Raw genomic sequence first — 126,588 nt, forward strand, 5'->3', positions numbered from 1 at the left:
ATTCACAGATGTGAAGTGGCTTAACAAACAACAAAAAACATTGTTCTGAAAATGTATCATATGGAAAATGTTCTTTTCCTTTCTCTTCCACATGATGTGACCCTACAGTTTGCATCGTCATCCCAGTTTACCCCTTGTTCTAATGACACATTATGCTAATAAGGCTATCTTAAGTCTGAAAGTGGTATTTAAGTGTCACTGATTTAATGACTTCAGTCCTTAATTGATTTAACCCTCATGTGGTGGCTGGCAGCAGGAAGGTAAATAAAGGGTTGACATACTTTATGGCTCTTGTAATAAGCCAATAGTCTTGCAGAATGCCATCATTGGTCAGCAGGACAATAATCTGATATCCAATAAGAGGATTCAATGGCAATCAAAGTCATGTTGGAGACACTTGTTTCTTCTGAGTAGAAATTTTCAGCCTGCTATTTGCTTATGTGAATGTGTCACAGCGTTGCTGCTGATGCTTGTCTGCTGCTTTAACATTAAAACCACATGTTTTAATGTTAAGGGCATGCAACCTTGATTCACTTCACTTCTGAGGAACGCCCCCCCCCACCCCCTCCCAGTCAGGAAGTAGGCTAATGCTTAAAATCTTTATCCTCTTTTATGTATGCACTAGCCTTCCTTTGTTTCCCTTTGCTATAGGAAACCAATACAAAAACATCTCACAAATAATTTGAAGTGAACTTTTAACAACACTTCTACTAGAAATCTACAGTTTTTCCTGTATTAAAGTATTAAGTAGTGTAGTTTTATTCAGACAGCATGCAAGTAACAAAGGTATACAGTAGTATTTCCCACACATAGCCTTCAGGTATAACTTCTTGAGTAAGGGATTTCAAAACACATTTTATATAAAGCGAGATGTATTCTTATTGGTCATCTGTTCAAATATTCTACACAGCCAACGTCATGTCACCAGGCAGCTCAGCAGAGGATAATGGTATTTATATGTCCTGTAAGCACGCGGATCCTCTCAGTCAGCAACATTAACAGGGCCATGAGGCATCCTGCTTGTGTCCTCCACTCTTAGGTAAAGGGGGTATTAGACTCCAGTAATGCTGGTCAGTCTGGCTGCTCTGTGTGTTGTATAGTTTTTGAGGGTGGAGCACAGGAAGATGGGGAGCACCAGGAAGGTGGACAGCATACCGAACAGGAGACAGAGTCTCTTCCCCAACTACAAAGTCACAGATTCTGATCTTAATCGAAGACCTTCTGAGATCGTTTACCCACTAGCAAAGGAAAGCTGCGTGAAAACGTGGAACTCTCTGCAGGAGCTCAGCAGGGACATCTACGACATTTATGCAGAGTATGAGGACGAAGAGGATGACAGTACTCCATACGGCTTCGCCAAGCACATTTCCCCCTCCAAGAAGAACTATGTGATCAATATTAATGTAGGAGGGAAGCCCTACAAGATAGCCTACAAGATGGCAGCGAAGTACCCCAAGACCAGGATAGGGAGACTGGCCACCTACACAGACCACAACATGAAGCTGGACCTGTGTGATGACTACATAGTGACCAGCAATGAGTACTTCTTTGACAGGGACCCAGATGTCTTTCACAGCATCTTCAACTTCTACAGGACGGGAGTGCTCTGGATCAAGGACGAGCTGTGTCCCCGCAACTTTCTGGAGGAGATCAACTACTGGGGCGTGAGGATAAAGACCACCCACCGCTGCTGCCGCATCGCCTTCGAGGAGAGGCAGGACGAGCTCAACGACCAGCTGAAAATCCAGAGGGAGCTGGAGGCAGAGATAGAGATAGAGGAGAACGAGGAGCTGTTCCACGACATGTTCATGGGCCAGACGCGGCGAGCCATCTGGAATTTGATGGAGAAGCCTTTTTCATCTGTGCAGGCCAAGCTGATGGCTGTGGCCTCCAGTTTGTTTGTCCTGATCTCCCTGGTGGCCATGACCCTCAACACAGTACAGGAGATGCAGTACAGAACTGCTTCAGGTCACCTCAGCGGCAAGACATACTGGGAGTGCGTGGAGTCCATGTGCATCACCTTCTTCACCATGGAATACCTGCTGCGTCTCATATCCACACCCGACCTCAGTTCCTTCAGCAGGAGCGTGCTCAACACCGTGGACCTAATCGCAATCCTGCCTCAGTATCTGCAGTGCATTCTGGAGATCTTTGACAGCCAGGATAATTACGTGAAGCATGAGGCTGACATGCAGGCGGTGGGGCAGGTGGGAAAGCTGGGGCAAGTGTTGAGGATCATGAGACTGATGCGGATCTTTCGGATCTTGAAGCTGGCGCGTCACTCCACGGGTCTGCGGGCGTTTGGCTTCACCCTGCGACAGTGCTACCAGCAAGTGGGCTGCCTCTTCCTCTTCATCGCCATGGGCATTTTCAGCTTTTCTGCTATGGTTTATACCGTGGAGCACGACATGCCACACACAAACTTCACCAGCATTCCTCATGCATGGTGGTGGGCAGCTGTAAGTGCATGTTTGTATTGAGGGGTATAATGAAGAATGACTACAGTATGAAGTAATAACAGAAAGGGTAGCAAATATAAACTTTATCATAAAATAAGTATTAATGCGTCCTGTCCTTGAGTAACTCGTGTCTCAGTGCAACATTATTAGATTACACTGGGCAATACCACCTTACAAAACAAATGAGGTCAGCTCTGATTAAGGACATGTCTCCCTGCGCTTCCTAGGAATTGTGTATTGAATATTTTCTGATTAAATTGGGGCACCTTGTCAAGTTTTAGAGGGTGGAACAGCCATAACTCCAGTAGTGTCTGTGCTGGAGTTTAAGAGGTTAACATCTTGATTCACAGAGTCTGCCTGCTGCCATGAATAAACCCATTAACAGATCCTTTCCCTCCCTCCCCTAAACCAGGTGGTAGAATCTTACATCTAATCCAAAGGAAAGAAACAATAATCCTCTGAATGATAGTCATGTTTATAGAACTCTGAATGCTGCTCAAGGCTACCGACTCCCATTGCATTAATGTAAATTCACATACAGTGAGCCATCGAACCACCTACTTCTAAGACAGTTTACCTGCAGTCTGTTGGCAGGATACCTTATGAAAACTGAACGGGTGTCTGACAAAAGTGCTCATGGATCAAGGGGCAGTGTGGGTGCTTTCTAACTAAATGTCTGAATGTATTTACACAATACAGCCTGACAGTGAGTCTGTCAGCAGGAGGGGAAAGCAGTGAAATTCAGCAAAACTGAACCACTCTCGGGCAAGATTTATAACTACTACAAAGGTGGTTTGCTAGCCAGTGCATGTCCTGATGTACAAACAAATTGTCATGTGTCATCTCACCGTAAGTAGTCGTGTAGCAGTGATTATTATTAATATCTAATAATCAGATGTAATAAGTAGTGGCATGGTGTGTTAACGCTGCGATGGGCTGGGGACCTGTCCAGGGTGTACCCCCTCCTTTGCCCCATGGCAGATGGGATAGGCTCTAGCCTGGAAACAACCTGGAATTTGAGAAGTGGTGGAAAATAGATAGATGAACGTTTGCATTTTTTTAACATAATTATTTTTAGCATACCTACAATTTGCAGCACTGAGATATACAGAAGCATTTACAAACTCTTGTTCATGGACGCTGTACTCTAAAGAGGAGGCCAGGCTTGTTGTTAGGACGGTTAAGAGAGTTACAAAAGAAAGTTCTCTTAACACCGTCCATAAGCTGTATATAAAAGTTGGCTGTAATGTACATTCTATCTTATGGCCAACAGGGGGCATCTCCTGTTTAGAAGTGAGTGTGAATATGAGCATGCTGCTCACTTCATCTATAACCTCAGTAAACACTTTCCTGGTGGCCTCAGTCATTCGTTTGAAGGCGTATTTAATACAACATGATGGTTTAGATTACAATAGGCAGCCAAAAGCAGAGAAAGCTTTAGGTCAGTTTAGCTGGGCCCTGGCTAAACGTGCCTACTGTTTATTTCTGGGATGTTTTTTCCATCAGCACTGACCGTTTTCCTGTCTTCGCTGCAGGTCAGCATCTCCACTGTGGGCTACGGAGACGTCTATCCAGAGACCATGCTAGGCCGTATTTTTGCCTTCATCTGCATTGCTTTTGGAATCATCCTCAATGGCCTGCCCATATCTATCCTCTTCAACAAGTTCTCAGACTACTACTCCAAACTCAAGTCCAACCAGTACACCGCCTCCCTGAAGAACCGAGGGAAGGTGAAATTTGGCAAGAGGACGGTGAAAACCCTGGAACACTGCTTTGGAAACCACCAATGTCATGCACACTGATTGTTTCTTCTTTACAGAACAAACTAATATGCTTCACTGTGAAACTAGAACAGGGACAAAAGAAAAGAAAAGAAAGAAACCACTCAGCTTACTGGAGTGGGGCGCTCCAGCTAGTTGGCAGCTTTTGTGAGGGAAGCATATGGCTGTCTACACCCTCCAGACTAGTTAGCTATTAAACTGAGTTCAGAGTGAAAATCTGGCACACAGTGTGCCGAGAAGAAGGGGAAAACTGGTCCCTTTAAATTTTCTTACAGGAAATTATATTTTTATTAAGGGATATTCAAGCATTAAAAGCATAATTTAGAAATATTTGTTTCAAGAATACCACAAATGTAAACATTCTTCAAATCTATACAATATTTTGTCAACTATGCACTATATCAAAATAGAGACAAAGAGAAACGTTTGTGGCCAACATTTATTAAATTGTGCACATCTGCAGTATTTACCCTTGGTGCAAAAATGGGAATAATTCTCTCCGTAAAAGCATCTAGTGTGTAAAAATATGTTTACATATGAATGTTTTATCCATGCTGTGAAGAGGTTGGTTTTTTTTTTTACTTAAAGTCAAGTTAAAATGCATAATTTTTAAGTGAAATGTTTTAAAAGCAGTACTCTTAATTTCCCAGAGTGAAAATCTGTAATCTCATCAACATCTAAATGTTTGGATAAAGAGGTCAGAGTTCACCTGGATACCTATAGAATGAATGAAAATCCTTTAATCCTTTTCTCTCGGGCATAGGCAGGGCATAGGTCCTTATACACATCTACAGTGTAGCTCAGTGAAATTTAGGAAGAGACGCTTTTAAGAGGCAGCTGAACAAAGTTTCCTTTCCTTTGCATCTGAAGTGCTTTAAATCAGTGTTCACACAGGTGATCTGTTTACTTGGTGAACTTTGTAGTGCAGCGCTGCTTTTCATGTGTTTGCAGTATTCGGTCATTTTGCAAATCTGCATGCAAAGCAAGTAAATCATTCCGCCAATGTACGCGGTATGATTTATTGGCTTTGAGACATATGCTGTCTCAAACACTGTTTTCAATAAATGCTGTTTTCCTCACAGAGAGAGTCTACTCAGTGACTGATTGTAAACAAGTTCATTTAAACTGCACTTTTCAAGAACAAACATCACAGGGCTTTGCAGTACAAAATAGGATACAACAGTTAAAACTACAAATGGATAAAACCAATTAAAGCAAATCTCACACATGTGGGTCTTAAAGGGGGTTTTTTTGTTAAAAAAAAAAAAAGAAGGTCCAATTACTTGGGAGCCACAACCTCAAAATCCCAGTCTCCTGTTGTCTTTAACCTGGATCTAGGAATAGGTAAAAAGAGCTGGTCGGATTACCTCGGAGACCCAGCAGTTACATATACAGCTGTAGTCAGAAGTTCACATGTACTCAACATGAACATCATGGTAATTTTGGGCCCTTAACGATTTATTTGAACTGTTCTTTTTCCAGGTTCTAATGATTGGACAGCAAACATCTTTAACGACTTCTGGATTTTTCCTAATACACACAGGGTCAAAATATACATGCAGACTCAAATATACACACATGTTCTCTTAAATCTTTAATAATTGGTGCTGAAGGCTCCACACTGTCTTTTAATCTGACAAGGCCTTTTAACTTCTTAGTGATCATGACTGACCACAACTTGGACAACACAACAGCTTTTCCTTGGAATTACCAACACTCAGAACAATGGGAGATTTCAAGGAACTCGGTGTCTAATCTAAGAACAGAAATTGTAGATTTACACAGGTTGGGAAGGCCTCTTTCTATATGTAGGTACATGCTGTTCAAATGTGACATCACTTTGCTAAATTCTTGAAAAAACACCTGAACTATCAACATCAGATGAGGGGAAATTGGTTAGGATTTTCAGGAACAACTCAGGAACCAGCCAGACTCAAACTGCTGGAATACCAGCATCACTGTCCACAGTGAAGTCAGTTTTATATTACCATGGACAGAGAGGGTGCTGACCGAGAAAGAAGCCCCTGCTTTAAAATCAACATCGAGCCAAATCGAGCCTTCTAGCAAATGTTTTATGATAAGAATGAACAAATATCAAGTGATTCGGCAACAATGACAAGAGGTATGTTTGGAGGAGTAAAGGTGTGGCTGTCAAAACTAATACTGTACCAGCTGTCAAGCATGGTGGTGGTAGCATCATGTTATGGTGCTGTTTTGCTGCCAGTGGTTGTTACATTGCACAAAGTTGATGGAATAACTAAGAAGGAAGAATACCTTCAAATTCTTCACCTCAAAGCAGCTAGAAGGTTGAAACTTAGACGGAGTTGGGTTTTCAAACAGGACCATGATCCCAAACCGAAAATAAAACTGGTCTAAAATGAATAAATCAAGCTAACGCTAAGCTTCTGGGATGGTTTTCCCAAAGACGACAGATTTTGTGTAACATGGGACCTTTTAGAGGACCAGGTGAGCAGCCTCACAGGAGCATTCTGAGCTATTTGCAGGTGATCCAGGAAAAGGAATAATGAATTGCAATGGTCAAGGCATGACATAACAATAGCTTGTATGATTGTCTTAGTTTGAAACAGAAACAGTTTTAAGACTTTAAAACTTTACAACTGCATACCTGATTAAAAGTTACGCCCAGATTTCTCACACCTGGGAAAATTGAACATGAAGTGTGTCCAAGGTTCTCAGCTATCCTGGGAACAAAGTTGTCAGGATCTTCAAAGATTCTTTACTGACCTCTGCAGGAAGACATTTGCTACTGCAATATCATGTCGGTGTATATAAGTTTTTAGATCTCTGGTTGAATATTATGACAAAGAGAAAAAAGTATTATTGACATATTTAATAATGGGCTTGGGTTTTGATTTTCCATTTAGCTCATAGACCTTATTTCTGTGGAAAACGTGGATTATGAAGTATTATTATTATTATTATTATTATTATCATTATTATTATTATTGCTGGATGGCAGCATCAGTAAGGGAATGAACCCAGTGTTATGTCTGTGCTTCAAGTCTGAAGAACAGTTTCTACATTATTTTCAGATGTAGACAAACTCTATTACTGAATATAGACAGATAAAAGAAGATCAGATGTTTGCATTTAATTAGAAAAACAGTCCACAGGGTGGCACAGCACTGTTACATGGAGGCATGGTTGAGGAAGTTGAGTAGTTTAGTACATATCACAGCACAAAACAGCATTTGCAATGCTAAAGACATTTCGCATCAACTTTATTTTTGTTTTATTATATTCAGTACAGAGTTGATTGCTTTTTATAGTTTTTCTCTTCAAATATTTTTATTGTGAAGCACAAATAACAATCACAAATTGTCCCATAGACTGACATTGCTTCCTTTTTACAGTTTTGGCATCAAGAAAAGGGGAAAAACAAAGCGAACAACAACAACAACAACAACAAAAAAACAAAAAAACAAAAACAAACCCAAACTCTTTTTATAGTTTTTATCAACTACACTCTTCAAAAGACTTAAACACATTCGGTCTAAATGAGAAAAAGACATCATGCTCATATCTGTACAGTTATGGACAGGTTGGTGTGTTTGGAACAAGTAGATGGGCTAGTCCATTTTGCTGAATTTTCATTGCAGTAGCTCAAAAATAGTGAATACGTGAAAATGTCGGGGCATGTTCCTAATGCGATGACGGATGGTGTCCTGGGGGATCTCCATCCAGATCTGGACAAGGGGATCACTGAGCTCTTGGACAGCCTGAGCTGCAGCCTAGATCAGGCGTGGGGAACTCCAGGCCTCAAGGCTGAAGAGGACCACTTGTTCCAGAAGGTGGCAGCAGTTCACCAGCGGCAGAAAGACCTAAAGAAGAAGACGCCTCCGCTCTTCCTCCTGCTGGTGCTAAAGTGACCTCTGCTGTTAATCGTAAGCCTGCCGTGAAACTATGGTTCCTCCGGTTGCAGTGTCACCTCTGATTAAGGTTTGCATTGACACACATTTTGTTATAAAACTAGTGTTTTATAGTCTGACAGCACAAACCGCCGTCTTTTAGGCTGCTAGTTAGCTACCGAGAACACGCTAACCTGCTAACGTTTAGCAGGGGCATGCTAGCTGTCAGCTGTGTCATTAAAACTATGAATGAGCAGCTGCAGCCTGAGTTGTACTGTTGTTTGATTGTGCCGTACAGCTCAGCTTGCACTGACCGTACATGTGTGCGGGAGAACAGTGACTGTGACGGAACATCACGCTTGATTTGACTGATAGTTAAAACAAGTTACCTTCATTTAAACGCCGCAGCGCTAACTGGCTGGTAAAGTGGAGTCACCGGAAATAACCAATGACTAATTCTAAAAATGTGTTGTTTTTGTATTTGTCTCTGCATCAAACAAGTTTAGCTGCTGTTCGCCTTCTACTTCAGTTGTCAGCTGTCAGAAAACTCTTGTTTTGGAGCGAAGCTGTTGCCCCCTACTGGTCTTACTGTGAATGACAGGTGGATAAGGTTACTGTAGACTAGATATTTTTTTACTGGAACAGTTACTCTTTGTGCCCTGTCGTTAATGCCCTTTAAATCCTCAGTCAAATGTGGGTTTTGTACTAATGAAAGCTCATCAGGTGTAGCGGCTGGTGTTAGAAAATACAGCCTCAAAATGATAAATACTTTAATCCCACAAGGGAAGTTTTGTGTTGCAGCAGCAGGATAAAGAATACAAATAGTACAGTCTTTAATAAACATTGAGCAAACAACAAAGTTAAACTAAAAATGCTGCAGGCGCCTACTAAGGGCATTATTCTATGAGAATGCAAAAATGTGTATATATACTACAGACTGACACTGTGTAAGACAATAATGAATATTGCATTCATAAATAATATATACACTATAAATCTACAAAACAAAAAGCTGTGTGACGGTATAATACACAATATCAGAATATTTCAATAAATTTGCCATAATTGAAATGTGAATCTATTAAAACAAGGTGCATTATAGTGCAATAGTAGAGACACAGGAGAAGTTAAACATACTACAAAAGTAGCCTAGACAGTTTTTCCCCTGGAAGCCTTAAGTATAACTGCTGAACACTTTAGTTATTGTTGAACTAAAGTGTAAACTTAACCCTTCAGGAGCTGCACCATGCTGTCATATAATAAAACTGAAAAATATTTTCTGTCTTGGATCAAGCTTTTTAACCAGCTGCTTACAGCCTTGTTTTTCCACCATGTGATCACATCAGTCATTTCCATCCACGTTTGCCCTTCCTGTCATATGGAGTGCAGTCAGCGAGTTCCCCAGCGATGCTCAGTGGAGTCATTTTACATTTGGGTCACACAACACCAGCTGCTAGTATCTCCCTCTTTATGGCAAGGTTTTACTCGGTGGTGTGTTTTTGCCTCAAGTGGTGAAACACCTTTTGTTGTTTCCACTTTTACTGGGAACATTTTTCCTCCTGTGTTTTGTTGGAGGGTTTTTGAAGTAGCTCGCTTTTTAGGTACCAAATGGTCATCAGAGGCTGATGGATGGCTCTCACTGTCAGACATAAATCATTTATCATTTACAATTGTATCGTGTTTTTTCTTTTTCATCTCAGCCGGCTCATTGTGGGGTTTTTGACACTAACATGTACACATTTTCTATTGCAGACAGCCAGGTACTCAGCTTTGATTGCTGGGATCATATATGGCAAAAGGAGATATGGTAAGTTGTCACTAGAACTGTCCTTTACTGCAGCTGTGTAGTGTAATGAGGTCAAACACTTCCATTCATTGGGCAGAGCTTCTTATATACTACGTGCTGTGTAAGACAATAGTTGTATCTCATAAATCAGGAAACTGCGTGTCTTTTTCTTCCACCTCAGCTTAATAAATGTTCTGATTTGCTCAGATCACCTGAAGCCTATTGCAGCGGAAGAGAGGAGGATTGAGGAGGAGGAGAAGAAGGTCCGTGAAGAGCAGGAGCGCATCGCCAAGCAGCTAGCAGAAGGTACCTTGTTCACGCAGACATACTGTACAGCTCACATGTGGACGTCTCAATCACGACTGCATTGTCAAATCTCATATTTTGCTCTCGTCCTCACAGCAAATGACGACAGCATTCTGAAGTAAAGCGTTGGAGTGCTGTTCCAGGATGTCCACGTCCACGTGCAATTTCCAACCTCTTCCACTCTTTCTGGAGTAGCTATGGCAAAATGGGGTCACTGCCACTCAAAAACACTCCTATTTTGTGGACATGTTCACCGCTACCTTTGATAATACAGCAGCCCTTTGGTTTTCCAGATATTGTGATTTAATGTTAGTCATGGATTATTGAGTAAAGCTTTTGAACTTAATGCCATATATGCACTGTGGTCTTTGTTCTCCTTCAGTCAACTGAATTCCTGATTGCTTCTGCATTAACACTTTTTCATATTAAATGTAGAAATATATCATTATTTACAGTTACCTTTTTTTTTTTGTTTTACTGCCAACAACTTTTTGGATCACTGGTTTCCATTTACAACATCGACTTCAAAATTTGCACAGTTGTCTGGGAACCATTTATGAAGGGGTGCTGGTTAGTTTAGTAAACCTCTCATTTCTTCTTCAGAAATGCTGATGAAACACGGAGTGCATTGATTTATTTTTTTCCTCCACTTTCGTGCACCTCCGTAATGCTGCTCTGTGTAAGTTGATGATGAAAGCACTGTTCCCTCCAACCTCACTCCAAGAGCACAGGTTGTCAATACCCAATTTATACAAATCCTGTTCAATCCAAGGAGCTTTTGAGGTATTATCTCCACCTTCTCCAGCCTTCACTTTAAGCTTTTCAATAAAGACATAAGAAGTATAACTCTGTGTGCGTGTGAACCACATTTCTTTAAAATAATTTAACAGGTGTTGACACGTCTGCCTGTGAATATGTCTCCATCATGGTGGGTTATGATATGAGTTCTGAAACTTTACGGGTGTCGCGGTGAAATCGCAGTGATCGCTCGAGGTCTGAGAACTAACTGGCAACATGGCTGAGGTGATCTGTAGTTTTTGTTACAGTGGAATGACTTATCCTCTTAAATCCTTTTGCCAGGCATTCACAATCTTTTCTTTGAAAGCCTGAAAGAGCCTTTTAGATGTTAGCACGGTGACATGCCACCAGGCGCTTGATGTCAGTTTTAAACAAGACAGCCTGGAACACTTTATTATAATTTTATAGATTTAAAGGTAAAAATGTACTTATTTTGTGGCTGATCTTTAATTTAGATTTACTTATATAAATGCATAAATATGACTCCAAAGTTTATGAGTCATATGCTCTTTATTTGAGATTCACATGTCTGTCACTCTGCTCAGTCCTGCTGTATTTCTGAACCTGTGGAAAAGTTCATACTTATTGTCTAAACTTCCCATTTAATTAAGATTACAGTTCATGTGGAAATTCATTTTCACTTTTAGTGTGACCCACATTGGTTGGGTGTTAAAACAATTTTAACAACCTCTTACTTTTTGTTTAATTGCATCGCCTAAAAATAATTTCTATTGTTTCCAAAGTCCAGGGTTATGTCATTAATTATTTTCACTAATGCACAAAAAGATAGTTTTGTAAAATGAAATTTTAATTGGGAGAAAAGTGAATGGCTAGTTGAGTATCAAAATAGTTACTGCAGCCTATGATTAAATAAGACGGATGCATATATTTCTACACTCAGCTGCTTGTTATACAACTTGAGCCAGTCATCAACCTGACATGGCTCTGGTCCAGATCTGATCAACCTGAGCTCCCTTCCAGTTAAGCAAGTGCGCGTCTGTAACAGGATCATTTAAACCTGTCGTTTGTTTTCAGATTAGAGATGCAGAGTTAACACTGCTGACACGTGACTGGTCACATCAGTGTCGAAGATTTGACTGCATTTAAAAAGGTGAGGACGTTGGGCACAAAGCTCTTATGTAATATCTTCAGGACAGGTTATTATTAGAACGACAACAATGACAGGGCTGCCAGAAAAATGCAGCCGGATTTACGACACACTACTCGTCTTAAATTGGCTTCCTTACCTTACAAAAATATCTCCCAAGAGCTGTTAGAGGGATTACAGTGATCTGGTTACGTTTGGATGCTGGGACACAAAAACTGAAAAAAAAAAAACAAAAACCAGTTGCTCGACATTTGACTCCAAAATTTGTAAAATCAAAAGAAGAGATTTTCTTTATCCTTTTTTCTTCTAAATAAACCATGTAGACGATATATAATATCGTAAAGTGAGCGTTTTTGGAATATAACTTCACTTCACCTTGATACCTGTAAAACAGAAGCTTGTGCATTTTTAGACCTCTGCACATGCAGGATGCATAAGTGGTGTAAACTTTCTATACTGCAGCTCAGCTGTTTCCTGTGTGACACATTGCAGGGCGAAGCTGAAGAAGAGACAGATTACTTAACCAAGTAAGTGGCAGCAGCCGGGAACACCTGAGCCTGTGCTGACCTAACATGACCCAACATCCAGTACATATGTATAATTTTTTCTTTTTTTGCAGTTTTACCAGTTGTACATTTGTACTGTTTGTTGAAGGTGGAAAACAGATTTTTGATTCCTTTCCATTGGTTGTTAACGTTTAAGAACTCACAAAATACATAATTTTAGGTTAAAACATCCTGAATAAAACATAACAGGCAAAAAGGCTAAAGAGACGGAGCAGTAATGCTTAATCTACAAATAGACTTGGCAGAACAAAACACTAAGTTAATTAGTGCAGTGATTTGTTTTATCGTGTTAAATTAATATTAATAATGATAACAGAAAGCATTAATGCTCTTGGAAAAACTGTCCCTGTTCAGGGTTTTGGGAATATTTTGAACACATTTAAAGGAAACACAGACGCAGTAGAAAGACAGAATCTCTCTTGTACCCTGCATCTTTCTCAGGCTGGGTAAATCTGTACACTTTATACATTTTCATGTATCCTCAGGGCTAAAAATACATTTGCCTGCTCATGTAAACACCTTTGCTGTGCATACGTGACCTGCGGCTCAGCCAGCCTTATCCTGCCGGGCATCTGTTATCTTGTATTCCATTATGTAGCCCTGCACTGAATTACATAAAGCCTGCTGAATCTGGGGGTTCATCAGCTTACGCCGGCGGATTTTGTTAACTGGATAAGCCGTAGATTTAAAATCTGAAAATAAGCAGCGAGCCTGTCTGTGCGTCGGGTATAAAAGGCTCACACAGCGTCTTCTCACCACAGTTCACTGCAACAACTCTGCACTGAAAACGTCTTGTGGCTTCTTCATTCCCTACTTCAGGTAAGGAGATGCTGCTTTTAAGGGACTTGCTCAAATTTTTACAAATAAATATGGAGCTCAAAGAACAACCCTTTCTTGTTCTTAAACCATTTATGAGGATTTTACAAGAGTGATTTAGGAATGCTGACTTTACACCTTTATATAAACAAATCATAATACAGTGTTAATTTGGGTTTTGCGTTAGGATGAATTTTCAAATCTTCGCTCTGGTGATGATGCTCCTGGCCTGTGTGGAGCACAGCCTGGCCTCCTGTGTGGTGGACAGCTTCACAGTCAAACAGGACTTTGACCCCAAACGAGTGAGTACGCAAATGTGTCTTTTAAGGATACTTCTTAACCCTTTCATTACGAGATCAAAAATTGAAATATATTCTAAGACTTTTTCTGTGTATTTTTGAACTTTCTGTAATCTGAATTAGCTTGACTGTATTTATAGTAACACTGGTGTATAATAAGTAGTTAAAAAAATAACCAAAACAGGAACAAAATGATCAATGTGGCTCATGTATAAACCAGAACATCATCGGCATACAATCACACATATGACCTTATGAACTATGTGCTACTTACTGTGATATTCACACATTTCAGTGTGTATATCCATACTATAGACATGCCAATCAAAATAAAGCTCATCTTCGCCCTTTCTTCCCTACAACAGTACGCAGGGAAGTGGTACGCTCTGCAGAAGAAAGATCCTGAGGGTTTGTTCCTGCAGGACAACATCTCTGCTGAGTACACGGTTGGCGATGATGGCTCCATGGTGGCCTCCTCCAGAGGCAGAGTCACTCTCTTTGGGTGGGTATTTGCAACATACTTGGTAGCAGCTTCAATGTGAGGTCATGAATACGCTTGCATTTGCTGCATATTTCCTCTCCTCTGTATTCAGGTTCTGGGTTGTCTGTGCTGACATGGCTGCTCAGTACACAGTCCCTGACCCTGGCAACCCTGGTAAAATGTTTATGGACTACCAGGGCCTGGCCAGTTACCTGTCCAGTGGCGGTAAGCCTGCTCATCATGTTCTCTTTGTCACTCTGTCTTTCCTTCGTGGAGCTGGGACTCATTTCTCATTCCTGACTTCTAGGTGACAACTACTGGGTCATTGATACAGACTATGACAACTACGCCATCACCTATGCCTGCCGCACCCTGAAGGATGACGGAACCTGCGAGGATGGCTATGCTCTAGTCTTCTCCCGCAACCCCCGTGGCCTCCCCCCTGCCATCCAGAGAGTGGTCCGCCAGAAGCAGGAGGAAATCTGCATGGCCGGACAGTTCCAGCCTGTGCTGCAGTCCGGTATGTAAAACAAGGACTTGTGTTGAGGATTGTTTATCTTAAGCTCTGATGCAGAGAAAGAATTTTAAGACTTAATCTGACACTTGTTCCTCCTCTCTGTTTTCAACAGGAGCTTGCTAAACAAATGCTCATCTGGGGCATGTTGAGCAACCCTACATTAAAGTGGATCCAAGAGAATAAGCCTGTCACATTCCAACTATGTGACCAACATCAGATAAATCCAATCCAATCCATAACCCTGTGAAAACTTTAAACCTGCCACGACAAAAATACAATTTAAATCCACTGGAAACTATTAACGATGGGATGGATATCATCAAATAACCAGCTGTATCATACTGTCACACTGGTGGGTAACATCTGCACTGTGCCATTCTGCATCGGTGACAATAAATTTTGTAAAGAAACTTGTGGTGGCTCTTTATTTCCCTTAACTGCACTTCATATCTACTGTTCACTTATTTATCCAATCCCTACAAACTTAAAAACATACAACTTCATAAATAAATGTATGAGTGATGATAATGCTTTCTAATGGCACTTTTAGTCACGTTTATTCACTCTTTTGAAGTGATTCGCTTGAAAAATTAGAAACCTAAAATTTTGAAGTCACAGAGGATGTTTCCTCCAAGGCAGAGGAGAAAGAAAGAAAAGGATGTGTTTAAAGAAAAGTCCTAAAACTTGTGCTTATCTCATCTGAGCCTTAATCAAATCAGCAAAGATGTACAGGAAAGAGTTTCAAACACCAACCCGGCAGAAATAGAACAACATTGTGGTCCCACGACTTCCCCCTGCACTTCAGATGTAGCAACACCCTCAGACAGAAACTGGTTCATCTCAATGCACTCCCAAACACAAGCTGAATAACACAATGTATGTTGTGCGGCGCGGTGAGTAGTGCTCGGACTCTAAATAGGAGAAACCAAACAGCCACCGTAGAAGAGCCACCTCAACATGACAACATCTGCACCTGAACGATAAAGGTCACTCTTTCAAGGATGCAAATGTCCACACCTTGGACCGAGAATACAGATGTTTTCAAAGAGCAGTAAAGGAGACGATCTGTGTCCACCATCTTTGACCAGACACCGGATATTAGAAACCAACAATGCAGTCTAGAGATCCCAAGCGTCTCAAACCTCACTTACACCTTGCCTCAGGTGACCTCAACATGATGGGGTGGGGCGAGGATTCAGTGATTTCACACCTTGACTCACATGATTACAGCTGACCACATACAATGCTTTATTAAATACAAAATCCACCAATCCAAAAATTTACATTATATAAAACAATAACAAAACATAACATAACAGCCAGCAGACCAGATCTCGGACTAATGCTCCTCTGAATATCTCTCTGGCAGCGAGTACTCGCCGGGCCTTCCCCAGTAGTCCACAGCTCGAACTCTGTACAGACCACTGACCTCCTGGTCCACTACAGAACACAACAGAGAGCATGATATTATTTCTCTGTACAGTCAGACTCTAAAGGTCTCAGATTTAGATGAATTTAGTGTGAATTCTTACCTGGTGAATAAACATAAGAAGTAAAAATAGTGTTCTGGGTGCTGATTTTGCCGAATGCCTTGCCGCCTGTGGATAATTCCACTTCATATGTTTTGATGCATCTGCGAAGCATAACATAATAAAAGTGGTATTAGCCTTACTAACGTTGTCCAACCTTTAAAGGATAAAGATGCATATAATACATTTTAAAGCAGAGTGAAATGAAATGTTTTGGATGAGAAACACCTACTTTGAATTGACACAGTGGTCAGACCAGATAATAAGGACTTGACCTTTAGTGATCCTAATGAAGCGTAACCCGTTGACCTGAAGAAGGTCAAATATAACGCAGTGTGAAAATATAAATCTGTGATTAATTTTATAGACAACAGAGCATTTAAAAACATACATTTATTACAAATTACAGACTTCTTTCTAGCTTAAAATTAAAAATTTAATTAATTAAAATATTTTAAAGCAGCTTCAGCCTTCTTACTATTTTCTAATATTGTCTTTCAGACTCATTTATGACACGAGTGTAATATGAGATATTTTACCTATACACCACTGTGTTGTGTTGGTACTAACCTGGTCTGGCACAGCTTTCGGCCGGGCACAGACGTGGATGAGGAGGACGGAGGGCACCGGCAATTTGGCTTTCAGAATCAGACTGTCTCCTGCAGGAACGTCCAAGGGTCCGTCAGTGTGGGGGCCCTGAGACAATGACACATCAGGTCAAAGCGTGTCTCGGTGCACTTGAGAGAGCAGGAAAGGGTCAAAGTAATCTGTCAAATCAGTTCAAGTCTTAAAGACTCACAAAAAAATAATCCCACAGGCATCAACTAGATAACAAAAATGATGAGAGTTCATACTGGGAGGAAATCCATGCTCTCACAGTGTGGTGTGCAGAAAACTTCATCAAAAAAAAAAAAATAAAGGCAGAGAAGCCTGTTTAACTCGGTGGAGCTGGGGTGCAGATTTAGGAATGAGGGAATCATTGCACGGCGTAAAGTGTGCCACAGCCTTCGAGGCTCTTTCATGCCTGTCACGTGTGCTCACTGACAACCTGCTCTCTTCTGTAAAGAGAAAAGGGCACCAGTAGCTGTTCTGCTGATCTCTCGGGAACGCCAATCAAGCCGCACGGTGCTGGGCTGTGACCATAGATGCCGCTAAAGAATATCAGGACCACATGCAATCCTGATGAAGTCTGATTTTGGCAGTATGCTCAGAAATGGACATTAACAACTCGCTCAAGGTAATTTTTTTAACTGACATGTGGTGATGATCAGGTGTATCAAACAGGATAGATAACTTTTAGCTTTCGTGTTTTGCTGTACACTACTCGAAAAACATACAATTATAATTGCAGAAAACTAGAATATATACTGTCCAGCTGTCCTGTTTACCTCCACACTCCTGAGGCGTCTGAACTGCTCTGCTGTGGGGTAGTCAGGGCTCCCCATGTTCTGCCACAGCTCGTAAGGGTTGGTTACATTATTGTCCAAGTAATATGTGACATACATTAGACCTGGATAACAAACAGATAGCAAAGAGGAGTAAAATTAACCAAACAGACTTACAGAAATCATCACAGATAAACAGAAACACTCCAAATCCCTTGACAGTGTTACCGTTTTGTGCAGGCAGTCCTTTCAGTGAGACAGCGACATCGTCGGTGATGGTAGAGGTGCTGTTGTCCTCACTGTTGTACACCAACACTGCTGCCTGCCAGCTGTCTGAGCCACCGGGCATTACGGGTTTGTGGCTACTGGCGAGAACTCCCAGTGTGCCGTTGTGGCCTCCTGATGAGTTCACAACCTGAGCCAGAAGCTGGGTCTCTCCTAAAATTTGAATCACAGGGACACAAATGAATTAAATCATGTTTAAACGATTCATCCCCTTTTCCCACGAGGGAACATGTGTTCTAGGGTAAAGATGTCACCTAGCAAAGCCAGCAGGGCCATGACTGTGAGGACGGGCTTCCTGATGAGTTGAACATGAGGCGGCTGAGTGTTGTTGACCTGGAAGCGGGCGGTCAATGTGCGCTGGGTGAAGGGGTGTGGGTGGTAGCTGAGGAAGGCATTGTCGTTGCTCAGCAGGGTGTAGTTGATGGTGCTGTTTGGGTTTGCCAACAACATATCCTGGTGCTGGTTTATAACCTTTTGAAGGTGGACAGCAGAGGATTTGATCAGGGTGATTTAACTGGCAGAGAGAAGCTCCTCGTAACACACCGACAACAAATTAGTTCTTTTATCCCATACCCACATTCATGGTCTGATGAGTACATTTTATGAAGTTGTCGGGGTCATTTCTATGGGAAGAAGATCATACACAAAATATGGGGGCATTTGCTAATCTCTCCATTACCGATTAAAGTTTGATGTCCGGCAATTTAGAGCTGCCGTGCTCACATCAGCTATTTGGTGCGGTCCTTTTCAGGTCTAAAGGAAAGATACTGTTCTAGACTGGACACTTCTAACAAACATAAATTCCCACGTGAAATATTTTTTTCCACCCATGCTGTTCATTTAAATGTCTTTGCCTCACCTTTACCACCATTGCAGCATAGGTCACATCAGCCCTCCACTCCTGAGGCCTGGACCACCCTACCAGAGGATCAGCCTCGTCATTGTAAACAGGCAAGCTGCGAAACTTAGGGAAACGCTCTTGGATCTCTCCTACAGTCTTGATCTCCTGCTGGAGGATGGGGAAGGAATAGCCTCCTCCCTGTAAGATCGAAAACAGGAAGTCAGCCTGGAATTAAGCAAGTTTGTGTAGTAATAACTATAGTTTTTCCTAAAACAGCGGAGTCTATGAACATAATGATAATTATATTTCTCTGGCAACTATAAGCACAAATCTAGAGCATAATCAAGACTGCTTTCATTTTCTATTTGCTAAGAAAAGAAAAGACCTTTTTGTGCAGGGCTATATAGTCCAGTCTGACCCCAGTCTCTCCAGTGAAGTAGTTGGTGCCGTTGTAGCAGTGCTGCAGCATGGCCCAGCAGTACGGGGAGTGTGGATGGGGGTGACAAGAGTCTCCTGGACCTCCAAACCTCAGGAGTGTACTGGCAGCGCGCAGACCCTCAGAACAGGCGTCATAGTAGTTTAGAAACCCTTGAGAAGAAAATGATAATCCACAGCACAGCACTGTCATACGGTCTGGCGAGAACATTTGAATTTCCACAAATTTATAAAAGAAGCTCCACAAGAATTGGTTTAGTGCTTTTAGGCAAAAGCAGCTCTTGGAACATAACTGCATAACTTCATATAATGTGTGTGCCCGTTTACATTCACATTAAATAACACTATTATAAACACAAGCTCCAGATCTATAAGAGAAAATAAGTAGGGGGGGACCCCAGACTTACCTTTCATCAATGGTAACAGTTTACAAACACAAACACACACACACACACACAAGCCATGCACAATGTCTCACAGGTTTACCTTGAATTGAGACAGTAACATTATCAAAGTCATGGTTGTTGGGCTCATTCCATGTTTCAAAGTTCCATCGAGAAACACTTCCCAGGCCATATTTGTCTGAAATTTACAACAAGCAACGACAGTCATCACAAAACGCGTGAGCAGGGTGACACAGTGCAGATTAAGCCATTTAGTTTCAGCTAAATCACATGTTTACATGCCCGCCACAGTACATTTTCTGACTGATTTCTGAATACTTCAATTGGGACCATTTTAGTCAAAAAAATGACTGTTATTCATTATTTTAATGCATAGTAATTTGTTATGGCTCTCCTATTGGACTTCACTGTTCTTCAGTGTTGTCCTTTTTAATATTCTTATTGATTATGCAAAAAAAGTACGAAACAAAAAACTAAACTAACGATGACCGCTTCAACTCACTCACCAATGTACCTCTTGGCTATGAGATAAACCAGATTTCTCCACTCGACCACTTGTGATTTATCCTCAAAATCAGTGAAGTAATTAGAGACACTTCCCATCAGTTCAAATCCTGCAACAGAGAACAGGAAAATCCAATTACGTTTTCTGATACACAAATTTCTGATGTTTAGCTAACAAATTAACTAAATGGTAAATGGACGTACATAGCACTTTTCTACCCTCCTGGAGCACCTAAAGCACTTTATACAACATGCCACATTCACCCATTCATACAAGCACTTTCTTCGGTGCTTCCTAACCTCCTAGAACCTGGCGTCCACAAATGTGGACGTCACATTTTGGGTTGTCTAGACCAAAATACACAATTTTGCAATACAAGGGCCTGATAACCACGTACGAGGACACCATACTGCCACTCTTCTATCAAAATTTAAAACAAATGTCCTCATATATGGATCTAATTTTTCTCAGAAACAAAAATCAGGTAAAAAAAAAAAAAAAAAAAATCAGGTAATTCTTTGTTTTTACATGAATCAGGTCCCAATCAGCCCAAATAGCAAACAGAAGTTAAAAATGCATGTTTGGGTCTTAGGAGGTTAAGCTAACATTCACATAAATTCATACTCCAATGAATGCATCGGAGAGCACCTTGGGGTTAGTATCTTGCCCAAGGATATTTAGCCTGCAGACAAGGGCAGCCAGGGATCAAACCACTAACCTTCCAATCAGTAGATGACCTGCTCTATCTCCTGAGCTACAGCCACCCCAAGCAGGCTAGGCTAGGCAAGGCTTTAGATTTTGTTGCAAGAGAATGTTTTTCTGTCATCTGACCTACTTCAAAATTGGCTGAGGTATTACTCGAGTAATAATAATAATAATGGACTGCATATAGCGCTTTTCGAGATCCTCAAAGCGCTTTACACTATTCATTCACTCTCACATTCACACACTGGTGGAGGCAGCTACAGTTGTTGCCACAGCTGCCCTGGGGCAGACTGACAGAAGAGAGTCATATTGCACCATCTGGCCATCACCAGTAGGCGGTAGGTGAAGTGTCTTGCCCAAGGACACAACGACCAAGACAGACAGAGCTGGGGATCGAACCGGCAACCTTCTGGTTACAAGATGAGCTTCCCAACCCCCTGAACCACGGTCGCCCGCGCAGGGTCAACTTTTGTGGTAGTCGTGACCACAGAAATTATGTTTTACTCGTCCATGACCTCATAACGAACAATAAAAAGGTATGAAAACAGATGACAAATTTACATCAGGAACAAACGTAACAGGACTGTAGTACAGTACCTGGTTGAAGGCCATTCATCCATAATAGCTCTATCAGCCGGTCCAGTCTAGTGAAGTTATATTGAGGTTTTCCTCCAATATCTCTAAAATTAAAAAAAAGTTAGATGAGACCACTCTTAGTACTACTGTAAGTTATAACCTACAAAAACAACATTCAAAAAGCTTGTCTTCGATCGCGAGCGTATTATAGCAAACATGACCCACCACATGTCATGCTACTTGCTACCTACTTGCTTGTTCATTTACTTCACTTACTGTGCAGTCACCAGCTCCAGCATCCAGTGTATCCTGACCTGCTGGATCCCTCCATGAGGAACAGAGCCCACATAGGCCAAATTCAGCTGCTGGTCAATGCTCAGGTCATACTCGTGGGCCTGCGTGTGAGGGAGCGGGGGGCTGGACACAAAACACAGACAAACATTTAGCTTTGTGCTATATCTACACACACTCACTGGGCATTTTATTAGGTACACCAGATTGAACCCCTTTTTTCCCTGAACTCACTTATTTCTTCATGACACAGATTCAACAATGTACTGGAAACCATCTTCAGAGACTTTGGTCTGTAGTGACATGACTGGCATAACATAGCTGCTGCAGATTTGTCAGTGGGCTGGTGAATATGGAGGCTATTTGAGTACAGTGAATTTTCAAGACACCAGTTTGGGATGATTTGAGCTTTGTGGCACTGTGTGTGATGCTGGTGCTGACAGATGTGATCAAAAAAGGATGAACATCGCCAGCAACAATACTCAGGTAGGCTGTGTCGTTCAAATGATTCTTAACTTTTAGTAAGGGACCCAAAGCATGCCAAGAAAATATCTCCCACACCATGACACCACCAGCAGCCTGAAGTGCAGATACCAGGCAGGGCCCTCATGTTGTTCATGCCAAACCCTGAATGAGTGGCAGATACTGAGACTCATCAGAGCATGCATCATTAATGTGTTCTTAGCTGTCAGAAATTTGGTCTGCTGCTGTAGCCCATCCACTTCCGGGTTTGATGTCTTGTGTGCTCAGAGATGCTCTTCTGCACACCTTGGCAGTGAGTTACTCCATAGTCTACCTTTCTCCCTTTACGCTCAGAGAAAGTCCTACGTGTTCCTAGTAAGTGCATCGTTTTTTTAAATACTTCCTCTGAAGTATTCTGCTACAGTGAATATAAAAATAAACCCACAGTCAGTGTCCCGTTTCAGTGAATCTCTGCTTTCTGGCTGACACTTACTGCTCGGCGCTCACACGGGAAAAGTTAAAACTGGACCTACCAGAAACCAGTGCTTCTCCAGAAGTGTTTAAGATCTCCTGTCGGCCTTTGCACGTCAGCTGTGATAACATAGGAAGCGCTTGAAGTTTCGGAAATGCAAAGGAGCAAAGCTAGAAATGTAAACGTTTTCCACACCATCATATTTGCGACCCGCTAGCTTAAACGGCTACAATAAAAAAAACAAAAACAAAAACAAACACGGTGTGTTATAGAGAGAGTGGGGAAGTGTGACTTAAACGTCGTCTGTGAGTAAATAGGAGAAAAAGCTCTGCCATAGCTCAACTAGACACACTTAAGACACCAACAAGTGTTTCTAACAAACTAGCAAAGTGCGACTGCAGTCATGTGAACACAACAACGTAGATTACATGCGACAGTGTTGTAGTCTTTTAGGGAAGTGAGCGGTGCATCAGTTGCATGGACACAAAACCACTGCACATTCAATTAATTAAACACATCATTCTGCAGAGTATCAATGATGTAGCTTCTTATTATATTATCGATTAGATGCCAGTTATTTGACTGCAATTTCAATCATACTGGTTTAGTTGCGCATCAAGCTACATTAAATCCCTAAACTTCGACTTTACATATCATAAAAGAAATGGATAATAAATCAGACGCTCAAAACACAAGGAGCTGTTAATGGGACATTTATTAAAAAAACAAAACAAAACAAAAACGGTATAGGAGAATCAGAAGGCATTAAAGGAAAAATACAGATGTCATTTACAGTTTAACTCAAAAATTGTTAAACAGCAACAGTTATACACAAACATTTACACAACCTGTACAAATATTTTTCCTCCGCAAACTTGCAAGTTAAATTTCAAAATAACTTAAATAGTTTTCTACGTAAAAGTGCAAATCCATATGGGTGTGATGTCTGTGAGTAAAACCATGGCGACAGAAAGGGTGCTTTGAGCTCACTGGCTGTAGGATGTCCACTTGTAAGCAACACAAACACATTTAGCTGCGTAGTTATGATGCCTTGCACTGACCAGCAAATCAGTACTGTAATATCCCAAACAGTCCCAAACTCTGTGACGCCCTTTCTCAACGAATCGTGCCCAACCCTAAATAAAGCCACCGTTAAACATTGCAGTTCAGTCTTTGTAGTGTTCTCGGGTTCAAAGTTTGGAACGTCAGCATTACAGTATAGCAATGACAACCTGTTACATGTATGGTAGTGTTATAGGTTAGCATTAAAGTCACAGTTAACCACAGACCATTCTATACAGTCTTGAACCCCAAACACGACAGGGTTGTAGTAGTCCACAGGTTTCAGGTTTCGACAGCAAGTGTGAGTAGAGGTGAGGCGAAGGCGGCTGCTGCTGATTCTCCACAGTCACAAGGTATGAGGCGACAGAGAGTGGCAAACTGTTAATGCTGAAACTTCAAAGTCTCTACAGGCATCCTTCTCACTGGTGAGGAGGGGAGACATATTGAAAACAAAAAACTAACCCACACACGCTATTGGGCTTTACATGCTTCTGTAAAATCATGCAGCCGAGTCCAAAACAGAAAAAAGGAAAAAAACTAAAAGAAAATCACCATGAGGAGTATTACAGCATATCTGCTCATGAAGCACTGGTCACCATGGGCTCTACTGGACAGAAAACTGGAAATGTGTTTGGTAAATAAAAACGGTGTTTAGGCATTTGCAATACAAATGGGGGAAAAAAGAAGCAAGCATCGAGTCTTTGTGTGAGTTTGTGTAACATGAAGTAACTACGACTTCTGCTCGGCTCCTGCTGCAGACTGCGCTGCGCTCTCAGGCTTAAGGATCTGGTAGGTGATGAGGTACTCTGGGTAGGCCTAAAGAAAACAAAGCAGGATGTCAGCCAATATTACACAGCACGTGTTGCTTTTTGCTAACGCTATGGCCCGAGTTCTTAATTACCTGCTCTCCTCTGTAGATGACGTACTCGGCGTAAGCTAGGCCGTTAACGCTGGGCCGCCCGATTACTGAATGATGTCCTGGGGGAGCGTGAGCCATCTTCATGGCACTGAACTGTAGGAACGACTTCCCCAAAGTCACTCGGCAGAAAAGCATTTGCCTGAGAAGTCACAACATATGAACTGAGTACAGGAACAAAACTTTGCTACAACATCTTTGTGCTGCAGTTTAATGGGTGACAGCCAAAAGTTACCTGTGGCACAGGTAGCAGGATCGGTCTTTGTGTGTTGGGCAGCCAGTGCCTCCACCGATGCCGTAGACGTATTGATTGCTTTTTGAGGAGTTCTCTGCAAAATAGATACCTGCTCCAAACATCCCTCCTATGTAGGCGTGACGCTCATCAAAGCCTTTGTGAATGATGGCATTGATAAACGGGGAGCCTGTAAGAAATTGTGGCAGGATGAAGTTACACGGTAGTCAGGTTTTCTGTTATGTCTGCTGCAGACACACAGAGCACATAGATGGTGTGACAGTGGGTGTGGTTACCGTGAAACAACATCCGCTCATTGTGATGGTTGTGGTTCTCATCTGCGATCTCCTTCTGCCTGTGGGTGTAACGTTCCCTCAGCTTCTTGTTTACCACCTTTTGAATCTGTGTGATACAGTAGGGTACATTTCAAACAGGATGCAGGGAGTTGTGTTTGTTTTACACCATAAACTAATGACTCCTCCCAAACTGCTGCAATATTGAGGTTTGTAACCCCAAAAATATACTAAATAAAGATTTTAAAAATAGCCAACACTTGGTCAGTATTTTGCTGATAATCAAAACAGTCAAGTAAAGAGTCAGCATTCAGACCTTAATGATGTTGTATCTGCTGAAGACACCACCAGCATTGCCTCCATCTCTGTGCTCTCTGATGGTGCTCTGCATCTGTGTGACACACATGAACAACAAGATTTGTTATAAGGCACTCTGTCCAGCTATCGCTACATAATAATTTACCAGGTATTTAGAACAGCTGCATTAAAAAAGAGACACTATTTTTGGGTAAATGCAGCTTCTCAGCTCACCTCCTCCTCCACTGACTGGTACTCCTTGTCTTCTGGGGCGAGGTCTATAAGAATGGTTCCCTGGCTGGCACAGTGGAATGTCAGGTATGGGTTGCCACCTGAGAAGTGATCAAGATTCAAAGTGTAAAGATGCACACTCTCTATTAAAGTAGTACCAAAAAAAATCCCCCCAAAAGCCACTGGGTTACACCTCACCTTGTTGGCCGCCCAGCAGCCTCTCAACTCCCTTGATGAGCTTGTGTCGGTGGCCATATGCATTAATCCCGATCTCCTTCAGCTCCTCATGGCCCATGTCAGCCAGCACATCCAGTGTGATCTGAGAAAAAAAAGAACCCCACAACAAATTGAGACCTTTAATAATTTAATTTTGGTCAAACGTATAACCAGCGGGTTACAGGTCCAGCGTAAAAGGTGTGCTTGCTAGAAAAAGCCATTATGACCTGCTCTCTCTCAAAGATGTCCCTGAGGTGCTCCAGGCCCAGACTCTTCAGGAATTGACTTATGTTCATGTCCAGCATTGCCACTATGAAAAAAAATAAAACAAAACAAAAAACCCAGAAGATTTAATAAAACAAATAATACTAACAAAAGCTCCCCATTCTCTTTTATGTCCAATTTGTCTGCTTAACAAGATTTTATAAACTGAGCAGTGTTTGATATAAGGACCGCAACAAACTTACTTTCCCCTTCCTTGCGGTCAGTGCCAGTGGCTCCATCTGCCACCCCGGAGGACCCTGTAGCAGCGGCAGCAGCCAGCTCAGTGAGGGGCCCGGCAAGGTTGTCTATGCTGCTGGCAGCTGAGAGACAAGAAGGCGTGGAGGCAGGGGAGATGACAGAGGCGCTGACCACTGTGGCCTGAGGCTTAAAGCAGCTGGGCAGGGCATCCGGTGGCATGGCATCCATCAGCAGGGCTCGGATGTCATCAGCCTGCACAAGTTAAAAAAAATTCAGCAAAGGAAACAGTCTGAGCCTTTCAACGAGCAAACATATTGAAGTACAGAGTTTCATTTTATGGTGCGTTTAGTATCACAGTTATTCTTTCAGACAGAAGCCATTACCGTAGCCAGATCCAGAGCAGTCTGCCCCTCCTGGTTCTTCATGGTGGGGTCGGCTCCATGAGCCAGCAGCAACGCACAGAGCTGTGTGCGACCCTTCTGAGCTGCTTCATGGAGGGGTGTGAACGCCCATTTGTCTGTGGCATTCACACACGTGTTGTATTTGATCAGAAGGGCTGCAATATCCACATGCTGCGAGGAAGAGAGAGGGAACAGATCACAAGTTAAACCCTGAACTTCAAGTTAAATAAAATAACACAGTTACTGACACAGAGTTTTCAAGAGCTGATGGCAAGGTCATCGGCTCAAGTATCTTTTCATCTAAAATGTTTACACTTTCATGTATCTACAGCTACAAAACCCACAAAAATGTTTCTGTTTATGTAGCTGAGACTGACCCCGTAAGAGGCAGCATTATGAAGAGGGATAAGGCCTCCTTTGTCCTGTGCGTTGACGTCGGCCCCATGTTCTAATAGATACTCCGCCACTTCAAGGTTGTTGTAGCCAGCTGAGAGAAGAAGAAGAAAAAAAAAAAAAAGAGTCAGTGCAACTTCCTTCATATGAACACACTTTGAAAAGTCTTTTTTAATACATATTTAATTAGATGAGATTAGTCTCATTGAGCTCCACTCTTTTTACAGCTCGACATGAATAAAATGCAAAGGAAATACTGTGTAAATACAAAACACATAAGACCAACAGCCAGAAAAACAGGACACATTATGTTCTAAGTTTTTATGTCAAACAGTGTGTGAGTTAGTATTTTTACTCAGTACAAAAGTATACAAACGCATCAGAAGAGCTTGTACCTGCGAGGTGAAGCGGTGTGGAGTTGCGCCCCTGTGTGTCTCTGCAGTTGATATTCTCCGGGGAGCAGAGCTTCTGGACCCGGGCCAGGCAGCCCTTCTTGGCAGCATCCAGCAGGGCGGCATCGCCCCTCAGCAGGTCCTGGATGTCCGTGTCCCCATCTTTCACCATGTCCAGCGGCATGTTGCCATCACGGTTCTTCTTGCTTGGGTCGGCTCCATGCTGAACAGAAAAGTTTAGTTGATCGATTTTATAAAAATATTTGTTGCACATGACACTGAGTGACTTTCCAGGCCAAAGTGATTCGTTTTCCTGTCAGGATCATGAAGGTGGGCGCTTACTTTGAGTAGCAGTTTGCAGATTTCATATTTTCCTTTGGCCGCAGCCTCGTGAAGAGGGGTGAACTTCCAAAGGTCGGCCACGTTCACTGAAGCTCCATGTCTGACCAGCAACTCGGCCACTTCATAGTGACCATAGGAGCACGCATTGTGGAGGGGAACAAGACCACTGAAGGAGGAAAACCGGCAGAAAAAAAGATCACATTTAAGAGGGAAGAAAATGTGTTTAAAGTACTGATAATTACGGCTTAAAAGGCTTTAAACATGATAACTTTTGATTTCTTTTATGACATTTTTAGTGAACTAACAGACTGTAAGATGGTAGTTTAAGAACTCACCCCTTGTCTTTGGCGTGAACGTCAGCTCCATGGTGTAGCAGGTATTCAACAACAGCCACTCGATTGTAACCGGCTGCAAAGTGCAGAGGAGTGGAGTGGCGCCCCTCCAAGTCCCGACAGTTTACATTCTGGGGGGTGCAAAGTTGCTGCCAAACGTACATTTTCTAATTAGCCAAGTTTACAAGACATTACATTTTATATCACTGCTACTAGTGAGCATGTGGAACTGATGTGCTACAAATTTTTACAAGTGTACAATAAAGATTTTATCACAGTAATAAGTCTCTGTGAAACTCATCATGAATGATCAGGCAGAAGAATCAGTGAACTTACTTGCACTGTATCCAGATCTCCTGCTTTGGCCGCCTCCAGAAACCTGTAGTCCACGTCAGAGTTACGTGTGGGAACATTTTCTGGAAAAGAGAAAGAAAAAGAAAAAAGCTGTCAAAGGAGGACTCACATACACCATGTGATGATCAAGAAAAATAGTGTTTTTTCATTTTCTTGAAAGTTAGAAGTGCGGTAATCACCGTTGAGGATCTGTTGCACAGCCTCGTTGCCCATCTGAGCAGCGGTGAAACCCTGCAGAGACACAATGGAGGGGTCGGCCCCGTAACTCAGCAGCAGCTTGCAGGTCTGGATGTGACCAGCCAGCGCCGCTCTATGAAGAGCTGTCTGACCCAGAGTGTCCACAGCATTGACCTGGAGTCAGAACGAAAGAGGTTTCTAAGTTTCATACCAACAACTCTCCCAAAGACCACATTTTTTCAAAAAGGAAATGCAAAAGCAAACCTTTGCTCCATGTTTCTGCAGCACCTCAAGGATATCATTGTGAGCTCTCTCGGCAGCGACGTGCAACGGGGTCATGAAGCTAAAAGACGTCACAGATGAGAACATGTCACCATTATCACTCTTTAGTGCTGAATCAGCAGCTTTTCGTTTTTTTAAAATGTTTTACGTCACGGTCTCACGTCTTTGTGGCACTTTAATGTGTTTTTACTTGCAACACATTTTTTTGCAATTATGTTGTCACATCTTAGACCACAGAGATTAAGTTGCTTAATTTGGAATAAAATGCTTATTATTATTATTATTATTATTATTATTATAATAATAATATCAGCTACATTCATTACCTTTAAGATGAACTCCTAGTTTATTTGCTTCTTACTTTTAAAAATACAATCTAAAAACTTTTTGTTAACTTACTCTTTGTTCTTCTCATTGATGTTGGCACCTTTACGCAGCAACAACTCTGTCACCTGCTTTCTCTTAGGGTGGGGTGAAGCCACAGCACAGTGCTGAAATACACATTAACATTATATTAGTGCCGAGCTTCATCTTCATTATGCAGAATTATGCAAAGAACTGCTGGTAGCACAATGAGAGAGAGAGAGACAGGCATGTTAAGAGAAACTACTGGCAAGCTCCATAGACTTGATTCTGACCAGAGCTGTTTCGTTGGTCTGAGGATGTTTGAAGCTGATAATTTCCAGAGCCAGCGTCTTCTTCACTTTGGCCACGTCCGCCTCCCTGGCTGCCTGCAGCAATGAGTGACCTTTGAACTCATCTAAAAAGAGATGTGGAAATGACAAATTAGGTATGGTCTAATGATTTGGGTTTCTAAGTACATGAAAGCTAATCTTTGTGGAAAAAAATGCCTGCTGATGAAGCCTTTTAGGTGGCTTAGCGAGAACTCACAGGTAAGCCTTTCTTTCAGCTCTGGAGTCGGAGCCATGTCCACAGCACTCTTGCTGTGGCAGTTTAGGAGGGTGGGGTCAGCCCCGTGGCTTAGCAGCAAGGAACAAACCTCCACTCGGTTCTTGGATGCTGCCTCGTGGAGGGGAGTGAACTGCCACAGGTCCATGGCATTCACACAGGCTCCATGCTGCAGAGAGAAACAGCACAAAATGTGTACAGGAGAAGGAAGAAACATTTGTTTCATCACATCAATATCTGACATTATAACAAAATGTAATTAGTGTCTGATTACAATTCCTAGCACTACGTTATTTCCTAGTTATAACTCATGACATGATTTTACAAAGCGAAACGAGTTACACTTATTCATTGCTCAATAACATTTCAACCAACCCAGAGTCCTAAAAGCACAAGCTCATCAAATAAGAAATCGCGTCTTACTTTAAGCAGAAGCTCGGTGACCTCGTAGTGACCGTAGGAGCAGGCGTTGTGAAGAGGAACCAGACCACTGCCGGACAACACACTCTGGTTAGTGTCGTGACTTATACTTAAAAGGACAAAAGAGAGAAGAGGAAAAAAAAGCCTCACCCTTTGTCCTTGGCGTGAACATCAGCCCCATGCTGAAGGAGGAGCTGAACGATGCGGACCCGGTTGTACCCAGCAGCCAGGTGCAGCGGTGTAGACTGCAAGAGAAAGAAAGCCTGTTAACATCGTTCGTGGGCCGGGTCGGTGCATACTGCCTTTGATGGCCACATGAGCGAGCGGCTGATTAAGGCCAAAAGCAATTGTGCTAGAGCAGGCTATGCTCGGTGAGTTGCAGATGAATGGCGGACATCGTGATGCAGAGTCAATGAGTTTGTGGGGAAAATTCAACAACAAAATTCAGTTGCTGTTGTTACTATGTCTGACCTGAGCGACGACGAGCAACTTTAACCTCACTAGTCATCTAACTCGATTTCCAATTGATAAGATCACAAAAAAATAAATCTTTTAGGTCTTAGTACTTCGAAAATAGGTTTGATGCAGTAAGCTGAGGAGTAGTAAAGTCCAAAAGGCTGCTTGTGAATTATGGTTAGGATACAATATCTGACTTAATTATTTTATAACTGGAATTGGAAAGTAACAAATAAAAAAAATAAAAAAAACAATAGAAACATACAAAAATGCTTCCAATTTTAATTTCTATTAATTTTTCAATTACCTGTGTATAAAAACAATCATTCAATACTAGCTATTGAGTAAATAAAATTCTATTGAATCCCAACCATAATAGGATGCAGTGAAGCTACAATAAGCAGGCTGAGAAAAAAAAAAAAAAAAATCAAATAGCCTAATTTCAGCCAAGAAAAATGAGAATTAGTATAAGCAAAGCTGCAAATCCCATTTCAATTGCATTTGTTCACTGTTCAAAAATCTGGCTCAGGTCAAGCTCACAATGAAAAGAAAGGACATAGTTTCATTTCAATCCATGCAGTGATGTTAATATAAAAATGCAGAAATGTAAGACTATTAAGTGACAGTGAAAAAAAAACAAACAACAACTCTGAATAATGAGAGTTGAATCATGGAGGCTTCATTCAGTTTGGGATGACACAAGCAATTTAGAAGCAATCAACATGGAGGGAAGAGCATAGCACTAGAATGGCAGGTTAAGTTTAGACCATTCATTACTGCATACCAACTAATCCAACAAGGACATGTGAAGTATACACAAGTTACAATGACACAAATTCAAGATTCGATTGACAAACAAAGTGCAGAGGGGCAGGCCTTCAGGCATGCATGAATTATCACCATCATCAAAAACAAAATTAATGAAGAGATAAATCAGACACTGATTTATGTGCAAGTGATCGAAAGCTGGAGAAGTGTGGGTGAGTGTGCAGAGGAGAGAGGACAGACGCTGAAGTAGGCAGGCAGTGGGCATTTTGTGCTCCTCTCCAAATCCAAAAAGATGAGTCGTCACCATGACACCAACCCAGTTCAGTCGCTCACTCACATTCACGCACACACAACAGAGGAGCATCAGGGTAGGATAAATGAGTGACCCGTACACCCAGGTCCATGATGTGCAATTAACAAGTGACAGCCAGCTTATTGGTCAAATAAAAACGATGGATTAAAAATAAAAGAATAAAAACAAAAACAAACAAAAAAAGATCACAACAGTGCATCAATTAAGTGGCCGTTATCAAGGTCAACTTACCAGCATTTTTTGTGATGTTGACTGATCGACAAATGTTGCCAGAGTCACACGGAAAACAAAATGAAACAAAAATTACAAAATGACAGTGTCTTTTCACAGCAATTTCTCTCTCTCCCTTAAAGTCAGTGAAACATAAAGCGCAGTAAGACAATAACCACTGTTTGATCCGTCAAAGACTGTGTGAGATTAAATGTGACACGGGGCCAGAGAGGGTAAGTAGCTGGAGGATGCAGTGGAGACTGCTCCTCCTCTTCTTAGGTCTGCTTAAATTCCAGACCACATCTCCAAAGTGGCTTACAGACCTAGATCATGCAAACATCAATTCTACTGCAAAGAGGTAACACTTTAATTTCTGATGAAAAAAAATATGGTTAGAAGTGAATGACATGTGCTGAAAAACTGTTAGCAACAATGAGTCTTCATGGAATAATGAAGGTAGTAGTTATGTTTTGTTTTAAGCTGGTTAGAGAAATAAACACATTTATTCAGGATAAGAAAGCTAATCATTCAATAATTTGCAAATAATGCATGAGGGACCAACCCCACCCCCCTCCCAAAGAAAAGAAAAAAGAAACACACACATACAGTAGGAGTAAATGCTCCTGTTCATAAGGATGCAATGGAAACAAGATCCCTCACCTAAATCAGCCATGATAAACAGTGTGTAAAGTCTAAAAGAGGAGTGCCAGCTGTGTTTGTACCATTACACATGTAGTTCCCTCAACCACAAAGAGGAAGACAAAAAACAAAACAAACAAAATTAACAGGAGGAAACCTGCATGGTGATCTAAACACTGCTTACAGTGTAATCACGTCCCACTAACAAAGACTAAGAACTGAAAATTACACAGAAATAAACTGTGCAGAATACATTAAGTCTAGTTCTTTGATCTGACCAGATGTGCTTCCACAGAAAATAGATTTCACAACTGACCCAACATGCTGGAAAAATATAGTTTTGGGGGTTTTTCGTGTAAATTTATGTCTACTTTAGCTTCGAGAGAATGTATACAGAATCAACTAGCCTGATAAACTGGGTTGAAATAGTGCTTTTAGTGGTTTCCTTGAAAAAGGCTGGACAATTAAAAGCCAAGTTGAAGAAAACTGATGCTGTTAAAATGAGGATGATTTCACAGCAGCAAATGGATTTTGTGGATGGTCTCATGAGAGTCACGCATGCATGATTAGAGAATAAGAAATGTCTAAAACAGGTATTTCCAAATTAAGGTGGCCCCAGCATAAATCCTCTATAGAAACACCATTCAAACTAATTCAGACTCCTTTACACACATGCTGACTGAATTAAAAAACAAACAAAAAAAACACAACGTGCATTTTTCCCCTCAAAATCGCAAGTTTTGGAAACACACTAGTAAACATGTATGTATTTGGTGTAATGTGCTACTTGTGGCTCATTTACCTTGCGACCATCGCTGGCGTGACAGTTGACATTTAATGGAGTCAGCAGTGCCATCAGTTTTTCTTCATTTCCACTCCTGTAATTAGATGGTTGAAAAGACTCAGATGTTGTTAAATCAAAATAAATTGATGGAAACTAGCAACTAAGACGAGGTCAATTAAAGTCAGATTAAAAGGATATCACATGCAATCATTTTTCTCCTCCTTCATATGTTTTAACTCTTAAATGTGCTTACAGAATCACAGGACAAACCAGCATCGTTTCTATAACTGCAGTTTACCCAAGAACTTCATGTCATCAACTATTGACACACTCACCTTGCTGCTTCCAAAAGTTCATCCTTCTTGTATTCACCTGGAACAAGAAAAACTCTCAGATTAGAGAAACGTGTGAAACACTTATACATAAATATTGGCATGTGACTTAACTTTACATAGCATTTATTGCTTATGTTTGTTTGGCACATTAACCGTGACTGACCAGTGAGAACCGCCTTAGCTGAAGGGTCAGCCAGATCCAGAGCAGACTTGCCATCGGTGTTGCGGATGTTAGGATCAGCTCCGTGTTGCAGTAACACTGCAAAAGATAAGATGAAATAAACAAAAACTTGCATTTTAACATTCCTTTTTTGTGTTACTCAGAATGCTGTGCATATTAATAAAGAGGAAGGCTGGTTAAACAGCATAGATAATAATAAAAGACACAAAGTTGAAAACAGTGTTCAAGCTGGCACCACCTCTATATTTTAAAGAGCCCCACGGGAGAACGCCACCTCGCACAATGAATGCTCAAGCTCATCAGACGTTTGCACATACACTGAAAGAACTAGAATGACATCAGTCTTGTATTCATCTGGATGAAAATGAGCGCTTAGATTAGAGCCTGGCATGCAAAACACTTCACATAAATGTTTGCAGTGGATATAACTTTCCATGGGCAATTACAGTCTCTGTTTGTTTGGCAAGTTAAGTGCTGAGAACGAACCCGGCTGATTTATCAAGTAGAACCTCAGTTATTTCCACACAGGCACATTTTATTTATACAAATAATCCGTATGAGTCAAAGGCTGAGGCTTAGGATGGCTCATAATGCCAGTTCAAACTAGGGCTGGGCCATATTATACCGTTCACGGTAATACCAGTATAATGTTAGGCAACGATAGGAAAATGAAATATCGCGATAGAATATGAGTAAAACGCGCATGCGCAGTGCCTTTGTTTTCATACGCACATGGCCGATTGTTGAGCGAAACAGATGAACCAGAATTGGTTTGTAAAAATGGTGAAACTTCAGTGATGTGGAACTGGTTTGGCGTTTGTCCGTCAGATACACGACAAAGCACATTTTTTTGCAGAACATGCAAGCGGCCGTCGTTATTGTCGTATTTGTCGGACTAAGATGCTCTTAAATCTGGGAGTAATCTGGGTCCTAAACTCCGTATGCTTCGGGTCAAACGAACACTGCAGCATCACTGAGAGTTAAAAACTGTCTAAATTCTTTCATCTTTAATAAAACGATCAGCATTGCTGCTTTACCAGGTGTAACTATGAAGTTTAACTTCCAGGCATCCATGAAAACAAAATTTATTACATTTAACGGAGTTAGAAGTTAGCAGGAAGCTAGCGGAAGTTAGCTCGCTAGTTTCGCTAGTTACCTAAGCATGATATTGCATGTTCTGACTGAGAGATTTCTGAAAAATTCAAACGTACAGCTCTGCTATCACTTCCAACATAAATGAAGACAGGAAACTAAACAGCAGTGACGTTTGTAGGGTTACTGAAGTTGGGCTACCTGGTATACAATGATGTGCTACGTGATCGCTAGCGACACAGCTATGTTAGCATAACATAAACAGTGAAGCTGGAGGACGAACACTAACACTTTTCCACTTATAAAAGTTAACGTTAAGGTTCCTGATAGTTAGAGACAAATGCAATCGCATGGCAGGATGCTGTAAACGGACCAAACTTCAGTCAGGAGAACAACTGAGATAATCCATCCACAATACGAGGTTAGTCATTAATATACTGCAACAACATGGGAATAGAGCAGCTGTGATAGAATACAGCATTAATGAATCAATGGTACAGAAGTGGAGGAAGCAAGAATGAGTTTAATAAAGTTTGATTTATCTGACTGCTTTGTTTCGCTTAATGTGCCTTATAATCCCGTGGACCTTATGGTCCGAAAAATACATACTGCACACTGCAGTTTAATGTTGCTAAGCACCTCTTTTTAACTTCAGTGGATATTATACATGGTTATGCTCAGGATATGTCAGCCCATTTCTACTGGAAATGCCTTTTGGTTAAACTTTCAGCAAGGAATTTGCATTTGCACTGTTACATTTTTATAAAGCTTTAATGTACATAAAAACCAGCTTCTTGTTTAAGTGAAAATAAATGGAAGGTTGTCTTTTTGCACTAGTAATGTTGTGGAGTTGTATTTTGTCTCGCATCAATTATATCGTCAGTTATATCGTTATCGCAAATTTTCAAATATATATCGTGATAAATATTTTTGGCCATATCGCCCTGCTCTAGTTCAAACTGTTTCTGTACTCTTGAAATGAGTCCACAAGATGTACTTCTACATGGCAGCCATCCCTGCATAGGCAAATGTCTATGTAAATTAACAAATAAAAGGGTTATATAGGCTACAGAAATTTGATAGGGGGAAAAAAAACATTAAGGCATTTGTTTGTGTGTCACCCCAGTGTAAGTAATGTTTTCAGCCTGCTCTGGCTGTTTTTCCTCTGTCTCACACACATATTTATTAAGTTTTTCACTCCCACACATACACACACACAAACACATTTCCATATTTGCCTAACCGTAGATATAAACGGCTAGCATCCTTACCAATGCACACATCGATCTTGCCCTTGATGGCTGCCTCGTGGAGCGGGGTGTAGTTCCAGTTGTCTCTGGCATTTGGATCTGCGCCTTGACACAAGAGGAGGCTGACGACTTCTGCGTGTCCAAAAGAGCAGGCATTATGCAGGGGGATGAGACCTCCATCATCCCTAGCGTGAACATTGGCCCCAGTCTGCAGAAGGTGCTCCACAACATCTTTTCTACCAAAGCCTGAAAGAAGCACGTGCGTTAAGTTTTTCCATCTATATTACATTAAGCGTTTTGCATAAGTATCCTGCTAACATTAATAGCTTTTAGCCATTCACAGGAAATATCCCAACAAAAACAACACTTTATAACTATATTAAAATATAAATACTCTTTATACGCTTAAGCATCCGTATAGATACACAAACTTCTTACCTATAATAATTGCAGAGGTGTTGTATTTAATTTAGGGCTTGGGAACTTAGCAAACAACATACACGTAGTAGCATACTGTTAGTTTTTGTTGCAGTTCATGCTAACGTACGGTTATCCTAACTAAAAGAGACGACGGTTTGCGTTTCCTAGCTAAATGTTATTAGCGGCACAGCTTATAAAACAGTTATAAAACGACAGCTTAAAATTATAGTTACATTTTAAGGAATATATAAGAAAGATAAATGTAAATAAAAGGTTAGCGCTAGCACTAAACAAGTCAAGCAAAACACATTATCTAGCTAGCCGCCCGCAGTATGTTAGCTAATAACAAGATGCTGTTGCTACTTCATTAGCTCGTTACCCGCAGCGAAATGAAGGGGGGTTGATTTTCGACCAGCCATGTCCTTCGCGTTTACATTCACCGAATCCACAAGTCTCTTTACTCTGGATACGTCTCCATTACGACAGGCCTCGAACAACTCCCTGAACGCCCCACCGATGCCGCTGCTGCCGTCGGTGGGACTGGCAGCTCCAGAGCCAGGGCTCGAAACGCTGCTGCTACCTCCGCCAGAGGTTGTCGTGGTGGAGCTCGCACTGCTCGCTAAGGCCGGGGCTGGTAGGTCTGGGGAGGCCAAAGCCATTTCAATCCCTCCGCTGCACTCCCTCTCATTCTCCGAAGGTCCGACGGCCGAGGTCAGCAAAGCCATCGGCGGAGAGCCCGGAGGAGCGCCAGAAAGAGAGCTGTTTCTCGGCGGAGACTGTAAAGTATTTTGCTGTTGTTGCTGCTGCGATGAGCGTCGAGACACCGCCATTACAGCAGCTCTCAGGCGATAATAAAAGCAGTTCCTCCTTCTTTCCGGTGAAAGTGGTCGTGTTTCCTGTCAGCTGTTTTCTTAGTGGAGCCTGGCAGTGGACCCCCTCCCCCTCTCCGACTTAAACTTACTATAATGCATTGCAAAACACATTAAAAAATATCGTCTTTAGGTATTACATTGCTTTATTGCCTTATTTAAAATTGATTATTTAATTAAAAAGAACGTACTAAAAGACTGAAAAGAGGTTTGTGAGATTTGGGGGGAGAATTTTTTAAATAGTTTTTTTAATGTGAAATATATATTTTATATTTCACAGTGCAATAAACAATTAATAATAAAAAATAGTAAACGAACTTTAAAAAAAAAGAATTAATTGCTTTGGGGGGCTCATGTCTGGGGCGGCAGAGGGATCAGAGCCGTCACCACTGGGGCCTCCAAGAGCAAAAGACGTTTTACTTTTTTAATTTATGATAACAACAACAACAATAATAATAATAATTTTTGCCAGTGTTAGAGCAATTCATATATTATAAAAGGTTTATTTAAAAAAGCCCACAATATTATGTGAACACACCATTGTTGGTGCAGTGACTCATACTGCCTCTCTGCTCAGAGCTCAACTGATAATGTGTGCAACCAGGTGTGCAGTATGAAATGGCCATGTAAAGAGCAGGTTGAATCAAGATTGATTTAAAGACCATATAACCACATGACAAGAAACCAGATAATTAAAAAAAATTCTCAAGTAATTTTCAATTGTTCCACTGGCAGACTTCTTTTCCGTACAATAAACCGCAAAAAAACTGAAGGGTTTTCATAATGTTCAAGTATAATATGACATCAGATATGGCAGCTTTTGTTCTTGATGTTTGTTTTTTTGATCTTTGGTTCATCTATGTTGACCCGGAGGTCCCGGTCAACACAGGTGCACTGCACTGTGAGCTTTTCCAAAAAAAGATCAATAAGAAAAACTACCACAGACCTTCCACGGCACAAGAAAGACTGAGCGGACTGGCAGTAATTAGTATTAACAACAAAGTTGGCCATCAGATTTCTTGCAGTGATGTAATGATTTTCCTTCTAGAAAAGCTGGAAAACAAAAATGCTGAGAGGATGGAGTGTTGAGGAAAACCAAAAAAGTCAAAAGTCTGGATTCCAATCATTCATTTTCAAATGTAGTAGTTCTTATTTTTACCAAAGTGTTTAGACATGTTTACATAGTTTTCAGAACAAATTTATACATCTTGTTCCCTTGTTTCACCTACGTCTATGAATTTACAATACTGAAGTATTTCTCTGATATATTTTTTAATTATATTTAGTAGTTAGAACTTAAAACATATTAACTAGGGACTGTTTAATTGAAGGGATTTTAATTGTATTTCTATTTTTTATGGCACTTTGTTGTTGCACACTGCTCTTACACTTTAAAACTAGAAATAATAAAGCAGTTGATGTGTTTCAGCCTGTAACTTTTAGTGTCTGATGGTACTTCATCAGGCCCCACTTTCAGTCTTTCCATTTCTCCTTTCCAAACACATGAACAACAGTCCAATATTTTCACCGTTAAACACTAAAATATTCTTGACTTTTTTAATAAACAAATTAAACGACAGCCAGCATCCCAGTTATTTCAAACTTTAAAAAAAATCTCCATCCCCAGTGTGGAAAAGTTTCACCTTTGCTAACTGCATGCTAAAGGAAGTAAAGATATTTTCAGACTTAAAATCTGAATTATTTTCCAAACTCATCTCAACCAATTTTTTAATTTTAATTGTACCTTATGTTCATGTAGGACTCAAGAAAGCGTACTTTGAACTAGGATCCAATCACGTGATTTGTTATCCACAGTTCTCATCATGAATGACGTCTCCTGTGACACTGAGTGCTTCAACACTTTCATCACTCCTGACAACAAGTGATTTTTCTGTGTAAAACCAGGCAGTTATGCAATTGGTCAGAAATGATCTGTCCCATAGACAGGGATGCAGGTGCCCAGCTACGAGCTGGTTTATTAATACTAAGCTAAAGAAGAAAGGAACTCACTGTAGTTCTCACAGCTCAGGACAAGCAGACACCTGATGTTGAGTGACTGAATGGAACTAAAGCAAGAATTCATGATGATGATAAAACTCTGCATATGCAGTCAGGAGACTGATGACCTGTGAAATGAACTGTTAGAAATGTGCAGATATGTGTAAACATTGATCAACATTTAACATCCAGCATGGAGCAAAACTTCTGACCGACATCTATGAGAACCTTTAATCTCGTCATCTTTGTAGTGAAATATGACTCATTAAACCTTTCCATGTATTTTATCCACAGTGAAAACTATTCACTTTGCTGGACCCCAAAAATCACATGTGTTCAATTCATTTCATTAGATACTAGCAATACTGTTAAATTGGACCTCATCACTATCATATAGCAATTAATGTGAAACTGAGTCATATCATAATCTATATATGTAATATGTTTTTGCCTGAATCTTCCACCACAAACAGAAAGAGGACATGTGAGCTGCTGTCTGAGTAACAATGCAAATACACACCAGAAATTGTTTAGTAAAGACAAATTTAATAAATGAAAGCTGGTGAGAGGGCCTTTAGTGCATCCATCCATCCATTCATTTCTTCTGCTTATCTGGTTCAAGGTTGGAGCCGTCCCAGCTGTTATGGGGTCAGAGACGGGGGTACAACCTGGACAGGTGGCCAGTCTAACACAGAAACACACAACCATTCACACTCACATTCAACCTAACTGCATCGCTCTGGACTGTGGGAAGAAGCCGGAGTACCTAGAGGGATCCACAAAGGCACGAGGACTCTCTTGCTCTCAGGTCACTGCCGTTCACGCTGCTCTGAACACTCTCAGTTGTCTTTGGAACAAATAACACCAAATGAGAGTGAATCACTTCAGAACAACAGGAACACTCCTGGTTATTGTGAGCAAACGTCATAACAAGATGAATATATTTACCATTTTAATGAGGGAGAATCTTCTGTGTGGAGTTTCTTCTCAGCGTGACTCTTTTTCCTGACTTTTAGAAACAAGAGGCAGAAAAGAAAGAATAAAAGTTAAAACCTCAACAATTTTCAAATATTTTAGGACAGAATTTTAGAAACAACCTTAAACACTATTTACTACTTACCACTTTGTTCAGGCTTGCTGGTGTTCGACATGCTTCACTTTATATTAAATCCTGAAGCGCTTCCTCAGTAGAGTCGGGCTCTGGATGCTGTTCTCTTCCTCCGGAGCCTTCCTCTTAGCACCCTTTGCCGACGTCTTCAGAAAACGGCAGAGAACCGACATGAGAACTCTGCCGTCTGCGCTGTAGTCTGTTATTCTCCAGCGGTTCGTCATCTCCGTGTCCTCTGTTTGGTAAACGGTGGCGATGACTCTGGTGGGGAATGTAGTGAAGAGAAAAGAGTTTCCAATTGCTTTATTTTTGTTTCTCACCTTAGTCACAGATCATCTTAGATGAACACCTGGAGCACCAGGAAAGACATTGCAAGCTGTACCTCCTTGTATCTGGAACCAGCAGGGAGGCCATCAACATATACTACCTTGTGATGGATAAGAAGCTCATCCCCTTCCAGGAAACCACATCATTGGTAGCCATTGATGAACGCTTTAAACATTACTGTTTTCAGTTTATGAAAACAGATGATGCTCCAACAAACTTTTAGTTGAAGTTTTAAAGTGAATGAAAATAATTGTTAAAAATAAATTCTTAAATTAAATTCAAGAACAGCAGCTAAGACCCAAATTAATATGCAGTGTTACTGTCCATTGAGGTCATTGCACCGTGCACTTTGTCTGGTTTTGACTTTTGTTATGAATAATTTATGGATAAAGAATCCTTGTGTAACACAATCTGTACTTACACCAAAACTTTAATGCTTGGAAATCAGGACTGTTGACCTTGGGCAATTCACTAAGTGTCTGTATCATCAATTTCACCACAACACAATGTTTTAGGCCCCAAAAAATCAGTTTCTATAGAAAGAGGTTACAAAAATTGAAATGTGTCCCAAAACTCTGTAACCCATCAGAGGCTAGTTTTGTAAAGGAGTTTGGTAGTAGCTGCTCCACCATAGGAACAGCAAGACCTCCAGCACACAACGAACACCACACTCACTTAACATAGACACATTTATTAAAATACAAGTTTAAACAATAACCCTTTTCTTTTACTGTCTTTCCACTCAGTGTTCCCAAAAAAAAAAAAAAGAAAAAAGAAGAAAAACAAAACAAAAAAAAACTTATCAAGGTCCTTTGGCCAAAAAACAAAAAAAAAACACCTGAGCTCAGGGAAAGGTAAAGTGCAACGTTGGGGCCCTCCAATTTGTTCCTACCGCCCTGTTGGAACAGTGTAGTATCCAGTAACCGCATCCAGAAAGCAGAAGCATCCACTTGCAGCAACGACCATCTACCAGGTAGGATGTTTCAGTGGAGTCATCAGATGAGGAACATCATCCAGTAGGAACAGGATACCAAAGGAAAAACCAGCCTACACACACCAGGATGCTGGAGAATTAACCAAAGCATATTCATGACTTCCAGTATCACTAACGGCTCATCTAGCAGTCTCAACATCATAAAAAATACAGGCTTGTTCATGTAAAAAAAAAAAAAAACAAAAACAAAACAAAACAAAAAACACTGTTCAACTTTTTTAGGCATGAAAACATCAAGGCCTGGACCTGGACTAGGCCTATCCGGTCTTTAAATGACGTGATGAATCCTGCTCCTGGGTTCAGACTACTCTGTTTATTAAAGCTGTTGTGTTTTTAACATGTTGTAATGCTTTGTATTTTGTTCTAATCTTGACAAGGCCCAAAGAAAAAAAAAAAATAAATAAAAAAAAGGAAGAAGAAAAAAAGTCAGTGATCACTGTGGAAATCTCTCGGGTTTTAAAACCTTATGATTTAACTACAACCTAGCTCATGCAGCGGTAAATAATGACTAACCTCGTATTGTGGATGGATTATCTCAGTTGTTCTCCTGACTGAAGTTTGGTTCTTTGCAGGATCCTGCCAAGCAACTGCATTTGTCCCTAACCATCGGGAACCCTCGCTTCAACTTTTATTTTTTAATTTTTTCAGATATCTCTCAGTCAGAACATGCTATATTATGCCTGGGTGAAAACTAGCGAGCAAATTCCCTGCTAACTTAAATGTAATAAATTCTGTTTTCATGGATGCCTGGAAATGGCTAATGACATGCTGTGATGCATTCAATGACTGCCAAATGATCAGAAATCTCAATCTTCGGAAAACCTTAGTTACATTCAGCATTTTTCCTTACACAACAGTAGGGAGCCTAATGGTAAAGACCTGTGTTCTTCAGAGCAAGCTGAAAGACAAATACTCGATAGCTTTAAATACTGTTAATTACTTCTTGGACACAGATTACTTTTTGGCACAACATCACAACATCGGCACAACTTTGGTCAGTATCCAAGTGACTTCTTCGAAGAAGTCACTTGGATGAGTGACGAAACGTTTCTCCCATAAAATGCTACGTCCAGATGAACAGAATCAACTTTTGGAGATTTACTTTCCTGGATGATTGAGAATGCATCAAGACATTATGAATAGTCTGAATAGTCGTTATGAATTTCAGTAATTCTTTTTATAAAGTGGTGATTTTTTTTTTTTTTTTTTTTAAAAAACAGCATAGAAAACCACAAAGACTGGCAAAAAAAAAAAAAAAAAAAAAGAACATGAAATAGTAAAATTAAATGAGAAAAATAATTTTTTCTTTTGAATAAATGAAATTGGTTTTAGGTGACACTGGGAGTCATGGTGATGAGGATGGCGTGTTTGAGCTACGGATATAAAAGCAGAAGGAAAAATTGGAATTCGGTTTCATATTTCAGTGCAAACAGGAGCTTTTTCCTACTAGTGCTGTGAAAACTCGGATTTTCCGAACTCTTCAAGAAACGAAGGAATTGCAAAATGATTTCTGCCGACTTAGATCGCTAGATGCACCTGCTATCCCTTTTCATTGAGCGTGAGAAAGATCAATGCTATGGTAAGTACAGCAGGCTAAAAGGTATAATATAATATGTCAGACTGCTGTGCGCCTCCAATAAGGAGGTGTGAGGTTTCTCACCTAAATGCAGCTGCTTTATTCTCAGCAGATTGTTGCTCAACTAATATGAAAACGTTAGTCCTTAATGTGAATGCGTATTAAAACCTCAATGAGAGTCCATGCAGCCTTACACCACATGAAAATGTGAAGGCTTTCATAAACAATGAGTTCTGCTGGGAGCTTCTTACTGTGTGTGGAATAACATATGATGATGTAAAGCCATGTCTTGACAATTTAAATTCAGGCTTTAATTTGTGCGATCACATGATTAATGTAGACGCACGCTTTGTTTCCTCGTAGCTGAGCTGGTGAGTCCAACCATTTCACGTCAGATGGTCGTCATTAACTTGAGGAACCGTCAACTGACCAACAGCAATCTGGACTCCATGTCCCACCTGGTCCTCACTCTATACCATAACCTGGTGACGGGGTCCAAGGACTTTCCTCACATACTGTTTAAAGGATTGCTCCACCGGGACCAGGTGACGACTCCATTTGTCCATGTGAGGCTGAGCCAGAGAGAGAACACCGCTCCTCCTCCTACGGACTCACCAGCTGGGATGATGCTGCCGCCTGCGGGCTCCAGTTCTCATCCACGCTTCCTGACTTCAGTTCTTCCCGAGAAAGCGGATCTTGCTGTGCTGAAGGCAGACCGGAGGAACTGCGTCCGCACCCTGACTGTCGACTGCCTTCCCGTCACCAGAGTCATCTCCACCGTTTACCGAACAGAGGACACGGAGATGACGAACCGCTGGAGAGTAACAGACTACAGCGCAGACGGCAGAGTTCTCATGTCGGTTCTCTGCCGTTTTCTGAAGACGTCGGCAAAGGGTGCTAAGAGGAAGGCTCCGGAGGAAGAGAACAGCATCCAGAGCCCGACTCCACTGAGGAAGCGCTTCAGGATTTAATATAAAGTGAAGCATGTCGAACACCAGCAAGCCTGAACAAAGTGGTAAGTAGTAAATAGTGTTTAAGGTTGTTTCTAAAATTCTGTCCTAAAATATAGAAAATTGTTGAGGTTTTAACTTTTATTCTTTCTTTTCTGCCTCTTGTTTCTAAAAGTCAGGAAAAAAAGAGTCACGCTGAGAAGAAACTCCACACAGAAGATTCTCCCTCATTAAAATGGTAAATATATTCATCTTGTTATGACGTTTGCTCACAATAACCAGGAGTGTTCCTGTTGTTCTGAAGTGATTCACTCTCATTTGATGTTATTTGTTCCAAAGACAACTGAGAGTGTTCAGAGCAGCGTGAACGGCAGTGACCTGAGAGCAAGAGAGTCCTCGTACCTTTGTGGATCCCTCTAGGTACTCCGGCTTCTTCCCACAGTCCAGAGCGATGCAGTTAGGTTGAATGTGAGTGTGAATGGTTGTGTGTTTCTCTGTGTTAGACTGGCCACCTGTCCAGGTTTTGCCCCTGCCTCTGACCCCATAACAGCTGGGACGGCTCCAACCTTGAACCGGATAAGCAGAAGAGATGGATGGATGGATGGATGGAAGGATGATCCAAAGAGAAACATTAAAGGCTCTCTCACCAAAACAAGATAAGAATGCATTTTACATATGAATCTTCATTCATTCATTCAAATGTTGAAACTAGGGCTGCCACAAACGATTATTTTGATAGTCCACTAGTCATCAATTATTTTTGCAATTAGTCGACAGCTTATTGCACCAGCATGCATCTGCTCTAATATAACTATCATTAGCTTACAGCATGAAGTGTTTAAGAGAACAGCATGCTCCTCGTCAGATTGATGGGAGGAAAAGAAAATTTTAGAGTTTAACTAGGTGGCTGCTATGCTCACAGAACTGGGATGGTTTCAATGAGCATGTAACCAACATAACCAAGGTAGGTAGTGGACATGCTGTTCACCTGCTCCCTCAATCTCAAACAATGCTTCAATTGGCTGAATGGGGAAGATGTGCAAGTTTATCTTTCTGAAACAATTAGCACATTGTAGTGACTTGTGAACCACAATCCATCATGGAATTGCATTGCACACCCTCACACAAAACAGAAGCTGCACAATGAGAATCTAGCAGACTGGCTGGCAAGCGAGATTTGGAATCAAAATCTTCAACCATTGTCTGGGTTTTTATTTTTCTCTGAAAATGAATGCTTTGGTCAAATAAGGTGGGATTGATGCTGGTCTCAGCTCCTGGGCGTCCCACAACAAGAGCTGCTACAAGTTTAAAGTAAAAGGCTCAGTAACCTGTTGGGCTTGGAACCTTTCTTGCTTTGCCTGACAGACTAGTGTCTGGTTAGGTTCATTCAGACGTCGAGCAGCAGTATCATCATCTTCACCACATCTAAAGCTGAACCACACTTCTGGCAGACAGGGAACCTTAACAGGTCTCCTGCCACTGCTGTTTCTTGCCATTAAGTAATCTTTGCCATCACTTATTTTCTTTAGGACATTTCTGGTACCGAGCGAGCTCTCTAAGTTTCTTAGACAACTGATCTGTCTTATTTTGAAGTTTAACAGTTTGTTTTCTCTGTTTTGACGCTGCACTAAGCTCACTGTCGAAAGGAGGATTCATGGACCTTTGGCTCAGTTTCTCTACTTGCTTTGCAAGCTTATCCAATCTCCTTTCAAGCTTAGATGCCTCGCTCTGTTTTGTAGTCTGTATTGGAACAGGCTCATCATCAGAGGAGGGTACATCAAAAATGGAGTGGGCATGTACAGCTGGCTTTTGTAGAACCAAGATATTTTTTCCTCTTGTCTAGCTTTGCAGATCTAGCACCTTCCTCAGTTCTCAACACAAGGAGTATTTTTGAAAATGCTGGTGGACTGTTCTTTTTGTTCTCTAGCTGGAGAGCTATGATGAGACTCATCCCAGCAGCCTCTATTGAACTGTCTGAGCAGGTGTTTCAACAGAGACTCCCCCTCTAGAAGTAGCTCAAGTAAGGAGGCTATGGAGTCTGTTCAAATATGCTGAGGGCTTTTCTCTGCTATTCTGACTGGAGCTGAGAAAGGTTGCAAAAAAAAACTCTTCTCCGTTATCTACAAGACTAAAAGCAGAATCAAGCTGCCTAATATAAGCTCTGGGTGGGGAGCTCAAACCAAACAACTTAAAAACATCTGTCGCTGGACTGAGCAAACTTTCAAGAATGTTCCTAACCCTAAAGGAGGAATCACTGAGGGGAAGATCCACTTGTATACCTCTTCCTGAGCAACATCTCAAATGGTTTTAACAAACGAACCAACAGCAGGATTCTTGGGGCTAGGCTAGTCACCAAAGACCTTGGTTGATCTTGGGAATGGCTTGATCAGACGAATATTCTACCAGGACTCTACCCTCTGGATGGTTTGGTTCATCAGGAATCCAAACTATCCGAGAAACTTCACCATTAACTGAAAAAACACTAGCACTGTCATCATCTGTTTAAATCCTTTCAATTCCAGTCACAAAAGGTGAGCATTAGCCATCTACATCAGCGGTCCCCAACCCTCGGACCGGTCCGTGAGTCGTTTGGTACCGGGCCGCGAGAGTTGAGGCTCAGGTGTGAAATGAATGGTTTTCAGGGTTTTTAATCGTTTTTCAGCGTTATTTTGTTATCGTTTTTATCGTTAACTCGGTTTTCCTGGGTCTTTTCACGCGTGTTATGAATAAATCTTTTTTTTTTTGGTACCGGTACTAGTTTTATTTTGTTGTATTTATCCGCAACACCTTAAAGGCCGGTCCATGAAAATATTGTCGGGCATAAACCGGTCCGTGGCGCAAAAAAGGTTGGAGACTGCTGGTCTACATTAAAGCATCTGCAAAGGTACAATGTCCAACTCAATGCGGTTGAGAAAAATGAAAAGGTGGGTGTTGTGAGCTGGAAAGTCAAGGTGCTACTATCGTCCAATCTCCTGGCTGGCTCTCCACTTGTAACTCAATCTGTACTTACACCAAAGCATTAATGCTTGGAAATCAGGACTGTCTGTGTCATCAATTTCACCACAATGTTTTAGCGCGCACCCCCCCCAAAAAAGAAAGAATCACAATTTGTATAGAAAGAGGTTACAAGAATTGAAATGTGTCCCAAAACTCTGTAACCCATCAGAGGCTAGTTTTGTAAAGGAGTTTGGTAGTAGCTGCTCCACCATAGGAACAGTAAGACCTCCAGCACACAACGAACACCACACTCACTTAACATAGACACATTTATTAAAACACAAGTTTAAACAATAACCCTTTTCTTTTACTGTCTTTCCACTCAGTGTTCCCAAAAAAAACAAAACACTTTTCAAGGTCCTTTGGCCAAAAAACAAACAAAACACCTGAGCTCAGGGAAAGTGCAACGTTGGGGCCCTCCAATTTGTTCCTACCGCCCTGTTGGAACAGTGTAGTATCCAGTAACCGCATCCAGAAAGCAGAAGCATCCACTTGCAGCAACGACCATCTACCAGGTAGGATGTTTCAGTGGAGTCATCAGATGAGGAACATCATCCAGTAGGAACAGGATACCAAAGGAAAAACCAGCCTACACACACCCGGATGCTGGAGAATTAACCAAAGCATATTCATGACTTCCAGTATCACTAACGGCTCATCTAGCAGTCTCAACATCATAAAAAATACAGGCTTGTTCATGGAAAAAAAAAAACAAAAAAAACCCCCAAAAATTCTTAGGCATAAACACATCAACTCGGTAATTGACCTTGTATCGGCCGCCATATTAGGACGGTAGCCAGGCTTGCTTAGCCGCTAGCTTGCTAACATTCAGCTAAGCTCATTCACACATTCTATAACATTTAGCTTTCTTCCTCAACAACAAAAAAAAAAAAACCCATCCCAGCAGTTAACTTGACACCTGGCTGCAGCATAAAAAGGGACATAATATTCAATGTAAACATGAGCCCCAAGCTAACTCACCAGAGGAGTTGGTGTAATGGCGAATGCTTGTCGGACTCGGCTCAGCGCGTACCGCTTCATGATTTCTCTCTCTAACAACACATTAAAGCATCAGTTTTAAGTACAAATGTTTTGTAAACCTATCTACAGTGACTGGTGTTAAATGTACCCAGGTTTCCAGATCGCAGAGGGCACCAGAACAGCATGCATCTCACCAGATCGACGGGAGGAAAAGAAGAAATTCTGCAGTTGGACTAGGCCTTTGCTCACGGCACTGTGATGCGTTCAATGACTGCCAAACAGTGTTGCCAACTCCTCAGTAAGGAAAATCGCTATTGGCTGTCCTAAAAGTCGCTAGAAGTCGCTAAATGATGTCATCGCCTAATTTGCATAATTGGGCATGCTAATGTAATTGTAACCTATGTTGTTGGAGAGCGAAATAACATTGTGGAAGAGACATAAAGTGAGTAAAAAAACGTCCTAAATGCATTTAGAGTTTATTTAGAACTACAAATTTAATTTCTTTTAGCAATTATTGTTTTTTTAATGTCACAATTCCAACCCTGCTCCTTTACCCGGGCTTGGACCGGCAAAAGTGACCCGAAATTGGCACTCTGGGAGAGTTACTTTGTGTGTGTGTGTGTGTTTATTAGTAGTTTTAAAACTTGTGATCCACAAAACAGCATAACAGTAAAATAAGATCTGACTCCGTTACAGTCAGTGCGGGAGTAGCAGGCTTCACTCGTACGCGTTTGGACGCATAGGTGTGAACATCTCCTGCCCTGATAGCAGCTGGGGGAGGACTATCCTCGGCCCGTGAGCCCTTTGGCACGGGTGAGGTGCACCGTGCCAAAGCACCGCTACTTGTTGAGAGTAAGAGCGATATGCGCTTTCACGTCAAAACGTCGACATAAATAAGTCTCCAATAACACCAGAAAAAGTCGCCAGATTTGTCGCTTGTCGCTTTTTAGAAAAAAAGTCGCTAAGAGGGTCTGAAAACTCGCTAAATATAGCGACAAAGTCGCTAAGTTGGCAACACTGCTGCCAAATGATCACAAATTTCATACTTCGGAAAATTACCCAGGTTACATTTGCACTTAAATTTTCTTTACGCAACAGTAGGTAGCCTTATGGTAAAAAGCCGTGTTCTTCAAATCAAGCTAAAAGATAAATACTTAAAAAATGCACGGTGGTTACATTTGTAGATCCTTGGACAGTACACCTAGTGCGTTAATCCAGCATTTTAGGTTTTTTTCATTGATTACACCCTGCAGGCAAAAAAATGTGTTCTCGTTTGATCCTAAGATGAATGTTCACTGCAGTTTACGTTTACGTTTACGTGACCATGCGTGTGCAGGTTTTAGAATGCATTTAAATTTTTATCATAGTTCTTCTGGACATGTTACATGTAATATTCAAAATCCACATCAGTCAGATATTACTGAACATGGATCCCAGTTTAAATTAATTTGCGGGTGCGATATATTTCAAAGAGAAGCGAATCATCTGCTTTATATAAACAATCTCCAGTAAACAACACTTTCATTTATGTACATCTTTTTAAAACATTAGCTTTGATTTTCAAAAATGCAGAAGTTTCATGACACATGAATAAACCAGCTACTGTATGTGTGAGGATTTTTGTGATGACAGATGTTACAGACATCAACCATTATTCTCAAATGGCACAATGCAAATTTAAGTTTATGATGATGACTGAAACATCAAATTCCCCTAGGGTAGGGGTCAGCAACCTTTAACACCCAAAGAGCCGTTTGGACCCCGTTTCCATGGAAAAGAAAACACTGGGAGCCGCAATTACTTTTTGACATCTAAAATAAAGATAACTCTGTTATTGTTCTTTACCTTTATGCATAGGTATTAGAAAACAGTGGTTTCAATAAGTATCATTGACTGAACAATGCACAAGTAAGTAACTGGTGATAATTGAGGTTTGAACTCGGTTCTTAGTTATGTTGAATCGTTCTCTGCAAGCTACGACTGTAGAATGTGTTTTACTGACAAAGTATTTAGTCAGAAGGTGCTTCATTTCAACTGAAAACATACTCCAGCGTGTTTGTGTATCAGTTTTAGCTTTGTGGATAAAAAGAATCGTTCAACAAACAAAAACTTGTTTTGGCTTCGGTCTTAATGCCAGTCAAACGCTGTGGCTCATTCGGACTATTCCTCTAATTCTTGGTGATGTTGTCCCTAATGGCTCCAGCCATGAACTAGATAAGCAGAAGAAAATGGATAGATGGATCAAAGGATGATCCAAAGAAAAACATTAAAGGGCCTCTCAACAGCTTTCATTTATTAAATTTGTCTTTACTAAACAATTTCTGGTGTGTATTTGCATTGATACTCAGACAGCAGCTCACATGTCCTCTTTCTGTTTGTGGTGGAAGATTCAGGCAAACACATATAGATTGTTATTTATACGCAGTGTTTTACTTTTCAAACCATTTAGGCGTGTAAATGAGTTTCATGTATAATCTTATTTCTGTTCTTTGTTTAGAATCGTATTGTTTGGTCTGACCTATTTTTTTCAGTGGTAGAGACTAATGAGGTTCAGGTGTGTGTAAAGTCCTGTATAAAGCAAGTGGGATTTTGCCTACCAGGTTGGTTGTTTTATGGTAGAATGGAGATGCCAGAAATAAAGTATACTTAAAAGGAACTTGACTAGTATGCTGATGCTGTTCACTTATCACCCTCTTTGATGTTTATCTTATGCTACCCCACAAGAGAACATGCTTTAGAAATCAAATCCAAAATTGAATAATTTGTTCTGAAAAGTATATAAACATGTGTAAACACTTTGGTGAAAATAAGAAGAACTACATTTGAAAATGAATGATTGGAATCCAGACTTTTGACTTTTTTGGTTTTCCTCAATATTCAATCCTCTTAACATTTTTGTTTTCCAGCTTTTCTAGAAGGAAAATCATTTATTACACCACTGCAAGAAATCTGATGGCCAACTTTGTTGTTAAAACTGTTATGAAATCAGTTTTACCCCGGTTCTTTTATTCGTCGAAACTTCCAGAGACGGCACCGGAACTCAGTAGTCATTTCACAAAACCTTTATTCATCTTCATTTAAGCATGCACTTCTAGAAGGGAAGACGAGGCCGGTGTGTCCCTCTGCAAATCTTCACCCCTTTGTTAGTTACAGCCAGCTTTATAGAGGTGTCCCCATCATAAAACCCCCCACAGTGTGCTGCAAACTGTGTCTGTGTGCACGAGCACATGAATGCCTACATGTGCGCGTTCCCACGTGTCTATGTGAGTGCTCGTGTGTGACTGTGTACGCATACCTGTGTGTATGTGTGAGTGCACATGAGTGAGTGTGCGTGTGGATGTGTGTGCGTGACAGTTAAAACATTGTGGGTGTAGGTGACTCCCTAGAGGTCATAAAAACCCATCTCCCTTCCAGACCACAGTTATCCAGTTACAAATGTTGAGACCCCCACCCAAACATTCTCTGGGGAATTTCCACTCAGCATTAACTCCTCTCCGTTTTACTCTCACAGTTCAAGTGGGGGAGGGGTCTCCTACAATCTACTCCTAAGTTCATGACAGAATCAGGCCTTTATTACATTGAGGGCAGTGTCAGTGTCTCTACAATAGTTCTACATTCTATGTTAACACATTTCTAAACTCTAAAATAAGCTAAACACTCTACAATACTAATTACTGCCAGTCCACTCAGTCTTTCTTGTGCCGTGGAAGGTCTGTGGTAGTTGTTTAAGTACACAGTGAAGGGCAGATGATGCTGCTGTCTCCCTGTCAGCTGTGTTCTCTCATCTTCAGAAGTCTGGACTCGTGAGCCAACGTGCCAAATAAGAACTATCAAGTATGCATGTATGATCTCTTTACTTGGTACTGAGAGATGGCATCTAAAGGAATCGACTCTGGACTAAAGCAGTGTTTTAACCATTTCATTGTTAGCCCCGCCCCCTAACTCTGATGGGTGAGGTTGACAGATGAAATAAATTCATGGTGCAGTGCATCACAGTAACCATGGAAAAAATTAATAATCAACTGCTTCTAAATAATGAATGAATCAGTTGGTTTGAAATGAATTAACAGTTTAATTATATACTAAATACATTTATTTCCAATTTAACTCATGTGATTTAATGAATTTGACACTCATTATTTAATAATTGTTTATTTTAATTTTAGCACTCTTGACACTCCATAAATTACAGCTCAACTACTTGCTTGGAGATGTGTGGTTTTTTTTACAGTTATCTTTAAAGGAGAGTGTTTAGCACAATTTTCCATGTGCCAACCAATTACACATATACAGTGGGGCAAAAAAGTATTTAGTCAGCCACCGATTGTGCAAGTTCCCCCACCTAAAATGATGACAGAGGTCAGTAATTTGCACCAGAGGTACACTTCAACTGTGAGAGACAGAATGTGAAAAAAAAAAAATCCATGAATCCACATGGTAGGATTTGTAAAGAATTTATTCGTAAATCAGGGTGGAAAATAAGTATTTGGTCAATAACAAAAATACAACTCAATACTTTGTAACATAACCTTTGTTGGCAATAACAGAGGTCAAACGTTTACTATAGGTCTTTACCAGGTTTGCACACACAGTAGCTGGTATTTTGGCCCATTCCTCCATGCAGATCTTCTCGAGAGCAGTGATGTTTTGGGGCTGTCGCCGAGCAACACGGACTTTCAACTCCCGCCACAGATTTTCTATGGGGTTGAGGTCTGGAGACTGGCTAGGCCACTCCAGGACTTTCAAATGCTTCTTACGGAGCCACTCCTTTGTTGCCCGGGCGGTGTGTTTTGGATCATTGTCATGTTGGAAGACCCAGCCTCGTTTCATCTTCAAAGTTCTCACTGATGGAAGGAGGTTTTGGCTCAAAATCTCACGATACATGGCCCCATTCATTCTGTCCTTAACACGGATCAGTCGTCCTGTCCCCTTGGCAGAAAAACAGCCCCATAGCATGATGTTTCCACCCCCATGCTTCACAGTAGGTATGGTGTTCTTGGGATGCAACTCAGTATTCTTCTTCCTCCAAACACCACGAGTTGAGTTTATACCAAAAAGTTCTACTTTGGTTTCATCTGACCACATGACATTCTCCCAATCCTCTGCTGTATCATCCATGTGCTCTCTGGCAAACTTCAGACAGGCCTGGACATGCACTGGCTTCAGCAGCGGAACGCGTCTGGCACTGTGGGATTTGATTCCCTGCCGTTGTAGTGTGTTACTGATGGTGACCTTTGTTACTTTGGTCCCAGCTCTCTGCAGGTCATTCACCAGGTCCCCCCGTGTGGTTCTGGGATCTTTGCTCACCGTTCTCATGATCATTTTGACCCCACGGGATGAGATCTTGCGTGGAGCCCCAGATCGAGGGAGATTATCAGTGGTCTTGTATGTCTTCCATTTTCTGATGATTGCTCCCACAGTTGATTTTTTCACACCAAGCTGCTTGCCTATTGTAGATTCACTCTTCCCAGTCTGGTGCAGGTCTACAATACTTTTCCTGGTGTCCTTCAAAGCTCTTTGGTCTTGGCCATGGCGGAGTTTGGAGTCTGACTGTTTGAGGCTGTGGACAGGTGTCTTTTATACAGATGATGAGTTCAAACAGGTGCCATTCATACAGGTAACGAGTGGGGGACAGAAAAGCTTCTTACAGAAGACGTTACAGGTCTGTGAGAGCCAGAGATTTTCCTTGTTTGAGGTGACCAAATACTTATTTTCCACCCTAATTTACGAATAAATTCTTTACAAATCCTACCATGTGGATTCATGGATTTTTTTTTTTCACATTCTGTCTCTCACAGTTGAAGTGTACCTCTGGTGCAAATTACTGACCTCTGTCATCATTTTAAGTGGGGGAACTTGCACAATCGGTGGCTGACTAAATACTTTTTTGCCCCACTGTAGATGGAAAAAAAGTGACAGTGCAAAGTCAACATGACTATTGCTAGGATCACCATATCCATTCTTTCCTTTATGAATACTCATATCATATTTTTCATTGAATTTTTTTTTTTTTTCATAATTATTCTCCATCTGATAAGAATTTAAAGTGTGAGAGTGATGGGGGGCATTTGGCTCTTATGTCTACCAGCAGACAGTTTTGTAAGTGAAGCATTAAAGGCTTAAATAAAAATAAAGAGACCGATCATGATAATGACAGCACCACACAAACAGGCTCGTGTTTTATTTAAAGATTTGAAATACTATACAAGCTACAAATCTGTACAGCTGAAAGCTGGATTGGTGCAAACATTAAGAACACTGCTGCATTACTGAACGTAATTACTAAAAGACAAAAATGTGAAAACCCAGTAAAACTTCCTAAACTTAAACCACTTTCTTTCTTTTTTTAAATAACTGAACTGACCTTAAAATGAACAAACTCTTAAAATAACACTGATTATAATTATTACAATGTGTGCAACGATATTCTAGGTTATTAATGAATCCCTCATTAAAGTAAATGAGTTGTCATTAAAAACAGGTAACTGCCGTCTGCATCAAGGCAAAGAATAACTCAAAGGAAGAAGAGCTTGTCTGAGAGCTGGATGGCCGGCTCTGAGTGGAGGTACTGGCCAGACAGGAAAGCCAGTTTGTGGGCATATTTGCAGGGTGCTGGAACGCGAATGGTGCCGGGCCAGTTCCAGTACAAATGGCACATCTTGAAGGTCAACCTGGCAAGACACCAAATCAACAATGAAGTGTTTTTGAACTGTACACACATTCACAATAAATCCCAATTTGTGTGGAAGATACACAAAAAAGAAATCACAGCAATACTTTGGAAAACAATAGACTCGAGGTAAATACCAGTGAGGCTTAAAATAAAAGGGGGGTGGTGGTTAATTACTTGAAAATGCATCTAGTACAGTTCCAAGATATAAATGTGTACAGAACCACTCAAACTCCTGACACACAATCTCTACTCAGCTCTACTCCATTTGTGTTTTTGCAAGTATGGTCTACTACTCTGGCAACAGGAAGGTTTTTTCCTTTTAGCAGGAGGAAACCTTTGGGCAGTACTAGCCTCAGGGAGGCTCAGCCATCTGCCAAGACCAGCTGGGGGATACAGGTCCAGACTAAACAGTAGAAGCTGATGTTTGACTGATTGTGTGTCTTACTGACAACTGGAGGCTGGGCAAAATTTTGATATCAAAATGCACGATTTTGCTACATCTTGGGACATGATTGGCACCAAAAATCTCTTTTTATTCAAACATGTATCAGCTCTGAACTGACAAACACGCTATAAACGCTATAAACTTATTGGAGATCTTAGGCTACGTTCACACTGCAGGCGAAAGCGCATCAAATCCGATTTCTTTGACCCTCTGCGACCCATATCCGATCATGGTGTGACAGTGTGAACGGCACAAATCCGATATTTTCAAATCCGATCTGGGTCACTTTTGTATGTGGTCCGGAATCCGATACATATCCGATGTTTTAGAAAGCGACTGCTGTTTGAACGGTCAGGTCGCGTTAAATCCGTCTTTTACGTCACTGACAGAAGACAGACGCCAATTATCAGCACCGGAGAAGACGTCGTGAACACTTCCTGGCCATCCAGTGTAGATGTCAGTGAAACTGTTGGGAAGACAACGTGGACATTTTATTTGTACTGTATAATCTGCAGATTCTGACAGAAATCTGCAACTATCCTTTGAAGCACCGCTCCTCTAAAACAGCAATAAGGATCATTATTAGGTTATCTACATTATTATGTAAATAACAAAATAACTAAAAGCAAAAATTGGGAAACGTAAAGTCCGAAGTCTTTATATGAAGGGCCATCAGTCAAACAATACTGTTTGGTCTGGGTCTAAACAGAGCACGTTGTGTGTGACGTCTTCTTTTGCGTATGCGGGCCGCTTTGAGCGTTCACACTAGAGCGCGTTTGCTGTCGCATTTTATTTGTAGTGTGAACGAGCAGACAAAAAAAATTTTGATCAAAAAATCGGAATTGAGCATCAAGAGTGTGAACGTAGCCTTAGAAATTCAGACAAATCTGAATGACATGTACACAACATAATACAGTGAATAATACTTTGAGATTTTTACATACATAGGGCTACATCTTTCTACTTCACTGTGTATCGTACACAGCTGTATAACAGAGCATCACAGACTCACTGTGTAGCAGAGTTATTTTGCAAACCATATAAAGATTATGATTATGTACTGAATTATGACAGACCCTATGGCTCTTAGTCAGGTACAATGCTGTTTTGTCATGACAGATGCTCTGCGCAGTTCTGTGCGACTATCTTTACTTTTCTTCATGAGCTGCTCAAACTAAACAGACATTACATCATACAGACGTCAACTTTACTGTTACATCGTATTCAGGAAGCATATTTACAAACCAAATGGAGTAAGCTTGTGAGTACTTTTGTGTTTTTTCCCCTTTAGACAGAAGGAAGACTGCCCCGAAGATTTTCAATACTCTGCTTTAGTGGTTTGATAAAGGCTCTTTTTCTTACAGCTACAGTGATGACCTAAAAAACAACCTCAATCTTGTAATGATCAAATATTAAATCCAGATATTGCTTAGTGGAAAGGAAACTGGATCATACCTTTGCAAATGGTCTGGTGTGAGGTTTGCCGTGTTATATAAAGAGATGTAGTGTGTCGGAAGTCCGCAGCCCTGCCGAATGTGATGAGCCATCAGGTAGAAGTCCACCCTGAGCATGGGGGAAACAATCACTTTGGTTTGGGAAACTTTACAGAATCGAAACATTTCCTCATCAAAGTACACGTCTGCTACAGCTGCCAGTACATCTGTCGTAGCAGTTTTGCTGTGCACATGTTTAAATTCACATTTCTCTCTCGTGTATTTTTACAAGATATTTTCATGAAATGCTGTTTACTAGTGGAGCTTCTGGAACAGCACTGACATTCACATTAGCATCATCGCCTTTAAACTGAGCTGCCAGTGTAGACTACTGAAGCAGGTCGCCTGTGCCCTAAAGCTGGATTCAGACTAAAAAACAGCAACAAAAAACACACACACAAAAAGCAGGCCTCTCAGCTTTAACAGCAGCACTGTGTTTACATTTACACATTTTGTAATCATTTCTCACATTTATAAAATGCTGCCTCAGAAACAAACTGACATCCTACAATCCTTCCAATTGGAATCAAACCCCTTGCTGTTATCGCCCCGCCCTGGACTAACCAATCTTTCTGGGTGAGGGTGTGATCCACGACAGTTCCAGGAGGGGGAGTGCCAAAGCTGTTTGCAGCCCAGGAGTAGAGAGTGGTGTTAATGCGCTTTTGTACCACGATGAAGACCAGCTTGGGCTCGTAGCTGGGGAAAGTCTCAAAGCATTTGATCAACTGTGGGATCTCGTACTGCTCCACCATTTTAAGCTGGCCGTCTGAGACACCATCTCTGTACACCACAATCTTTTCTGGCAAGTTGTGGTTTACCTGTTAGACATGCGTAATCAAAGTAAAGTTATACAAATTTAATACAGTAAATGAAAATGCATTAAACCCAGCAAAACTTGATAACACCCAGAAACAAACTACACTGTTATTTTTATTATACTGCGTTCACTGATAGGTGAGAATTAGTGGTGCTTTACAGACAGGAGTCCTGAATCAGAACACATTTCTGAAGTGCATTTGTACCTCATAGTACTTCTGCAGCGCAGCCAGTAAGCAAACCCTGAAGCCATGGATCAGTTCCTCATTGGGGGTCTGGAAAATTACTCTGGAGTACCAGCGGGTCAATGAGCTGTAGGGAACAACACGCTGCTGTTAGGACGCATGCATAGTGCCTCTCACCAATTCAAGGTCAAATAATTTCTCGTTTGTGCACTCATATGCAAAGACATGAAAAGGTTTATTTGTCAAGGTGATGCAAAAATGCTTGAAAACAGTGAGTCACAGCATTGCTTTGCATTGTCTAGTAATGTGAAGTCAGTGTTTTGTGCACACTAACACTTTTTTGTGTGCTTCACATTAAATGTATGTAATAATTCAACTATGGAGAAAATATGAAATCTAAAGAACGACTAGACAAAAAGAGGGAAAAATGGTAAATGGCCTGTATTTGTACAGCGCTTTACTTAGTCCCTATGGACCCCAAAGCGCTTTACACTACATTCAGTCATCCACCCATTCACACACTGGTGATGGCAGCTACACTGTAGCCACAGCTGCCCTGGGGCGCACTGACAGAGGCGAGGCTGCCGGACACTGGCGCCACCGGGCCCTCTGACCACCAGCAGTAGGCAACGGGTGAAGTGTCTTGCCCAAGGACACAACGACCGAGACTGTCGGAGCTGGTGCTCGAACCTGGCAACCTTCCGATTACAAGACTAACTCCAAACTCTTCAGCCACGATCGCCCCTATGGGAAGGGAAGTTTACCTGTTCACGCTCGCGACAAACCCCATAACTGACTGATGAGACTTGCTGGGGTCGTGGTGGACATCAACTCCAACTACCATCAGGTTTTTCTGTTCAGGGGAGACAGGTTTATCATGTTCCCATGTTAAAAGTTCTGTAATTTCACAACCAAACAGCTCTGTATGTTAAAATACACATGGCAGAGCAACCACAGACAACACATGATGCCTCAATCTAAAGGAGCTGAACAAGTGAGAAACATAGACGTTGAGATCGATCAGACTGGGTTACAAGGACATTTCTAATATTTCAGGACTCTAATTAAACATGCTGAGTGTAAATATGTCAATATATAAATACATAAAAATTGGAAGAGTGATGAACCTTCACAGGAGAGGCCAGCCTACCAAAATTACTCCATAAGCACATCAACAACCTGTCCAGTGGATCACAAAAACAAAAACCCCCAGAATATCATCCAAAGAACTGCAAGCCTCAATCACCTCAGTTAAAAATCAGTGTTCTCATTCAGTTTCAATTTGCAGGGATCACAAAAACTGGACTCTGGAAGGGTGCTAAATGGACAAAAGCTCTTTTACCAAATTCAGTTTGGGCAAATGGAACAGAAAGCAACAAGTAACCATGCGGACCAGCATGCTTCATTGCAAGCAGGGAACATATATAAGAAGGTAGCAACCCAAGCATTGCCTTATATATAAAACTGTATAAATGAGAGTTCCTCTGACTTTCCAAAGCAGGCCATCCTACCTGAGAGTATAACTCACAGTGGTGAGTCTGAGATTTACGGTTAGTGATGAACCTCAGAGAAGCACGATACACAGTATCAACCATTCGAAGACACTGAGCAGAAGCATTCATATATAGAATATCCACATAATCCAGCACAGGCAAGAATGTTGCAGCAACAAGCCGCTTCTTTGTATTGAAATAGAAACACAACTTACTTTAGTTTTAACTTCAGATTTTTAACAAGATTCTCTACATGTGGTTTGAAGGTGAGCGCGTCATCAATCAAGATACCCAGATATTTATACGTGTAAACCAACTAGATTTTATTACCTTCAAGAGTGGTTACTGATGGGATTGTTTGGGCCCATATTTAGAAAACAACACGAGCTTTGTTTTGTCTGCATTGAGAACAAGTTTAAGCTGAAGTAATGAGTGCTGGACAGCAAAAAAGGCTTTCTGCAAGGAGTCAATGGCTTGGACAAGAGTTGAACCACAGCTGTAAATAACTGTGTCATCAGCATAGGAGTGCATGTTTGCATCTGGCACATTTAGACCAAGATTGTTTATGTAAATGATAAATAGAAGGGGGCCTAATACAGAGCCCTGTGGCACTCCGTTGTGCACTGTAACAAATTCAGAACATAGACCGTCGGATTTTATGCACTGAGACCGATTACTGAGGTAGTTTGAGAATAGGGGTGGGTTTTTATAATCGATTTATCGATTAAAATTGATTCTCGCTTGGATAACGTGAAATCGATTCATTAAAATCCTGAATCGATTTTTTAATATTAATTTATTTTGCCCGAAATGCCAGAATCTCAGGTGAAACCTCACAAATTTTCAACAACCACCAAACAGCTAAGACAGTAAATGAGAGCAGGTACACGGATTCTGCACAAAGACGTAAACACAAAGCGCGGACCCGCCGACGGATCAGAATCAGTGAGATGAGCCTTTCTCACCTGACGGCACGGACACGGTCGGGGCTGAAAGCCGACAGCTCGCTGGTTCTGATCCGTCGGCGGATCCACGCTTTGTGTTCACGCCCTTTTTGCGCCGATTCTAAAGCTCTTAGTTTTATCTCTCTCCAAACAATATTGACCGAACCAGCAGCAAAAGAAGATCCAAACTACGCTTCACATAAACATCGTCATGAATTCACTCTGACCTTTACTGTTTTGCTTCCACCAGGATGAAATCACACTTCATGCACAGCTCTCTCTCTCTCTCTCTGTACTTCAAGAAGTTTCCCGTCTAAAAATCTGTTTTCTTCATTATTCGCTTGCTTGTTACGCACAAGTCTACCGTTGTTTACAGCGCTGTCGGCCGCTGTTTTTTTTTTTTTTTTTACATACTTCCGAAAAGACAACCTAATTTCTGCCGTTCAATACTAAACAAATTTAAACTTTTTAAAATTATGCAAAATGCAAAACGCTCAGCGGTGTCTCTAATAAAACCGCTGTAACTTCAGAGGTAACGTTCATATGTTGATTAATGGTTTTCTTTCGTTTTTGATCTACTGCAGAATATTTTTATAAAATCCCAGGCCAGGAAAACCACCTTCATGTTTTTCTGTGTTTTATCTTCAGCTACTTTGACACAAAGGCCTCTGCTGTGATGCTCACACCTTTGATAAAGTCTTGCGTGTGTCAGCTTCCTTTTTATAGATACAAAATTATGTAAATGTACTGATCTGAATTATAATAGAATAGAATAGAATTCAACTTTATTGTCATTGCACATGCACAGGTACAGGGCAACGAAATGCAGTTTGCATCCATGCAGAAGTGCTTTAGTGATATAGATATATTACAATGTATATTAGCAATAATATAGATATTAGAGATGGACCGATCCGATATTACGTATCGGTATCGGTCCGATACTGACCTAAATTACTGGATCGGATATCGGAGAAAAATAAAAAATGTAATCCGATCCATTAAATATCACGAAAGCACCTCACAAAACTTGCAACACGCCGTAACTCACCTCAGAACGTTAGCACGTCGGAGCAGTATGCATCACGTGATAGAGCGGCTGTGGCATGCGGGACCTGTCGGTGGTCTGGATAGCATTTGGAGCTTCGCTAGCAACCCGGCATTTCATCTCCGACAAAGTTATCCCCGAGAGAAGTAAAGCAAGTGTGTAAGTCCATCTCTGAATGTTTGTAAAGCATTCCTGCGTTAAGCTTAACAAACGATATATGGAGCGACTGCCTCTTCTTGCTGCTACTTCAATCATGAAACTGCTTAATGATCAGCTGATCGGCTTTTCTGTCGTGAGTCCGTCTCTCTTGTTTGTTTTTGGCCCACTTTGCACCAGAAAGAGGAAACCAGCGGCTGAACAACAGCAGCACGTTTAAGCTTGATCAGCTGTTGTTAGAATTCATTTAATATTACTTTCTACACCAGGATCTTTTTCTACGCAGCTGACGCTGGTAACTGTGCAGGGGCGGATCTAGCAAAGTTTAGCCAGGGGGGCCGATAGGGCATGAACAGGGAAAAGGGGGGCACAAATACATACTCTTCTTTCTTATTCTCATTTAAAATGTCTAGCTTTTAATAAATAATTATCTGACACCCAAAGTTTTAATTTGATGCAAAATGAATAGAAGTCAATTACTGTATATAGTAACTGTTAAGTCTAATATACCCTAGTAAGCTATAGTACTTTTTCCTTTGGGAAGGTACCATCTGTGCACTCTGCAATTTTGTTGAAGAAAGATGTTGAATCTATTTAATATTTTAATATATTGAAAAATAATTGATTTCTGTGCATTTTTTTTTCACACTGCATCAAATTAAGGTTGATTACGTCGATTAAGCATCATGAGGTGGAGCGTGAGGGGTGGTTCCCTATTTTTTATTTATTTATTTTTGTTGTTGCTGGGAGTTGGAACCCTATTAGTTAGGTTGCTTAATATTTACGCTAAGTACTCTTTAAAATACCAGAATAGGGAGGATGGTGTAGGTTTAAGTTTATTAGATTGATCAGTATTGCTGAACTATGAAATATTTTTTTTTGCATACAGGTATAACAGAATAGCTTTAGTGTAGTTGTTGTTTTAAACTTGAGTATGAACTTATACAAAATGCAGCAAGATATTTAAAAAACAGTTTTGTTGATAAAAAACACTGTATAGGATTCATACGGTTTGCAGATATAAATTTTGAATGGATCGGACATAAAAAGTGTATCGTGCATCTCTGATATGTGAGATTCAGAACTGGGTATCTGATGTAAATGTACGTATGAAGTCTGTTGATGATATCATAAATAAGTATGTACAGGCTTGGTACAATTTGACAGGTGAACAGATATAAATATGAAAACTATCAGAATACAGCAACTAATATCTGACTGTCAAAATTTCCCAGAATCAAATCGAATTGAATCTAATCGTGGATCGAATCGATTCTAGAAATCAGTGACGATACCCAGCCCTATTTGAGAACCATGCCACTGCTCTCTCAGAGAGTCCTGACTGAAGGAGTCTAAGTTTTAAAATCAATGATCAACAGTGTCAAATGCTTTTGACAAATCAATAAAAAGGGATGCAGTGTTGTTTCTTATCAAGTGCAACAGTAATATCATTTACTACACTCATTGCAGCTGTGATAGTACTGTGATTTTTCCTAAAGCCTGATTGATATTCAGATGTTACTGACATGCTGTACAAGGAGATTAGGCCACAGGAGGTCACTGCTAAAAAGGCTCGCTTTTGTGCTGACACGACTGAAACCTCACAGGGAATCTATAGGGTATTGTCAAGAAGAAGATGAGAAACACCCAATCCAGAAATAGAGAGGAGCTGAAAACCACTGTCAAAGTAACCTGGACCTCAATAACACCTCAGCAGGCCCGTGAGCTGATCGCCTCCAAGCCACACCACAACGCTGATGTAGTGATTCATGCTAAAGGAGCCCCAAAATAAATGAAGACTATATCTCTGTTATAAATAATTGAGCTGAGGAAATATCCTAACAATTCAAATGACTCCACTTCTGATATTAAACTGCTCAGCTGTCATCTTGTGTGTCATGGCACTTACCAGAGGAACATTGACAGTCCACAGCTCTCCTCCTAACTTGCTGTTCATCTGCAGAAGTATCTTCTGTGCCACACTCTTCAACTTCTGTTGCTGGGAAATTGTGCGGACATTGATGGCCTAATGACAAATAGGCGAGAGTGAAACAAACTTTCTTTTTTGGAAGAAAATATTTTCAAAATTACTATTTATGCATTTGTTAAGTTGTAAACATTTCATTCCTTTCCTCTAATGCTGAAAGAAGAGCACAAACATCACAAACCTGGGATGGGATGGGATTTTTAACACAGCACAGCTTCTTGATGGCACTGTAGAGATCATCTCTGTTGCCAAAAATGATGCAAACTACAAGCTGCAAATTGGGCTGCACACAGGAGTGAAAAGCTTGAGTATAGTGATCTTAAACAACATCCACCAAACATCTCAGCATTCACTGGTAATGACAAAGAGGTAAAAATACAGGAAAGACACATCAGACAAAGCACTGTTCTCTTTGATAGATTTGAACGTTTTAAGGTGGAAGCAGTCATCAAAAGATGGGTGCAGGATGGTCATTAAGGGATGGGAATGAAATGATTCTCAGTTGGAAAGCAGTCCGAACTGTGCAAAGAAAATATCCACCACACTGTTACACCACCATCGCTATTAACAGCTGACACCAGACATGAGGGATGCTGTGCTTTTGCCAAATTTGGACCCTACCATCTCAATGTTGCAGCAGAAACTGATAACAGGCAACATGTTTCCAATCTTCTGTTTTCCAATTTTGGTAAGCCTGTGCAAACTGTAGCTCAAGTTCTTAGCAGACAGGAGTGGGACCCAATGTGGTCTTCGGTTGATGCAGCCCATCTACTACAGAGTTCAAAATGTTGTGCATTCAAAGATGCTCTTCTGCACAGCTTGGTTGTAACAAATGGTTATTTAAGTGACTCCTGCATTTTTATCAACTTTTAACTGCTGCTCACCAGATATTTTCTCTCCTTCAGACTATTCTCTATAAACACATGAGACGGTTGTGTGGGAAAATCCCGATAGATCAACAGTTTCTCAAATATTCAGACAAGCCAGTCTTGCGCCAACAACAACAACTTTACCATGGACAAAGTCCCTTAAGTTACCTTTCTTCCGCATTCTAGTGCTCAGTGAACTTCAGTAGGCCATTTAAGTATGCAGAGATGATCGAAATGACCATGGACTCAGGTGCTGCCATGTGATTGTTAAAGTAAATAATTAATAAGGCAATCAGCTGAACGGGGGTACTTCACAAAGTGGCTGGTGAGTGTGTGCACTAGGCAAGAAAAACTTGGTGTTTGATGTATTTGATAAAGACACGAAAAGTACAAGTGCTTGTCTGTTACACTCCATTTGTCCATCAAATGCAATAACTTCAAAAGTTCTGGTAACGCCAAAGGATACACAAACCTTTTCTTTGAACTGGAATAAACTATAAGGGGTTGTCAGTTATTTTATTGACAAAATATGATACGTTTATAAATGAAAATATATCCAACATTAGTATATGTGATTAGTGTGTGTGTGTGTGTGTGTGTGTGTATATATCTATATATAAAGGCTTGCCATCTGTGGAACACACTTCCAACCGATATCAAATCGATTACAGACATTAGATCCTTTACATTGAAGGTAAAGTGTGGTTAAAGGGAAATCAAAGTTGTAGTCATTTTAACTAATGATTTTAATTTTATTTTAAATTATTGTCTATTAATTTGTAATTGTATTTATGATGTAATTTGGTTTTATGAAAATGTATGTTTTATTGTAAAATGCATCTAGATTGTAAGCCCAACAAGGGACAATTGTTGAAAATTAGCAGTAGCTATAAACCTGTGCGGTACATCAGTTTCATGTCTTGCACTTGAACTATGTTAAACTGCACTGTCCCCTTTAAATGAATAAATAAATAAATAAATATATATATATATAAATCTTCACATTACTATGATGGCATTCGTATATTTCTAATGAATATTTGTGTAGTGAACTAAAAACCAGTGAAATGAGATTTATGAAGATTTCGTCAAACTAAATATTTTCTACATCATACCTGACTCGTGAGGTGCGAGTGGATGGTCTTGACATAAGTCTCGGTCCGATCATCCCTCAGCTCCACACAAATGGGTCGACCCATCTGGACCCCAATAGGTGTGGCCACCTTGTTAAAGGTGGAAACAAGCTCTTCAGCCTGTGCTGTACAGCGTCGAGGGTAGAAGACGGCCCAGGTTTTCAAGGGAATCTAAGAGTAACATGGGTTGGTTAATGAAAGAAAGCAGTGGTGTAAATCAGCCATATTTGTATTATGGTAAAGTAACTTGTTCACACACGGACACTTTAGGAAGCAGTGTATTAACTGTGTATGCCGTTTTGTTCTTTAACTACTTTCAGTTGTTGAGGTTTCGTCTCTTCAGATTTATTATTCCCCAAGCGTCTCCATTTCCCCCCCAATCAGCTGTTTGTGTATAAACAGTCCCATCTTTCTCCTGTCTCTTGTGCATTCAGTGACAAAGGACAATCAGAAGTAGGACTTCATAAACTTTAGCAAACTACTGTCGCTGTTTAACTGTAAAAAGAATATTACATTGTTTATAAGGCATCCTTAGCCTTATCACATTTTGTGGGTACGCAACTCTTAGCAAGCACACATAAAACAAGCTGGCAGAACTACAGATAAAATGTCTTTTTTTAGTTTACATTCTGAGGGACATTTTCATGTCCTATTTTAAAAACATAGTGATAACAAAATGACTCACTCATGATTTCCAATGTTTCAAATTCAGTTCCCAACTGAATGTAGCTTTTTTTTTTTTTTTATTTCCAAATTTTCATCACAGAGAGGAGAACTAACAATGTTTGACCAAACAGTTACATGTCATTATGCTTAAACATTAATGGTTTACAGTTGTTTAATTGTTTAGCTGACTGAACACATCTCTGGTAACCACCAGACAAGATCTGGGATATGAAACAGCACATTTATATAGAGCTCTACAGATAAGCATTCATAACACTTACAGAGCTGATTGAAGCATCCCTCACAACCTCTCTGGACCAAGACACATCAGCACCAGTGGCAAAGGATGAAGACTGCAGGCAGATGGTTTCAAAGGGAAGAGTTCTACCTTTCATCTGCAAAAGAGAAAAATATTCATACTATATTGGGAAAAATAGAGAAAAAGAAACGTCCACAAGGAAAAAGGGCAAACAAGGAAGGAAAACAAAAGGACAAGCTCTTACATCCACTTCAAAAAGAACTGTTTTTGTACGCATTATGTTTACTAACCAAAGAAATTAAACATGGCCTCAAGTCAGTCACAATTTAGTACCGACATACTGAAAGGCTATAGCATGGCACTGGTTTAACTGTGCATTTCTCAGACAACTCTTGAGGAGAAAATAGCCCACGGGCACTCTGCATCACTGCTTTGAATGAAGGAGTTTTCTAAAGAGACAAAATTCCTACCATCAAGATTTCTGTGCCAACCTCCAGTCCCCAACCACCAAGCTCATTCAGACTTTCAGGATTGGTGTTGATGTTCTTCAGAAGTTGCTTTATTGAGTGAGTATGCTGCTCACCACTCACGTTAATGTGCATTGTCAAGTCCTAGAACATGTTAAAAAGAGCAATATTCTCTTTGAGCAGTCAGGTTTCCACAAGTTATTTTATTCATTACAATTACTTTCATGAAGGTTTTCAGACCAGAATTTGTTCTTGGAAATTTCCATTACTGACAATAATCATAAGACATCTTTGTTCTGACAGTTATGTTAGCAAAGCATTGCACTACCGTGTCGTTGTCAATGTTTACAATGGTCAGGCTCTTTCTCTGCTGTGTAGAAATCAAGTGTTTACACTCAAAGTTTAAACTAGCAAAATTTGAACACTTTAATATTGAACACTCTTAAGACAACTGATTTTTAAAATGCTATATGTTCTGTTTTCAACCAACATACACAGTGTGTATTAACACTAACATTAAATTAGATGGGCAGCTCCTAAGAGTAAGGAAAGTTTACTGACACTACCTTCATAGCTCTGAAGTCCTTCCTCATTTTCTCAGGAATTCCTGTCATGAAGGAAAGCTCTGGGACTAAAAGGATCTCACCAGTGATGATTTGCTGCAACAAATGAACAATTAGTTGTTATAAAAACTTTTGAACTTAGTTTTTTACATCTTCGGTACAACAAAGCACAAGAGTGCATACAGCTGTGTACAGCTCTGCTTGACATGCATGCATTAAGATAAAGTTTTTATTCATATTTTTATTGGTTTTCACTTAGTTAGCTTCATCCCATCTCACACAGATGTTGAGTCTTACATGATAACTAATCATCCAGGCTGACTAACCTCTAGGGTTGGGCGATATATTCAGGCATGCGCAGGCTTTTTGATGGTTGGAGCAACGTAATCATGCATGGACTGATTTGTGCGTTTACAACACAGAAGAAGTCCAAACATGGACGAAGTAATTTCCCAAAAAACATTAGCGCTGTCAGCGTTAACGTGGTCATCACGATTAACGTGATTAAAATTTTTAAACGTGCTCAACCCATCTGGAGCGCAGACTGAACAAACTTTGGACAAACTGCCCGAAATGTGTTGAAAGAGACATTTCAGGGATTGTGACTCAGTCTGCGCTCCAGATGGGTTAATTATTAATTGCATTAGTCATGATGACGGCGCGTTAATGCTGACAGCACTAAAAAAATATAGTCGCCAATTTGAGATGAAAGAGGTAAACCTACAGATGTAACCAAAGCAGTGTGCCAGTTGTGCAGACGTCTAGTGCGAGCAAAGTATTCAAACACGACTAACTTGCATGAGCATGTATGTGTCCACCATCCGGCTGAGCATGCTAGGCTACCACCAGCTTCTGCAGCTCCATCAACAAGCATTTGGGCGAACTCTGAGGAGGGTGCATTTGCTCGCAGATGAAAGAGGCACTATTATTTTTTTTTTCTGTTGACTGCTTATGTTATCGCCATCATTATTAGCAAACTTACTCATGGGCAAATAAATAAATAAATCGCCCTTGTAAAAACGATCGCCGATGGGCTCAGCCTATCATCGATAGTCAATATATTTATCCAATCACCCAACCCTACTAACCCTCTGGTAACTATTTGGACAATCATAAATTAAAGAAACGTGAACATGAATGTGAAGTGGCATTCTTAGAAAAACATGTCAGATGACTGATCTACTTCATCGAGCCTGCATAAAAATCTGTCTGTGTCTTGAGCTTTTATTAATACTAGCATTAGGCATGTGGAAATCATCATTCCATATTTAGTACTGACTTTAACAATATCTCCCGGAGACACAAATAGTGTTGTTGCACTGAACTGTTGAATAAAACTTTTTTAAAAACATAGGTTTTTACCTTCCCGCCTTGTCTGGACCTCTCCTTTGGCCGATGCAGGAGTAAAGGCTGGTCCATCTCTTTGATTGTAATGCCATAGTTTTTGCTGTTAAACAAAAAAACAAACAAACATGTAATCACATGAGCATTGGGGAAAATGGAGAAAACAAAAAAAAACAGATCCAACTGATCTTTTCATTGTTGGGTTGGTATGAAGACCGAACTGCTGATATTTCACTACACAAACACACACAAAAACAGTTTGCTGTAGGAAAAAGCAGTCTAACCTGTAATAGTCCACAAAGGTAGTTACAGTGCCATCCATCAAAGTGAAGGTGTCTTTGGGTGATTTGTTCCACTCAATGGCATCAATGCGGTAGGTGCGGTTGTTGTAGCGGGTGATGACAATGCTGCCGACGAGTTCTTTGGTGCATTCATCTTGAAAGTTTTCCTTGCTCTGTTGGTACAACGTGTTCCTGGCAGACAGCCCAACACAAGCACGTGTTTTTCATTTTTCACACTATGGAACGGAGCCTTTATTAGACTGTTCTGCTCAAGCCTAACAGGGAAAGCTTGGTCAAAGTTAATAATGCTCGATAATCACTAAAGGCCATTAGAAATGTTGCAAAATCATCTGCGGCTGGAGATGCAGTCACAGACATGAATCTATCTGCAGCAGCTCGAGCATGTTTGTATGCTGATGCTTTTTGTTGTGTAAACTCACATGACATCCAGCACAGAGTCATTCCGCAAGACTTTGTGAGAGACATCAATACACAGGTACAGGCCTCCATCTGTGCGCTTGATACCAGTTGAGTAGCCTGGCCAAACCTGGAGTCTAGAAAAACCGGTAGACTAGTGAATGAAACTGCGCTGCCTGATTTTAGCAGGTATCCTTTGATGCTACAACAAATCTCACGACTTACCGGTGTTTTCCAAGAATGACTGCGCTTTCTGGATCATAATGGTTTCTGCCTACCAGCTTTAGTCCAATGATTTTCATCACCCTTGAAAAAACGAGAGGAACACTGTCATATCCTGTAATTTAAACTTCCTTTATAACGGAGAAGGCACAAGGTGGGAAACAATCATTGCTGTTTAGGACTCTTAACAGCAGTCGGGCTTATTGTGTAAAATAGAAAGGATATAATGTGTCTCTGACATAAGAAATACCTCCTGAGCACCACATTGTAGAAGGGAATGCACAAATCTGAGCTCGGTGGTAAAATCTTCGTCATTTGAATTTTGATTTGTATTTCCTGATTATCGGTCCGTCTCAAACTCTTGAGAACAACCACCTGTGCAAAAATAATATATATACACATATATGTATATATATATATATATATATATTTATTTATTTATTTTAAAAAGAGCGTATTAAGTTTTAAATTTAGCATGGTGACTGTAACAACTGTGATACTCACGTCTTTCAGTTTAACAGGAAGGTACAGTATCGAACCGTCAAATGCCACAACTTCACCTGTGGTTGGACGGTGGTCTTTCATCATGCCAAAACGCATCGCCACTGATTCGACATTAGGACTGGGTAAGAAATTCACATCACAAAATACACATTAGATATTAACACGGGTAACGATACTGAATGAACAAACTTCAAGTTTCTCTGTGGTTCTTCAGTGTAAGTTAAGCTGATTCTACATTTTCATTGTCTGGCAAAATGTTAAATCCTAGTAAACATTAAGATTTTCCCAAAATACCTGCATAATTTTATAGACATGTGAGTGTTGGTAACAGGAGCTCTCTGGGTTTCATTAATTGCTCACTTATAATCAACGGACTAATAAGACTAATAACTAATAACTCTATGTGTGAGGCGGATTTGTATGCAGGTAAACCATCTTTATGGTGAACAAAACAGAGCATTTATTGTGAAAAACTGTCTACTGCCCGTCTGTGTAGGCAGTGACGCAGCTACCAGTGCCTACATTGTATTAGAACCAGTCCCTGTATTACCTGAAACTATGATTAAAGCTTTCCAACATTTCCTCCAGTTTTTAGACATAAACTTTGTTTCCTTGTATGCAACAAGTGGTCTTGAATGTTATATGATACTTACGTAAATGTAACATGGTACTGATACACCGCTTCGTTCTTGCATTGAATTTGGATGTGGTTTGACCCAATATTTATAGGAGCTCCTTTGGTTCCAGCCTTATTCAGTGGCTCACTGACGAGTGGAGAACATACATGGACAAAAAGATCAGTTTATGACAAGCAAAACAAATGATCAGTTACTGACCCGAATAAAAGCTCTGTCTTGTAAAATGTTAGATTTGATCAATACGGAACCAATACCACTAGATGGCCCTTAATAAAATACACCATTATGTGCTCATAAGAGACAATGAGAATGTCAGAAGACATGGGTAAGTCAGAGGTAATGATGTTTTAGAATGAACAGCTAACACCAGAACACTCGCTCTGACCGTTAAAAGCCTCCAAACCACAACACAGCTCATGTTGGTTTGTTAGGACTCGCTAAGGTAAAGGAAACAGAGAAAAGCACACTCACCGAACTGCCTCCATTGTCAGCCCCGTCTTTGCAGCTGGACCAGTGGAAAGGTCTGTGGCTTCTTGAACGGTGTGCACAGGGGACTCCGTTCCTTTACAGTATTATGCATGTCATTACCCAAAATGCACGTTTCCCCCCACAAATTAATCAAATTAAAATAAAAAACACAATTAAGATTGTATTAGACACATGCAAAAGAAGATGCACATAATAGTTTACTTGGGGTTCCTACACCTTTCTTTCCCTTTCAAAATCACAATCTTCTCCAGTCTCAAGTTTTCAGACAGTTTCCAAATCTAAAATCTAGAATTCCTGCACAGGAATTCTTGTTTTTTCTTTTAAAAAGAGGATTGAAAACAAATTAAGGTGGTAAACTCTCAGTTTTCAATCCCTTTAAAATAATTGTATATAATTACCCGTCAGAGAGGGCTGAGAGTATTCTGTTTGTGGCTCAGACACTGGAGAAACAAACACGTCTTGACCTGCAGGAAATGAAGGAAGCAAAGCACGGCCTCTGCCAACTCCAAGCTGAGGCATAGCTGCTCTTCCGAGGCCCACCATTTTCTGAGGGGACAAACCTCGGCCAAGGAAACTGAAAAAGGCAAAATCCACACAAGGAAAAGTCATATAATGGTTGTTCAATGCAGATAAAGTAAGTAAGTGTAATTTGGCACTGGCACTACTTTTTCCATCCCAACCTGGATCAAGTCATACCTTCATAAAGGTTAGAACATGTACTTTGTGCTCTTCCTGTACAATGATTTAACTTCATGGCCGTTAGGTTTTATATATGGATTTGTTTTTAATTGTCAAAAGTTAGGTTCGACAAAAAACATAATCCAGCAAATAATTTAATTTCCTGCCTGCAGATATTCATTGCCACATGTGGAATTAAATTCCATGCGTGCAAATTCAACAACCTGCGTGTGTAAAACTCAGCAGCCACACACGTGTGAGAGTCTGATTTGCAGGCATTGCTGCAGTTTCTGTGCTCACAGCTGAATCCTACCTGCTCCAATCAACTGACTTTTGACGAAGGATTTAATAGTGTTCATAAAGCAAGAACAATATTAAAGAGCTGTTTCTGGGAGGTACTTCGATCTTTGATTATTAGTAAAAAAACGTTTTTACTGTTTCAGTGAACAAATGCTTTGATCAAATCTGATTATCAGCTTTTTACAGTTGTGGAAGAAGTACCTATCCTAAATCCTATACATATATAGAAGTAATAATACTACTGTACATATACATTCTGTAAAAATGAACTTTTACTGACATAAAAGTACAAATTTTATCAATTAAGGTATATTTCAAACTCTATAGAACTGATGAGTTATTAAAGTGTACGCTTCACAAAGTCATTAAAGCTACTAATTCACTGTAGCTAAATCACACCACAATTTATATTTCATATAAATCTAATTCTGCTAAATATGATTACAGCTTTAAATGGAGGGTATGTGCAGTTATGTGTTTGCTGCAGACTAAGCAACTTTTTATTGGCAGATTTAAACGTCTGTATTTTGGTTATAACCGTACACTTCCTGATTCTCATGAGTTAGTTTTTTGTTTTTAATTTTTTATTAAATGTATGGAATATTGTACAACAATATGGGACAGCAGTGAAGATGCTTCAGAACGCTCTGGTTTTAAAGATTTCTTCATCAGTAAGGTTATTTAGTGACAGCTGTCAGTATTTCCACTGCTACACAGGAAACAGCAACTGCTGATAATTAACTCTGCAGAATTAATTTACAAATATGGTTTAAAAACAGCGCTTATGTTGCTGCCTCGGTGTAACTCGATTTAAGTAAAAGAAACTGTCCATCAAAGGTGACCAATCACATTAGGACCCCTCTTCAAGCAGTCAAAAGTCAGTTGATTCAAGCGAGCAGCATTCAGCAGCGAGCACAGAAACTGCAGCAGCACGGACAAAGTAGGCTCTCATTTAGTCTACTGCAGGTTTCATAAACTACATCAGGCTGAATGAAAATATGTCAGAAACCCTGTTAGTCGAAACACAACACAGTGTCACTCCTGTGCTGCTTACCTGCTGCCTCTGCCCATCATTTCTCCAGATGGGCCGATACTCTGTGGTGTGCTGATGACACCTGGTGGGGCATCTCGCAGCTTCACCTCTCCCACATCCCCAGCTGCTCCCCTACCTGCAACGAAATGTAACATGAATCCATATGATTCTTCTTCATATACATAAACACCAAAATGAACCAACATCACGCCACTCTGTGGCTTACAAAGCTTTGAGCAAATGAGCACACAATGTGTTGTGCTTAGGGGCACAGAGACTGTTTGTTTTCAGTATCTCTGGATTTCTCAGAATAAATACAGACCCAGTGGTGCTGCTCCTCTTCCCAGTGAAGTCGCTGATGGTTCAATGCCCATTCCTCTAAACATTGAGACCAGTGTTGATCCTTTAACATGTGGCGGCTTGCCAATCTGTCAGAAGAAAGCAAACCTGTGCAAGTCTGTGTGGCAATTTCACCATTAAAATTAAAACATAATTTATTGCATTTTCTGGTTCGCACCTCTTCTTTTGTCAAAGTAGGGCTTTCTCCCATTAGAGCTGGCATCATTGTCTCACTTGGAGGTGTGGGTCCTTCCTGTGGATCCAGTCTAAGTACGCCTGCACTTCTCGCCACGCCTACCTTTGATTCAACTGCTGGGACGAGCAGCCCTCTGGCTCGGCCAACTACTATATCCTGTTGCGCCAACAGTGCTCTACCTCTTCCTACCACAGGTTCAGTAATGGGGACAGCTCCACTTAATCCCAGTGAGTTATCACTGAAAGTAGGGAAAGCCCTGCCTCGTCCTACAACAGGTTCTTCTGTAGAGAGCAACAGCCCTCTACCACGTCCTACAGCAGACTCCCCAAGCTGTAATCCTCTTCCTCGTCCCAGCCAATGGGCACCCATCTTCTCAGTGAGATCAGGAGGCTTGCCTGGATCCATCTGATCAACTTTTACCACTATCAGCTGTTAACAGCAGAGGAAAAAAACCAAATAATAAAGTTTGTAGCACATTTCAATCATACAATAATAAAGGAAATGCATGGCCAGGTTCAAATACACTTCAACTTTCCTGAATGCTGAAAAAGTATTTCAGTTAAACTTTGTGATGTCTGTTTAATTCAAAGGAAGGTTTTTTCTTCCGGTGCAAAATGAGATCATTATGCAAATTAATACCGTCCCTGTTATCGGTCTTCTATCAGACTACGACTGAATGGGGTCAAGTTGGAAATAACATGCAATCCATTTTTGACAATACTGCAATGAACTGTGACAACTGTTGAAAATCACATATCTGTTACTGCATACACAGAAATTTCAGGGTTCATCCGCCTTTTTCAGGGTCAAATTCAAGCACTTTTTAAGCACTTTCAAGGTCCCTTTTCAAGCTTTTCCAGCACATCCCCACCCCCGCCCCCCAAAAAAGAATGCATGTTTCAGTTCGCATCACCTCAGTAAGACCATGTGAAAATTAAAACAAATCATCCTAGGTGAACTTAAATACCTTTGTTCCCCTTATGTTAAGACATAGAAAAACGCACCACACAAAAACACCGCTAAAGGACGGTCGCCTTATATACATCGTGTATAAACTCAAAATGCACATTTCACTTAAAAATTAAGATGTGAAAATGTGAACAAATCAACTTGTTAGAGATATTCTTCTCCTGTTGAACCCCCCCTTTTGAAACAAAAAATAGGAGGCAGATGTTTGCAATAAAACTGCTTTTTGCTAACTACATTGCTGTCTGTATTATTGCTGAAGTCCTAAATGTCACCTTTAAAGTGTTTGTGCTACAAACATCATGTACAGTCAGACAGGCATGGAGAGCAGCACTGACTGGGAGGCTTTGAACAGATCACATAGTTCAATTCAACATATAATGCTTTAAGGATGCACAAGCATCTACTTAAAATCTATTGAATTTATCATCTGTGATACTATTATGTACAATTCCAATGTATTTTGTTCATCTCCCTTAAATAAACAACAGCCTTAAAATATGAAATATTCATATATAAATACACATAAATGTGTGTACTGTCTCAGTGGCTGATTGTGCCCCACAGGCCTCAGTGTGAGCTTGAAGACATTTATAATGTTTAAGTAGTTTAATGTGCAGGTGCTGACGATAAACACATTTTGAATGAAAGCCGGGGAACTTTGGTAGCACAGAAACTAGTGGCTATTCTTTGTGACCATATGGATCGGTCCCTCATATTACCATTATTTCACCCAAAGGCACCAAGTTAATGCTCAAAAAGCTGCAGCAATACACACAAATATAAACAGTACTTGGTGACAACTTTGCTTTTAGCCTCTATCCCTCTGGGGTCCAGGGTACAATTGGCCATTTTTGACTACTTTTGATTTGGCCTCTATATTTTACCTTTAAAAACTGTTTATTTTGCCAATCTGTTATTTTCTCATTTTGACAAACTGTATCAGCACAACGTATCCAAATTCAGACAAAATTTAAAATACGAGTAGAAAGTGATATTTTGACTGTAAAAACCACAAGCATGTTTAACGAATCATTTTCATAACTTGAAATGCAAATAGAAATTGTACATTTTTAAAAAAATATGCACAAGTTTTGCAAACAACAAAGTTGTGGAACTATTTACTAGGGGTGCAACGATATTCGTATCGATATTGAACCGTTCGATACAGTGCTTTCGGTTCGGTACGCATATGTATCGAACAATACAACATTTGTAATTTATTTTATCAATTTTCCTTCTGACGATGCTGTCTGTGTTGAGCGCTCAGTGAATCTGTGTTCGACTACTCCACCTAGGCTGCACTGTCGAGCGCAGATCCACTGAGCGCTCAACACAGACAGCATAGTCAGAAGGAAGAGCGCAGGGCAAGCTAACGAGACAGAAGTTAAGCTCTACTTGTAACATTCAGATCTGGCGTTTGGAATTATTTTGGTTTTCATGTGACGTATGACCCTGAAGGTAAGCGAGTCATGGACTAAAGTAAAACAGTATGTTGGATGTTCCATGCAATGCTCAATTACATTGGTGTGAACTAGTGTGTTAGCGCAGTTAGCTCGTTAACGTGTTTGCCGTCTAGCCCCATGCACGGAGCGATCGGCGGTAGCTCGTTAACGGAGATTTGCCGTGTTGTGGCGTTAAGGTCATTTCAACGAGATTAACCTGAAAGCACTAGTGGGAACACAACGAATATGACTGCACATTTACGCCGACATCATCCTAGTGCAAAGACAAAAAACAACAAGCATGCTACTAACTTTAGCCGAGTCATTTAGACAGCTGTTAGCACATGATTCTCCTTATGCTGCTGAGAATATAGCCCAGAAGAAGCGGATAGTATAGCTTTTATTTTGGAAAGAGACATTTCTCTGTAATAAACTCTCTTTTCCAAAGATGAGTGATTCCTCAATCAGATACAGGGCTTGCAATATCGCTAGCCCAACGTCCCGGGGCTAGCGATTTTTTCAGTCGGGCTACCAAAATCTATCTCTGCCCTGCCCGTCGGGCTATTGTAGGAAAAATATATGTCAATGCTTTTGCATTCTTTCAGAAATGTAGCTGGGTAATTATGTCATTGGCATCGGTGAGCCACTGTCAATATGTGACATATTGAAGTCGCGTTTGAATTTGCGCTTGTTTTTTTGCTTTCACTTTGCAATCGTGCGAACTGTGTATAGAGAGCGACAGCACTGATCTGTGAGTGATGATAATTTGTGCACCAATTCCTCTGACATCGTCTTATTAATCGTTAGCTTACTATGCAAACATGACAAGTGAAATCTCCCGCAGCTTAAACATGTGAGAGGTTGATCGCGCAGAGAATCGCTGAGCTTATGTGAGTGAGCGTGTAAAAGCATTTCAGTTCTGCTGAGCCAAATAAGACAGGTCAGGGTGAAGAAGTGACAGCCAAAGAAAAGCTTACCACAAAACGGAGAAGTTATGACAAATCAGACTATAAGGCAAAAAGAAAGTGCAGCTTTATGGTTTCATGGACAAAAGAATTTCTGTGGCTGCAATATGACGAGCTATATAACCAGGGCTGCACATAAGTGGTCCGCAGGTGCGCATTCGCTGTCAAAATAAAAAATACGCACAAGGGTTAGGGTTAAATTTAAAAACTGTACTTTTGAGTTAAAATATATATTTATAATTTTAATAAATGACAAATTAAAAATGCATGAACATTTTTTTGTATCGAAAAAATATCGAACCGTGACAACAAAGTATCGAACCGAACCGAACCGTGAATTTTGTGTATCGTTGCACCCCTACTATTTACCTAAAAATGCAGCCAAGGCTCAGATGTTTTTTATATAACCATTTTAAACTATTTACAGAACAATCAGGTGTTCTGCATCAAATAAGAAGGTACACAAATTATTTATGCAACTCCAAAAAATAGTTTGTGTCCATTATAACACAGATGAGAACAGCACAGGGATAAATCCTGCAGGTCTGACAGCAGGTGTGTCACTCCTGTTTTCCATGTGGAGACAGCGTTTACACTGCAAAATGCCTTTGGTGGCTTTTTTGCAGCAACTGTGACATTCACTAGTAGAACTGACACACAAAACAAAACAATGACTACACTACACACTAACTACACAAGACAACACACTAACTTGAGACTCCAAATGCGGTAAACATCACAAAGCTCTCACGTATCAAAACTCTCTCTCTCTCTCGCCGGTCACTCCTAAAACTTCCCCCTGTTCCCAAACGCCACATGTTGCCATATCATTTTTTGATTGGTCGACATGGTAAATTTTTCCACCAATAGGGAAGGAGTGTTTTTTCTTTTTTCACTCACAAGCAAAGCGTGTTTGCTAGCGCTCTCCTTAGAAAACACAGTTTTTACCGTTTCTTCCCGGAGGAAACGCCACTGTTTTATTCAGAAAACAAAACATCGGTTTTACGTGGCCTATCAACACAGTTTAAATACTGGTACATAGTTTGAAGTCCGCACATTCAACCCAAGTTGAAATGGAGACTCTGGGTCCGTTGACCCCAGAGGGTTAATCAGAAAGCCTTAAGTTAGCTAGTTATGTATCGGCTAATGTTTAAAGCTTTCACTTGAGTAAATTAACTCATATTACTGCTAAGTTCACAGCATATTCCATAATAGCGCTGCCATACTGCATCCCACTCCAGCGAGTTTGATAGCTAGCAAGATAATAATCATAATTTTAAAAAATAGCATGTGTAATGTACACGTACTGGAAAATTATTTACTAGGACTCACATATCATGCGACTGTCGTTTTCCATCAAACACTCATTTAAACAGCAACCTACAGGTATGTTAGCGCACTCATCACCGTCTGGCCGAGGGAGGGGCGGGGTCACACGTTGAAACAGACGCAAGGCAGCCCAGGCGGGGAAATTTTGCTTTTACATTTTGCGACTCATTTTATTTCTCTATCTGATAAGAAAACTATTCAATCAGATAGTTATTTGTGGTGAATGAAATACAGTTATACTTTCAAACACTTTTAAGCACCACATCTGAAATTCAAGCACTTTTCAAACCTTGAAAAGACAATATTAAAATGCAAGAATTTTCAAGGATTTCAAGCACCCGTACGAACCCTGAAATTTACATTTAGCTGTTACATTTGCAGTTAGCAAACCTGCTCAAAATGACCGGAATACAAGAGGCAGGCAGTTAAGCAGCGTCCTCTCACAGTTTGTATCTCATTGACAAAGACTCTTCACACTGACAATTATTTGGAAACCTTCAGCTATCTCTCTGAGAGTCAGGGAACCTTGCAGCACTCTTGTTCAAAGTATTTTAATTTATTTTATGAAAAATAGGTAATTAGTGTCGCCATAGAAAATACAATGATCTATCGGATTTCCCGCCACCCGTCCTGCAGAAGGATTTCAGTAGTGATGTGCGATACCACTGATTTCCTTTCCAATCTGATACCAAGTAAAATCCAGGGTAGTATCAACGATACTGATGCGATACCGATACTCAAAAACTTAATGTTTCATTGTATTTCATAATACAATATAGAATTGCATTATGTAATTGTAATAATAATATAGCTTCACAATGATTACAGGACATCAGACTACTTGTTCTTATTGCTTAATGATGCAGAATAATCATATAGAAATAAAAAACCTGAAGTTGTGGCTATTTGAGCATGTTGCCTGCCTGCAGCACTAAAGGACTTCGTGAGAGACGTCTGTCTCGCCCTAGCAGCACCTGTCCTCACCTCCTCTTCAGTTCGCCTCAACATAAGCTCATCATATTCTGTGATATGATTAGGGATGGGTACCGGTATCCGGCACCGGTTCTGACATAAACGGTAGTAACCAGACTGAAAAGCAGCGCACATTTCGGTGCTTTTTTTCCCTGAGATGTGATACACTTCAGATTCTAGCCAATCATTTTACGTTTCCAAGGACAGTAGGCGGGCTTCTCTGCGTGAGTAGCTTAATGTTGTTCGTGTTTAATTTACGTTGCATACGCTAACCACGTTATTACATTAATGCATGTAAGGTGAACTAGCAAACACCGTCGTGGATACATGCGGCTGTCTTCTTGTTTGATGGCAGATACTCCCTTCACCCTGGCCAAAAAGGCTAAAATGCCCAAAGAAAAATTGGAAAACAGTTAAACATGAGAGGTTTTTGGACAAAGTTTGTGTTCTCCATTCTTTAAGCACCGTTTCGAGCACCGTTTCAAAAGTACCGGTTTGGCACTGGTATCAGATAAAACCTAAATGATACCCATCCCTAGATATGATTTACTCTGAGGTGTTTGACGAGGTTAGTGGTGTTGCCACAACACCTCACTGTCTTGCCACATGTATCGCAAACCGCGTCTTGGCTGTTTGTGGAGGTAAAATATGTCCACGCATGACTCTGTTTACGCTCAGCCATTGTTGTGAGTGCGCACGCCAGGTGCAGTGTTGCAAACTTAGTGGCTTTGTCACTATATTTACAGAGTTTTCAGAGCCCCTTAGCAACTTTTATTCTAAAAAATGACTAGTGACAAATCTGGTGACTTTTTCTGGTGTTATTGGAGACTTATTTATGACAACTTTTTGACGTGAAAGCGCTTATCTTTCTTCTCAACAAGCAGCGGGTGCTGCTGTGGGCACCTCGCCCGTGCCAAAGCGCTCACGGGCAGAGGATAGTCCTCCCCCAGCTGCTATCAGGGCAGGAGATGTTCCCACCTATGCGTCCAAACTGCAAATGAATCGCGTATGAGTGAAGCCTCTGCTCCCGCACCGACTGTAACGCAATCAGTTCTTCTTTTACTGTTATGTTGTTTTGTGGATCACAAGGTTTAAAACTACTTACACACACACACACACACAAAGTAACTCCACCAGAGTGCCTTTTTCGGGTCACTTTTGCCGGTCCAAGCGCAGATAAAGGAATAAGGTTGGAATTGTGACATAAAAACAAAAACAATAATCGCTAAAAAAAATTAATTTGTAATTCTAAATAAATTCTAAATGCAGGACGTTTTTTTTTACTCACTTTATGTCTCTTCTTTTTTTCTCTCCTACACCGTGGGTTTCAATGATATTAGCATGACCAATTATGCAAATTAGGCGATGACGTCGTTTAGCGACTTCTAGAGACTTTTAGCATAGCCAATAGCGATTTTCCTTACTAAGGAGTTGGCAACACTGGCCAGGGGCTGGGACAGCCGTATTTCGCATATGACTATGGAAGGCGTAAGAGGAAGTAGTTTCTTCCAATTTAGACGATCTGAATGATATCGTTTCTTTCCACTGTGTTCCTGTTAATGAAAAACTACAAATTTACCCCAAAGTACTAAAATATCGATATTTTAATGTGAGAATGATTCTAGAACATAAATTACTGGGATCGGAAGAATCGATATTTCAATATCGATCCGCACACCACTAGATTTCAGTGATAAATTATGCTTAATGGCACAAACACCTTCATATAATACTGTAATTCATACGCTTTTCAAGGTGCAAGGCTGTTGCAAATAGAGTTAGTTTTAACACCAATGTCCACCGTAGCTTTATTTAGAAATCCCCACACTAACAGAAACTATAGGCTCGCGATATTTGTTTACTTGTTCTGCCCGTGAACATCGTCTTTACGGATAAAGACACGCTGACCATGTTCAACTGACAACTTGTAACAACACTTTAATATCATTTATTTTGGGTGTGTGCTACTTTTATCGAGCCAAAAATAATGGCGCCTCATTTCACTCGCTAGCTTTTTAAAGCAGCACAGGCGCTTATATTATATAATCTGCCTACTCATTTGCTACCGAATTTAGCTGCCAGTGGCTTGAACCGTATAATTGTTTTTTAAAGAGTCATAATATAAACATTTTCCTACGCGCTCCAACAATATTATTGTAAAAAAAAAAAAAAAAAAAAAAAAGCTAACAGCTGCTAGCTAGCAAAATCAAAAACTGCTAGCTAGCTTAAACACGTGTTTAAAACAAGTGCACAGCTGTCAACCACTACAAACTAAATAAGATTAAAAAAAATTATCCCAGAAACCCCCCGCTGTATTTCAGTTTCGTAATAAACGGAAATATGGTGTTAGCTCTTAAATTTACAGCAGGAAAACTTACATTTAATTGACGAAAATACTTCTGTCCTCCCTCACGTATCAGTCTAATTAACCCTCCGACGGAATCCAACAAGTGACAAATGGTGTCCGCCCTGCAGCATCCTGATTGGATAGTCAGTGTTGTCTGGGGCAGGGTATTGGTTTATTGATCCTGTCGATCAAAGGAGCTTGTAAAGAAACGCATCTGGACTTCTTTAAGTTGCTTGAAGACGTTTCACCTCTCATCCGAGAAGCTTCTTCAGTTCTAAGGTCAAATGGGAGAGAGTCCCAGATTTAAACCCAGTGGGGGTATCCCCCCCCAAAGAGGGACAAAAGGACCCCCTTTGGGGGGGGATACCCCCACTGGGTTTAAATCTTTTCTTTACAAGCTCCTTTGACTAGGATGACCTGGATGACTGAGAACCTTCACAGACAGATCCTGTCATTCTTTTATCTAGTGGTTACTATCTGCATACCTCACCTAAGTTGAATTAGAGAAACAATGCCGTTAATGTGATGTAATGAGCAAGTTAAGCTTTCATCTCATTTGTTTCATCTCATCTCATCTCATCTCATCTCATCTCATCTCATCTCATCTCTAGTATCCAGAAGGGGACATTGAGAGGCAGACATCTTTCCAAAGTCAGACTTATACTCATTGGCTGTGAAAGCAGGAGCTGTCATCAAGGGTCGAAAAACCACCTTCTACTGCAACTACACTATGTTCAACAGGCAAAAATATCAGTAACCACACACAACACACACTAACAACAACAACAGCAAAAAGCCTATTTCAGCACATATGATGTAACCTACACCAAAGAAAAGGAAATACAGCTCAATAAATTTCTCACAACCTTACAACAGTGTGTGAGACCAATAAAAGGAAATTCTCTGAGTTTTTCTCAGCTGTTTTTCAGGCTTGTTGTATTCTGTTAGAGAGGGAGCTGGGGAAATTCTATGGAAATAATTCTGCATTACTTTTGCAGTATTTGTGCCAAGTTTGAGACATGCGTAATTCATGTCTTTTTAATTTTTTAAAATTCTTTTTATCTGACATCAAAATGTCTTTATGTTCTTCTTCTTCTTATTATTATTATTATATTTTATAAAATAACGTTTATTTATTATTATTATCATTATTGTGTTTTTTGTTTTGTTTTTACAAAAGTCTAGCTTGTAATTTCGTTAACTAAAATATTGTTGCTTCCATCTAGTTTTAGCTCTGAGTTTAGTTTTAGTCAACTTTTTTCAGATGGTAACACAATTTAATTTCTAAGTTAGAGAATGTGGGATCAAATTCTCACACTTCTACTGTTACCACAAACACCAGGATATTTGCATGCATTCTCTCATCCCATTCCTGTTTTCTTATTTGAAAATACTTTTTTTTCAATGTCACTTCTTATTTAAGGAAGGTTAACACTTTGTTGTAAACATCAAGAACCAGGAAATAAATAAATTAATTAATAATAATAATAATAATAATAATAATAATAATAATAAAAAATACCTGAGACAAACATAATAAATACTTTTTTGCGGCTAAACAGAACTGTCTTTTACAAACTAGACATTTAATTTTAGATTTAAAATGCACATTAAAAGAAGGCGGCTAAGCAGTCTTAAATATATAAAAGCCCACAGAGGTTTAGGTTTTCAGGTCACTGGTCAGACATATTAGCAATTAGTCTTAAACTAAATTGAAATAATCCCAAAAATGCTCCCAGAGCGTGTGAGGTGATGACTTTGTGCTCACACAAATTATTCAGTGTTATAGAAAGTAGCAAGTTTGTCTGCTCCTTATATTTGCTGCTATAATCTTAAATAATCACATAGACAGTAAAAAAACAGACACACATCTTTACGTTTTAAAGGATGTGATGCCATCTATCGACGAATGTAGGAAACTGCAACATAGAAGAAAAGAAATGACCTTCCCTCATGAATGTAAAAACCAGCTCCCAGCATTTCCTCCGGTAGGCCAAACTGACAGCTGAATGAAGCAAATCTGACAGCAGGAATTCTCATAGTGTCTGTAATGTTGCAAACATTGCAAAGTAAATGAATGAATAAATAAATGCAACATTCACAGTGCTGCATATTTACTCGCCTTTTCACTGTTTGCCTCTGAAAAAGAGGCTCAGCAAAATGTCAGCGTGAAAGAAGTGGTGCTTATAGCAGTAAGAGGGCTTTGTTATGTTTGTTTGTTATGTTCTAATTAGAGCAGTTCAACCTCTGATGGGGGCTAATCCGTAATTGCTGGCCTTTTGAGAGGAAACTCTCCAACCCAGAGGAGTTTGAGGTACTTTTGGGTTTGTATTCACACTCAGGAGATATTATTACTTGATCTACTTTAAATAGATGCACTAAGCAAGCCACCTTCCCTTTTAGCTGTTCAAGAAGTCATAAGCAGAAACATGAGGTGGATTGTGGTGTTGCCCAGAAAAAAGTACAGATAAAACGTAGGAAAGCTTTCTGCCACGTCCCAGGTGTGGACAAATTGTTGGCATTTTCTCTGTATTGTTGTAAAGACTTATCTTACAGTATAAAATGCCTCAAGGTGTCCGTTGTTGTGATTTGGTGCTAAATACATAAAACTGAACTGAATTAATCTGCTAGACCTTAAATGCTGACACATAAATTGAGCAGAAGTGAATAGCGAGAATGTGCCAGGTGTGTTTTGAGTGTTTCTGTACTAGTGCAGATGCACATTTCTGTCTTTTAAATATGGTCAATGTAATTTAATCAGCAGTTAATCCTTTTTTAAAGCCTCACTGGTATTTACCTCAGGTTTATTGCTTTCCTAACTATTACTGTCATTTCATTTCTGCATGTCTTCAAGACAAATTGGGATTTATTGTCAGTGTTTGTACAGTTCAAAAACATTTCATTGTTGATTTGGTGTCTTGCCAGGTTGACTTTCGAGATGCGCCATTTGTACTGGAACTGGCCCGGCACCATTTGTGTTCCAGCACCCTGCAAATATGCCCACAAACTGGCTTTCCTGTCTGGCCAGTACCTACACACGGAGCCGCCCATCCAGCTCTCAGACAAGCTCTTCTTCCTTTGAGTTATTTAAACAAACTGCTGAGGTCACAGCAAAACAAGCTGCTTTTAACATTACTGGAAGACCAGAATTAATATACATACATATCTGAAGTCAGCCTGCAAGAAGTTTCTTACTGTTAAAAGTGAGTTTTCCCCCCCACTGTTGCCAAGTGCTTGCTCAATAGCGGTCATTTGATTGTTGGGGTAGGGTCATTACCTTACAATATAAAGCTCCTTGAGGTGACAGCTGTTCTGATTGGGCACTTTGTAAATAAAAATGAACTGAATTGAACTGCTATGAACTGGTCACCTGTCACAGGCTGTTTCACAAGAAGGTGAGGTGCGATAGGCTTCAACCACTCTCTGACGCTAGAAGGATCAGCAGGTAATAAATATGGATCCATTAAGTCCATGAGGTTTGGCATGTCAAAAAAGAAGGGGATCCAGGTGTATTCTGGCACAGAGTTGCATGCTGATTTGCCAGCATTCAACTCCCAGCGACTCTTAACAGCGTTGGCTGCAGATTTGCGCTAGAATGAGGAGTAACTTTTCTAATTTTTCACCAACTGAGAATGAATGTCAGGTCATGAACCTTTTTTTTGTAACTCTCCTTGAGTTATTTTTAAAAATGACTTGCGGAGTAAGCTGCTAATAGCAGCTGAGAGTAAAGGCCACGTTTGAAGAGCAGAACACAAACCCGAGAATCTCCGACTGATGTTTGTTCAGATGAATACATATCAAAGCAGTGATTTTACTTAACGGGCTTTTTAGGATGCTGCTGCAACTCCCTTTTCTTTCTTTGACTGAAATATGCTCTTAAATGCTTATTCTTGCTTTCTAGTAGTGACCTAGATTAGATCCAGATCACAACACACACTGTTAGTGAAGTTCTTTTAGCCATTCAAATCCTGCTCGCAGTGCTGATCAGTTTTTATGTTTTGCTGTTTCAATTATTCAGATGTAAACGTAGACTGAACAAAGCTGCTGTATTACTGAGATGACACCGAAACTCATACGCATCTAACGTAGCGGTGCTTACATGTGGGGCCTGCTCAGCAATAAGGACACTCTGTTGTTCGTTGGTAATTCTTCTGGCCTTATTTCTCAAACAAATGTGTTTTCCTGCTCTGCTCCTCACTTACATTTTCTTGTCGTGATGAAATTACCCGCTTCTTGCCCGCTTTCTGCCCGATTGTCTCAATTTATTAAGGTCATGGTCGCAAATCTTCAATTTGCTGCCAGGAAAACCAAGATAAACAATGTCTGTCTGATGAAGAGGGACAATCTCCACCTGTCTGCCTTTAGCCATAATCTACATCTGAAGAACAGATGTTGAGCTGACTGGCTGATAGCATTATGCTTGTGCATTTCAGAGGCACAGGTGAATGCCAAGTGCAGTGCGCTTGGACGAGATCGGCGGGGTTACTTTTGACAGCATGATTTTAAAAATAACTGGCGAGCCGGTGAAATTACAGGTTAAAGTGTAAAAACCTGATGGGCCGCCCAGATTTTTGGAGTGAAAGGAGCATGCTTTCTTAATGTTTTGGTTTCATTAAAGTTCTTACAGCACAGCTAGAAGGGATCCAGCAAAAGTCCCACGAGCTCACGTGGGGGTTTGTTTATCGGACAGAGTAATCTGACATGCAAACAGGCCACGGGGCGATTGTTGTCAGGATGAGACAACAATTCAAAGTCACCTTCCATAACTGGTGCAAATTATACATTTGCTTTTGCACTTTGAGCTGTTTTAATGTTGTATCCTGTTGCACCAGGTTTACTCTGGACCTCAATATACGTTCAGTTGTTGGAAGTAATGCAGATTTATCCATGCACTGATGCATGGATCCTTTATTGAAGAAAATAAATCACTTCTTATTTAAGGAAGGTTAACACTTTGTTGTAAACATCAAGAACCAGGAAATAAATAATAATAATAATAATAAACCAAAAATACCTGAGACAAACATAATAAAAAAAATTTGTGGTTAAACAGAACTGTCTTTTACAAACTAGACATTTAATTTTAGATTTAAAATGCACATTAAAAAAAAGACCAAAACCTCATTTGGAAATGGCTGTAAATGTTTCTTGTTGGATAGTGAACTGAGCAACTACAAAGTGACAAAAGAAATAAAAAATAAATAACAACCCCTCTCAGTGCAGGACCTTGAGAGGGGTTCAGACAAACAGTGACACATTGACAGCATGCCTTGCATAAGGCGGAAACCCTGACATCTGCACTAATGTCCTAAGCACAAATGGGCCAAATTTCCCTGACAGCAAGAGGTCTAGCAGAAACTGCCAGTGGTCACTGGCAATAATCTGGTGTGACAATCATTCCTGACCTGTCACTCAGGTAATGGTGAGTAAAAGGCCAAGGCTGCGGTGGTCTGCACTAGGCATGAAAGTGGTTGTGGGGAGGGGACAACTATGACAGCACAGGCCCCTGCACAGCCAGAGGGGACAAACACACCACAGCTGCTCCTGCTGCCCGGACGGTGATGCAAGCGGCCAAAAGTCCTGGGAAGCTTTCCCACATCCCCCCAGTGTCTCCCAGCGTCATCAGCATTGCTGGATTTTCTCTCTTGATTTGTCTTTATGCTTTTCTTGGAACTATGGCGACCAAGAAAAGCATCAGGACAAAAGCACACTGGGAGAAAATGTACCTTTTGTTAAGTGGTTTTGCATTTTGAGTGTCTAATGTGTCCTACTATTAGAAAACATGTTTTTTTTTGCACTGGAAGAATGCCCTTAAATTCATTTCCTGTTTCTTTTTCAGATTTAAGAGACATGTGGGGATGTCTGTCATGCAAAATTTACTGCAGGGTTTTTTTCTCCATGAAAGACTGGATCGTTAAGAGCTTTAAAATAAGCAGCTGGGTTTCAAGTCAGCTCTTTCTGACAGCAATATTGTTTAGAAGAAAGTAAAGTTGCATCGTTTTCCAAATACGAACTCAAACATATTCTGTTCATAACATTTGTACATCATGTCTTTTTGAGGGGGAGCCCTGTGGCTAGATGCACCAACATGCACATCACTAATAAAGGTTTTTCACGCTCTACCCTCTCTCAACCCACCGCGAAACCACTTCTGTAGGCTTATGTCCATATGCGTGAAGTTCTTAGGCAGTCTCTGCGTCCTAGCACATGCGTCACATTGATAGGTGCGGTTTGCGCATCGCAACTCCCCAAAGAGGCAAGTCCATATTTGTCGAGGTGATGCACTGAGCAGCAGGCATTTCTGGAGTAGCTATATTTAGATTCTGCAACTTTTTTTCTGCTCCCTTCCTGATTGATCATTTTGGAGAAGTTATATTTCCCTATAGGAATGTACCACGTGTCCGCATAGCACTTCTTGAGACGAATCATTGATAAACAGAAGCCAGTTAAGAACCCTGTTGAGTTGCTGGCAGCTCCGATGTGGTGCAGCTGCAACACACTCGACGTAAAACCGCTGGATAGGAACCGACAGCAGGGTACACACATCCAAATATGCGCGTAACTGGAGTGCTCTGGCGAGGCCACCCTTGCACCCCTATCCGGATAACATTGTCGTGATGTTCAATATTTCGGGGATTGAGCCCACTTTTAACAAGAAGGAAGACAATTCCGAAGTTATCAATGGCTCTCTGCAGCTTCTCCTCGTCACCATCAGCCCCACAGCCATGTGGAACGAGTCGTGCGGGGAGCAGCTTCTGGATTTCACTCGCCCGGAGAAGATCGTTATCGGGGTGATGCTGGCGATCATCACGGCGGTCACAGTGATGGGAAACACGCTGGTGGTGATCGCGGTGTGCGTGGTGAAGAAACTGAGACAGCCTTCAAACTATCTGCTGGTGTCTTTGGCGGTGGCTGACCTGTCAGTGGCCATAGTAGTCATGCCGTTCGTGATCGTGACAGATCTCACCGGGGGCAAGTGGCTTTTTGGGGAGGTGTTCTGCAACATCTTCATCGGCATGGATGTAATGTGCTGCACTGCCTCCATCATGACCCTGTGTGTGATCAGCGTGGATAGGTAAGTTTCCAAAAGTTTTCAAAGCACCGTATCAGAGCTGCTTTCGTTACTGCTTTGATGACTTTCGTTATGCACAGGTACCAAAATTACGCACGCAGCGCGCAGCGCGTGAAGCCAGGAACAGATCAAGCAGCAAATGAAGTAATGATCCGCAACCGGAGCGAATGAAATAACTGTTGTTCTGTGAGACATTCACACGCATTTGCGTAGTTATTTGTGCGGTTGAAGCCACTGGAGCAGAAGATGAGTTCATAGACTGTGAATGATGTACAGCAGGTTTTATTCATTTGCTTGACCGGACCACGGCAGCAGCATTTCCTGTATGCTTTGAGGATCAGCGCCCATTGACCTTACAGCGACTATTTCCTTTATAGATGACTAACAAATATCCTGCAGGTCTGCTCCAGTTCATGTAGGTTGCCCCTTCTCACTGTTAGTCTTAACAACAAGAACAAAGCAGCGGGGAAAATTCCCTTTAAGTGCATGCCGCAGTACACGGTGCAAATTTCATATTAGAAATCTGAACTGGGTTTTTTTTGTCACACAAAACACACAAATATGATCTTTCAAATTTATTTTTTGCCCATTTTCTATTTGTCCCTATTCATGAAACTGAATTTCCAGTTAATTGCTTTACATTCCACTTTCAAAATGGGGAATGTAAGACCCCAGCTCTCATCCCCACACACCAAAATCCCACTGCGCGTCTCAGGTATTGGAGTGACTGCTCACAAAACCTGAGCTAACTCTGCTAGTAGAGAGAAATGAGAATTTTCCACTGCTCTCAATACAATCCACACTGTGATAAACATCAGGTGATTGGTGTAACTGATCTGCCTCTGTAACCATAACGAAGGAAGAGGCTCATGGTTGTATTGATTAACTGATTATCTCCCTTGACTTTCCAATCAGATGTTATTACCTCAGCGTATTATGCTCAGAATTATGCATGTTTCCTGTGTGTGAATGAGTGAAGCACGTGGGGCTTAACTACGCTTGATAAGCTAACGATATTATGGGAGGAACTGGCTCACAGATATCACACTGTGATACTGTGATTGCACCAGTCAGCTGTAGTAAAGCTGACAGAAGTATGAATGTGTTTTGGGCTGGTTGATGAGTTTGGATAGAGGCTGAGGGTTATGTTTGGCCACTCAAATCCCATTTAGGGCTTGAGGAGGCCCCCTATGGAACCACGTGGAACCAATAACATGTAATATTGCTCAAAAGTTTGAAGCCACTTTAAATAGTTCTTATTTTTGAAAAAAAAAAAAAGAACTATTGAATGGATCAAGGCATTCCAGTTTCTTTTTGAAATGGAAGTTCTAAAAAAAATGTAGGCCTTTGCCAAAAACCTAAAAATTTGATGCAAGATTGCATCCAGTGGTGTAAAGTACTCCCCTGACAGAACTGCCAACCTGCACAGCTGAGCAACAAGAGACGTAAAGCATATCTCTGGTTTAAGAAACAGATGCCTCATAGATTCTCAGAGGCCTCTCTTGGATGCTAAGTTTGACTGCAGAGCCACAAAGAGGAAATATTTCAAACATGTCAAAGAACACGGATATGGGACAGGTGGTGAATGGAGGTTTCAGTTTTTAGACCAGGAAGAAGAACATCTGTGAGATGCAGAACCAATGAAAGGTTTGTTGGAGGTGCTTGATGGGATTTGTCATGTTCGCTGAAAAAATGGGATGCTTTGGTGGCACATATTTTCTCCATTACTTTGCCATACTCTATGAACATGGCCAGATAAGAGCCAATCTCTCCAAACAGTACAACAGTACGCTCATGCAAAGCACAGCTCTAAATATGAAGAATGTTTGGTGCATATGAACTGCTCAGGAAACCAATTCAGCAAGTAGGAGGTACATCAGGAAGCATGGGGTTAATGTCTCTAGGTGACCTCAATGAAGACAGAATGCCAAATGTCTGCTGGACTGTGGTTTGTGCAAATGGAATGGAAATCCTTTGAAAAAAGCAAAATTTGAAGGACAAAAAAGAATGGTATTAGAAATCATAACTGCCTTTTACAAATCATTTAATGACTAAAAGTATGATTAAGAAATTTTCTGTGTGAATCCAAACTTGTACATCACACAAGCTGAACTCGTCGGAGCCAGTCTGAAAAGGATCAGAGAGACTGTGGCTAAAAGGCTTTGCTGATCTTAGCCACTTGCTGTGATTATAAATGTGGCATGCTCATACTATACACTCAAAAAGGACAGATGGAGCCACCTTTGAGCAAGCGTGTCTGCAAAAACACAGCGTCTAATTGAATCTGTAGCCGTGAAATCAAAACCAAGTCACAGAGCCACCATGACTGCTTTCTGCATCTGTCTGACCTTCCCCAAGCAAACGACTGAAAGAGAATTTGAGCTGACGTTGTATCAGTTTAGGTTTGTTTTCATCCCTAACACCAGCTCTACAGGCAGTTCCCCCGAAGTGTTTGTGTCGATCTCCATGAAAACAGAGTCAGTTTAATTAAACAATGCAGTGTGTGTTGGGCATATGATTCACAACAGGAAGTGTAGAGATCACTCATTAGGATGAGACTTACCAATTAGACGCATGATTAGCTGTAATTAAGGGTCTCTCGCAGTCGTCTCAGAGTCCCAAGGACATGCTTTCTAAAAAAAAAGAGAAGCTCAAGAGCAGTGCTGCAAATTGACCAGATGTGTCTGCAGCGATTATATGCTCCCTGAAGCCTAGGTGTTCCACAACAGAGAGGACTATTGATTTTCTCTCAGAGCTCATTTAGATTTAAAGGGGAGAACGTGCAATGTATATGCCAACATAGAAGGACAGTCTCTAGTGTAAGTGGTTGATTCATTTATGATCCTGGATTTGACAGAGTTCAGCGGTGGTGTTTCAGTGTGATCGCTGTCATCCTGGTGGAAAACAGTATCTCCGTAAGGTCTTATCATTCATCCTGTTAGAAACGTGGCACAGGAATGAAGCTGTGCTGAAAGAAGAATCAGACAGTCCTTGAAGCAAACGTAATGTCACATATAAAAACAAAAGTGTGTCCCTTTAATAATTCTTAGCCTGATCAAAGGCCCATGCTATTGTATTTTTAGTCAGTAAGGCAATTTACTGGTGCACATTCATAAAGAAATATGTAATTAACTAAATTACCAGCCAGAAAATTAAGCCTCGGTCTAACTCTAAGGTCTCAGTCTCTTACCTCTGCAATTTGTGCCTCCTAAAAATGACTTGACAGATTGAGACTTGAGCAGGAAGCATTTCCTGTTTCGGCGAAGAAGTGAGAGAAAACTCACTGTGACTTCAAAGGGTTTCAGTCTTCTCACATTAGCACAACAACATCATGGTGTTAATAAAATGACCAGATAGGAACTTTGTGTGTTTCTCATCTAATCCAGCAAGTTAAAAAAAAAAGAAAAAAAAATCAAACTACTAGAAAAGTTTTAGCAGGAAACAATCTGGCAATCAGAACTGCAGTTTCAAGGCAGAGGGCCAGTAAGAGACAAATAAGGGTTATTTTGAGTTGTGGCTCATGCAAAGCTACGTTAACAGAGTCCAATAACAAAAATAGAGAGCTGGAAACGAGCACAATAAAACTACATCCATGATGTGTCACTTCAAATAATTAGCTCTGATCTTCTTTGTTTTTTCTTTGCTATTTTTCTCCTTTGAGTCTCTGCTTCACCACAAGTGACTTATGTTTAGATAAAACTCATTTACATTTCATCAGGTACATCAGTTCATCTGCTCGCTAGTGCAAATATTTAACCAGCCAATCACATGGCAGCAACTCAGTTCATTTAGGCATGTAGATGCAAGTTGACCACATCTACATACCAATTTGACGATCAAACTGAGCATCAGAATGGGGAAAAATGATGATTTAATTACTTAAAATGTGGCATGGCTGTTGGGGCCACACGGCCAGAAACTGCTGATCTGTTTGGATTTTTCACATCTTACAGAGAATCCGAGAAAGAAAATCAAACATCCAGTGAGCATCAGTTCTCAAGGCAAAAACACCAGATATCAGAGGAGAGGCCAGACTGCTTTTAGCTGATAGGAAGGTAATAGTAACTCAAATAACTAATAGTGACAAACAAGATATGCAGAAGAGCATCTCTGAATGCACAGCGCGTCAAACTGTGATGGGCTACAGCAGCAGAAGACCACACCGGGTGCCACTCCTCTGAGTTAAGAACAGGAAACTGAGGCTATAATTCACACAGACCCAGCAAAATACAACAACAGAAGATTGGAAAAATGTCATCATAAACAACATGAAAGCATGGATCCATCCTGCCTTGTATCAACAGTTCAGGCTGCTGGTGGTGCAACAGTGTGGGGATATTTTCTTGGCACACTTTGAGTTCCCTCCCTCCCCCCTCATCCTTTCATGACCACAATGTACTCATCATGATGGTTAACACATGCCCAGCAGGATAACAACATGTCACAAAGCTCAAATCATTTCAGAGCAGTTTCTTGAACACAGCAGTGAGTTCGCTGTACTCAAATGTCCTCAACAGTCACCAGATATCAATCCAGCAGAGCATCTTTGGGATGTGGTGGAACAGGAGGTTCACATCATGTATGTGAATCTGACAAATCTGCAGCAACTGTGTGACGATGTCATGTCACTATGGACCAAAATCTCACAGGAATGTTTCCTGTGTCTTGTTCAGGCTGTGCCACAAATAATGAAGGCAGTTCTGAAACCGAAAGCTGTCCAACCCAGTACTATCAAGGTGTAACTAATACATGAACTGGTGAGTGTATTTGATTAGTGCCACCACGAGGAGTCATGTTTTAGAGACTCTGGTGAGTCAGGTATGTGGCACAATCCTTTAGGAGCACCTATATACAACAGTGTAATAAAACATATTGATATTTGGTGCTAAAGTAACAATAATTGTGTGTATATTGCTCTATCAATATCAAACCCTCATTATTCCATTGAATGCACTGAATTACTATAATTTAATTAAGAAATTATTATTAAACTTTCTAGAAAGATTTGACTTTCATTTAAAAAAAAGCACCGTCCTATGTTAATATTTCTGTTCTAAATATGTATATTCTAAATGGTAAATGTGCGCCCCAGGGTGGCTGTGGCTACAATGTAGCTTGCCATCACCAGTGTGTGAATGTGTGTGTGAATGGGTGGATGACTGGATATGTAAAGCGCTTTGGGGTCCTTAGGGACTAGTAAAGCGCTATATAAATACAGGCCATTTACCATTTTTATTCTAAACAAACAACCTGCTGCTCTACTCCCAAAATACCCAGTAATATCAAAAGCTCCAGTTAGTTTGTACTGTTTGTGCAAATGAGACTTAGAGTTTCACTGTAAAAGCCCGTTAATCACCTCCAGCCTCTTTAAATGGAGAATCAGTAGTGCAAATCGAAGCTAACACACCAAAGCATGACCCAGTCACAGCAGAAGAGTCAGTCTCTTGATGTGTTGTGAAGTGAAGAAAAGTGAAGTTACATACCCAAGGCCTCCTGCCCGAACTAATGCAGGCCTGCTCCTTCATACAGCGTTCCAGCATGCACTTTCAGCAGCAGCCTTCATGCCCACTTCCCTAAAAAGTTAGTATCGCTTTAGGCTACATTCAGTTTTTACCTTCACTGAGAGTAATATGTTGTACGCTCAATAATTCAAAAGTCAAAGATGAATGATTTATTCACAACAGTGGGAAGCGAGGAAAGTCCTTTTTTCTGTATAGTTCCCCAGAAGTCTAAGAAAAGATGACTCTGAAGGAACGGAGGAGTGGGGCTTGTTAAATTTGCAAATCAAATGGCTTAACTGTCAGTGAACTTGTCTAAGACGGAGGGGATGTAGGTCAAGAAAAAAAATATCACAGGAATGCAGCGAAGTAAACTTTTCCATCAAGGTTCAGTCTAAGTGCAACATAGGTGTGATCACACCTGTAAGCTCCTGCAGGGAGTGCGATGGAAGTATGTCAACCGGTTCTCCGCAACTGATAATATTTTTTGTGAAGGAGGCGTGCACTTTTGTCCCAGGAGAGACTTTCTTTGCTTAGAGCAGCTGGGAAATGTCCACCTGCAGCACCACGCACAGATGACTTGACCTCTGTGAGGTTTCCTGTGGTAATAAGCCACTTTCCTGGGCGCTATCCGCTCCCCGCTTGTTGGCCACCTCTCCAAAATCTGAAGGAACAGACATCTCAGACGAGGCCTGTGCAGTCAGATCATGCCCATAAAGATGTGCTTAATAAGTAAAGAAAGTGTGTTTTGGGATTAAACAGGATGTCACAGTGAATTTTTAATTCCTGTGGACCCAACCAGGTTAGAGAAAGTGCTAAATTTGAGAGGTTTTAGAGACCACACGAGACCCACTTCCTGTTACAAACCTCTACAAACCTTTTACTCCGAGAAGAGAAACCACTCTTGTGTTTAAGAGGAAACAGTATTTACTTTTAAAATGCATCACTGTTCCTGCCCTGTAAACAAACACTTCTTCTTCTAAAGCAAACTGCTGTCAGTGAAAAACATTTCAGAGCAGCATTAAATAAAAAATACTGGGAGCAGCATTTTTTCTTTTTTTAGATCAAGTTAATCATTGATAAATCCTGCTTACACAACGCACCATAACCATCCTGTTTGATGGTCTGTTTGCGTTTTATTAGAGGGGCATGCAAAGCGAAAGACAAATTGCACATTGATCATGTGACGGGTGAGGTGTGTGTGGGAACGGACCTGTAGGGGTTTAAAATAACCGAGAACAAAAAAAAATCAAAGAGAAGACAGTGAAATTATAAAAATGATCGCATTGTTGTATTGCTGTTTGCTATTTTTCAGCACACGATGCAGGCAAACATGATCATTATCCTTCTTGTTAGTTATATGCTTTCCACAGCATGTCTTTTAGCCTGTCTTCTTCTCTCATGGCCTGTGAAAAGAGAGTTTTTCCTCCCCACTGTCGCCAAACTGCTTGCTCATAGGGAGTCATATGATTGTTGAGTTTTCTCTGTATGTATCATTGTAGGGTCTACCTAACAACATAAAGCCCCTGTGGGACTGTTGTTGTGATTTGGAGCTGCATAAAACTGAATTGAATTACAGCTAAGTCAGGTCCAGTACGCGTCAGTCACAGAGTGTCATGTGCATTCATAACATTTGGAAGTTACATTAATGAAGAGAGTTCAGTTTGTTGATTGAGATTTGTCATTAAATGCACTTAAAAGGACTGATTTCAGCATTGTTTCAGGATTGATATGAATTCATAAATGAAGAAATTAAAACTCAAAACAGTGGTCCAATACGAGAACATAAGGGAGACTATTGCAGTGACAGTGTCTAATTTTACTGTATATACTGTTGAAAACTGCACAAGCCACAAATATGAAAAGATGTGAAACATGAGTGGTGGTTGAGGCAAACCTAACCTCAAAATCTGGGTCTTTACAATCTGCACGGTAGCGTGCGCGCTGTGCTTTACCCCGATCAATCAGATCAACCTGCAGGCAAACAAGCTTGTTAACAGAGAATGCCACTAAAAGTGACACAGATTATACCAACCTGACCCCGTCACTGTCATCTGACATTTTACAGTTTTTGTATATTCTTTGATTTTTGCATAATACATTTTGCACATTTAATACTATATTAATTAGTTAAGTATAGAAAATAAATTCAATCAAAAGTTTTTCTGGTCATGGGCCAGAAATTCTCCATTTGTGTTAATTTTCCCAGCAATTTTCAGCCCTCGTAACGTCATAATTACAGCAAATAGCCTCAGAACATTTAAGCTTTGTTAAAAAGTCCAACTCAGACCACTTTTATGTCAACTCCATGTGTCACAATCTAAAGCCAAACTCTTGTTTATGTTCTGTGCAAGTTTTTTGGAAAACCAAATCTAGGTCACAATATAGTTGTGACCTATATGATGGTTTGAACACATCATGCAGATTTAGTTGAGGTTTTTTTTTTTTTTTTTTTTTTTTAAATCCCCTTAAAAATAACTTAGCATGCAAAAGGGATCACAGAAAGCTTCTGAATGATCTGCATAGCTTATTTCTTATTTTAGGTCTGCATTTCAAAGTATGTATTTATTGCATAATTTGTGCTTATTTTTAATCAAATCTTTATGTAATTTTTTATGTATTTCAAAGAGATCAGTACTGGAGTTTAGCGCATAAAGGCTGTGGTATGTGTCACGGTTTAGATTACATAAATAAAACGGGATAAATAAAAGACAGACATGTTCCACAGCCAGTGGATATTACTGAAATGTAAGATGGACTCGGTCAGGGCCAGTAAAAGTGGTTCCAGAAAAAAAAAATCAAACACACTTTGACTGAGGAATGACCACAGAGACACACATGGGTCAGAATCTTCTTACCCCTGTCCTGCACGCTGACTCTTCTCGCTGGTGTGAACAAAATGTGTGGGCTGAGTGTGATTACAACTCTGTCAAATAACTGATACTCTGAAGTTGTTGACATGAAAGTTAAAAGGTACTTGGAAATTAGAAAAATCCTTCCAGTTCACAAATAACTCAAGAGCAATAAGCAAATGGGATCTATGTAAGAATTAACTGAATGTATGCTTAAATAGAAATAAAAAACATCAATTGAGGACAATAATTTACATGACTACATTTTTATTGGAGTGAAACTACTAGGTTATAGCTAAGACACAGGAAAGTGTCTTTAAGATACCGATACCAGAGGTAAAGCAAAGCACAGAAATGTTTTTCATGTCCTCTAAGGTCAACCATATGGAAAATCGAATTTTGCAAAAAAAACCGATTTTATTGCTAAACTGATTAAATTAACAGATATTGTGGCATTATCGCTAAACAAAAGGAGCTAAATTATTTCCATTGCAAACTATGATTCATCTGAAACTGTGTGTGTGTGTCTTTGGGCAGGTGCTTCTTAAATGCCTGAAAAAGCACACGTGGAAGCTTTGTGATTTACTGTTGGGTAGCTTCGGTTAGAATAGTCCCAGAAACACGAATCAGACTTTGCCACATTTAAAAATGAATGACATGTTCTGAAAAAAAATTCAAACTGCCCTAAATAGTTTGTCTGAAGTCAATCTGGAGACTAAAGAAACACTTCGATTCAGGGAGAAACTGGAACAAACCACTTAATAAAAGTTTTGTATCAACCTAAATACGTGCTCTGGATCTCAGAATTTTGGGTTCCTTTCCAAAAGCTCATAACTTGTCCAGAGCTTCATTTCTTCAGTTCTTTATTCACTTTAACACCTACATTGATAAAAACCTTCAATGCACCCGCTCTCATTCCTGTCTTTCAGGAAAATGCTGCACGAGTTTGAAAAGCACAAAGATTCATGCTTCACGAACATGATCGCATGATGTGTCTGTTTGATTTATTGTGTCGATTTGGAGGTTTTCTGTGTTGGAGCCTCCTAATCAGTGAGCTTTAAAACCAGATTCGATCTCGACCACCGGCGTTAATACAAAGCAGCAGTGCAGGATGATAGATCGCTAACCAGACCATGGATAGAGATGTGAGTTTATTTTGCTATTCTTGGTCTGTCACCTTATTTACCCAGCAAACTCTGGGGACAGGATGCAGAAAAGGGCAAAGTGCTGAGTGAATTTAGTGTGGTATAAATCATGCTTTGTGTTATTTGGTATAACAAAGGTGGAGTCCATTACTCATCAAGGCCGAACAAAGCACCAACAAGAATTTACTAAGCAGTGAGATAATGGGTTTCTTGTTGATGGAGCTGAGAGACTGCAAACATATACACACACACACACACACACACACACACACACACACACACACACACACACACACACACACACACACACACACTGTAGATTGCAGATAATATACTCAGGACATTTAGCATATTGTTGCTCTTGCAGAATAACTCAAGCTGACATTCAGTTCATTTGTGCACATGAACTGAATATTTATACGGTCCACTAAATGCAGCAGTATTAAAGATCCTACAAACAGTGATTGAGAAGTTATCTCTGATAATTCAGTGAGCAATCGTGTGCATTACTCTGTGTATAGTATGTTGCATGTCTAAACGTACTGTCTGCATTGGAGCATATACTGTAACGCTGCTGCAGGTGACAGCTTTTAGCGGCAATGTCTTCAGACACGCAGACTTTAATTAACTCCTGCATGTTACTTTAACTGATACATCGTTCTTCATACATGCTCACTGCTGTGCACCATTAAGATATACTTGTCAGCTAACAATCCAAGAATGTTTTATGATGGATGTGCTCATTGGCTACAGTTCAATGTGACTTTACAGCAGATTTGTTTTTCCTGTTATTTGGGTCAGGTAAATGCTGGGAAGTTAGTGATTTAACTCCCGGCACTCCACAGAGTTTGTATTCCAGCTGTGAAATAGCAAACTGAGTTATGGCACACCCATCACTGCCAAACTGCCCTTCAGCAAGACACTGAACTTTAGAACTGACAACTAACTGGGTCACTGCACTGTGTGCTGAACTTCACTCTTTGAAATGTCTAGTGTGGAAAAGGGAAAATTCTAGCAAGAAGCAACTGCACAAGTTTAAAAACAGCAGTAAACAGAACCATTACCAATACAATGTCGTGCTCTTAGCTGATTTTGAGTATTCAGGATTGCTCAGAAAAAGGAGAACCTCAACACTGACAGATTAGCCTGGCATACAGAATAGAAAGCTCCTGTAAGCTGACAATCAGAAGGCATTTCAACGTACAGCGAGACAGATGTGCTGACCACATAAATTCTTGATCCAGCTCTCTCTAGATCTGTAGCTTCAAATCTTGCAGATAAACACACTGATTCTTAGTACTGACAGTTTAGTCTACACACAACAACAACAAAAAAATAAAATGTAATTATACAGTCCCGAACAAAAGTTTAAGACCACTTGAAAAATGGCAAAAGAAATCATAGTTTGCATGGTTGGATCTTAACAAAGTTCCAAGTAGAGCTTCACCATACAACAAAAAGAAATGGGACTGAGACAAAACATTATTTTTGAGCATGCAATTTATTGAAAACAACAGTTAAACTGAAGCAGGCTGTTTTACAGCTGATCAAAAGTTTAGGATCACACCTCCAAAAAACCCGTAAACCACCCCCAGAACAGAAATCAAAATTTCAAACATGAACTCAGTAATGAGCAGTGTTGGTCAAGTTACTTGAAAAAAGTAATCGGATTACAGTAACGCGTAATGAGTAGCTATACTATTGTCCATTTTTGTAAACATCGCTTGCCATCAAAGGTTCTCATTTGGATTTGGATCAGGGGAGCGTGCAGGATGGTCCAAAAGAATGATGTTATTCTCCTGGAAGAAGTCCCTCGTGTGTACTGCAGCATTGTCCTGTTGATAAACCCAGTCGTTACCACACAGATAACAGCCCTCTGTCGTAAGGAATGCTCTCTGCAACATCTGGACATAGCCAGCGGCCGTTTGATGCCCGGCACTTCCTTCCACTGAAGGAAAAAGCAACCCAGACCATTATGGCTCCCCCTCCACTGTGGCACACAGAAAACATCTCAGGTGGGATCTGCTTGTCATGCCAGTAATGTTGTAAACCATCAGGACCATCAAGGTTGCATTTTTTCTCATGAGAGAAGAAAACTTTCTTCCACCTTTCAATGTCCCATGTTTGGTGCTCTCTTGCAAAGTCCAAACGGTCAGTTCTGTGGCGTTTAAGGAGACGAGGCCTTTGAAGGTGTTTTTTGTTTCTGAATCTCTTCAGTGTCAGATGCCGTCTGATGGTTACGGGGCTGCAGTCAGCACCAGTAACGGCCTTAATTTGGGTGGAGCATCATCCAGTGTCTTGATGGACAGCCAATTGGATCCTCTGGCTCAGTGCTGGAAATTCTTTTTGGGTCTTCCACTTGACTTTTTTGTTCCGTAACCCTTAGGATCATTTAAAAAATTCTAAATTATGCTTATGCAGTTCAACAACCTGACCACATTCAAAAAGGGAATGTTTTTTTCCCTTTGCCATCATGACATCATGACAGTGTGACTACCTGATAGAAAATGACAATGAATCCACATTTTTACACAGATTTGGCCTTTTAAGGGCGTGTGGTCTTAAACTTTTGATCAGCTGTAAAACAGCCTGTTTCAGTTTAAGCGTTGTTTTCAATAAATTACATGCTCAAAAAAATGTTTTGTCTCAGTCCCATTTCTTTTTGTTGCATGTTGAAGCTCTACTTAGAACCTTGTTAAGATCCAACCATGCAAAATATGATTTCTTTTGCCATTTTTCACGTGGTCTTAAACTCTTGTTCGGGACTGTATATATAGGGTCACTCCTCACTCTGCCTTGTTCCCAAACAGTAGCAGCGTCGGTATAATATAGCTGTCAGGTAATTATCAGAGAATGTTGTATGATGGATGTCCTCAATGGCTGTGACTTTATAGCAAATTTGTTTTCCTTGTTATTTGGGTCAGGTGTTATTAGCTGGTTATGGTCCGGTACTATAAATCAAGTTCGACGCACCCCGGATAGTTTTTTAAACTTTATCTTATTCAGTTAAGATATGTACATACATGGGTGTTTTTTATATCAGCAATTTTCTGCTTTAATTAAAACAAAACAACTTAAAAATTGGAAAGTGTTGTTAAGATTGTGCCAAAGCAACAGGCAGTGATATAACAATCAGAGGATCAGGCAGGTGAACAGGCAGGCATAAAGCAGATAAAGGCCAACACTGCTTTTTCTTGTTGATGCTGATAGTAATGGTATTCGTGGGAGCCAGAAGCTGTTTACGATGAAACATTTGAAACATTTGTTTGTGTCTTTTTAACATGGTTTGCTTCAAAGAGGTAAAAGACCATATTTATCTCTCATTTGTGAGGAAAACTTTTTAAAAAATTATATCATAATCATCAGTGAGTAAGAAATGTGCCCCTGATTGTAATGACTCACGAGCTTGTAGGTGCTCAGATCAGCGGTTCCAGTGTCCATGGATTGAGTGGGCGTGTCTGTGAGAGCACAAAAATATACATCACCTGTAAGAAAACGGATTGTGTGCTATATTTAATGCTGCTCTATGCTTAAGTTCAAAACTGCATATGCTTTGTGGAAGTTGGAGACACCTCTTAGAAAGAACCACAGTTTTCCTCCTTTAGCTCAAATGATGGAGCTTAAGCTCGGTATAACACAGGAAGGATTTCGCTGCCACTCAGTTTCCCAAATCTGATTGAATAAAACCCCAATATGAATAATTTCATGATGTAAATGAACAGGACGCTGGTGCATATGCAGTCAGTCTACATAATAAGTCAGTCTGAATAAGCCAGCTTCATTGTTCGCACACATTCCTCGCTGCACAGCACTTTTTCTTAGAGTGACAGTTTTTCACCTATAATTATGCGCACTGCTTCTGCAACACAATGCTAACCTCTATTTTGCCAGATCACTATTATCACTGTTATTACCTTGTTGTCACTGCTGTGTTTGCTCACCTGCAATGGCATTTTGTCTGTCTGTCTTTGAAATTAGGCCGCGCTGAGACTGGGGATGTACATGGATGTGTACAACTGTGATTAAATATGGGTTTTCAGCAAAAAGTTAAGACAGCTACTGGTTCCATAATTGCAGGTAAAAGAAGAAAAACAAAAACATGAATAAGTGAGACCTTGAAAAGAGCATCATTTTTCAAAAACTAATGTAAATTTATGAGGAAAACAAAGCTGTGAGGTTGATTGTGAAGCTTCTAATCAGAGTAGAGCTTATGTTGCACTTCTTTTTTTTTTGCATTAAAAAATAGTGCAGTGTATTTAGACAAAAAGAAGTGAGGATGAGGTGACAGCTTTTGTGCATTCAACACAATGGACCCATGCAAGTACATTACTGGTTAAATCATCAATATGGCTCCGTACTCAGCTGTCACGACAATTTGATCCAGTCTTGCAAAGTGAATCGGTGGCAAAACTCTCCACATTTTTGGGAGTTAATTTGTGCTTTTATAACATCAAATACTATTCAACATTTTGTCATAATGTACCACTTTGTTCCCAGAAAGTATCTAGTTCTTTAATATAAATGTAAATATGTGACATTATGAGTTTTTCCTTTGAGTACGTATAATTAATTCATTTTATTACATTTTTATTTTGTTTTACCCTAAATTTCCCCAAAAAGTGCCATCACACGCAGGTGAATAATTGATATTTTCCCCCCCTGGCTCGCCTTAGATGAGATTAGCAAAATTCTTGCTATAATGAATATTCCTATCATTAGTCATTTCTTCATCTCTGGGTAGTGCACTGAATTTGACCTCCAAGTTTGATGTTCTGATGTGTGTCATCCAGTACAAAATCAAATTTAATTCATTGCTTTCTTCTGCTGGAAATTATTAATATCAATCTTGCTGAACTCATGTCCTATCTTTGCTTATGTCATTACCTCTGGCTGAACATACTTTTGTCATTTATTTGATCAAAATCTTTCTGTATAGAATACAGCTTAATTGATTTATACTTCAAGAGATTTTCCAATTAAAGTGACAAATCCAACAAGATAGAAGACATGCTGTAGAGCCACCGAATCATTTAAAAGATTACAATCCCCCCTCAGATCTCCTGTGCTCCTGATTGGGATGAGAAGATGATCACATGAATAAATGAGCAACGTTTGCACATAAGAGTCTAAAAAAGAGAACACCTGCACATTTTTTCTTTACCAATCATGCGTCGTGTTTGAAAGCACACAGGTGAGCTATTGTTCTATATAGATAAAAATAAAGGGAGAAGCCTTTAGTGAATGTACTTGTATAGCTCCTTTTAACAGCAAGGTCATACAAAGGAACAATAACAACACAGGACTGCAGAAAATACATATAAAGGACGTTATATAGCTTACAATATATATATATATATATATATATATGTATATAGTTTGATTTGGTACAGTGATGGTAAAGAGAAAGTACACGCTGTCAGTTCTGAAGTTTTACATATCAGGAAATAGAATCATTTACCAGGTTGTAACCTTATTTAAATACAACCTCAGATACACAACAATATATGACATACTGCACTATACCACTGCTACAACAGAAATGAAGCCAAAAGGAAAATGCAGTGTGTGAAAAACTGAGCACTGCCCATGATTCAATAACTTGTAGAACCACTTTTAGCAGCAAAAACGTGAAGTAAATGTTTTTACTTTATCAGTGTCTCACATTGTTGTGGAAGACTTTGGCCCACTCTTCTTTACAATGCTCTTTCAGGTGAGGTTTGCAGACATTCATTTATGGACAGACCTCTTGAGGTCCCACCGCAACATTTCAATCAGGTTGAGGTCTGCACTTTGACTGGGCCAGCACAGTGATTCTTTCTTTTTCAGTCATTCTGCTGTTTATTTGCTGCTGTGCTTGTGATCATTGTCTTGTTGCATGACCCAGTTTAGTCCAAGCTTCAGCTGTCAGACAGATGGCCTGACATACAGAGGGGTTCATGTTTGACTCGATTACTGCAAAGTGCCCAGATCCAATATCTGCAAAACAAGCTCAAATCATCACCCCTGCACCAACATGCGGACAGCTGGTGTGACGTATTTGTGCTGGTTTCTTGTGTTTAGTCTTCGCCAAATGTAGCACTTTGCATTGTGGCCAAACGCTGATTTGGATTCGCTCTTGTCTGTCCAGAGGACATTGTTCCAGATGTCTTCTGGTTTGTTCAGATGCAGTTTTGTAAACCTAAGCCATGCCATGCCATGCCATGCCATGCTTTCTATCTATCTATCTATCTATCTATCTATCTATCTATCTATCTATCTATCTATCTATCTATCTATCTATCTATCTATCTATCTATCTTTTAGAGAAACAAGACTTTTCTTCTTGCAACCCATCCAAACAAACCCATATGTGTTCAGTCTCCTTATACTTGTACTATGATGAACATTAACATTTCATATACTAATCGAGGCCTGAGGAGGCTGAAATGTAGCACTTGAGTTTTTTGCATAGCATTCATAGCACAGTCTGACCTTGGGGTAAATCTGCTGGGAAAATAGACAACTGTCTTGAATGTTTCCACTTGTAAAAATCTAAGCTCATTGCTGTTGTCTTTCCTCCTTGGCATTGTGTTAACACATCTGAATGCTCCAGACCAGAAAAGTGCCAGAACTTGTGCTTTTATAAAAGTGCTCACACATGCATTTGATCATTATACCCGGCTGCTGCTTACCCTCGTAATCCTTATGGAAGTGATAAGACTGTACTTGATCTTTTTTTTTTTTAAATAAATGACACAGTGTAATACGTCATGTTCTGTTGCTCATCTGAGATTGTATTTACCCAAGAACCAGATTATTTTTTAATATATGTAAAATCTTATAATTGAAAGAGGGCGTACTTTATTTTTACAACAACTTTACGATGTCTTGTTTTGCCCTCACATGGGTTATAGCCTTTAAATATATCCTCTTGCTCTTAGCCGAGCTTTTTAATATCTCTGATATTTTCATCTGCCCAAAATAAAAGGTCAGTAAAAGGATAAGAGATTGAAAAAAGAATAGCACTCAACAGTTGCCTTTATGTTGCATGGTAGTGTTGTGACTCTGGAACAAGTTGGCTACAGCTCCTCCTCACTGTCCTTTCCCATTTGCAGAGGCATGAAATGATGGCGTATAATGGGGCGCGCAGCTACTTCAGCTATACCAACTGCTGGCTAGATGCCAAATTGGAAAAAAGTGACTCGGTTCAAAAGAGGAGCTGTCTGTGGTATCCTTGGTAACTAAAATTGCTTAACATTTTTTCTCAAAGGTCAGAAGAAAAACGGGAAGAAGTGGAGACTTGGATTCCTCCCCCACATCTGAGACTTCCTTTAAGCTTATTTAGTTTTCAAGGTGTCCTTTGAGAGGGAGAGCGACAGAACCAAAGGGAAGGTGATGGAGGGGCTCTTCACCCTGGCTCTCTCTCATCATCATGACAGGGAAAAAAACGGAAAGAAAGACGGATTTGCTGGCACATACTTATTCACCTTCCAGTACCAGACTTCACTCGTTGTATAATAATGAAGAGAAAATGAGTACACTCTTTAATATTTAACGTAACATTTTGGGAGCTCGCATTTGAGACTATTAGTGAGATGCTACTCACAGCTGAAAGTGTATATTTAGGTGGCCAGTAAGAGCAGCACAATGACAAGCATGCACATGTACAAATGTAATTTCCTTTGGAGAGCCAAAAGCCTCTAGAGGCTTTGTAGCTGCATTACAAATCAGGTCGCCATGGCTGCCACCATAAAGGAACTCCATTAAATAATTGACAGGGAGCAGAAAATGGCTAAATGCATAACAAGCAGGCATAAATCCATTCAGGAAGGAAAAGTAGATTGTGTGACAAGATGGAGTGATTTACTAATGTGACAGAGAAGAGAGAATGGTCTCATTTCTAACTAAAAAACACTACATTCAGGTAACTGAGAAAAAGTTTTTGTGGACTGAGGAGCTTCCTAACAGTGCTGGTCCAAATCAAAAGGCTCCATGCATACATAAATTCTGTCTTAACCTCATTATTTTTTACTTACATAATAGTTATTTATAGGTGAGGCTGTGCAGCTGAAACAAATTGAGACCCGTTTGCCTCTGTTACAAGAATATTAATTAAAAACAGAAGAAAGACATATGATCTGAACCAAAAATTTATGAGACTGCAAAGCAAGTCACTTAACCGCATCGCTTGGAGAGCAAGCACAAGGATCAGAAGGTAATGTCATAACAAATACCGCGATTGTGAAGTTCTAACGCCAGGCAACAAAGTAATCACTAAATTGCTTCTGAGCTGTTAAAATGCAATTGCCATGGTATTAACAAAACAGCAATAACTAAAACATTGCTACAAAGGTAAGCCTATTAGTTGCTTAACACCCAAATGTTGTTAAACAGCTAATAGGCTGCTAGCTATGTCAGCGGTCAGCTAGCATCTATTAGCTAACAGAGGTCACACGTGCCGCAAACTGTCTCATATGTGTATCAAAGTCACAATTATTGCAGACATGCTGAACACGTAATTCTAAATGTTACAAATGATGCCAAAAGGAACCAAAAACTGAAAGATAAGGAGGACTTTCTGCTTATTAAACAGCTAACAGACTAATTGAACCTCGATGCAACCAAAGCTTAGATGTAATTTGTCTAACCTCTACCAGAGATTTTAAGCAAATGCAGCACGACAGATAGATTACATGGACATAAGTACAGGGCCACTTAAACATTACACTGACAGGAGTTGTTTAGCGGGGCAAGCCCGTTCTGTAACTGTATATGGTCTGTTTCTGAGTTGCTGTGGTCCCTAAACTCTTCCATCCATCCATCCATCCATCCATCTTCTTTCGCTTATCTGGGGCAGATAAGCAGGAGCAGCAGCCTAAGCAGAGAAGCTCAGACCTCCCTCTCCCCAACCACCTCCTCCAGCTTGTCTGGGGGAACACCCAGGCGTTCCCAGGCCAGCCGAGAGATATAATCTCTCCAGTGTGTCCTGGGCCTGTTCCGGAGCCTCCTCCCAGTGAGACATGCCTGGAACATCTCACCTAGGAGGCTCCCAGGAGGCATCCTTATTAGATGCCTGAACCACCTAAAATGGCTCCTTTCGATGCGGAGGACCAGCGGCTCTACTCTGAGCCCCTCACAGATGGCTGAACTTCTCACCTCATCTCTAAGGGAGAGTCCAGCCACCCTTCGGAGGTGCTGATTCTCATTCCCACTGCTTCACACTCGGCTGCGAAGCCCCCTAAATTCTTCAACTTTGTGAAATTACAGCTCACAGTTTATTTGGTTTATCTATTTGCTTGATTTTGTACATCTGTTGCAATGGGGCTGAAAACACCTGATATCAAAGATTAAGAGGTCTGGCCCACTTTTTTCCATATAGTGAAAAACCTGTGCTGTGTGTTGTTCGAAAAAAAAAAAAAAAAAAAGAAGCTATTTGTATTTTTTTTTCAAATCAGCTTCTTTACCCAACAGCCAAACAACCAGCAATAGAAATAACTGAGCCATACATAAAATGTCTAGTGTGTGATAGATTGACCAACAAGCCATGATGCACAGAAAGATGTGACTTAGTGCTTGGGAACTAGCTCGAGGAGCAGAAGAGCAGAATAAAGTCCTCTTGGGGCTCCATTGTCAGGAAGAAGAGATCAGAAACACTGGCAGGAGGTCGGAGTCGTATGATGTTGTCGGGGTCTGATGGGACAAAGAGTCGGAGGAGAATGCTGAAAACAGAACAGTGTTAAATAATGTGTGTGATGGGAATTGCTTGGTTCAAATAAACTGCAAATACTGCACTATGGCAGTAGAGTAATGTAACAGTATAGATAAAGGCATGATGTAAGTGGTGCGTTAGTGCTTGTGATGCAGCGCTGACCAGAAATAGCAGACAGCAACAACATCAGCGGCAACAGAAAATGGTGGCAGCAGTGGTTTAAATCAAATGACGTGACATGACAGGAGCAGCAGCAGTGAGAGACACACGAGGAAAGACATAAATGGTATTATTGACCTTGAAAATGGCGCTTTAGAAAAAAAAAACACAAAAGGAAGTGGAGCTTGTTGGTTATTTGTTATGTAGCACTATCGGCAGGTGTTGGTGAATTAGTCGAAACAGTCTGACTTTTATTCATTTATTTTTTAAATTTTACCCAAGCAGGTCCGCTGGACTAGAAATTTGCAACATTTTGCTCTGAAGGCCTTTGAAGAAGTTACTTTTCCGTACTTTAGTTTTATGTATGTTTTGTTGCCACGTGTTTCTGCATGTAGAGCAACACTGATGTTGGATTTAGGGGCCATGCAATGCCTCCTACATTATCCACATTTTTGTATGGTCACTGACTCTCACGCCCTCATTATAAAGGGAAGATCATCAAACTGACTTTGACTGAGGCTAGCTGGAACACCAGTAAAAACTTTAGTTGGGATGCGTATATTCCACCCTTGAGTCTCATTGGTGCACTTTCCTCAGATACTTTAATCCCAGCTGTTTTGTTTTGTCACCGTTCTGGTTTAACTCAATGCTTTTGTGTTCCAGATTTTTTTTGCCCAGCTTTTTAATTCTCCTTTATTCCTGTACCCTATTATCTGCCCCGCTCAGCTCTCTTCTGTTCTCTGCTGTTTTTCCTTTGTTGTCCAAGGACACCCAGCTCTGACTGGGATGGACACAATGACTGTTGGAAGTGGATTTCATTTATCACTGTGGCACTAATAGCTGCCCATCATCCCTATTGCCGTGAGAGCCCTTAAACCTCCAATAGTGACAGGTGGTGAGTTGTGTAGGAAAGGCCATAAAATATCCACCCAGAGGGTTTACAACAATTAGGAGGAAGTAAAACAGACATAAAGGATTTAAAGTCTGATGAGGGGAAGTGCTTTGTGAAGCTAGGTGTGTCTTGTAAGTATACAGGATGACTCTGTAAATAGGTCACCAATAGAAAATGGTTTTCATTGCTACATAATTAACAAAATAGAACAAATCCAACAGATTTTAAAGGGTCAGGGATGTTATCGGTGAGCACTGAAAACCAGGATTGTTTTGGGACCCCAAAGCAGGTTGAGAATGTTGAGAAGGATTATAGATAACCTTTGTCTCAGATCTGTCCTTGAGCTGTGTTCAGCATGCCCACGTTTCCCCGTGGTGCCACATGGATAGTTAAGTGCTTACAGGACAATACAGTAGTAATCAATCTCTGTTAATCTCAGTCACAAGTCTGGACATGGGTGGTAACGTATACACATGTGAGTAACAGTTTGATTGCAGCTGTTGCAATATTATAACATGGGTCAGTGTGGCTACCATGGTATACATCTTTTAATGCAGCTGAACTGGAGAAAAAAAATGAACGCTAGAGGGGTATAAGTTTAACATTCAGTCAGATTAAAAGAAGTTATATAGACTCACTGACCACTTTATTAGGTACACCTGTTCAATTGCCCCTTAACACAAATATCACAGATACCTACTAGCAACTTGATGCATTTAGGCATCTAGACTTGGTCAAGAGGACCTGCTGAGTTCAAACTGAGCATTAGAATGGGGAAGAAAGGTGATTTAAGTGACTCTGAACATGGCATGGTTGTTGGTGCCAGATGGGCTGGTTCGAGTATTTCAGAAACTGCTGATCTGGTGAGATTTTCCCACATTATCTCCAGGGTTCACAGAGAACGGTCCACAAAAGAAAAACTAACCAGCAAGAAAAAGTTCTCAGGGATAAAATGCGTTGTTGTTGACAGAGTGGTCAGACTGCTTCAAGCTGATAGAAAGGCAACAACAACTCAAATGACCACTTATTACAATGCAGAAGAGGAATGCAGAAGAGCATCTCTGAGGAATGCAGAAGAGCATCTCTGAATGCACAACATGTTGAATCTAGGCTACAGCAACAGAAGAGCCAACACGTTCTCACTCCCAAAGCGTAATATTTTACGCTAGGTGACAAACCGTCAAAATATTATGCTTCTGGGGCACCCAACATGTCCATAAATGACGAGATCAGAAAAATGAGGAAACATGAGAACCGTTTGGAATCAATCTACACATGTTCGTTCATTTTACTTAAATTGCTTTGGAAAACTATTTAACGTCATTAAATTGCTGGTTAACGGTAGGGATAAGGTTATGGTTAGGACTGGAATACATGGCTGGAATGTGTATTACCGCGGGACCATCATTCTACTGGATTTCACCAATAACCCGGCGTGTAGCATAAGAACGCAGAAGGTCACCTTTCGCGTTCCTCAGGATCACCGCGGGACGTGAAACATCGTTGGGATGTTACTCGAGAGTGAGAATGGGCTGGAAGACCACATTGGGTGCTGCTCCTGTCAGCTAAGAATAAGCTACAACACAGGCTCACCAAAACTGGACAAAAAAAACCAAAGACTGGTAAAACAGTGCCTGGTCTGTTGAGTCAACACTGAGATGGGGTCCGAATTATATCAACAGTTCAGGCTGGTGGTGATGGTATAATAGTGTGAGGGATGTACTTTAGAACCAACTGAGCATGGTTTCAGTCCCACATCCATCTCTTTAAGACCACAGTGGGCCCAGCTCCTGATGGCTGCTTCCATGAGGATAACGCACCATGTTACAGAGTTCAGATCATCTTGAATATGGCAGTGAGTTCACTCAAATGGCCTCCACTGTCACCAATCCAGCACAGCACCTTTGGCATGCAGTAGAGGTTCACATCATGGATGTGGATGAACTGTGAGATGCAATCATGTTATTATGGAAAAACACCCTCTGAGGAATGTTTCCAGCACCTTGAAGATTGCAAAGTGTTAGCTTGACAGGTAAAATAGAAACTTGCGGGATAAGATCAAAATGTAGATTATTGTCAAAATGTTGTGGTCGCAAAGAAACTATTAATGTGCAAAAGTTGTCTAAATGTTTCAGGTTGGACTAAAGCTTCGGTCCAGCATTGCCATGTTGTGTGTGTGTGTGAAATGCAAAAACACAAAACAAAACAAAACTGCAGTCACCCCCTCAACACTTTTTTTGTCTTATTAGTTTAAGAAAAGGAAAATTAAGGTGTTATGTTTGTTGTCAGTAACTATAAAGTTTGCATAAATTTGGCTTATCAACTTTTTTTTCTCTTAAAAAAAAATACTTGCCTTAAGTAGCAATTCCCCCCTCGACACATTGGCTGAAATAAAATAATAGTTATTCACAGACTGGCTGGAGGTAATACACAAATCTGAGGGAAGAATTGTGTCTGTCCAGGGATGACTCAGTTTAGCTTATGTAAGAGTCTAAATGTGATTAAAGAAACAGCTCTATTATTATTTTACTCACTCATTCTCACCTCACCACGAGCAGAAATCAGGCAAGAGAACAGAACCTGACCTAAACAGGTATAAGTGTGTTAGAACAAAAATGCTTAATTGTGTGTAAAACCCGGAAAAAGACGAAGCTGCTCCTTTGCTTTCTTGTTGAAAATTCACGTCGTGCTCTGTCAGAAGAAAAGCAGCTCAATTTCTGTCTTATGGTGCTTCCTCAAATAGAGCTGAAGCGCTCCTTGAGGACTTGACTCGTTGTCAGATGTCGGAGAAATGTTCCAGAGCTCTCACTGAACACATCCGTTGTGCTTCTGCTGAAGAAAGCTCAGAATAAATAAATGCATGTGTTGAACAACTGTACTCTTTATTTTATTTTTTAATTATCATTATTTTTTATCCAGAGGTCAAACCTTACATTTGTTTAGAGCTAGTCCAGCTCATAATACCTTTATTACAACACGGTGTACTTAACAAATCAATAAGCAAACAAGCTTTTCTACGGTATATCTTGCACACAGCTGACACTCGAGTGAACACTGAACTGTGTTTTCTGAGATCTTCCCATTTTCAGCACTCTCGTTCACTTTAGATAAATCAAACCAAGCGTGAAAGCGGCCAATACTCACAAAGCAATGAAGCTGCATTTCTCAAAAAACGGTTTGATTTCAGGTGACGTTTGCACCTCTCTGTCCGCTCGCTTAAATCACACGCAGATGAATACAGAGATCTTCCAAAAACGGGCAACACTTAAAATTTTTAAACTCATGTTGACCCCCTCCCTGCACATTTGTGCTTGATATAAGAATTATAAATGGCTTAGTGAAGGGACTTCAGTGGAAAGTTTCTGTGGGAAAAAGGGTATTCTGACAGACACAGAGCTCCAAATTTACCACCCTGTCTCTCAGCCAATGGCTTGGATAAATATTTCACCATGTTTCCCCTCTCAGAAGTAAAAGGTTTGTGAGGTTCTCCTGGAGATGACTGATGACTGTTGCACAAGAGGGCCAGTTACAGTGTTTCAGAGCAGAAAATAGCACACTATATTGTGCTCTATGGGGTAGCCTAGTGGAGGTAATGGAATTCTCCATTAGCTTGGACATTCTGGTTACCTATGGACAGGTAATTCCTGAGGGCCGCTGTATCTACCAGAGATGTGAATAAAAAAATAATTTAAACATCACTGACTGTGTTCAGGTCACACTGTATAGGAGGTGATTATAATCCACTGCCACTGTGTATTTAGCTTGCGCTTTCATCATATTGCAAGGTTCAAATATGGTATGCATTTTGAAAAATGCTCTAGATTTCTATTCAGACTTGCAGATGGTCCAGCAATGCGTAAGTCCTGAGCCACCTCTTGTTTATGTTTTCCTATAAACAGGAAATAGATGCAGCAATTTACTTATAACATGCAAATGGAGAGGCTGTTGCTTGGGAGGTAAAGCAGGTCATCGTTTATTCAGAAGCTTGGTGGTTCGAAGTCTGGCTGCTCCAGTTTTCTTTGGGCGAGATCTTGAACCTGGAGTTCAAGATTGGACTGGGAATGTTTTTTTAGAAAACACTTATATGAAGTAAAAAGCATGAATGAGACATGTTGTACAAAGTGCATTGAAAGCTTGAGTAGAAAAAGCACCATATAAGAACCCTTTTAAATAACTGGAAATACAGTTCAATTCTAACTTGAAAGTCAATATTTGCTATGACCACCGTTTTTCTTCAACACAGTCCAATGAATGTGGATGATCTTTGCTGGGTTTTTTCCTATTTCTTGAAGACATGACTTTCAGATACTGTTCATCTACTGTAGATAGTTTTATAGGCCCTCCATCTCTCCAGTTTGTTGAGATAAACTGCACACCATGGTGAGATATACCAGGTTTTTTGATAATAGCTCATTGGGAATCACCTTGCTGGTGCAAAAATACAATTTTGTGCCTGTCAAACTATGTCTGTCTTTGGCATTTTTTATAGATTCAGCTAAAGAAACGAGAACATATGGTATATTTTTAAGACAGACTGCTAGTAACCAAGTGCATAAAATGCTATTTGGTTCTTGTCTGTCTAGAGACAACACAGGTTTATCCCTTTAGTTAGGTAACTTTTTGACGCTTGAATGAGTGACAGGTCAATGTTAAGTAGGTTAATAATAATAATAAAAAAATTCCACTATATTGACTGTAAATTTGTTAAAAAGAAGCCAATGTCTAAAGAAAAACTTTGAAAGAACACCAGGAAGCTTGCAAAAAAATAAAAATAAAAATGAAAGTCTGGGTCCTTGGTTCAAGACTTTTGCACATCCCTGTGTATGAAAATTTTATTTCTGTATTTTAATATCAACATTGGATTAAGTGACTGTGTGTCATGTGGGAGACATCCCTTGTAGCGATGCTGCTTGGTTTCTCAGCTCAGTTCTGTGGCGCACTTATGTTTCTTGTCTCACTCTGACAGTGCTCATAATGTGGCAGCGTGTCAGTGCTGGGGACTAACTGTGTTCAGCTGGTGAACACAGGAGTTAGTGGAGAGAGGGCGAAAGAACAGTATACTTTTATCTCTGAGCTGAATGCATGTTTTTGCCATATTAACCTATCACTGTTACGTCGTACGCGGCAAAGGGAACTACACGTACACGTTTTTTGCTGTTGTTATTGTTTCTTGTTACCCTGCCTCTCCAGGGTTAGTAAAGTTCAATTTTTAGAATGCAAAAATAAGAATGATTAAACCCACAGATGTTTGCATCAGCACATCCTGCTGCAAGATATGCAAGAAGCAGTGTAATGAAGTGTCAAAATGCGTGCTCTCTTAGCCAAACCGGCAGTCATTTGTCTCCAGAAGGACGATGAGAGGATTGTGTGTCCAATGAGAGTGTGCCTGGAAACAGCTCTGCCTTCTAAAGGTCTGAAGATGAGTCATGGTGGCAGAGAACTGCCCTCCACCCCCCACTGACAAACAAATATCCCCCCAAATAAGCACCACAAACACCATCTTCATTACTGAGTAATGGATTCAGAGAGGAGTGTTGCATTACTGCGTATCTATTATGAATTCCGTAGAAGCATGGCACGTACTCATCTTGGCTCTGTTTCATATTTATTTGACATTGTTGTCTGTGTGTTTAGTCTCCCCTGTGAAACTTAAGTACATTTTAAGTGAGGGGTGTAAACTACTCAGATTAGTGGAGGGATTAGAAGAATGAACACAAAGTAGTTGTTATATAACGTCCACTGAGGACCGACAACCTGAGCTGAAGGATCTTGGAGTCTGACAGTGTGATGGTGCGCGGCACACGAGTTTACATGGAAACTGAAAAGTTACTGTCTCGTATAACCAATGACAAAAGTAACCTACACCAACGCAACTATCAGTCGCCAGTTGTAGCTGTATCTTTTTCTTTCTTTCTTTAGTGTCGCAGTATTTTCTGCCACCGTCAGCCCACAAGACCTGCCATGGGCGACAACATAATGACACCTGTCTCAGATAAACGACTGATGTTTCATTCAGCGTGGCAGTTCTGATACGAGGCGTGTGAGGCTTTTTAAAGCCGATTAAAAAAAATCTGATCTGGGTTAGATGTCTGTGTGTGTGTGTTGGTGGTGAGGAAAGGATATAATAAAACGCTCCTAGCAAAGCGCTAGTTGTAGCCCCGGTGTCCATTCAGAGTCATTCTGATTTAGATCAATACCACTTGCATTATGTGTTGGCACTAGTTAATAGGCACCAGTGTGCATCAGAGGTGCTGGACTAGAGAGCATTTTGACATTTTGTATACCTTCACTCAGATGTGTCTACAACCAGCATCTCTTAAAAACGCACTAGAAATGATTTCTGAGGAGTGTTATAATGTTATTTGACAGCCAAGTTTGTTAATGTCCATACTTAATCTGAAGGTAACAGAAAATGAGCTGCAGATGGCAGCGAGCTCTGTAATATTTGTGACTAGCATAATACTAAGCTGTACAAACACTGGAGAAAATGTTTAAAGATGAAGTCATATTTTAAAGCTACACCTGACAAGCTGAACTTTTAAAAACCTGTCAATAGAGTAAAGACCCAAGTCGAAAAGCACTGAATGTAATTTGACAGTGAATCACAGCGATCCTTAACAAGTTTTTTAATGTTAGAATTAACAGCAAAGCAGAAATCAGATAAATAGCCTGGAGAGTGGAATATAGAGTTTTCATCAATGATGCATCTGGTGCTGATGAGTGCTGCGGGCGTGCCGCCAAAACATGCTGTGTCGTACACACAGATTTATCATTTTGTGTGAATAGTGGCTATTTTCCCAGTTTTGTACAAATTCGAGCCTTTCACACCTCATTTTGTCCTTATTTTTTTTTCCCTGACACCTCCAGCTGCTATTTGAAACCACTGAGCTGCCTGTTTGATTGATAGCTCGTTCTCTACTTACCAAGCTCAAAGAGCCAAAGAAAAAGCAGCAAATAACCCTCCGGGCAATGACAGAGCTTAAGACCTTTCATTCAGATGTCTGTCTTTGAAACGAGGGGACGTTTCTTTGATGCTACCACACTACAAGCCTAAAAGGGTGGATTGTAAATGATAAATGAATAATAAGATTTTGTTTTTGAGATGACAGAGAGAATATATTAGATGAGGAGTTTAAAACAAGATGTCAATGTGACATCAAATGCTTTTAGTACTTGCTAATGATGCTTCATTTGTCTCCTTTTCTCGCAGGTATCTGGGGATCACACGACCTCTCACCTACCCAGCCCGGCAGAACGGTCAGCTGATGGCCAAGATGATCCTGGGAGTCTGGCTGGTGTCAGCATCCATCACACTGCCGCCTTTCTGTGGCTGGGCCAAAAACGTCCACACAGCCGGTGTGTGCCTCATTAGCCAAGACTTTGGCTACACCATCTATTCCACAGCTGTGGCCTTTTATATCCCTATGCTGGTCATGCTGGTCATGTACTACAAGATCTTCAGGGCAGCTCGCAAGAGCGGCGCCAAGCACCGCTTCACCAACCTTTCACGACGCGAGCGTCTCGAAACAGTGGCTAACGAGGCTCTCCGAATGCAGGGCCTGAAGCCGCCCGGCGTGGCAGAGGAGTGTGCCGCATTGTCCCGCCTGCTGACCCGCGAGCGCAGAAACATCTCCATCTTCAAGCGGGAACAAAAAGCGGCCACGACACTGGGGGTGATTGTGGGCGTCTTCGCCGTGTGCTGGCTGCCCTTCTTTATCCTGTCCACCGCCAGGCCCTTTATCTGCGGAGTGGAATGTAGCTGTGTGCCCATCTGGCTGGAGCGCACGCTCCTGTGGTTAGGTTACGCCAACTCCTTAATGAATCCCTTCATCTACGCCTTCTTCAATCGAGACCTGCACTCCACTTATCGTGACCTTCTCCGGTGTCGCTATCGCAACATCAACCGCCGGCTTTCCGCCGTGGGTGTACACGAAGCTCTCAAGGTGTAAGGCCGAATGGTTAAAGTCGCTGCTCTTGGACACTCGGTGCTTAAAGGGCGACACATAAACAGCCGGCCTGCAGACAGACACGGCCTAACGGGATAAAAGTCAGTGTTAGTGGCTCGCTGCAGACAGCACAATCACTTCGGTGTGTGAGTCAGTCATTCTATTTTTGGAAAGAAAATCACAGAGCGTACTTGATGGACTATTCAAGTCGACACTGCTTTTGTGCATATGCCACAATTCCATCCTGTTCCAGATTTATGATGGAATAATGCCGTAACAAAGGAAATGAGATATAAACACAATCAATCATTCTAGGGCTTTCAAAGAGACCATAAGGCAAGCAGATTTCTGTATATTAACAAAATTGATGTTTGATAACAAATAACGTTTGTTTCGTGGCTTTCTGAGCATCTCCCTCTCATCGTGTATCCACGCAAATCCCCGATGATTATTTTTCAAACGGGAGGTAAACACTTTGAGGCGTATTACAGGACTGAAACTTATATCACGCCATCTAAAGTCAGAGCCTTCAAGCTGGTCCTCCGACTGAATTTATTTTGAGCACCCTAGATGTCACCCAGTTGTTTAAAATCTGGTGATTCTAAGTAGAACAAAGTGGGGTGGAAAATGCTGATTTAACACAACATAGTGAGAACTTCTCAGTGTTTGAAGGTAGTTTGTTTTGTGTCTGCATGAAACACATTTTTCTTACATGCCACTGTATACATTAATCAAAACAGAAGTGGTGGCAGCGGTGTTTCATGGGTAACCCAGACACTGCATCGCACAGAAACCATGATACTGTGGAGCTTTTCACTTTTCTCCAGGCAACTAAACGTTTCCACTTTAATAATTAGAATTTCCACATTCTTAAGACTCGTTTTCCTCACTGGTTGTTGACAGTGTTTTTATCTCTCTTTTCAATCAGGATGTGTGCCCCCCCCAGTTCAGTACATTTCCTTTTTATCTCCTCAGTGACTTGTACGAACCCATGTCCGATATCATCAGTCGAGCAGTGTGTGCTTATTTTCTACCTCGATTTTTTGAAATGCTCTACATTTCCTCCCCCCCAAAAAAGGTGTACTGCTGTATCATTTTGTATCGAAATGCTATTTTTTATTGTGTGAAGTCAATCTGTCTACAGCTGTGTGCGAGCGCTTTGAGTGACCACTCTGTTATTACCTTGAGAAAGAAGTTGGGGAAAGGGGTAAAAGTATTTCATCACTTTGTAAATAAAGAAACACCGAAGATGTCACTGTGGCCTAGATTAGTGTGAAAGCCATTCGTGCAAAGTCAGTGAAGTTCTTGTTCTTTGGACTGAGATTGCAGTGATTTAGGAGACAATCAACATGGGTCTTCTTGCTTCCTAGCCCCCACGGAGCATCCTCAAATGCCTGATGCACCCAGTATGTCATGCATAGAAATAAAGACCAACCTTTAAGCCCATTAGAAGTCTTTGATACATTTGTGACCTTTCTTAAAGCAGTATCGCCAAGACTGTTGGGCTACAGCTAGGATTCTTAAGGATGGTTGCCCCTCCCGTCTGCCCCAGAAATGCCTTTGTGTTAAGTCTGCTTTGAGCAAATGCTTTTATTCAGAGTCTGGGTAACAGCTGTCTGCTTACTCCAAGGGAAAAACAGTGACGAAGAAGAGTAAAGTAGGATGTGTCTCGTCTTGTGGTCAGAAGGTATGTCTCAGTACAGACATATTTGGGTTGTGTTTGTAGAGGAGTGTCACTGTATCACAGGCAAATCACCACTTCAAATATATTTACAGTTTTTCTCAGTCGCTTTGGTGCGTTTCTCAGATCAGAATTGAAATTCTCATAACTATTAGTTCAACCTCCACAACACTCAGTCATTTGTGCACATCATAGTAGCAATTTCTCCTCTCTCTGAACAAACTGCAAATGATTTTGGACATGAATCAGTTGCTTCCATACATTTCCCTGCTGCTTTCTGACATTTCCATTTGCTTATGTCATGTCAGTCAAAAGTAATCATACCTATGGATGCTGAATAGTCGTTCCCAATAAAACTAATAGTCATACATCCATTGCTTGAGTCATCACACACAAAATTGTTGAACTAGTTATCACATGCCAAATATTGGCCATCTGTCAAGCAAATCCTATACCTTTCTGTATCATTTTTCCTGGAAATGTCTCTGAAATTGAACAATTGATCTCAGGTGAATTACAGCTGTCACTCATGAGGTTGTTCACTGTCAATTATGGATGAATCCTGTGAATCCCCAATTGGCAAGCATATATAAACTGCGCAGGAGCTAGTGTGTAACATTTCTACACTTCTGTGACACAAAATGGAAGGTCAGCACCGTGGAAGAGGGGTGAGGATGCGGGGGGGGAAGGGGAAGGGGAAGAGGGAGAAGAGGCAGATATAGGCGGATTCCTAATGAAATAAGGGCTACAATTGTGGACCATGTTGTCAATCACGGCCTCACCATGGAGGAGGCTGGTCGAAGGGTGCAACCCAATATTGGAAGAACTACTGTCAGTTCAATCATTCAAACATTCCGTAGGGAAAACAGGTATGCAAACAGTAATACACTGTACTGTGCTGTGCCATCTCAGACAACGGCGTCCTCACCCATATCCCCCTTCTTGGTCCATACAATACCCAACATCTCCTGACATTTTTAGACACTCTTTACAGGGACCTAGTCCCTGAGAATGAGAGAGGTGGAGGCCAACTCAGCAAGTATGTTGTTGTCTGGGATAATGTCCGTTTTCACCACTCCCATCAGGTCAGAGAGTGGTTTGCAGCACATGACAGAATTCTGGTTGAATATCTCCCTCCATATTCCCCATTCCTTAATCCAATAGAGGAGTTTTTCTCTGCCTGGAGGTGGAAAGTTTATGACCGGCATCCACATGAGCAAATGGCCCTGCTAGCAGCCATGGATGCAGCATGTGACGACATCACAGCAGGGTCCTGCAGAGGATGGATTCGCCACTCCAGGAGATACTTTCCTCGCTGCATTGCGAGGGATAACATCTGTTGTGATGTAGATGAAAATATGTGGCCAGACAGACAGGAACGTCTGGATGTGCCAGCATGATTTACTGTACTGTTACATGTGCTGTTTATTGTTCACATTAGTGCACAGCTCTACCAAATGGGTGATTTTATGTTTACATGTATTCTACAGTGCACAAGTGACTGTAGCATATTTTTCTTTTGCACAATTCTGTAGGATTACAAACACTTCTACACAATGGAAATGTGAAACGTACGTATTCAGTGTCTCAGTTACTCCCAAGACTCCCATAACATCTACAGTGACTTTACTGCACATTTCAGATGGCTGTACAGGTAGGCCATAGTGCTGTCGTCAGCATTTTCAGGTGTCACCAATTGTTTTTGCAATGGGAAACACTGAAATTATAAACTGTCATAGTGGACACATGACAATGCCATTTGACTATCTTGTTCATAAAGATGGTGTCAAGACTTTTCATTTTGATGGCACTGACAGTTTCATTGACATGGATACTTGCTTTTGAGGTATGGATAATCAATTCTGTGCATGTGACGTGCTTTTGCAGGCTATCCACTAGGTTTTGCGGTTTGCACTAATTGTTTTGGGAAATGCACTAACTGCTGTGCAAATGTTAATGGTGTTCTGAGGAACGCACCAAAGCGACTGAGAAAAACTGTAACACATAAAGACCAACTTAGAAGACCAACAACATGGCTTTCCAATCATATTATTAAGGCTGACACCAAACAAGCCTTTTTATTTTGTGTGTACATACATATTCCTTCACTCACATACACATACAAACTGTTTCATCAAAATTACTTTGCACATCACAGGTATGATACGGCCAAACTCATTTATTTAAAAAAATATTCCAAGCACTTGCCGATGAACCCCTCCCCCTATCCAGTGCATAGTGGTGCTCTTTATAGGTGTCTGTTGAATTAAACTTAGCGCTGCCCCTCACCAGCAGTTTGCCTCAGGAGACCATACCAGGGGCAAATGCATCATAGACAACATACTTGTGGGATCACTCAGACATGCAAACCCTTCACCTTAAAAAGGTCGGAGAAAGAACATAAAAGTAATACTTTTCATTTTGCAGACAGGTGCTAACTTACTATAGGTTTTCAGAGCTTTCTCCTCAAAATAGTTACTTGCTTTGGTTGAAGAGCTGTTGTGGTAAACTGTGAATTGTAGCAACTTTGACACTTCCTGTCATTGTCCAATGCAACAAAAGTCATTGCAAGTTTTCCTGATTTTGAAGAGAAATTAGGCTAGCTTTATTTAATCCAGAAGAATGCTGTTACTGTTCATCATCACACAACTGCTGCGACATACAATCCCAACACAAATGTGATTTTTCGAAATGTTTTCAACTGATTCCTGTATAAAATCTCTTGGACAACCCTTTAAATGTGCCGCTTTTAATATTGTTACTGTTATTACATGAGTCCAAAAATAAGCCTTGGCGGAACATTTGGCCATTTCCTTGATTTCACCGTCTGTCAAATGGTTTGGTGGGATGGTACCCAAATCTAACATAAGGACATTCCTAATTATACTCTTTCATTTGCACTATGAGTGGCTCTCCAAGTCAGTTGAACAATGTTATGCAATTCAGCCCTGCTGACAATAAGAAAAACCCATATGATGATCACAGGGGATAAAATCTAGTTAACCGGCCCTTTGCAGACTAAAGTCTATTTAGGGTTCAGAGTCCCTGGAGTAAAGAGCAGCAACACAGCCTCAACCCGCACGCTGACATTTTGTTTCAGCACACTCAGAGGAGGCAGCGCTGGTGGATCTTGTGCGCTGCCCCTAAGACCTTCAGACTCCCGGCAACCATGTCAACGGGCGTTACTCTCGGGGAGTGAGCACCACTGCGCCTGCGAGGAGCGCCTGCCCTCTCGGTCACCGTGTCTGGCCTCCTGTGCTGGCGCCTGATGTGTGTCATCGCTGTCGGTGAACGGGAGGAACTATTTTCATTTGATGTAGTACATTCATCTAAGGGAGAAGGATAGTAGCTGAGAGTCTTTCACATATGCTGCCCAAAGGCTCAGTTGCCAGCTCTGACAAGCTGTGGGGGTTGATGTGGGGACTATTCACTCGCGCTTTGCTATTTTTAATCTGTCCCAGCAATTAAACGAGGAAGCTCTGATTAAGCATGGGGGAAAAGGAATTTAAAGTACTGTGATTTTGCTATGCTTCCATGTACCCTCTGCACATGCAAATAATAATAATTATTATTGATTTGGAGATAGTCTTTGATACTGCATAGGACAATTATGGTGACCAGGAACTTGTAATATTTCTATTCAACTCACTTAATACATGATTAGTCCACATTTATTGTGTTAAAAATACAGTTTGTGTTTCTTTCAGTACATGACAAAGTCAAGTTCATTTATATACAATATGTTTTGTAGCTGAGGACACGTCACATGTTGGTGCAAAAACTTTTGGAAAGTATGAGTCTGACTTTCAACAAAAAACTAAAAACAAAAAATGTGTGCATTAACATTTACACTGCGTGAACAGAATAAAGTACACGTGGTGGTTTCCAACATGTCAACGGAAGGACTGGACGTCCTGAGACGATTTTAACCAGGTAAGAAATAAGAAATAAAAAATTGTAATAAATTATTATTATTTTGCTTAATTTTGTGATTTGCCACAGTTTCCTTCTTAAAGCCCCTAAAAACGGTGCAGGTGGTTCCATTAAGGTTGGAAACACCTGCACCTCATACAAAATTAAAGGAGCCATGTGATATTTTCACTGAATGTGCATTTAGGCTTTCATTTAATATTTCTTAATAAAAGAAAGCATGCATCAAACTATTTTTCTGTTTTTCTAAGGTGAATGTTGGGATTTTCATATTGTACATTGTTTAAGTGTGTGCTTACCTCTAAGCATCATCACAGTGAGCTTAATAGCATCATTGTCATTTGCACTGAAGACTCTGTATGTAACAAATAGTAAAACAGGGTAATTAGCACAGGCAGCGAGCTTGATTAAAAGATTTATTTTTACAGTTATTCACTGTGGGAACAAAATAATTAATTTAAGAAAATCATACATTAAATATTATTAAATATTCTCTAATGCTTCTCTTCTCTAACTATAAGATGGATATATGGGTAGTTGCTGAATTTCGATTTTTAATGTAACAGACTAGTTATTTCTTTTACATGTAACTTATCAAAGCCACTCTCAGATTATTCCAAACACACATCGATGTAAATCTGGTTTCTGAGATATTTTGGGCACACGTGTACCCGGATGTTACATCCTCAAATATAATCAGGGCCATAAATGTAGCCTCGTTTCCCACCTACTAATTAAAAAGGGAAGCTATAAATACACCAGTAAACATGTCAATTATGTGTTAATCCAATTTATGCGGTGTGTCCTGAAATATCAACTTCCTCCCACGGCCACCACCCATGGCCAATCACAGCATGAGTATCTGTTCATTGTCTATGGGACTTCCTGCGGGGATGGGCCCGTGGCAAATGCAGACAAGTTATCTAAGTGTCACCAAGAAGTTTTTTCCCCTCGTTTTATTTTGTGGAGGCAGCAACCTGTAATTAGGTTTTGTCATAGAGCTGGAAGGTAAATGTCTGCTTTTTAAGGTTGCAAGCATCAAAGAACCTGCGTATGAGGGCAGCCTCTCCTGTACACTTCAAAGTGAACGAAGTAGATATAACACTTCTTTTGCATAGCAGTTTTTTTTTTAACTCGGGTATGAGAGCATGGACTTGATGCCTTGTATTTGCACACATGTTCACAGTGCTGGCTGCCAAGAAACCCTCCTACACGGCTTGTATCGGATAAGCCTGTCGATTGTTCTGCACTGCATCTTTGAGGCCAATCAGTAAGAGTGTGAATGTGTGTGGAAAGGCCCCCATATGGTCTAATGCTCCACGTTCCCTTAATATGTTAAGCATATCACAATAGTAGCACTTCCTAAAACCATCCGCTGCTTTTTGGGATCTTAAAGACTTTGCAGACATTGCGATTAACCTACAAGCCCATTCACATGGAGGTCTGATATTTTTGCATCTTCCCATTTCAGTGCCAGGTTTTGTTTAAATGGATTTTCTTTTATAAATAGGCTACAGTATTTGTGGTGGTAAAAACATACTGCGAGCCACATTTTTCAGACAGACTTGATTTTCCAGAATTAAAACTCCCACTTGGAACAGTGTGACATAAAATAATAATAATTAAAAAAAGAAAAAAGAACAGAACAGAATCTCCCACATAGAGTTATTATTAGGCTTGCAATCTCATGAAATAACCTATCTAATAAAATATTTTAGGATGCAGAGAAATGTCAGCAATCGATTATTTAGTGGATGGACAGACTTGAAATGATTAGTAAGATTAGAATAAGTTTTTTCTTTTATCAGACTCACTTAAACATATTCACCACACATCAGTTGTCTGTCGTTTTGTTCGTATACGTCTCACACAGTGACCAGGACAGGTCAGCTGCTTGTCATCTGCTCAACTAGCTTAATTGCTGTCTCGCTGCCTTTTAAGAACAGTGAAAGAAAACAGCAGTTTGGTGAGATTGAGGATAATGGGCTGCCTTTTGCAACCAGCAGCCTATGAAATGACAGTAAATGCCTCAACCTGCAAAGGCCACCATTTGGTGTGAATTAATTCTTTGTAATTGTGTGCATGACGCAGATTTAAAATGCAGTTCCATTGTCGGACTGAGGAACATTAAGTAGCGGGCTTTTATGCAAGTTAACAAAGCACAAAACATTAGACATATTAAAGCCACTGTGAGTTGGTTATTATGCGTTCAATCAACTCAGTCGCTTTGCCATTTAGTTTCATTTTGTCATTATGGGAAGGAGGATTTTGGATAAAACTCCTCCATTTATCCAGACTTGGAACCGACATTAGAAGTGCTGGGTTGTGTCTCTTCCTGGAATAAAACCAGAGATCTTTCACATGCAAAGGTGAACGTGTTAATCACTATACAATGGAGCGACTAAATAAAGTTTATACACTGTAACAAAGAAAAAATCCATAGAATAGACTGAGGTCTGACCAGAAAATTACCAGCGCAATTTCTATTAACCTTATGGGGAATTCCAGCATTTGTAAAACAGAACAATTTATAATTTTAAAGAACTGTGAAATGTTTTATTAATCATTTCTGTAGTTAATGGGCACTTTCATCTGTTCAGTTTTGTATCCTCTATGTCAATAATGGACGTTTCCTTCACTGGTCGGAAAATTCAGTGTACATTATTAATCATATAAATTGAATAATTCAGCATATCTTCATCATTTGCCAGAAATGCATTTAGCACTAAAGTTTTATAACGACCTAATCTAGCCATTGTTACGACCCTGAGGCCAGAGACCGTAACAGCCATCAGTAGCCCACAAACTGTGGTAAAAACCCAGTTAGTTTCCTCACCTTTAAAATGCTATTAAAATAGATATAAATCACTAGACTAATAGAATATAAGGCTTCTAATTACTAAACAGAAAGATGATCAAACAAAGTTGGCATATATAAAGACTAAACATGATTTCTGTGTGCATTGTATAGACATTCTCTTGCCTGTGAATATTATAGTTCTGTGCACCTGTGGACCACCTGAAGTAGCGCGTTAGCATAGCATACAGTCGGTGGGTTTGTCTTTCATTTTTCTGAAATCTTGAATGGGTCCCGAATATGCTGAGGCATCCGCTGAAAATCACGGGATGTAACGGTAGCTTGATGAATGTGACAGTACAAGTTTAATCTGCATTCTGCACTAAGTGCACAAAAGTTGCTCTGTGTGACTATGTGCGAAGGCAGCCTGAGACTTGAGTGAAGTCGTGAAGTGTGGGTGAGGTGGGAACTAAATTGCACAGCTTGCCTATGTCAGTTTGTCAAGTCTCTGGCAGTGCAGCAGGGTGCAAAGTGAAGACTGACAGCAGTTGGTCTGTGAGTGTAGACTCAAGCACAGTCAGGTGTTCCTGTGCTGTCTAAGCCAGTTGGAGCAGCAGTCAATCTCCACCTG

The 126,588-nt window shown here is 40.5% G+C and overlaps 6 protein-coding genes and 1 long non-coding RNA gene across 8 annotated transcripts; 3 read left to right on the top strand and 4 right to left on the bottom strand.

The window, feature by feature from the left end:
• The first annotated feature begins 1,011 nt into the window (after positions 1-1,011).
• LOC120731456 (potassium voltage-gated channel subfamily V member 2-like) lies at positions 1,012-4,322 on the top strand. The gene is made up of 2 exons (XM_040028458.1): positions 1,012-2,459; positions 3,995-4,322. The coding sequence occupies exons 1-2, from the start codon at positions 1,125-1,127 to the stop codon at positions 4,259-4,261; spliced, it is 1,602 nt and encodes a 533-aa protein (XP_039884392.1). The 5' UTR covers positions 1,012-1,124; the 3' UTR covers positions 4,262-4,322.
• Positions 4,323-13,047: 8,725 nt separating this feature from the next.
• Positions 13,048-15,196, top strand: LOC120731465 (purpurin-like). Its single transcript, XM_040028471.1, has 6 exons — positions 13,048-13,492; positions 13,677-13,791; positions 14,154-14,290; positions 14,382-14,494; positions 14,577-14,789; positions 14,899-15,196. Exons 2-6 carry the CDS (start codon positions 13,678-13,680, stop codon positions 14,907-14,909), a joined length of 588 nt encoding a protein of 195 aa, XP_039884405.1. The 5' UTR covers positions 13,048-13,492; position 13,677; the 3' UTR covers positions 14,910-15,196.
• An 814-nt stretch (positions 15,197-16,010) lies between these two features.
• Positions 16,011-23,267, bottom strand: idua (alpha-L-iduronidase). Its single transcript, XM_040028469.1, has 14 exons — positions 22,738-23,267; positions 21,728-21,868; positions 21,473-21,555; positions 20,172-20,279; positions 19,748-19,843; positions 19,212-19,414; positions 18,845-19,024; positions 18,240-18,456; positions 17,929-18,138; positions 17,704-17,825; positions 16,886-17,011; positions 16,548-16,624; positions 16,319-16,419; positions 16,011-16,226 (listed from the first exon to the last, which is right to left on the bottom strand). The coding sequence occupies exons 1-14, from the start codon at positions 22,875-22,877 to the stop codon at positions 16,126-16,128; spliced, it is 1,905 nt and encodes a 634-aa protein (XP_039884403.1). The 5' UTR covers positions 22,878-23,267; the 3' UTR covers positions 16,011-16,125.
• A 107-nt stretch (positions 23,268-23,374) lies between these two features.
• On the bottom strand, positions 23,375-37,715 carry LOC120731461 (poly [ADP-ribose] polymerase tankyrase-1-like). Of its 2 annotated transcripts, XM_040028466.1 has the most exons (28): positions 37,215-37,714; positions 36,437-36,661; positions 34,056-34,151; positions 33,893-33,929; positions 33,576-33,651; positions 32,156-32,176; positions 30,538-30,632; positions 30,391-30,457; positions 29,950-30,136; positions 29,697-29,818; positions 29,458-29,549; positions 29,041-29,119; positions 28,779-28,950; positions 28,582-28,661; positions 28,249-28,394; positions 27,914-28,079; positions 27,575-27,794; positions 27,164-27,273; positions 26,769-26,957; positions 26,391-26,637; positions 26,151-26,233; positions 25,906-26,026; positions 25,711-25,808; positions 25,496-25,570; positions 25,183-25,288; positions 24,890-25,076; positions 24,640-24,796; positions 23,375-24,554 (listed from the first exon to the last, which is right to left on the bottom strand). In XM_040028466.1, the coding sequence occupies exons 1-28, from the start codon at positions 37,663-37,665 to the stop codon at positions 24,468-24,470; spliced, it is 3,792 nt and encodes a 1,263-aa protein (XP_039884400.1). In that variant the 5' UTR covers positions 37,666-37,714; the 3' UTR covers positions 23,375-24,467. The 2 variants fall into 2 exon arrangements, with proteins under 2 accessions (XP_039884400.1, XP_039884401.1); XM_040028467.1 differs by lacking the exon at positions 32,156-32,176 and having other exon boundaries at positions 24,445-24,554; positions 37,215-37,715.
• A 2,338-nt stretch (positions 37,716-40,053) lies between these two features.
• LOC120731466 lies at positions 40,054-48,967 on the bottom strand. Its single transcript, XR_005695369.1, has 6 exons — positions 48,784-48,967; positions 48,636-48,706; positions 48,041-48,260; positions 40,823-45,223; positions 40,651-40,711; positions 40,054-40,549 (listed from the first exon to the last, which is right to left on the bottom strand). It is a non-coding gene; the product is annotated as an uncharacterized LOC120731466 (long non-coding RNA).
• A 5,810-nt stretch (positions 48,968-54,777) lies between these two features.
• On the bottom strand, positions 54,778-82,461 carry piwil2 (piwi-like RNA-mediated gene silencing 2). Its single transcript, XM_040028468.1, has 24 exons — positions 82,329-82,461; positions 74,256-74,702; positions 74,061-74,166; positions 73,760-73,874; positions 72,126-72,301; positions 71,710-71,800; positions 71,254-71,364; positions 70,601-70,718; positions 70,347-70,471; positions 70,100-70,180; positions 69,898-70,011; positions 69,461-69,649; positions 69,195-69,279; positions 67,836-67,928; positions 67,273-67,413; positions 66,825-66,938; positions 65,860-66,048; positions 64,057-64,158; positions 63,798-63,914; positions 59,012-59,100; positions 58,269-58,374; positions 57,811-58,064; positions 57,209-57,316; positions 54,778-55,306 (listed from the first exon to the last, which is right to left on the bottom strand). The coding sequence occupies exons 2-24, from the start codon at positions 74,676-74,678 to the stop codon at positions 55,150-55,152; spliced, it is 3,204 nt and encodes a 1,067-aa protein (XP_039884402.1). The 5' UTR covers positions 74,679-74,702; positions 82,329-82,461; the 3' UTR covers positions 54,778-55,149.
• A 6,088-nt stretch (positions 82,462-88,549) lies between these two features.
• htr7c (5-hydroxytryptamine (serotonin) receptor 7c) lies at positions 88,550-119,180 on the top strand. Its single transcript, XM_040028470.1, has 2 exons — positions 88,550-89,372; positions 116,814-119,180. Exons 1-2 carry the CDS (start codon positions 88,915-88,917, stop codon positions 117,550-117,552), a joined length of 1,197 nt encoding a protein of 398 aa, XP_039884404.1. The 5' UTR covers positions 88,550-88,914; the 3' UTR covers positions 117,553-119,180.
• Positions 119,181-126,588: the final 7,408 nt, after the last annotated feature.

This window comes from Simochromis diagramma, unplaced genomic scaffold, assembly GCF_900408965.1.
Source record: "Simochromis diagramma unplaced genomic scaffold, fSimDia1.1 OVJJ01000781.1, whole genome shotgun sequence".
Taxonomy (NCBI): domain Eukaryota; kingdom Metazoa; phylum Chordata; class Actinopteri; order Cichliformes; family Cichlidae; genus Simochromis; species Simochromis diagramma.

Excerpts from the sequence above, each read along its gene's own strand:
- LOC120731456 (XM_040028458.1), top strand. The coding sequence starts at position 1,125 with ATGGGGAGCACCAGGAAGGTGGACAGCATACCGAACAGGAGACAGAGT. Across the intron at positions 2,460-3,994 it reads ATGCATGGTGGTGGGCAGCT|GTCAGCATCTCCACTGTGGG; the intron begins GTAAGTGCATGT and ends TCTTCGCTGCAG.
- LOC120731465 (XM_040028471.1), top strand. The coding sequence starts at position 13,678 with ATGAATTTTCAAATCTTCGCTCTGGTGATGATGCTCCTGGCCTGTGTG. Across the intron at positions 14,291-14,381 it reads GGCAGAGTCACTCTCTTTGG|GTTCTGGGTTGTCTGTGCTG; the intron begins GTGGGTATTTGC and ends CTCTGTATTCAG. Across the intron at positions 14,495-14,576 it reads CAGTTACCTGTCCAGTGGCG|GTGACAACTACTGGGTCATT; the intron begins GTAAGCCTGCTC and ends CCTGACTTCTAG.
- idua (XM_040028469.1), bottom strand. The coding sequence starts at position 22,877 with ATGATGGTGTGGAAAACGTTTACATTTCTAGCTTTGCTCCTTTGCATT. Across the intron at positions 20,280-21,472 it reads GATGAATGGCCTTCAACCAG|GATTTGAACTGATGGGAAGT; the intron begins GTACTGTACTAC and ends TCTCTGTTGCAG. Across the intron at positions 19,844-20,171 it reads CATAGCCAAGAGGTACATTG|ACAAATATGGCCTGGGAAGT; the intron begins GTGAGTGAGTTG and ends TGTAAATTTCAG.
- LOC120731461 (XM_040028466.1), bottom strand. The coding sequence starts at position 37,665 with ATGGCGGTGTCTCGACGCTCATCGCAGCAGCAACAACAGCAAAATACT. Across the intron at positions 33,930-34,055 it reads AGCTAAGGCGGTTCTCACTG|GTGAATACAAGAAGGATGAA; the intron begins GTCAGTCACGGT and ends TTCTTGTTCCAG. Across the intron at positions 25,809-25,905 it reads GCTGCTGGGCGGCCAACAAG|GTGGCAACCCATACCTGACA; the intron begins GTGAGGTGTAAC and ends ATCACTTCTCAG.
- piwil2 (XM_040028468.1), bottom strand. The coding sequence starts at position 74,678 with ATGGATCCAGGCAAGCCTCCTGATCTCACTGAGAAGATGGGTGCCCAT. Across the intron at positions 67,929-69,194 it reads GGTCCAGACAAGGCGGGAAG|CAAATCATCACTGGTGAGAT; the intron begins GTAAAAACCTAT and ends CATTTGTTGCAG. Across the intron at positions 64,159-65,859 it reads ACTCGCACCTCACGAGTCAG|CCCAATTTGCAGCTTGTAGT; the intron begins GTATGATGTAGA and ends TCCTGTGTGCAG.
- htr7c (XM_040028470.1), top strand. The coding sequence starts at position 88,915 with ATGTTCAATATTTCGGGGATTGAGCCCACTTTTAACAAGAAGGAAGAC. Across the intron at positions 89,373-116,813 it reads TGTGTGATCAGCGTGGATAG|GTATCTGGGGATCACACGAC; the intron begins GTAAGTTTCCAA and ends CTTTTCTCGCAG.